The sequence below is a fragment of the Gopherus evgoodei genome, chromosome 3, assembly GCF_007399415.2.
Source record: "Gopherus evgoodei ecotype Sinaloan lineage chromosome 3, rGopEvg1_v1.p, whole genome shotgun sequence".
Taxonomy (NCBI): domain Eukaryota; kingdom Metazoa; phylum Chordata; order Testudines; family Testudinidae; genus Gopherus; species Gopherus evgoodei.
In genome coordinates this window covers 111,808,150-111,946,117 of record NC_044324.1, presented here as the reverse complement: position 1 = coordinate 111,946,117, position 137,968 = coordinate 111,808,150, and the positions used below count along the sequence as shown (strand labels likewise).

Sequence of the window (137,968 nt, the reverse complement as noted above, 5' to 3'; positions counted from 1 at the left end):
ACCATTGTTCTGGCTGCTTAAGCATGCTGTCTCTCACCCTTCTCTGACCACTTGCCCTTGATAACCCTGTTTTATAGGCCATCAGGACTTTCTCCATCTTGGCATCATATAGCTCTTCCTGTTTCTAGGTGCCCATTGCAAACAATGATTCTTTTCAACCTAAATATTCTGAAATTTGAGTTCTGAATGAGACTATTTGGTGCAGGACAACTCATACCTGTACACAGAAATTTTTCTAGTGGCTGTGGGTATAATTTCAAAACTCTCTAATTTTAAAACCCACCAACTGCTTCCAAAACTTTGACTTAATTTTCCACATCAGACGTGCTTGCATGAGACAGCTCTTCCCAGTACTCTGAGAAGCTTGGCTGACAGGATGTTGGATTTTTCGGAGATGTGTAATTTTCATCTTTGCTTCCCCCAGGCAGTAAAGTGTAGTCAACATACGTGACAGAGGGGCACTGCTGGCACATGATGGCAGATATCACATTGGTAGATGTGCAAGTGAACAACCCCTGATGGTGTGGCTGGTGTGGTTAGGTAGTATGATTGTGTCCCTTGAGTAGATATGTGGACAGAATTGGCACCAGGGTTTGTTGCAGGGTTTGGTTCCCAGGTTGGTGTGTTTTGTTGTGTGGTGTGCAGTTGCTGGTGAGTCTTTCTTTCAGGTTGGGGGGGCTGTCTGTAAGTGAGGACTGGCCTGTCTCCCAAGGTGTGTGAGAGTGAGGGATTGTCCTTCAGGATAGGTTGTAGACCCTTGATGCACTGGAGAAGTTTTAGTTGGGGGCTGTAGGTGACGGCTAGTGACGTTCTGTTACTTTTCTTTGTTGGGCCTGTCTTGTAGTAGGTGACTTCTCAGTACCCTTCTGGCTCTGTCAATCTGTTTCTTCACTTCACCAGGTCTAGCATTGAATTACCTTGTGTTGCAATATTTGTACATAAAACATCTTGTTGTTCATATGATATCAGGCAGTGGTTATATGAAGCCTTGCATTTAGGTGCAAAATTATTTGCAAATGTTTAGAAGAAGCTTATGCTATCTTAAGCATTTGATAAACAACAAAGGGTTTTCACCTGTAGGTGGAAAACATGGATTGGAAGTAACCAGTATCTTCTATAAAATATTTCCCACCATAAATGTTCTCCAAGTTTAAAGAATGAAGATTTTCGTGTACTTACAAATAAATAAATTTCAGTAAAGATATTTCTAGAATTCTTTCTTTCTTTAGGCCCGCTTTAGCTTTATTGCTCTGATAACAGTATGCAGGTCTGGATACCCTGTTTCACTGACCAGAATGGGAACCTGAAGATTAGTTTGAATGTTGAAACTGCTTGTTTTTGGTGGCTTTTAGGGCTGTCAAGAGATTTAAAAATAACCATAAGATCTAAACAATAATAGAATACCATTTATTTAATTTTTTTGGATGTTTTCTACATTTTCAAATATATTGATTTCAATTACAACACAGAATACAAAGTGTACAGTGCTCATTTTATATTTCTGATTACAAGTATTCGTAGGGTGACCAGATGTCCCGATTTTATCAGGACAGTCCCAATATTTGCTTATTTGTCCCGCCTCCTGACCTACCTTCTTTCGGGATGCAAATTGTCCCAATATTTTGGCTCCACTCACAGGTGAAATGGAGCCTGGAAGAGGCTTGCGCCCCCTCCTTCCCCCATTGGATCCCTCCCCAAATCCCTGCCCTGGCCCTGCCTCTTCCCCAAGCACGCTGTATTCCTCCTCCTCCTCCTCCTCCACACTCCCTCCCAGGCTTGCACTGATCAGCTGTATGGTGGTGCAAGCGCTGGAGGGAGGTGGAAACAGAGCGGAGGCATGCTGGTGCGGGGGGTGGGGCGTGGAGCTCCGGCGGCCATGTTTTTTGCTCTGGCCCGCGTCCCGATATTTCACCTGTGTGATCTGGTCACCCTAAGTATTTGCACTGCATGTGTTTTTAAAAAAAATAAAAAAAAAAATCTTTCTTTCAATTCACCTAATACTAGTACTGTAGTGCAATCTCTTTATCATGAAAGTTGAACTTACAAATGTAGAATTATGTACAAAAAACAGTTTTATTTTTGAATGCAATCTAAAATTTTAGAGCCTGCAAGTGCACTCAGTCGTCTTTCTTGTTTAGCGAATTGCTCAGACAAACAAGTTTGTTTACATTTGCAGGAGATAATACTGCCTGGTTCTTGTTTCCAATGTCACCTGACAGTGAGAACAGGCATTCTCTTGGCACTGTTGTAGCCAGAATTGCAAGATATTTACGTGCCACATGCACTAAAGATTCATATGTCCCTTCATGCTTCAACCACTATTCCAGGAGACATGCATCCATGCTGATGATGGGTTATGCTTGATAAGAATCCAAAGCAGTGCAGACAGACACATGTTTATTTTTATTATCTGAGTCAGATATCACCAGCACAAGGTTGGTTGGTTGGTTTATTTTCTTCTTTTTTGGTGGTTCAGGTTCTGTAGTTTCCGCATTGGAGTGTTGCTCTTTTAAAACTTCTAAAAGCATGGTGTACATCTCATCCCTCTCAGATTTTGGAAGGCACTTACGAGTCTTAAACCTTGGGTCCTGTGCTGTAACTATCTTTAGAAATCTCACATTGGTACATTTTTGTGTTTTGTCAAATCTGCAGTGAAAGTGTTGTTAAAATGAATATGTGCTGGGTTGTCATGTGAGACTGCTATAACGTTAAATATATGGCAGAATGTAGGTAAAACTGAGCAGGGGACCTACACTTTTCCCCCAAGGAGTTCAGTCACAAATTTAACTAATGACGTGTTTTGTATGTGTGTGTGTTGCTTAACAAGCATCACCAGCACGGAAGGATGTCCTCTGGAATGCGGGCAATATGAACATTTAGCATATCTGGTATGTAAATACTTTGCAATACTGGCTACAAAAATGCCATGCAAATACGTGTTCTCACTTTCTAGTGACACTGTAAATAAGAAGAGGGCAGCATTAGCGCCTGTAAATGTAAACAAACTTGTTTGTCTGAGCAATTCGCTAAACAACAAGTAGGACTGAGGGGACTTGTAGAGTCTGAAGTTCTACATTGTGTTTTGTTTTTGAGTGCAGTCATATAACAAAAATCGACACTAAGTTTCACAATAGAGGTTGCACTACAGTACTTGTATGAGGTGAATTGAAATACTATATCATTTTTAGAGCAAATATTTGTAATGAAAAATAATATGCACTTTGATTTCAGTTACAACATAAAATACAATATATATGAAAATGTAGAAAAACATCCAATATATTTAATTAGTAGTGTTTAACAGTGCAATTAACTGATTAATTGCAATTAATTTTGAGTTAATTGCATGAATTAACTGTGATTAATCGACAGCCCTAGTGGCTTTATTAATACAAAACTACTCTGTTGCCCAGAATAGGCAGCTAAAGATCAGTATGGCCCGTTTTTTCATAAGTAATATGTTCTCAGTTAGCTGTAGTGTATGTATCATTTTAATCCTCTGTGCTACTTTAGCATAGCTTGCTATGGGTGGTTTTAGTAATAAAGCTATTTGTCTGGAATGGCCAGTGAAAGCTCGGTTTGCATGGGTTTTTTGTTAGTATTAGATTATTCTCACCTATTTTTGTATAATTTTTGGTCATCTGTGCAACTTCAGAACATAACGTTCTGGGGCTTTTTTGGTCTTAAATGGTTCTAGGCCCAAACAGGTTAACCAGTTCTCTTTACTAACATTGTTCTCAAGGTTGCCTAACTGTATCAGCTACAGTGTTTTTTAAAATAAGTTTTATTTATTAAAATGTTGTTCTTAAGTGTTCCAGCCTTAAGCTTTCATCTCCTGCCGTTAAATCCTATTTGGCTTACTCATGCAAACGATCCTAATTCAGTAAATAAACTGATTTTAAGGCAGAAGAATTTAGCCCAGCATGTATAAATTAGTAACAAGGTAAAGAGTAACCAGACCCTGCTATGACTCCTCCCCCTCCCCACCTGTTTTTCTACTGGGCTGGCTAGCTAGCCATGAATTCACACTATTGGCTCTGCCATAGCTTTGCTCTGTTTCTAAATCAGCACTGCAGTGTTTCTGCAGCTTTTGTCCCTGACTTCTATGTCAACAAAAAAGTCATTAAAATGGCACAGCATTACTTGTGCAGGTCTTCTGTCCTTTATGGTGCAAGACTTTTTCTAGATGTGGTAACTGTGTTGCACAATGTTGATTTCCTGTAACAGAATCCCTTGATTAAATAGGTAATGGAGGTTTCCAAAGCGAGGCAATCAGTTTTCTGATTTAGTCCCCTAGTCTTGCCCGCACTTGCAGTCATTTTTGGGCAACTCCCAAGCTTCAAACATGGCCTGTTCCCAGCCTTATGTTTACATTGCAGCTTTTATTCTGCCTGTCCTTAAGGCCTGTATCTTGGATAGCTACATTGCAGCAGTATACGAGCACTTAATTATATTGTCAGAGGGCACCAAAATACCTGTTTCTCCTGAAGACGCTTTGATGCTGATGAATAAAAATATGGATGTTTTGAAAGGGGCTATCAGGACAGCAGCCCTGCAGGTATTGGCTATTCTGTACTTAGATGTATTTATTTAGGTGGAGGCTTTTTGTTTTAGCCTGTCTTGTCAGGGTGCATATATCATTGTGCCTCCTGAAGATGGTATTTACAGCTGGGTCTTCGCAAGGGAAACTGTTTACTCTTATCTTGAAGACTTCCCAGATCCACAAGTAACTGGATTCCACGTAGAGACCCTGAAAGATATTGTCTGTAGTACTAAAAGGGGCAATGGTATGGTGGGAGAGGGGTAAAAATCTCTATTCAGCAGTGAAGACCAGTAACTTCATAGTGGCTTGTATAGCTCTAAAAAGTATAGGCTAATAAAGAACATATGTCATCTGAAAAGTCTTTTGTGACTGGTTGCTTTCATGATTGTTTGGTTTCCCCCCACCCTCCACATAAAGTATAGACCAGGGATCAGCAACCTCTGGCATGTGGCTCTCCAGGGTAAGCACCCTAGCAGGCCAGGCCAGTTTGTTTACCTGTTGCATTGGCAGGTTCGGCCGACCGCGGCTCCCACTGGCCGCGGTTTGCCGTCCTAGGCCAATGGGGGTGGCAGGAAGTGGCGCGGGCGAGGGATGTGCTGGCTGCAGCTTCCTGTCACCCTCACTGGCCTGGAATGGCACACAGCGGCCAGTGGGAGCCGCGGTCGGCCGAACCTGCCGATGCGGCAGGTAAACAAACTGGCCTGGCCTGCTAGGGTGCTTACCCTGGCGAGCCGCGTGCCAGAGGTTGCTGACCCCTGGAATAGTCTAAGTAAACTGGAGTAACTGATGTACTTGTTGGGTCCAAAGCTTATTTGAAACAAAATATAAGGGCGCTGCTTTTTCAATGAGTTCTATGTAGGTTCTATGGCAAAACCAGGACCTAAGAGAGATTCACTACTACAATGCAGGAAACCTGCTCAAAGGGTATGTTGTGTTTTTCTTTTGTTTTTGTTTTTAATTCTTTAATCTCTTTTTCTAAGATGAGAGAGTAGCTTCATTCTAATAGATATTAGGCTGCATTTAAGGGAAAATGGTTCCAATAACTATAAATCTTAGCACTAAAACAATAACATTTTAAGAAAACTACTGAACAAACAAATCTGTAAGAAGAATATCAGAGTTGAACTTGAAAGACTTCAAAGAAGGACTTTCAGACCTTCTAATGTCAGTTCCTTGCTTAAGTCATTCCTGTCTTTGTCCCATTGCACAGGTTACTAGAATTGGGGAAGGACTATAAAGTAAAGGAAGCTGTCAAATTGTTTTCTGTTATAACACTTGAAGTCCCACAAACACATGAGAATTGTGTCCTGTATTAGAAATGGTCATTAGAACTGCATTGAGCTCTGCAAGGTCCATGCTTCTTCCAGAGATATGGCAGAGACTAAAACACAGAGCATGGGACTATGGGAGTTATAAAAACAATGCAAAAATTTTGGATGGAACAAGCATTATGGGATGGAGAAAATGGTGTAGGTCTCTCCTATCAGAGGCATTCTGCTTAGATAGATCTCTGTATACTAGATACTGACTTTCAAAGACTACAGATCCCATGGTGGGCGTCCTCTGGAACTGGATGGGTCAGAAACTGAGTTGCTGCTCCTTTTTGGAGTTTGGGCAAAAAAAAGCTGTGATGAAGCCTTTTTGTTGAATTGCAGGGGTTGAAGATATGCGACCAGGGTTAAGACTGAGCTACTGTTGACAACATGGTAGTGCTGGGCCCCAGCTCATGGACTCTTTCTTCCCAGTTAGGTGTTCAGAGCGGAAACTGGAGATTGTTGGTTGCACAAAAGAACTTAATTTGGCTCTCCGATGATTTTGAGGAAAGAGTGAGTTGCCTTGAGGCTATGCTCTGTGTTTGAAGATACAGTGTTAAGGCTGTGTGGCTACATCTAAGTCTAATAAGAAAAGAGGGAGAGATTCATTGTATGATCAGATTCACAGGCTATTGCTCTCTGATACAACAATCTATATTACCAGCTATTGCTGTGCAGTCTAAACTGGTCACAGTTCTAAATCACCTCACTCCTTTTTATTTCAACTGGATTGCCTTTGCCAGTCTTGCAGAGCACTGGCGTGAACTCCAGCACGCCAATGCACAAAAGAGAGCCCAGGACTATAAACTTAAGGGAGACTCCCCACTCAGGAATGGGGTGAATTTGTGTATAATGCTGAGTGTTTGTTTGTTGGTTGGTTAGGTTTATGATGATGAAGTTGAAATCTGCAGCCATTAGCCAAACTATAGATGGGCTACCTATTGACCTCTTACTGTTTATAATAACTAACCCTGCTTTAATCTACTGCATTTGCCATTGTATGTTGCTTGGATAACCCTTTAAATAAAATTTTGTATATTTATACTTTTTTGTTCCTGGAGACAACTGAGGCATACTTGTAGGAGTGTACAGTATCTATTTCTCTGGAGGCACCACCAACTATAAAGATTCATATGAGTAAGAGGACTTCTGCAGAGGCATGACCAGAGGATTCCTACTGTGATACAGCATGGCCAGAGGGCAGCAGGAGAGGGTTAGAAGGGAGCCTTATTCCCTGTAAGGGGAAGAAAGTTTGCTATAGATTAACTAGAGCACCTGAAGCCAATTAGAACACCTGCAGTCAGTCACATGATAACCCCTGCTTCAGTCAGACAGTTTGAAGGAGTTGGAGCAGAGAGGATTGGTGTTGGAGCACAGGACAGTTTGGAGAAGTGCTGTGGTGGGTTAAGTCCAAGACTCTAGGTTAAGGGGCATCTGGCTTGTACAGAGGGAGGGCAGGAAGCCCCCACAAGCTGAAGGGCAGGAGAGGGAAGTAGCCCAGAGAAAGGAACCATCAGTTCAAGTGGTTTACCACTATCCTCAGGGCTCCTGGGCTGGGATCTGAAGTAGAGGGCAGGCCCTGGTCCCTCCCTCTCCACTCCCCTCCTCTAGGACACTAGTGGGGCAGTTAATATTCCAATTCAAGGGCAAGAAATGGCACCTTGAACCCTGTCCCCTCCAAAGAAGAGTAAGTGCGAGACCCATCATAATAGTGCCAGCAGTTTGCCAAACTACCTAATGTCCCATCTCAGCTGGGGCCTCCCCAGAATCTCTTATTCTTAATGACATAAGGCATTCAGGCAACAGGTGTGAGTTGCCTGCTCCCAAGTAACCTAGGAACATAAAGAGGCTTGTGTGGGAACTTGAATCCTAGTTCCTAGGAATCCATGGGTGAATCATTAGTATCCCACAAAACACTGTGAAAATGTCACATTAGGCATTGCACCAAATGATGGCACAGGACACCCTGGGATACTGCTCTGTAGTGCACCACTTTTTCCATAGCCACCACTGCTCTTGGTTGGTATGTGCAGGGCCATTGCAAGCAGCCAAGCATGCATACATCCAAGGGATATACAAATGTTGGCAGTACATCAGTGTGACTTATATCAATGAAACTTGATATATTAGACAGCCTTAATTTCTTATCTGTAAAATGAGAAAGATAATGCTACTTCACAGGAGTGTGGAAATGATTAATTTTGGATTATAAAATGCTAACATTCACCAAAATACACCCAAAACCTCTAACAACTTGGCAATCCATTGACTCCCACATTTCCAGCTTATTTTGACAAATAACTCTTGAAAACATTTTTAAACATTGATAACTGCACAGACTCCAGCACAACTGGACAAAGGCGAATCTTCTTGGACCATAAAATAGTCCTTTAGATTTGGAGGCCCAACAAAGCATCATGTCGTGTAAAAATGTTTCTAAAATCTTTCGGCTGGCCCTGTTCAGAGAGAGGTGATCACAATGCACAGGAAAGAGTGTCTCTTGAAGGAAGAGCCAAAAATATTTCACAGGCTTATACAAATATACAGTACCAAAGTGAGGAATGAGTATTTCCAGTGTGTTCTGAGCATTTCAGGGTATTGTCCATGAGATTATATATACCTAGAGCAAATTATTATTATTTTCATGTTAGCGGACATGAAAATTAAAAATGCATGCAGACTTTCTTCAATATTATGACCTGGGTGAAATCTTATGGGTTATGCTAGACCCTCACTTAAGATTGATTGGTGTAAAGGCACCCTTCAGCAAACATAACTGTAAGGAAAAGGCCCCCACCTAAAACAAAAGGAGTACTTGAACCTGCCCAGGAGCTTTTGCAGAATATTGTTTGGGTCAGAGAGAGAGTGTGAAAATTGGCAGAACACAGAGGATTGATGCAAGTCAAGAGAACAGCCAGAAGGAGCTGCTGAAAGTCTGGTGTATGACCTTGAAAGAAACCTGGGAAGACATTTGTGGGTCAGGAAGAAGGTTGAAAAGGTATGGTTTGTTTTGATGCTGTGAGCAAAGAAGCTGTTTCCTGTTTGATTCCTTCTGTGTTCAGAGACACAGGACTTTGGACTTTCTTTGGAAATAATCAAAACTGTATCAAAGAAACACTCAACTATCCCCAATTTCTACTCCTGACCAGAATCCTCCACTAGACCCTACGTTTTTGGCTAGCTGCTTGAGTCAAAATAGGTAAGTGTTCAGAGTGGGATCTGTTTTCCAACGAGAGAGATTGTGAACTAGTATAACTGTTGAACCAAGTTGAAGCAAATGATGGCAGCGCTCACGGAAATTAAAGATGGCCAAAATGAATTAAAGCAAGATCTGGAGGTTTCCCAGAAAAGCCTCAGAGGGGACTTGTGGGCTGAGCTGAAATCCCTGTTAGAGCAGCAATTACAAAGTGCTTGGACAGACTGAGAAACACAACTGCAACATGCTCAGGCTGGACTAGTAGAATGGATTGATGAAGTGACCAACAATCTGATGGCCACTGACCAGAAGTTTTACCAAAAATAGTGGTGATTGAATAGCAGGTTCCAAATTGGCCAAAGCCTAGCCAAGGAGAGTTGAAGCAAGGACTTAAAGAGCTGAAAATTTAGATTCTGAAGGAAATCAAAGGATCCAGACCACAGGGGAAGGTAGCCACCTGGATGAGGACATGAGCCAGCCAGAGGACTTGAATAAGACTTGACACTTACAATTGCTTTCTACACCATTTGTAACCCACAGAGGCCCAGAGGAGAGAGACTGGGCTGTGTCAGCCCAAATAATGCAAGAGTCATCTCTGAGGGAAGAACTCCTGGGAGGCTTATTTAGCTCCATTAGACATTGTAACTCAAATTGATGTCTGGAAGGGACTGAAAGGGGGATTACGAGCAGCCAACTTGAGTGACCTGTCACAGCATTCTTGCATGCAAGCCAGACCAAGGAAGGGTTGTATCACCATCTGACCTGTAACCCTGCATACCTGAAATATCCTGCTGCTCTTACCATTAGCCTTCAAGCATGTAGGTCACATCCTAAGTATCTGGGTGCTTGACAGCCCTGGTTTAGCAGCTCCAACTTTGGCAGCCTGTCTACAATGCCACTGCTCCACTCTGGCTTCCACCAGCCTCAGTTACAACTAGCATGATGACCCCAACACACTCCTAGTCCCAGATTTCCCTAAGCATCCACTCCTCACTTAGACTACTCAGAAAAATAAGTTTCATTGCTTGTTTTGAAGCAACAAAAGCATGTTGCAGCTTATTAAATAACTGGTGTAAACATGTCCTTCCCTCCACACACAGAACTGAATTGGTTTATAATTACAAAACACATTTATTAACAGTAGGACATACGTTAAGTGATGCCAAGTAAAAAATATAAAAGTGGAGATGGTTACAAGCAAATATAAGTGAAAACATGCATCTAAAATTTAATCTAGTGAAGTGTAGACTTTGTTCAAGTTGCCTTTTTTTCCCCTCAGTCAGAACCTTCCACAGAAGCTGCTGGCTTTCCTTGTCTGCCTAGGTGGAAGATCTTTGCCTGAGCACATTTCTCACCTACATTCAGTTTCCAGAGACTTCAACCAACAGGGGTTGAAGTACCCATCTTTCTCAGCTTGCAAGAGCTCTGGCCCGTTAAGTTTGTCTAGTGAGGGATGCATAAATGGCTCTCGGTCTTTGCTAACAGAATGTTGGGAATAATTAAGAAAGGGATGTCTAATAAGACAGAAAATAGCAATTGCCCCTATATAAATCCATAGTATGCCCACAACTTGAATAGTATGTGCAGATGTGGTTACCCCATCTCAAAAAAGATATTGGAATTGGAAAAGGTTCAGAAAAGAGCAACAAAATGATTGGGGTATGAAACTGCTTCCATCTGAGGAGAGATTAATTAGGGACTTTTCAGCTTGGAAAAGAAATTACTATGGAGGGATATGATTGAGGTCTGTCAAGTCATGACTCGTGTGGAGAAATAATACATCCTTAGTTACTTTACTCCTTCACATAACACAAGAACTAGGGCTTGGCAAATGAAATTAATAGGCAGCAAGTTTAAAACAAAAGAAAGTATTTATTCATACAATGCAATCTGTCTGTGGAATTCCTTGCCAGAGGATGTTGTGAAGGCCAAGTCTAATAAAAGGGTTTTAAAAAAAAAACCCAAAAAACAACTAGATAGGTTAATGGAGGATAGGTGCATCAATGGCTATTAGCCAGGACGGGCATGGATGGTGTCCCTACCCTTGGTGTGCCAGAAGCTGGGAATAGGCAACAGGGGATCGTACACTTGATGATTACCTGTTCTGTTCATTCCCTCTGGGGAACTTGGCATTGGCTACTGTCAAAAGACAGGATACTGGGCTACATGGACCTTTGGTCTGACTCAGTACGGCTGTTCTGATGTTCTTATCTCTCTTAAATGACTTTATATCAAGAGAGAAGATAGTCTCACATTGTTCTTCCCTTTCTGTGGGCTTCCTATTCTCCTGTATGTAAATAGGGCTTCCATTGTTTTAATTCCACCATGCATAATTTACATTGACAGGTAAATAACTGCACTGTTCCCTGCTGTCTGGGAGAGACCTGTCTCCCTCTGTTTGGACACAGACTGTAACCTCTAAAATTAATGAATATTCATGATTCCTAATAGTTAATATGTCCATTTTACGATGCTATTAATCACTAGTGTGCCATAGGCTTTCATAAAGTCTCACTCAAATACTTTGTATACTATATTAGTGTATTATAAATCAGCTGATTCAGTTGCTTATCACTTGAGCTTCAGTCCCCCCTTCCCACCGCCTGCATTTTATATCAGTAAACCTTTGAAATGTATTTTTTGAAAAGTAAAACCCAGACCAAGCTTTTCTATCTTGCTGGGATGTGGACCCCAAGCTGTCTCTTCCCCCACTTGTTAGATTCGTTTGATTTGATTTGTTTACCTTATGTAAATGGTCCTTCATTGTCTCTGCCTGATGACTGGGTTGGTCAGAGGAGGAAATTCTTCAGCCAAGTGGCAAAGCAAGCACTCTGTATCTATTACTACAGAGCACTTATTTTCAAAGTTGGTCTACCTCCAAGACAGCAAGCTCAACATGAGTGAGGATACCCTGAAGAAAATTACATGAGCATATGCAAACCAGGATTTCTGGAAAAACTAACTCTCTGAGACACAAAGATACCGTTGTACATTTTTTAAAAAAGTTTCAATTATACTATAATATATGTGTATATTATTAAAGGTGTGTAGTGTGGGGAGTTTTTTTTGTTTGTTTTTCTTACCAGATTTTTTTCTCATTCTATTTCATCCTGGTTTTAATTTTTGGAAAATAAACACCAAAAAAAACAGATTTTTTTTTGTTTGGTTAGTATTCCATGTTCTCAGTTTTTATTTTTAGTTATGATCTTAAAACTGCTGGACATTTGGGGTTGCAAATACCTTAGCCAAGCTAAGGGAGAACTTCCACTGCATAAAATGCAGGCAGGAAATGTGATGCTTGTATTGCAAAGAAGCCCCCTTCAACCCCCCCCCCCCCAAAAAAAAACCAAAAACTGGGAGAGCCTCTTTGCAGCAGTATCTTGTGAGAGCAGCAATGGGGAGCATTGCCATTTTTGGGCCCTTGCCTGATTCAGAGATTAGCGATCAATAATTGCTAGTAGCCATGGACAACTTCACAAAATGGCTGTGACAGTAGCAGGGGCCCTAGTGAATGAATCCTTCACCAGATTTGGGGTCTTGGGTGAGTAACACAAATGAGATACTTTGAATCCAAAGTATTTCAAGAGGTCAGTGAGATTTTAGGGATCCATGAAACTCTCACCGCCCTAACAGACCCACAGTCTGATGGGAGAGTGGAAAGGTTCAACAGGACTTTAGGAGTTCAGTTGGCTACCTTTGTGGAACAGAACCAAAGGAATGGGGACCAGCATATCCCACTCCTTTGGACTGCTTATAGAACAGCTGTCAATGAGAGTTCAAAGGGTGAGGCACTCATGGTTGAGTAGGAGCTAAGGACCCAGCAAACCTCTTGTATGGAGTTCCTGAAGAGGAACAAAAAGATCTGGACTATGTAGAAACCCTACAATCCCAAAGTGAAAAAAAAATCACACCTTTGCTAGGAAAAAATTTGAAGATTGCCTCTGACTAAATTGAAAGGTTCTAGGCTGTAAGGTCATGTGGGGAAACTCTTAAAAGAGGGGACCTGGTCTTGTTCTATAATCCTACAAGAGCCAAGGGTAGGAGCCCTAAACTGGATAAATGGTGGGAAGGACCCTGTACAGTACTGACCTGAATACACAAAGTGGTGTAAAGAGCACAGTTGGGTCCCAGGATGAAACCCAAAGTTATCCATTAAAAACATCTAAAGAGGCATCGGGGGACAGTTTCAGGGGGCAGTCATGCTGATACTCTGAGAATGTATGTGTAGAAGTCTGAGGTTGAGAAATTTGTGAGGGGTGTGTCCTAGCCAGCCAGTTCCACAGAAACAAATAACACACCTTAGGAATACACTGTAAGGAAGTCCAGGTAGAGAAGTCCTAAGAGATTTGGGTGGGAATAAAATTCTTTTGAGCTGGGGATGTGAAAAAAGCCTGACAGAAATACACTGTACATATTTGTAGATAGTTAACCTAATATAATTTTTAATTTGTTGAATTGTTTTTCTTTCTCTGTTTGGGTCATATAAGGTGTCACCATTTTGAGCACCATCAGGCTGATGGGTGGAGTTATAACAGGGAGCCGAGGGGGGGCATGGTTATACTGAGAGGTATGGTGACTGCCTGGATCACAAACCTTTGAGACTGGTTATGAATGTACCCTTCAATTAGGGTAAGGATAAATTAATCACAAGCCAAAAGAGGTTGTGAACCTGCCAGGGAGTTTTGGGCTTAGTGGTAGGAGAGATTTTGCTGAGTATTGATTAGTTAAGGGTGCCTGTGTGTAGGCAGAAAAGAGAGATCAGAGCCACACAGAGAGCCTAAAGGAGCAGCTGGAAGCATAGTGTATGACCCTGGAAGAAAACTTAAGAGTTTTTGGGTCAGGGGCTGAAAAGAGCCATGAGCAAAAGATGCTGTTTCCTGCTATTTGATTCTTTCTGCTTTCAGAGAGAGACAGATATTTGTACATCTTTATAAATAAACAAAACTGCATCAAAAGAATCCCTGACTGCCACCAATTTTTCCTCCTAACTGAAACAATTTACTAATTTTTGGCTAGCTACTAAGGTTAAAAGGAGTGAAAGTATTTATAAAGAGCCTGAGGCTCTAAGCCATGAGTTCAACATACCATGTGATTTGGATCCTGAACCAGAGGGTGACTTTTGAAAAGTTGCTGTGGGCATAATAAAAGCAAGAAAGCCCCTTTGTGGTCTCCCTCCCCCTCTCTTTAGGTCTGAAAGGGAATAAAAGATTGTGGCCATTCATCTTGTCATATGTTAGTCAAGTGCCAATTCCAAAGTTACAATTTATAAATATTTGTAACTGTTTTGATCGTTTTCCTTTTTAAATATAGTAAGACTCCACATGCTTGTGTAATGAATCCATACTTTCTATAACAGCACATGCTTAACTTCTTAAAGTTATATATCAGCATAGAAAGTTCATAGCCAATTGTACCAGCTGACTGTGTGCCAGCAGACTATGTGACTTCTTAGAATTACTACTAAGGGTACATAATGGGAGATGATGGTTGACTCTTGTGAGCTGCCTACAAACCCTATGTGGTGGTGCTCAGGGTAGTTTCTAGGAACTGCAGGTTCAATTCTTCTCTGACCTATGCTGATTTTACATGAGTGTAACTCCATGGGCGTCAGTGGAGTTAATCCTGATTTGTCAGAATAAGTGACAAGAGAATCGGGTCTTAAAAGGGGAGGATGTATGCAAAGAAGCTGTTGTCTGAGAAAGATCACTAGACTGAGGTGGGCAAGGAATGGGGAAAGAGCTGAAATTGTAAACAGGGGGCCTTTTGATGTAAGGAAGCTACAGCTATAAGGGTGGCAGTGATGGTATATGGAAAATGTTCATCTCCCTGAACAGATTGTTTTTATTGTTCCTCTCTGCCTTAAAAATGGAGGCTTGGTTTACTATTTCTTTCTTTCACAGCTCTAATCCCTCTCTTTGCAGCTTTCTCTCATTTCCTTATTTGTGCCTCTCGCTTCACCTACGCCAACGTTCTATCCTTGTCCCTTTGCTGAACTGAGGATCACCATCAATGCCTCTTCCAATGTTATCATGTGGTTGTTGGAGGAGCAGCTTCTGCAACAGAGTTTTTGCTTTGCTGGAGGCAGATATGCAGAGGAACCGTCTAACCTCACAGCTTCAGGCTGCTCCAACTCTGTAGGAGGTATGTGATAGGGGAAAATAATATCACTGCCCAGTCACGGTATGCAGCATATGATAGGCTGTCGAAATACATAGCTGCAAGGACAGATGTAGACTTTTGTTCTTTATAACTGGGAAATAATTTTAAAGTTTCTTAATCTAACTATAAGAAAATCATTCTATTCTGTCATATGGTATTAGGGTTGCCAGCTTTCTAACTGCACAAAACTGAACACTCCTGCCCCACCACTTCTCTGAGGCCACGCACTTGCTTGCTCCCTCCTGCCCCCCGTCACTCGCTCTGCCCCCACCCTCACTTACTTTTTTAGGGCTGGGGCAGGGGGTTGGGATTGGGGATGTGGGCTCTGGGATGGGGTCAGGTATGAAGGGTTTGGGATGTGGGAAAGGGGTCTGGGTTGGGACAGGGAGTTGGGGTGTGGGGTGAGGGGGGTGAGAACTCTGGCTGGGGGTGCAGGATCTGGTGTGGGGCTGAGGATGAGGGGCTTAGGGTGCAGGTGGTGCTCCAGTCTGGGGTCAAGAGGTTTGGAGTGTGCACAGGGGAGAGTGTGGGATCTGGGTTGAGACTGGGGATGGGGAGTTTGGAGTGAAGGAGGGGGCTTAGAGCTGGGGCAGGCGGTTGGGGTGCCGGGTCCCTTGGGCGCTTACCATGGCTCCCGGGCCTTTTGCTCTTGTTGAGCATCCTGTAGATTTTCTTGTACAAGGGCTAGAGAGTCTTTGAGGATATTTTGCAAGTTGGTTACAAAGTCCAAAATGTTAATTCCTAGAGAAGATGTAACCCCTTCCCATTGCTGCTTCACCAACTGTAAAAACCCCTTAACTCTGTGGCCATAAACTGAGTTCAAGGAGTGAAAACCCCAAATGAGGATGTGATACAGCCCTGTAGGCAAAGAGCAACTGCTGCAATGCTAGATCCCAATCACTGAAGTGCTCATTCATGAATTTATGTATCATGGTCCCCAAAGTCCCATTAAACTTCTCCACTAGACCATTTGTTTGATGGTGGTAAGGGGTCACAACCAAGTGGTTCACCCTACGAGCTTCCCAAAGACTTTTCAAGGTCCCTGCCAGGAACTAACTTCCTGTATCTGTAAGGATGTCGGCAGGCCAAACTACTCTGGCAAAAATGTTTGCCAATGCCCAGCTCACACTTCCAGCCATGATGTTGCTTAGAGCTACTGCTTCCAGCTATTGGGTGGCAAAATCCATGAAGGTCAGTATGTACAGCTTTCTTCTGGGTGTTGTCTTAGGGGAAAGGACCCAGAATATCCACAGTTACATGCTGAAATGGAACCTTAATTATGGGGAGTGGTTGGCACCCCTCACAAGACCTGACATAGGTAGAAAGGTCCTTGCCCATTCTCTCCCATTGGAATGACTTCCCCAAATAGTTTTTGGTCCTATAGCATGGTCACTAGGATGATCATGGGCTAAGCTCAAGAGCTTTTCCCTATACTTAGTTGCAACTACCAACTGTCTCTGGGGATGCCAGTCCTCTTTGTGTCCACCAAAAAGTATCTCTTTGTATAAGAGTCCTCCTTCTACAACAAACCTGGACCTATTAGAAGAGCTGAGAGGTGGTGGGTCACTCGTACCACAATCCAAGCTCCCTTAAGGCTCTGATCCGCTTCCTGCTCTGCCTGGATCTGCTCCCTTGATGCTGGAGACATTGCTTCCTCACTGGGTTGTGGACTTGGGCTTGGTCCTCCCGGAAGCGATGCAGGTGATAGGGGTGGGGGGTGTCTTCTTTGACTGTGAACCACTCTCTGCTGGTGCACTAGTTTGTATTTCAGGCTCTGGTTGAGCTTTTTGTGCCAGTTTAGCTGCTGCTGCAGGTGCAGACTCTGTGGAGCCCTTTGGTGCTGTCTCCCCTGACTCTGGTGGGGTTGCAAACATGGGCTCTTGTGCTGACTGCTCCACCAGTTTCAATCCTTGGGCTGCAAAGAATCTTGTGGCACCTTATAAACTAACAGACATTTTGAAGCATGAGCTTTCGTGGGTGAATACTCACTTCGTCAGATGCATGCCAGAAGTGGGTATTCACCCATGAAAGCTCATGCTCCAAAACATCTGTTAGTCTATAAGGTGCCACAGGATTCTTTGCTGCTTTTACTGATTCAGACTAACACAGCTACTCCTCTGATACTTGAATCCTTGGGCTGGTTCTGGCTGGGTCCCAGGAACTGGATCTACAACTGCTGCCATAGACTCTGGCTGGGTCCCTGGGCCTATGATATCAGGCGAGACAGATTGAGTCCTTGTAGGAGGCTCAGGAATGGAGTTAGATATGCAGGCCTGTTTATCCTGGCTGCTGGTGACCATCTCCACCCTTTTTGTTAGCCTCACATGGTTGGCTAAGTCGTCTCCCAGCAGCATGGGGATGGGATAATCATCAAAGATTGCAAAAGTCTGTATTCCTGACCAACCCTGGTACTGAACAGGCAACTTGGCTGTAGGCAAGTTAAAAGAGTTGGCCTTAAAGGGTTGCACTGTCAGTTGGGCCTCTGTGTTGATGAATTTGGGATCCACCAAGGATTGGTGGATAGCTGACTCCTGTGTGCCTCCACACAGTAATCTTCCTCCTGCCCACACTCAGTTTCCCTTTTGGTCTAGGGGTATTTGCAAGACATCTAGGCCTGAAGGCTTTCAGTGGGATCCCTGGGTGATGAGTTGCAGTCAGCTCATGTTCTTGGTGCAGTTGGCCTTCATATGCCCCAGCTCATTATATTTAAAACATCACCCAGCTGACTGTGGGCTGGGGCGAGGGGGTGGTAGGAGAGTAGGGTGATGGGATGAGGGGGCATCTGGGGTCTCCCTGGCTGTGTGGAGGGCTTCTCCTTGTGAAGCGGGGCCTGAGGCTGACCCTGATGGTGGGATGTTATCTCGGATTGCCCCTTCTAGTATCCCCACTGATAGGAAACATGACACCCCCCCCCCGTCTTGTTAGATAAGCTTTACCATTGTTTTATAGTTATAGGAGCTTGGCAATTATTTTTATAGGCCCCTATATGCAGGCCTCATGCTTTAGCTAAACCAATGCTATTTAAGAACAATTTGTTTATCAGCACACTAAGCACTGGGTATGAAGAAATGGGCTATGACACATTGACAAAAGAGGAACTGGGAGGAGGACAGGAGGTCTCTTGGGGCCAGTTCAGCTTTAGGCAAGTATAGGGTAGCAAATATTGCCTGCTTACGGTAACTGCAAGGTGGAGTTACAAAATGACCAGCTCACCCACTGCCAACACGCATGATAAGTGTGGAAATGGCTTGCTCAATTATAGAATGACCAGCTCACCCATTGCCAAAATGCATGATAGGTGTTGAAATAGCTTGCTCAGTTATAATCTTTTATGCTAAGACATTATGCAATGATGCATGATAGGTGTTAAAATAGCTTGCTGATTTACAATATTAATTTACCAGAAAAGGGCAAATAACTTGTGTAATCAATATGACATTTTGCGGTTTTAACCTTTATAAGCTTGGTGAAAATTGTAAGGGGCAGAGCAGCCTACTCCTTGCATGGGGTTACACTGTCTCTCCCTATATGCATACTTGTAGTCTTGTTATAACAATAAAGGTACCTCAGGCTGTCTGATCCAAAATCAACTGGGTGGTGGTCTTTTCCCCAACACCACCAACTGCTAAAAGCTTTCTTCTTCTCTGCCACTTCCACTCATTATGCTCCGATCTCCCCAGCCTTGATTAAAGTTTTGGGGTTCACATCTAGGCTGTACCTTTTTATTTCCTCAGGAACACCCTCTAAGAACTGCTCCATTTGTATTAGGAGAGACAGATCGTCCCGAGTTTTAACATTTGCTCCTGATATCCAGGCATCCCAATTTTTTACAATGTGGTAGGTGTGTCGGGAAAATGCCATGTCTGGTTTCCACCTTAGGGCTCTGAACTGCTGACAGCCATGCTCGAGTGTTAACCCCATCCTAATTCTGGCCTTTTGTTTAAAAGTTTGTACTCATTCATGTGTTCTTTAGGCATTTCAGCTGCCACCTCTGCAAAGGGTCCGCTGAGATTTGGCCTCAGCACCACCATATACAGGTCTGTAGGGATGTTGTACCCAACATAGGCCCCTTCAAAATTTTCTAAGAAGGCCTCTGTATCATCGCCTCCCTTGTATGTGGAGAATTTCTTGCAATGGGGAGCGGTACTTGGAGGACTACTAGGGCTACCTGGTTGACCCAGTTTAGCCCTTTCCAGCTCTAAGCACTTCAGCTCTGTCTCTGCTTCTAACGGCTTCACCTCCATTTCCATCTGCAAGCGCTTCGCTTCTCTCCTCTCCTCCGCTTCCAAGTGCTTCATGTCTAGGAAGAAATTCCTGTCTTCCACAGTTAGAACTCAGTCTGGGTTAAGGGCATCCTTCCACCCTGGCACCTGGATCTTGGGTTGGGGAAGGCTGACCATTCTTTTGGGGGAATCTCCAGTCCCCCATCCCCTCCCTGATTTTCTGTCATGGAAATGGATGTCTGGGCTTGATCTGGGTCCGTCTTCTCCGTGGCGTGCCATTTTGGGAAGACTGGTTGCTCTAGGGTTTCGGTGCCCGACCGCAACCACATGCACAGGGCGGCCTTAATCTAGCCTAGCTATTTCATTGCCACAAAACTTGAAAAGAAATGAAACTGCTTGTTGGACTTCCTGGCTTTGGAGGCTGAACCCTTTGCATGCCTGTTCCCCCTCAGGCAGCAAAGAAAAGAAAGGAAGGAGGGGGAAACCTTCCTGGCATTGCAGGCTGCCAAAGGGAAAAATGTGTGCTTTTAAAATCTTGAGGTCTGTGCTTCTGGGTCAAAATGATCCCACTGCTCTGCCACCATGTCAAGGCTGATTCCCCACTCCAGCACTTCACGTGCAGAAGGTGGCGCCCTCAAGGATTCTAAAAATGAATACTGGCCATTCCAGGCTTGTATTAAGCTCCCTAGTTACAGCTTCTTTCTGACTTTGGATTGGTAGATGCTGCCACCACCCAAGTGCAGAACCCCTCTGAGAGACCAGGAAGGCTCCCTTGGGAATTCCTTCCTATGGTGTACCCTCAAGCCCTTTCATCCCCCCTCTGGAGAAGAACTGAGAAAGGGAGGGGGCGAAAATCAGCTGTTGCCACCAGCTAATTAAAAAAATAAGTGCACAAACCTCTTAACACAAAAATCCAAGTCTGTTCTTAAAAAAGATAAATTTTATTAAAAACAAAAGAAAGGTAATACACCTGAGAACTCAGGCTATTGATAGATTTTTAAAGAGCAAATACAAGGATTAAGCACCAAGAATAGCTTTCTTGAGGTCCATCTTAAAGTGTACAAACAAAACTAAAGCACCTGAGGTTAGCATAAAGGAATTCACAAGCCGTAAAGAAATAAGAGATAAACCTAATGGCGTCTTCCTAGACATTTTCTGATCTACTTTCATATCTAGGGTTTCAGATGAGTAGTTTCTAGGTATGATACTTATGGTTTTTCATACCTGGCCCAAGCTTCTAACAATATAACTGCTGCCCTGTTCCCCTCTCCACAGGAGAACCACAACAGACAGACAAAAGGGAAGTTTTCTTCCTCAATTTAAAAAAAGTTTGAGCCTTCCCATTGGCTCTTTTGGTCAGGTGTCCACTCATTTCCTTTTACTTATGCATAGCAATGAGACTTTGAACCCTTTAGAGGTAAAGCAAGTAGAGAACAGCAACAAAGAGGGATTTTATAGCTAACTGGATGTCCATAAAATGGAGCTCCCCTGCCCTGCCTGTAATTTATCATAGAAAATTAGGGTTGGAAGGGACCTCAGAAGGTCATCTAGGTCCAACTTGCTGCTCAAAGCAGGGCCAATCCCCAGACAGATTTTTACCCCAGTTCCCTAAATGGGACCCTCAAGGATTGAGCTCACAACCCTGGGTTTAGCAGACCACTGCACAAACCATTGAGCTATCCCTCCCCCTGATGTGTGATGTTATTGCAAGAAGTAGTAGGAAAAAAGATCTTAACCAACCAGAGAATGTTGGAATGGCACAATGAATTACATACAACTTGTTGTAAGAGTTGATAATATCCTGTCACACTTTCAATTATTGTCTTGAAAGTGGACATGCGATGTGTTTATTTTCTTATGAACTTTATTTGACTGGTTAATAGCATCAGAGTATAACAGACATGTGTTTATGCACTCAGACTGGTTCTATTTAGCAGAATATAGAGCAGATTGGATGGTCTCCTCATCTCAGATTATAAAATGACATCTGACCACCTGCAAGGTCACAGATGCCTTGTTTATATGAGAAAAGTTGCACTAGTGTAACTGAACTGATTTAGAACTGATTTAGTTATTAGTGCAAACCCCATAAATTACTGACATTCTAAATTTAATGTAAGTAATGTTTAGTCCAGGGGGTTGCACTGGTATAACTGGATGAATTATAAATTGATGTAATTACTCATAGACAGAGATTAATGGAGAGTTTCTGTTTTATTATGAGGGACAATATGGATGCTAACAATAAGGTGGCAGGCTGGCTGCAGCTAAGACCAGGCAACATTTGCCTGGCACTTTTTGTTTATGCTGACAACATTGCCTTGTCGAATGGCTGGAGCAAAGGATGTAGGAGAAGTCGGTTGCAGAGTTTGTGGTACATACTCAGTTGTTGCATCCCATAGGAAGAACAAAGAGTTGGATGACCAGCTAGCTCAGTTATTCTGACATGATTGAGCGGGTTTGTCCACACATGATGGAGAGCAAGGCATGTTTAAACTGTGTTTGGCTGAAAACAGACTATGAATTGGTTATAAACATAGCAAAATTGCTGTGTAGGCAAACTCCCAGCTTCACACCTTGAAGTCAGTAGGTGTAATAGATGTTTTTCCTACTGGAAGTTTCATAGGAATCATGAATAAGAATGTTACCACAAATTTACCACGGAATCTCCCATATGGTAAATTCTCTACTTTGGTGTGCATTTAATACAAATACTGTAGCTTGCTTTATTGGAAACAATTGCTCACTACAACTGATTAAATACTGGATAATCAAAAATATGTTTCAAATATAGGAACAAAATCACATGTTTATATTTTAATATATTTAAATGGTCCCCCAAGTTAACATTTTATCTTTTCAAATAACAAAATTACAAACATACTGTGCAGGAGTGTACTGCCCCTTTACAGACCAGTCTGGTGCTTATAGAAAGAATAGTCTGAGTGCAATGAAAATTCCCTGTTCTGCCTTAGTGACCTATTTAGACAGAAAGAGGAAGCTGGGTTGAGGGGCAGAGACTAGATGTTGCATTACTAGCAAGAGGTGTTGATGTCTCTCCAGCTTCCTGAAGGATGGCCTGATCAGACCCAGAGATTTTGTTTTGGGCTTTTAAGGTTTGGGAGTTCTGAACCTTAATCCTGAGGTAAGGGCCTTTTAAACTGTTTTCCAAGTGTTCCTTTCATGGGGCTTAATTTAAAAGGGGGACATACTTATGTTAATTAGGGTATTCTGAACAAGCACACTTGTCGGCACCTAAGTAGGGTAAAGTTGGATGAGGTGTCCCTGCAGTAACGCACCTGGACATGAAGCAAGGCATTCTGTGGCTCACCTTGCTACGGTGGCGTAGTACTGTTCCCTTGGGAGCCCCCTTCTGTCAAGAAGGGTCATGGAGGACATCCTAAAAGCAACAGCAAGCAGATAATGATGGAAACCACCAGGTCCAGGAGGCACCATTTAATTCCTGCAAGAAGCACAGCTGGCAGAGCAGGCGTGGAGCCAACAGCTCCAGGTAGAAATGGCCCTACTATTTTTATTCAGTGGACTTCTGGATTAGGAACCAGCCTGGATAGGATCTACCAGAGCCTCATTTTGACCAGTTGTCATAACTATAAAGGGAAGGGAACAGCCCTCCTGTATACAATACTATAAAATCCCTTATGGCCAGAGACACCAAAATCCTTTTACCTGTAAAGGGTTAAGAAGCTCAGGAAACCTGGCTGACACCTGACCCAAAGGACCAATAAGGGGACAAGATACTTTCAAATCTTCGTGGGGGGAAGTCTTTTGTTTGTGCTCTTTGTTTTGGGGTTTGTTCACTCTTGGGACTAAGAGGGACCAGTCATCAATCCAGGTTCTCCAAATCTTTCTGAATCAGTCTCTCATGTTTCAAACTTGTAAGTAACAGCCAGGCAAGGCGTGTTAGTCTTATTTATGTTTTCTCAACTTGTAAATGTTCCTTTTTGCTGAGAGGATTTTACCTCTGTTTGCTGTAACTTTGAACCTAAGGCTAGAGGGGGTTCCTCTGGGCTATATGAATCTGATTACCCTGTAAAGTATTTTCCATCCTAATTTTACAGAGATGATTTTTACCTTTCTTTCTTTAATTAAAAGCTTTCTTTTTAAGAACCTGATTAATTTTTCCTTGTTTTAAGATCCAAGGGGATTGGATCTGGACTCACCAGGACTTGATGGGGGAAAGGAGGGAGGATGGTTAAATTCTCCTTGTGTTAAAATCCAAAGGGTTGGATCGGTGTTCATCAGGAACTTGGTGAAAAAGCCTCTCAAGGCTACTCAGGGAGGGGAAGGTTTTGGGGGGAAAGCGGTGTTCCAGACACTGAGGAATCTGGATGGGGGCAGCGAACCCAGATCTAAGCTGGTAGTTAAGCTTAGAAGTGTTCATGCAGGTCCCCACATCTGTACCCTAAAGTTCAGAGTGGGGGAGGAACCTTGATACCAGTTATGACCCAGGGGCCTATTTGACCATGTTTGAGTGGATTGCGACCACAATCAGCTAAGAGAGAAGTTCCTGGGCAGTGCTACTGGTCCCGCTACCAATGCTGAGGTGTAAGCAGCTTCTCAGCTAAAGCCTTGGGAGAAAACCAAATCATATAAGGCACTGAAGACATCTGTAATGGACAGGTTGGCCTCTCCCCAGAAGCATATTGACCAAGGTTTCAGGCAGAACCCTTTCCTATGTATATCCACCCACGCGTGATAGCCCAGTGACTCCAGGATCTGGCTTCTCATTCACTAGCATTAGAAACCAAGAGTATGAGGAACTAATGTACTGGTATTGCTTAAGGACAATACTGTCTGTCCTCCAAGACACAAGCTTCTATCACAGCTGGGAGGATATGCAGATATTGTTTGAGGACTGTCAAGGTTCCTCCCCCACTCTGAACTTTAGGGTACAGATGTGGGGACCTGCATGGACACTTCTAAGCTTCATTACTAGCTTAGATCTGATAACACTGCCACCATCCAGAAATTTCAGTGTCTGGAACACTTCCTGTCCCCCCAAAACCTTCCCCTCCCTGGGCAGCCTTGAGAGGCTTTTTCACCAAGTTCCTGGTGAACACCGAACCCCTTGGATCTTAACACAAGGAGAATTTAACCATCCCCCATCCTTCCCCCCACCAATTCCTGGTGAGTCCAGATCCAATCCCCTTGGATCTTAAAACAAGGAAAAATTAATCAGGTTCTTAAAAAGAAAGCTTTTAATTAAAGAAAGAAAGGTGAAAATCATCTCTGTAAAATTAGGATGGAAAATACTTTACAGGGTAATCAGATTCATATAGCCCAGAGGAACCCCCTCTAGCCTTAGGTTCAAAGTTACAGCAAACAGAGGTAAAATCCTCTCAGCAAAAAGGAACATTTACAAGTTGAGAAAACATAAATAAGACTAACACGCCTTGCCTGGCTGTTACTTACAAGTTTGAAACATGAGAAACTGATTCAGAAAGATTTGGAGAGCCTGGACTGACGTCTGGTCCCTCTTAGTCCCAAGAGCGAACAACCCCCAAAAATAAAGAGCAGAAACAAAAGACTTCCCTCCACCAAGATTTGAAAGTATCTTGTCCCCCCATTGGTCCTGTGGTCAGGTGTCAGCCAGGTTTACTGAGCTTCTTAACCCTTTACAGGTAAAAGAGACATTAACCCTTAACTATCTGTTTATGACAAGGACAATAATGTCTGTTAGTTCTCCCACGATCTTGATCTCTGGTGCCAGGATCCAAAGGTGCAGGTCTAGAACCTGAGTCTGAGGGCACCCTGGATCTCTGACATTCCCTTGTTGTCTCCATGAGAGATGAATGCAGCAGAATCTTGCCAATCCTGTAAGGGCAGGCCCCACAGGAAGTCCTGTCAGAGCAACCAAGGCCTGCGGCTGCCTGATTGGCTTGCTTTTGCTGCTTAAGCCAGCAAGGGACTGCAGTGGGCTGTCCAAGCAACTGTGCAGACTACCTGCTGCTGCCACATTGGACCCTGCTCTTGTCTGCCTCCTGCAATCCACATCTAACCCTGTTTCTGATTCTTGCTGCGCTCCTGGTTCTTACCTTGCCCCTGCCCTCACTCCTCTCTCCCACCTCACTTCTGCTCCAAGCCTGATCCTTGCTTCTCCTCTGGTCCTACCCGTATGCCTTGCTCCTGACCACTGCCTACCATTCCCGGCTCTGACTTCTGCCCCGGCTCAATTCTTGCCTGTGGCATTTGGTATCTGACCCTGTCTTTGATTCTTGGTTCTGACTCTAGCTATACCCCAGCTCTGGTATTTGGCAGCTGACTGTTTCTGACCCCCACTTCTGTTCACTGATATGGACACCTGCTCTGCCCACTAGATCTGACTCCTGCTCTGACCATCAGGCCAGACCACCTAAGACTTGGTTCTTAACAAGTTATTTGGAACCAACTGCGTCCTCCTCTCTGTAGTACTGGAATGGTGTAGCTGGGCTTGCCACTATCCAACGGTCTCCCCTTAGCACTAGAATCACAGTAACAGGTTAATCAACTCTGAACCAGGAATGCATTACGACCCAAGACACTCAGGTGGTAGCAGTCGTTCCGTGAACAACTTGCTCTCTTCCTGGGACAATTGGGCACGCTCCAGGCTCCTGGAGGACCTTCCTCATCCTAGCTGGTTCCTGCAGTCCCCCTATCTGAGTGCTTCGGTGATCATCAGAAGTTTTGGGAATTTTGGAACCAGTTCTGTTTGCTTTTCTTACTTCATCTTCACACATATCCCCTGGACTAAGAGAAGGTAGGACTGGTGGTAAGCCTTTCAGGGGAAGTGTTGGACTGGGCTTCACCCCTCTTGGAGCAGGGCAGCCCTGTTTTGAACAACTGGGATGCTTTCTTAAAAGCCTTCTCTGCTATATTTGACAACCTGTATTGAGTTTATACTGCTGAAGCAGCATTGTGGAATCTTTAGCAAGGACAATGACCCATCACCACATATATGCCACTCACTTTCTGTGAGATTGGCATAAAGAAACAGATACTATATTATCAATCTCTAGTCCCCTTCCTAATTCCAAACTGCTCCCAAAGAACTTGGAGCAAATGCTGGTATCAATTCTCTGCTGAATGGCAGGTATCATACCTTTCAGGTCAGTCAACGTCTTGCTGGAAAACTGAGAAAGGTATCTTAAACAAAGCCTTGAACCAAAACTGGTTAGATTAAGTTTTAGACTTTTAGATGCATGTTGTCACTTGTATTTGCCCTGTTACCATTTCCAACTTCATTGCTTATCCTTAATTCACTTATCCCTTTCTTATGTTGTTAATAAACTTGTTTTATATTTTAATCTAAACCAATCCAGTGCTTTGTTTAAATTGAACCATTTGGTAATGCCAGTTAAGGTATCAAACCGTTGACTATTATCTCTGTATAGGAGCAATAAACCTTTAATATCTGAACTGTCCAGGAGAGGGCAACGTAGAACACACTTTTCTGGCAAAATTCAGGACTGGAAATGAGTTGTGATCACTCTGAAAGTAGTATGGATTGAGAAGCTCCAAGGTAGCCTCCTTTGACGAATTCGACCCGCTCATCGACAGACTCATCCGCGAGCTCTCTACAGAGATTGCCTCCAAGCGGATGCCAGACCAGGAGACCATCTGGCCTGCCTTCAGACGGCTCGTCCCGAATCGCGACAGCACTACCAGAGGAGCTGGGAGAAGGAACACTGGCCGCCGCTACGACCCTGCAGCAGCCTCAGGGATCCAGAAGCTGTACAGAACAAACCGCCTCAAGGCCGTAAGAGGGGTCCTCGATGGTCCCTCGTCCTACTGCACGATCCCGCCCGAGTGCCTCTACAACTACTTCCTCGGAGTGTTCGGTGGCGTGCCCAGGAACGATGCGCAGCGACCGGAGTGCCTCTTCCCCCTGCCCCGCGTTACCAACACAGAGGACCTAGAGGCCGACTTCACGCCTAAAGAAGTGACGGCCAGGCTCTCCAGAACCAAAAACACATCGCCCGGAAAGGACGGCATCCCCTACAGCCTCCTCAAGAAGCAAGACCCCGGCTGCCTCGTGCTCTCCGACATCTTTAACTTGTGCCGGCGCTTTGGCCGGTCTTCCACCTCCTGGAAGAAGGCCATGACCGTCCTGATCCACAAGAAGGGAGAGCAAGACGACACCAGCAACTGGAGACCCATCTCCCTCTGCTCTACGATGTACAAGCTGTATGCCAGCTGCCTGGCAGCTAGGATCACGGAGCTATCAACCTGGCCCAGAAGGGCTTCATGCCATCAGAAGGGTGCTACGAGCACAACTTCCTTCTCCAGACCATCCTCCAGACGACCAGGAGGGTGCGGGAGCAGTGCGCGATAGCGTGGCTCGACCTGGCCAATGCCTTCGGGTCCATCCCCCACTGTCACATATTCAGCACACTCCGGGAGTTTGGGATGCCGGAGACCTTCCTTTGTCTAATCCAGGATCTCTACAAGGACTGCAGCACCACCATCCACTTGGTGGAAGGGGAGACCGCCGACATTCCGATCTGCAGTGGCATGAAGCAGGGCTGCCCCCTCAGCCCCATCGTCTTCAACCTTGCCATGGAGCCGCTTCTGCGGGTGATCTCCGACGGCACTGACGGCTTCGACCTGCATGGCGAGAGGTTGAGCATCTTGGCCTACGCGGATGACCTGGTCCTACTCGCGGATGATCCCGAAAGGCTCCAGGGCATGCTCAACACCATCGGGAGAATCGCGGACTGGACCGGACTCTGCTTTAACGCCTAGAAGTGTGCGTCCCTCCACGTTGACGGGAGTAGGACGGACTCGGTGCTGACGACGGAATTCCTCATCCAGGGTGAGTCTGTCATTCCCCTGGCGGAGGGGCAGGCGTACCAACACCTCAGCATGCCGCCGGGCTTCCGCATCCAGCAGACCCCCGAGGACACCATCTGGGAGATTCTGCAGGATGCCGCCAAGATCGATGCATCCCTGCTGGAGCCGTGGCAGAAAATCAACACCCTCAACACTTTCCTGATCCCCCGCATCGCCTTCTTCCTGAGAGTATCCGCCATAGCAAAGGTGCCCCTCAACAAAGCGGACAACACCATCCGGCAGCTGGTTAAGAAGTGGATGTCCCTACTCCAGAGAGCCAGCAACGAGCTCGTCTACATCGCTCACAGGCACGGTGGCGCCAACGTCCCTCGCATGGGAGACCTCTGTGACATCGTGGTCGTCACGCAAGCCTTCCACCTCCTGACGTGCCCGGATGCCATGGTAAAGAACGTGGCAACGACCTCCCTGCACACCGCCACCGCGAAACGAATAGGCAGAGCTCCTTCCAACCAAGATGTAGCCACCTTCCTGAGCGGCTCCCTGGACGGCGAATTTGCCTAGGACAGGGGCGACATGGCCTCGCTGTGGACCCGCGCCCGCAACACCACGCGCCGACTGGGAAAGCGACTGGGCTGCCACTGGGTGTGGAGTGAGGAACGGCAGGAGCTGGGAGTCCTGGTGCCGCGGATCGAGACAGAGGGCAACCCCATCATCAGCCCTGGAGCCAGAGGCGTGCTGGAGAAGACCCTGAAGGCTGCCGTCCACGCGCTCTACGTGGACACCCTGAGGAAAACAACGGACCAGGGCAACGCCTTCGAGGTCACCAGCAAGTGGGACTCCAGCAACCACTTCCTCCCTGCGGGCAGCTTCACCCGATTTGCCAACTAGTGGTTCATACACCGCGCCTGACTGAACTGCGTCCCACTCAATGGAGCTGTCCGCAACGGGAACCCGGACAAGCGCTGCAGGAAGTGTGGGTACGCCATGGAGACCCTGCCCCATGTCCTGTGCAGTTGCAGGCCCCATGCCAGAGCCTGGCAGCTGCGCCACAATGCCGTCCAGGACTGCCTAGTGAAGGCCATCGCCCCACACTTGGGAGAGATCGCTGTCAACCGCACCATCCCCCACACCCCACTGCGCCCGGACATTGTGGTGACAGACGAGGATTGGAAAAAGATCATCCTCGTCGACGTGACGATCCCGTTCGAGAACAGGACCCCATCCTTCCGCGAAGCCCGAACCCGCCAACTTGAAAAATACGCTCCCTTGGCGGACACCCTGAGGACAAAGGGCTACGAGGTCTACACCTACGCTCTGATCGTTGGGGCCCTGGGTGCCTGGGACCCCTGTAATGAACGTGTATTTCGCACCTGTGGGGTGGGCCGTCGCTACGCGTGGCTCATGAGACGCCTAATGGTCTCGGACACTATTTGAAGGTCTAGAGACATTTACACAGAGCACATCACCAGCCACCGCCAATACCAAGTGTGAGCTGGTGTGACTTTGTGAACCTACGAGGGGGAGGAAACTTGTTGACCTCCCCTGCTGGACTTTATCCCCTGAGCCCTGAACCAACCGAACTGAACTCCACCATGTGAGGGTCATCCTATCCCCATTACCCAGCCCGCTTATCTTTACCCATGACTGTCTGTAACCTGTATATATGAGCGATGTACCCCCACTGCTTCCTGACTGTATCTTGATTTCACCCACCGTACACCCCGCATTGGGAACATGGCAGACTGTATATGCTATGTGCTGTTCAATATCAAACTACTAGCATCCCACTATACTCTGCATGCTACCCCCGATGATCAGTAACTGACTTTTCAAACTCTCTGTATCATTTATTTTTAAACATTTTCTAATAAACTTTTAAATCTGAAAAAAAAAATCTGGTGGAAGCCAGTGAGAGACTGGTGTGTTGCTGACAGGCTCCTGGGGTCAGAGCTGCCCGACCAGGACTGCAGCTATACACTGACACTCAGAGTGTAATCTGCATGCTGGTAGGCTGTTTGTGAGGTTGGGAGCTATGACAGCAAAGCATTGTGAGGCACCCAAGATTGCGGGGCAGGAGGTGACAACCCCTCACTGGTCTGGATTGCACCTGGGAATGTGACAGACCTCACTTCAGAGTTTAAACAAATCCCTCTTTTGGAGCACTTTCCCCTCTGGTCCACTCATACCCTTAATAATCTCTTGAGTGGAGTAACGCAAATGGAGCTCCAACAGAAGCAACTCCAATACCACCCTCATCTTCACTCACAGGGGAGGGGGGAGCCTCAAGTGTGGCTGCTAAACTGCCTTTTGGCTCTACATTTCTGATGCAGCCTGACTGTGGCAAAGCTCCACTGTACCCGGCCCTCCTTGAGATCCCATGCCCCGAGGTCATGCCCTGCAAACTATTGCCTGAGTAAGAGGACCTAGTCCCATACCCAGGGCTCCTTTTGGCAGCTGCTCCCAAGCAGCAGGGAGCTGCAAAGAAAGCTCTCTTTCCATTTGAACATAAACTCCTATTGCCTGTCCTTCACTCCCGCACTGCAGATCCCAGGTCATCTTTGGCCTGGGGGCACAACCCCCACCCCAAGAACATGGTTCATAACATTAGCTGATAGCATCACAGGATTCACTGGTCCATGCACAGTAACCTCTGCATCTGTCGTCCAGCATCATGTCCAGAAAACTTATGGGAGTGTAGCCAATTAGTTACTTTATCAGCCATGAGGAGTAAATAACATTTCCTTATTTACTTTCTCCACATCAGTCATGATTTTATAGACCTCTATCATATCCCCCTTTAGTGGCCTCTTTTCCAAGCTGAAAAGTCTGTCTTATTAATCTCTCCTCATACAGAAACTGTTCCATACGCCTAATCATTTTTGTTGCCCTTTTCTGAACCTTTTCCAATTCCAATATACCCTTTTAGAGATGGGGCGACCACATCTGCATGCAGTATTCAAGATGTCGACGTACCATAGATTTATACAGAGGCAAAATGATATTTTCTGTCTTATTATCTATCCCTTTCTTAATGATGCCCAACATTGTGTTCGCTTTTTAGACTGACACTGCACATTGAGGGGATGTTTTCAGAGAACTATCCACAATGATTCCAAGATCTTTCTTGAATAGTAACAGCTAATTTAGAGTCCATCATTTCATATGTATAGTTGGGATTATGTTTTCCAATGTGCATTACTTTGCATTTATCAACACTGAATTTCATACATATCGCTCCTATACTTCTATAATCCTACAACTTAAATCGGTTTAATATACATTGATTATACATGAAACAGCATATAAACCAACCGTGACGTCACATAATACAATGATAAATAACACAAGAACTAGGGGATACCAAATCAAATTAATAGGCAGCAGGTATAAAACAAACAAAAGGAAGTATTTCTTCATGCAATGTGCACAGCCAACCTGTGGAACTCCTTGCCAGAGGATATTGTGAAGGCCAAGACTATAATAGCATTCAAAGAAGAGCTAGATAAATTAATGGAGGAATAGGTTCATCAATGGCTATTAGCTAGGATGGGCAGGGATGGCATCCCTAGTCTCTGTTTGCTAGAAGCTGGGAATGAGCGACAGGGCATGGATCACTTCATGGTTACCTATTCCGTTCATTTCCTCTGGGGCACCTGGCATTGGCAACTGTTGGAATACAGGATACTGAGCTAGATGGATCTTTGGTCTTACCCAATATAGCTATTCTTATGTGATGACTGTGTATTAGGCATATAAGTAACGCATGGCTGAAATGCAAGGCCTATAGATGGATACTTTTAAGATTTTAGCTTAGCCATACTAGGCCATCGGTTTAAGAATGGTTAACATGAGTGAGTGACATAGGAATAACCTCATGCCCATAAAGTCACAGCATAAGATGTGCTAATAGGTGAGGTTACAGAAAAATACATTGCAAAAACTGCAAATGTATTGTCTGAGACCACGAGACACCTGACTGTGACTTCTTAAAATGTCTGTCCTGACTGCAAGACACAAGGCATGCATAAATGCTAGTGAGAATAAGAGGAACTATGAACAACCTATGAAAAACAGGGCACCCCTGGGATTCATGGGGTGTGAAAGTATAGATAAGGGAAAGAAGGCTGACACCTTCAAAGGTGTTAGGCATGGTCAGAATTACAATTACAGAATTACCGTGGCTGGGTAAGAATGGGAAGATCCAAGACCCCACAGGGAACCATAGCAGGAACTGTCCCTCTTGCAATGATCATCTATTGAGAGGTCCATCAGACCCTAGAATATCATTGAGTATGTGAGTATGACTACAATTATAATTATTGCATTGATTTTACAAGATTTCTATATGCATGGGTAGTTGTCACTTTATTGCTAAATTACATTTATCTCATGGAAGTAATGGAATCTGTGATTTCCAAAGACCTTTGTGACATTCTTTGCTTCAGCCCCAGGGGCTGTGGGACCCTGGAGCTGGCAGCCAGTAGGGTCCTGACAGAGTTCCAGTGAAAGGTGAGAGCAGCGACAAGTGATGGGGGTCTCCTTTCAAGGTTCCAGTGACAGGTGACAGACTCCTGAGGGGGCCCTCCTTAGGGTTCCAGTGATGGGTGACAGCCTCACACGGGGAGAGGAGAGGGGAATGTCTCGGGTGAGCAGCTGGGGGTGTCCCATTTTCTCTTTAGGAAATATGGTCATTCTGCATCTCCCAGAGCTGTGGGTGGAATGGGGAACCCAACAGTTCCCAGCCACCATAGTGGCGGGGGAAACTATGGAGCCACAGCAGCAAAAGTCACAGACCAGTCACAACTTCAGTGAATTTGTGTTTATTGCCTGAGACATGTCCATGACTCTTACTAAAAATAATCAATACAAAAATTTTAGCCTTACTTATTGCTTTAATAACACCTGTAATACAGATAAGTCTTTGTACTTGTGATTGTGTCTGGAGTCATAATCCTTGGACTTCATGTGTTCCTAGAGCCACTAAATTTGAGAGAGGCATCAGAGACAATTTCACTCTAAACTTGAAACTGTAGCAACCAGAGCTGAAGTGGTGTAATATAGAACATCACCAAATTCGTTTTAAATAAAATAAAAGGCCACACGAGGAACAAAAAGCCTCCTTCAGTCCCACCATCTATGACTGCAGCCATCTTCACAGGAAGAAGTAGTAAGAACTATTTCTCTCTGGCTCCGTGACCAGATAGACTTTTGTTTTGGACTTTTAAGTTTTGGGACTTCTGAATCTGGGTCCTGAGGTAAGAGCCTTTAACCAGTTTTCTAGGTGCGCACAGTTCTGGTTGCCCCATCTCAGAGAAGATATATTAGAATTGGAAAAGCAGTAGAGAAGGGCAACAAAAATTATTAGGGGTATGGAACAGCTTCCATATGAGGAGAAATTAAACAGACTGGAGCTAGGGTGACCAGATGTCCCAATTTTACAGGGACAGTCCCGATTTTTGGGTCTTTTTCTTATACAGGCTCCTATTACCCTCCACCCCCTCTCCCCATTTTTCACATTTGCTGTCTGGTCATCTTAACTGGGGCTCATCTTGGAAAAGAGAGGACTAAGTGGGGACATGATAGAGGTCTATAAAATCATTACTTGTGTAGATAAAATGAATAAGGAAGTTATTTACCCTTTCCCATAACATATGGGACTCTATGGAGCAGGGATCACCTAATGAAATTAATAGGCAGTAGCTTAAAACAACCATAAAGAAGTACTTCTTCACACAACACACAATCAACCAGTGGAACCTGTTGCCATGGGATGCTGTGAAGGCCAAACATATAAGTGGGTTAAAAAAGAATTAGATAAGTTAATCGAGGATAGGTCCATCAATGGCTATTAGCCAAGACGGTCGGGGTGCAACCCCATGCTCTGGAATTACCTATACCTTCAACTGCCAGAAACTAGGTCTGGACAACAGGGGAGGGATCACTCCAAATTGCCCTGTGTCAGGGCCAGATTAACCTTTTGTGGGCCCGGCACCAAACATATTTGTGGACCCCCATGTAGGCAATGGAGCATGACAGGGAGGTCAGTCCCCAGAGCGAGGGGCAAGCCAGAGGCAATGGGGCATGGCATGGCAGGGGTGGCCCTGCTCCACCTAATGTGAGGGTATTATTTACAAACGGGCAGTTGCCAGACGCACAGTGGCCTGCCTGGCCAGATGCTGCTAGCGTGTCCCTTCCCCTCGAGGGCAGGCCCATGTTGTGCCACACAGCGCCTCTCATCCATCCTCCTCCTGACTCCCTGTGGCCAGAGGCCCCCTGGACCCACCTACAAATGCACAGCACCCTGCACAACACCACTCCTGCCCACAGCCCCCCCACAGAACCTCCACTCCCTAGCGCCCCAACACACACACATCCTCCCCGCCCCTTCACAGTCCTGCACCCCCCCACCAGACTGCCCACAGATCCACTCCCTCAAGCCCTGCCTCCCAGTCGCACTCACCGGCCCTGCTGGGAGGGGACTGTCTGCCAGGCTGAGCTGGCAGCGCAGCCAGGGCCGGTCCCAGGGCCGGGAATCACTCCGGCCCCTCAGGAGTGGTGCGATCAGCCAGGCCAGGACCTGCCCCGGCCAGGCTCCCTCAAGATGCATTTGCCTGGAGCGGCCCAGCCAAGCACTCCACACTGTTCCCCCGACACATACACACCTAGCTGAGATTGGCCAGGCTTCTGCACCAGTCCCAGGTGGCTCAGCTCCAGGGAGACAGGTGGGGCCCCACAGGTGGTAGGAAGCAGAGACTGCCCCGAGCCAGAGGTGCACTGGGGTCCGACCATGGGCCTGAGAGGAGCTGGGGTGGAGGACCAAGGGGCAGAGAGGAGCCCTTGGCCAGCCGGCCAAGAGAAGCAAGCGGTGGTGTGGGGGGAGCCAGTGGGGTCTCAGGGGCGCAGTACAAGTGGAACAGGCCCCTTCTGAGCATGGGCCTGGCTCCATTACACCATTGGCGCCATTGTAAACCTGGCACTGGCCCTGTTCTGTTCATTACCTCTGAAGCATCTGGCACTGGTCATTGTTGGAAGACAGCATACAGGGCTGGATGGCCCATTGGTCTGAATCAGTATGGATGTTTTTATGTTATGTTCTCCATTCATGGGGCTTCATTAAGAGGAAGACATACCTGTGTTAATTAGTGTGTTGGTTTCTCATTAGTCTGATCTGAACAGCATACTTGTTGATACCCAGGTAAGATTAAGTAGGGTGAGGTGCATCTGCAATAGCACACCTGGCTACAAGGGAGTGCATAGGGTGACCCACCCCTGTATACATACATAAAAAGTTTCCATCACAGTGTGTAGTGAATGATAGAAAAAAATCTACACACAAGTGCAAATGAACAAATAAGAGGAAAAAATAAGACTAGTGACCCTGAGAGTATTGGTTTACCATGTTATGTCATATTTACTTCCTGTTTTAACAGTTATTCTTTTGACTATAATGCATGTGACTCTGTTATCCCTTGGGAGTATCCAACTATCTGGCAAGTAACTCAAATTCTAACCACAGGGTAACTTTTCCTTCCAAGCTGCCTTGCTGATCTTGCCAGGAAGGAGAGGGGGGAGTAGAGGCCCTGCCAATTAATGTTATCTGGGAAGAGAATACGGAAGTTAGCTCCTTCTGCACTGGAGGCAGGATTCAGATGAACCCAGGCCTGTCCATCAAAATCCATAAGGAGACTGGCATTAAAGGAGGTAACCAGGTGCATAGGAGTGCTACACAGGTAACACCCCAGCATCCATCCGTACCCACCCAACATGCCCAGGTTCCTCTCATCTTTGAATGTCTTCTAAAATTTTCCTCACCACCGTTGTTTTTGCAGAGGGAGCCAGCTGGCCTGTTGCCTCATTTGTGTTTTCATGTGAGCTGAATAGCTTAGGATCTGCTTCTCAAAATACTGCTGGAAACTTTCAGAAGACTAGGTAGCCTGTGTGACCCTTCTGTTTAGCAGTAGATCAGAAGAGGGGTTCAAGACTGGGCATAAGGTACCCTATACTCCACCACATAGAAGAAAAATCCAGACCTTCCACCCAAATCTTTCCCCAGAGAAGTATGAACTTCCATTGTTCATCTCAATGGGAAATTGATTCTGAAACCTAATGATGACAATGTAATCATCAATGTTAACCACTCCACTGCTGATCAAAGCATACAGCAAAAAGGAGGTAGAATCATAGTGTGAAGATATACACAGTCTACTGAAAATTTCTTCTCAGTATTGTGAATGGGTAAAGCCAGGGGTTCTGGAACAATTTATACAGAGGGGTTGCTAAGAGCCATTGAACTAGACTGTAAACCCTGTATATGATGGAAACCACTTCAAGCCAGGGGGTGCGGCAGCACCTCTACTTCCAACACCCATGGGTAAAGTTTGACTTATAGGCAGTTTTTTTAAGTGTATCACCAGTTATATTTTTCCAGTAATACCCTAGGCTCCAGCTCGCAGAAGTGTCTAAACCTCAGAGAAATTTTCTGTGAACATGGGCTGAGGTTTGTTGCTGGTTTGTCTTTTCTTCATCATCATCATGTTCCTATTACGCCTCTGGCGTTTACGGCAGTGATGGAGCTCATCCACTCCTGTTTGTTTCTGGCAAGTCTTTCAATGGTTCCTCAGGTTTTTCAGCTGGGCTTCCACAGCTCTACGCCATGTTGTTTTCAGGTCACATCATTTTCGCTTGCCTTCAGGCGTCCATCTTATTGCTACTCTGGTGATGGAATCAGTTTCCATTCAAAGCATGTGACCAACCCATCTCCAATGCCTCCTGGCAATGATGGTGCTCAGATTCTCTTGGCTGCATTGTATCAATAGATCTTGGTTTGAAATTGTTCTGAAACAAAAGATATGGAGGATTTTTCTGAGGCAGGCTGTATGGAATGAAGACGGTTTGGACATGTCATACTTTCTCATTCTCCAGCATTCTGCACTACAAAGTACTGTTGAAAGTATATCACTCTGACAAATCTTGACTTTGGTTTTGGTGTTGTATTTAAGTTCCTGAAGGTGTTCCTGGCTTCATTGATTTTGTTCCAGATGTCCTGGCTTGTTCCACTTTCCTGGCTGATGGTGCTGCCCAAGTACATATGTGAATGTTTCTACATTGGTGAGAACATAATCCTCTGTCTGTACTGGCGATAGTGTGGCAATATTAAAGGTCATGATACATCTCTTATTGCAGTTGATTTTCAGTCCAATTTGGTGGCTGAATGTGTTGAGTCGAGTTGTTTTTTCTTGTATATGGTGTTAGGTATGTGATAGAGTGACATCATCCACAAAGTCCATGTCTTCAAGGGATGAGAAGAGTGTCCATTTAATGCCTCTTGGCATGTCTTCCATTGTACACCGTATTACCCAGTCGATGGCAATGTCGAAGAGGATTGTAGATGTGACACACCCCTGATGTACTCCTGTTTTGACTTCAAAAACTTTACTGAGAGAGAATTATACATCTAGTAAAGGACGTGCTGCTGAAGGATGCTGCCATTACTGTCTCCTACCAGCAACTCAGGTCCAGGCGGCTTTTGCTTTAGGATTTTTTCAGGGGGCTGGCAGGCAGCAGAAGAATATGGGTATGGCTTAGTGTTGGGATACTTTGTTGTAATCTTAAAGAGAAAAAAGGGGCTGGGGGATGCATAATGAGAGCTAATGGCTAGAAGCTAGAACTAAAGAAGATACCTTCCCTGGTAAAAAATTGTAATTAATCATTGTAACTGTTTATCCAGGGATGCAACAAATTCCCCATCACTTAGTCTTTAAATCAGAATTGGATATCTTACTAAAATATATGCTATAGCTCAAATGGAAATTATGGCCTTGATGCAGAAATTTAGGACTTCAATTCTTATAGACTATTTCCCAGAGGGCTGCCTTGCATAAAAACTGCAGGGGGCATGAACATATTTACATATGCTGGCTCCGGCCAGCTCCATGTGAATTTAAATCCTGCAGAAATTACCAGGTGAAGTTCTGTGACCTGTGTTATGCAAAAGGTTAGAGCAGACCACCATGATAGTCCTTCAGGTTATAAACTCTACGAATCTTGTGTAATGGTCACTTCTACTTTGCTACATGTTGCGCAAGCGCCCTCCCCGCCCCGCGCGGCTCCCACAGGTTTGTCTGTCGGTTTGGAGCACTGATAACCACAGAACATTTACACCGATGTGAGTCCAGTGACTATGTGTCATGTCCCTGTTGCTGTGACGTTAACTTCGCAGCTGTTCTTTGTAACCCTTCACAAAGTCTCAGGGTAGAAAAAGGACAAATATGTACTAAAGCCGCTGATTAAACAATTAGGGTGAAGCAGCCTGTGTTTGTCAATGAAAAACTGGGAGGGAACGGTAGTGTCAGCTGCTTCTCCCGCGCGGCTAATGAGCGGGCTTAATGTGAGCTGAGCATGCTCATTAATAACAACAGAGGCTGCTTCTCTAATCAGGCTCCTGCTCTCACAATCTTTCCCCTCTCTCCGTGCAAAATACCGGGATAGACAGACGGAGTTACGTAATAGTCTGGTGAAGCTACATTGGGCTGCGGTATCCAGGACCCCTCGCTATGGGCAGCCAGGAAGCAGAGACCCAGGAGACTTTGCAAACCCCAGGTGGGAGTAAGAGTGTTTTTGGTACTTTCGGATCCTGCTCTCTTTAACCCTTTTTAGTGTGTCCGCTGCCTTGTTTTCTCCGCCCTCCGAGGCAATTGGGCAATCGCTTAGCTCACCCAAGCAGTCTCCGGATCCTTTCGAGACTCCGGGCTGGCTCCTGCTTGTTTCGTTCAGTTGTGGGGCTGTTTGCTGCTGAAGGAGTTTTCGTGATCACTGTGCAACTGGGAGGGGGAGGATCGCCGCGGGATTATTTACTTTTCCTGTTGTTGTTCTGCCACTAAATTGCCATCAGAAGAACTTAGAACCGTACTAAGATCACTGGCACGTCTTGCCGTTGACGTGTCAACCTCTCGCTGTGGAAATTAACCCATAGCAATCTGTTCTGGGGTAATGTGTTCAATTGGCTATTTCTTTTTATGAGTCAGCTAACTGAAGCGCAACGGACACTGGGTTTGCTTAGTAAAGGTTTATACAACGATGATGTCAAAAGGTTCTTGCTGGCTATTTAAAAACCCTCTGAAGCTAATTGCGACCCTAGCCAAATAATGGGAAGTCTTACTAGTGGGGCCTGAAGCCAAACCTGTTAAGTAACCATCCTAATGCACCCTGGTTAAAGAGCATTTTTTTTCTCCCTGGTAACCATTTCTGGCCTCAGCCTCATCCTGGAATGCAGCAGGGGACCCCTCCCTCTGCCCCTCCCATTTTTTAAGGACAATTACTTTACCAAGTACTTAGCAAACAAGAAGGTTCAGGTCTTAATCCTCATGCCCTGTGACCATGGCAATAGAAAACAGTAAATTTTAAATACCATCTATTACAAAACTTTATTTGAAGGATACAAAGAGCTGGCAGGAGGCCTACACCTGTATTTTTAAAGTTTATTAGATCTTTATTTGTAAGCTGACTGTTTCTAGGTCTCTGGGCTGTAAAACAAAGTGTATGCGAGGGGTCAGGTGCAGACTTTCTATGGCACATTTAATGATCACTAATACTGTATAGACAAAAGACAACTTTATTTGCTAGAAGTTGTCAGTTCACTTAAAGGTGCCCTGGGGTCTGCTCAGGCACCCAGTACTTTGGGCAGTATATAGTCCCACAAATAATCCAATTAACTTCAGTGGAGCTGTGTGATAGTCAGGATTTGACATGGTCACCCTTTCATCATTGATGCTGCAAGCTGCTCAGTGTGGAAAGACACTGGGACTCTTAGAAGTCAAAGGGACTGTGGGTGTAAGGGGCTGGCTATCTGTACAGATTAGCTTGCAGGATTGGGGGAATCTTCACTTATGGTACAGTAATATATTGAGAAAATGATGGGCTTAGGGCTCTTAATGGCAGAACATAAATTACATTTTCCACCCATAGGTTTAGGTTACTAGTTCCAAATTCCTGGAGGGCCCATTTCTTGTAAACAGACAGCTTGAAATTGCATCCCTGTTTATCAGAGCCTAATACAAATATTTTTAGTTCTAGAAAATGGCAGACCAGAAGTTCCATGTGAAGGCGCAAGTAGGTTTACCAGAGATCAGCTCTTCACAATGGCAGCAACAGCTTGTTTAAACTTCAGTTCAATGATTTGCTATTCGATCCTGGGACCCTTTTTTCCAAGAGAGGTAAATCAATGTACAGTTTTGCAAACTATTATTCAGATGTTTAAAAAAATGAGAAGTAACTTTAAAATATTAATCTGATAACTTTTATATTGTGGCATCACCCCTAGAGGCTACATGTGAGCTCAAGATCCTATTGTGCCAGGTGCTGTAAGAGACTGTTCCTGCCACAAAGCACTTACAGCCTGTCTTAGATGAGGCTGTAACAGTAGAGAGGTGAAGTGATTTGCCCAACCTCATGTAGCAGGTCAGTAGAAGAACCGGGAATAAAACCCAGGTCTCTTGACTTCTATTCCAGTGCCCTATCCCCTAGATCACTCTTGTCTCCCCTGCCACCCCCAACCCATCCACTTATGTCTTCCTCTTCAGCCTTTCCCAGGCAAACATTTGCCAGGCTGGCAGATAGGAAAACCATCTTTACTGTCACATTACATTGAATAAGCTGAGGAAAAAAATGCATGTGGAGCCCCATGACACTTCAGAGTAATCTTTTTAGAACAAATCCATGGGGGGTGGGTGGGAGAGAGAGAGGCCTTGAACATTCTAGTGTTCACTCTATGCAGCAGATGGGTGGATCTTCAAAGCTTGCCCCCAGATTCTGCATAGCCACCAGGATCTGTGAGAGGCCCGCACTCTCAGCACAGAGGTCTTGTTCCAGTGCTGGCATCAGCCTGAGCTCCACTGGCAGTGCAGCTCCAGTGGAAAGGAAAAGTACAGTAACAGAACATATAACTTCTTCCCAGGTAATTTCTATAAGGCCAGTGGGGAGATGTTGGCATCTTTCCCCCTGCCCAGTCCACACTGCCTCCTCTGCATGGATCCCAAATTTGCAGGGTGTCCTCTGTGGCATCCTGGGATGTGGGGGTAGAGGAACCATGCTGTGGAGACAGCAGATTCCTTCATTTGCCCCTTCCTTGCAGGGGGGATGAGATCTGTGCACACCAGGTTCCACTTCTGTATGGACTTCGGGAATGTGTTCTGTCCCTGGGTAAGGTCCTACTAGCTGACCTGTAGTGCAACACAGCAACTTAGAATTTCCATCCTTCACCCCTGCTTCTCTTGGAATAGATGCTGCTTCTGCTCCTGACTACAGAAATAATAAATTGTGGTGCAAGGTGATTTTAAATTGCTGTAGAATTACTGCTGAATCTCCCACTCCTCTTCAAAAGAGAAAATGCTTTATGACCATACTGGCAGGTACAATGAAAGGATAAATCATAGATTATTAGGGTTGGAAGGGACCTCAGGAGATCATCTAGTCCAACCCCCTGCTCAAAAGCAGGACCAATCCCCAAATTGCCCCCTCAAGGATTGAACTCGCAACCCTAGGTTTAGTAGGCCAATGCTCAATCCACTGAGCTATCCCAGATGGATGACTTAATTAGAAAGTATTTTAACCTAAGGCTAACAACAAAGCAAACCACTATATACAATGTTTTTTGTTTTGTCCATGTTCTAAATCTGGCTGTCTTGGTATTTCCTTTTTCAGGCAGAGAAAAAGGGTGCCAGTGATACAGTTGTTGGACTGATTTTTGGATGCTTTGCTTTATTCAATTTCTTGACTTCTTTAATATTGGGCAATTATGTAAGTATCTTTATCTTTAAATTTTTCAGTACTGACTTAATTATGGAATAGGACCTAATAACCTCACTCAGAGCCTGTTCCAAACAAATCGGTTTATGACTGCTAGTGCACATAAGCTTGCTTTCTTAAACAGAGGAAAAGAGATGGTGGTTAGTGGCTAGGGAAAGCTAAGTTACATACTTGGAGACTCACTCCATCCTCTAGTAAATATGGTTAGGTTGTCTTCCTATATTCCAGTTGCTTTTACAAACATCCTCTTGGTAACAAAGAGCCTGAACACTTGTAAATTCAACTAGAAACATGAAGTTGCTCTGCTGACCTTCAGCAAGTGCTCCACAGACCCCAGGAGAAACTGCTTTTCTAACAGAAGGCATGTTTCTCTCTGACTGAACATTCAGACTGTTGATTTTGAAGCAGTAGAAGTCTGTGTGCTGTTTTTTAAAATAATGGGTTGTTGCAGGCAGAGCTCCAGCAAAAAGGGGTCAAACACTGAACCAGAACACACTGTGATCAAAGCTCTCCTTTCCACTCCTTTTTTTCGGGAGTAACTTTTTTTTTTTTTTAATTGCACATTTGTTGGACTTCTGGCTAATAGTACCTAAAGCTTTGAGAAATGTCAGTTTTGGAACAGCAGCAAAGAATCCTGTGGCACCTTATAGACTAACAGACGTTTTTGGAGCATGAGCTTTCGTGGGTGAATACCCACTTCGTGGGATGCATGTAGTGGAAATTTCCAGGGGCAGGTATATATATGCAAGCAAGCTAGAGATAACGAGGTTAGTTCAATCAGGGAAGATTGTTTTGGAACAATGAATGGAACACCCCCTTATGCACTCTCTGCATTGACTGCAGTCAGGCCTGCCAGTGGGGATGGAGATAAATCATTCAAGGAAAACATTTTAAGGCTAGAGAATATCTTCTAGGTTCCTACCCTAAATGTGGCTATCAAATATAATTCTTAATCCTGTGAACAGGTTGCTTTATGGCCACATCTTGACTTTTTTTTTTTTTTTTTAAAGGATTTTAAGATTAATTTTTCTCCTCTTTCTTTGGATAAGGAAGGGAGGAGAGAAGAAAAATCCTCTAGTGTTAAGGAAAGTGGAGTTAGACCTTCACAAAAAAAGGACTCTTGCAACAGACCACTGATATGGGGTGGGAAAAGGAGGACACCCTACCGTCTTCTCCCCACTGATGTTCTGTCTGGCGTATTTACCTTATTGCACTTGTTAACTCCTTCTACTCAAACCATGGCAAGTTCTAAGTTTACCTTATTCCTTGCTCCCCTCCATCAGTCTACATCCACCACCCTTTTCTTCCTGTGTTTCGTATTATTTTCTCACTATTTTCTCTCTCCTGCTACCTTCCCCCTCCTCCCCCACCCCCGCTCATGTTAGACTCCACCTGGTGTTTTAACACAGAACTGAAGATACTCCTCTTGCTGAGCCAGGAGGCTGCCTCAGAGCTAGGTGTGGCTGGAGCTGTAGTTTTTGTGTATCTTGGCAGAAGTTGGGAGTACATATGTCTGCTTAACCTTCTCCTGTGAAGTAGGTGGGAGCTGTGGAGAAGTTGAGGTCTCCACTGGAGGTGCTGCTGTGTGAAACATATAATTCATTACTAATGCAATAAAGTACATAGCCCATAGCAATGATTGGACATCTCAGGGTTTCACTGAAAGCAGGACAAACCACTGGCTTCAGTAAAACACGCTGCAGTACAGGGACTGTTTCTCTAGCCCTGAACAATCCAAAGAAACTGAAATGTGTGCTCATGCTAAGGGAGGGTTAGAATGCAATAAAAAGTCCCACTGACTTAGTTTTGAAGGTGACATGGCCATAGGCTGTCTCCCCAGCTGCCCATTTCCTAGCTGGCAGAGTCAAGTGAAAGCAGGCCACGCTGTCTTGCTTCCGGGATTTCTGAGACTAGGGAGAAGTGAAGTGCGTTCCTTACCTCAGAGATGGTTACTAGTTTCTTTTAAACTGGCTTCCATGACAATGGTCTTTTCCTTGAACAATTAGCCTTCCACAGATCCTGTGTTTACTGCTTCTGGTGCTTATATGCCCTGAGCTGCATACCTTGTTGTCTTGAGTTAGTTGCTAGTCTGTTAGATAGATGAGCAAATGGAAACAGCTATTTTAGTCGGCTCCACATAGCCTACCTTAATAGCACCATTATTGCCTGCTATAGGCAATGCTGGATGTATGTGAGTCAATCTATCTAATTGATATAAGAATGCTGGTGCATTCTGCCACTATACAGAGGCTACAGCAAATGACAGTGAGAGTGTTACCGCTACCAGTGACTTATGAGGGGGGGGGGAGGAGTAGGTTAAGTCACTTAACCATTTAGAATATTTTTAGGTTTGGTTACAAGCTAAGTGTGTGTGTAGTGGGGGAGAATGTCTGTCTGATTCTCTGCCTTTGTTCTGTCAGGGATTTTTCTAGAGCATGCACAGTGTTTTTGATTTCATAACAAAACTCCCCAAATAAGTTTCCTTTATAAAAGTGGACTTGAAGTAATAAATGTAATATTTATTCTTCACCAATTGCAGCTTGTACAAATTGGAGCCAAATTCATGTTTGTGGCTGGGATGTTTGTCTCGGGATGTGTTACAATTCTGTTTGGGTGAGTATTTTCTTGCTGCTTATTTCTAGTGTGCAATTTGCATTGTGTTCTAATCATATGAAAAACATATGATCTTGTTAACTCAGGGCAGGAGTCAAAAGACCTCAGCTCTGTTTCTGACCTTGGCCTGGTGACTTAACCTCTTTGCCTTAGTTTTTCTTCTCGGTAAAGTGTGACTAATACTTGCCTAAATCATGGAGTTATAAGCCTTGTTTAGTACTCTGAGATCCTTGGTTGGAAGATGCCATAAATGTAATTTGCTATTATAGTTATTGGAAAAACCTCAACTAAGTATGGTAATAAGTGCATACAAAATCTAGCTCACAAAATGGGATTTTTAATTGTTTTAAATCCACTTGGAAATCAGAAGCTTTGCCTGGCAATTGTAGGGACTAAGGCACTAACTTGTGCAACATGTAAGCATTATTTTTTTAAGTGTCTAGTCCCCTTTGGGCAGCTGTGAAATCGGGGATGCTTCCTGGCAAAACTATGAGAAGCAACAGAGGAAGGCACTAGAGTTCTTGACGGGGTGAAGGACCCTGTGCTGGCCACTTGCCTCCAAAGGACAGGGGTAGCTGGAGGAGGGCTAGAGACAATTTCCCTCCCCTTCCCAGCAATAAGTGGTAGAAGATAAAACTCACCTTTCCCCTTTCAGGTGGTAGGGGTATGTCTGCACTGCGTTGTCCACTTGGGACTATGGAACTTATGTCTCCAGACTTGGTATTTCTGAGCCTGTACTTTTTGCATATGCACTGCACTACATGGTGAACATGGACTTGCAGTTTCTGGACCTGGGTCTCTCAATCCATGCTGATGCATCTGTACCGTGCGACATAGACCCAAGTCAAACTTTCTGATTCTGGGGGCGTATCCCAGGCCTCTTGGTGAACTATCCAGCTGAAGGGATTTCCCTACATCCCACTGAATTTTCACATCACCCCTGCCCCCAGTGGTCAACTTTGTTACATGCAGTGTTGCCAATTTAATTGTTGGAAATTTGAATTGAAATTGAAATGTATTAATACACCCTTTAAAAGCATATATAGCATATGATAAAGTACTTGTACCTGAAAAAAGCATAAGATTTGAAAAGTATGAACAAAGACTAGCTTCCTCACACAGCTGTATTTTTTTTTATCATCATGTCGGCACATTTGTTTTGGTGATGTTGGCTAACCTAATTTCAAATTATAGCTTGTAAGCAAGGTCTCGATGAGCTCTTCCCTGACAGCTAGTGATGCGCCAGGGATAGGAGGAGAAGGCTTCAGAACCAGCCTGTATTTACATGAACACACCTACTCTGCCTAGGTATCCAGCAGACAGGGCTGTGTTGTTTAAGTGATCAGTGTTGGCTGATGTTGGGTTACTTTTTAGTATTGAATGTGGGGGTAACAATGTTCTCCTTATTGTATAAGGAAAGGCAGCAAAACTGTACTTCGCCTTTCTTGATTTGGGGAGGGGGAGGTCACCCTCAAGAACTGCACTCACTAAGCAGGGGATTTGGATGCCAGATCCCAGTGGCAGGAGAGAGGATGGGGATAGGTGTTTTGCTTGGTGTGGGCTCTGCCTAAGAGTCACAGGCACAATTTGACCTTGCCCCTCTCCCCAGTTTAAAGATGGTGTTGATTAGGCTCTGTAGAGTCATTTTTTTAAATGACGATTAGAGCTGAAATCACTGATAATCAGGTCTAAGTGCTTAGACTTCTGTAGGACAGTGTTTCTGTGGAAGCCTCACTGCTAGTGCAGACTGGGAGGTTCCCCTACTGAGAGCTGAAATCACTGGGAGCTGGTGGAACTTCGAGACCAACTCGCAGAGCTCACAGTGGCAGATGGCAGCAGAAGGTAACAGTGTGGGGCCAGTGGTAAGTTAACAGTGGCACAACTAACAATGCCCAGAGTGAGAGTCTGGAGGAATGAGCAAGGTGCCTTCCCTGCTATCCACATCAGGGTGGGAGGTGAGCTCACGTGAAAGCACCGCTGAATTCAAGGACAACTACTATGAGTGAGGTGCAGTGGAGGGAGAAGGGAGGGAAAATTTAAAAGAACATTTTGTTGCGCTATGTTTAACTCCAGAATGCTAGATTTGTGACTGGGAAACTTAACTATACATTTCCTAGTAGCCAGGATTTTTAAAATGCATTATTTTCCAAGGTTGTTACCTCCCATTGTCGCTATCTCAAGAGGCTGTTACCTTGGAGTTTCTATATTAAACATTTTTGCTTTTTACATAAGAATGGCCATACTGGGTCAGACCAATGGTCCATCTAACCCAGTACCTTGTCTGCTGAAGTGGCCAATACCAGGTGCTTCAGAGGGAATGAACAGAACAGGTAATCATCAAATGACCCATTCCCTGTTGTTCATTCCCAGCTTCTGGTGAACAACGGCTAGGGATACTCAGAGCATGGTATTGCCTCCTTGCCCATTTTGGCTAATAGCCATTGATGGACCTATCCTCCATAAACTTATCTAGTTCTTTTTTTGAACCATACTATAGTTTTGGCCTTCTCAACATCCCCTGGCAACAAGTTCCATGGGTTGTCTGTGTTGTGAGAGAAAGTATTTCTTTTGTTTTAAACCTGCTGCCTATTAATTTCATTGGGTGACACCTGGTTCTTGTCTTATGTGATGGAGTAAATAACATTTCCTTATTCACCTTTTTCCCCACCAGTCAAAATTTTATGGGCCTCTATCATTCCCCCACCTCCCAGTCTCTTTTCCAACCTGAAAAGTCCCGTCTATTTAATCGTTCTTCATATGGAAAGCTATTCCATAGCCCTAATAATTTTCGTTGCCCATCTATGTACCTTTTCTAATTCCAATATATCTTTGAGATGATGCAACCAGATCTGCACCACGTTATTCAAGATGTGAGCGTGCCATGGATTTATATAGTAAAAGTGGAGGAGCTTGTTTTGCCAGTCTGATCAGCAAAGCCAATGCTGACAAACTACATGAAAAGGCTGCAACACTCCAAGTCCCTGGACTGCATTAACATGCAGAAAGCCTTATAAGCCAATCACTGTCAAAGACAACTTTAGAAGTACTTGATGAGGCTGTTAATGTGGGAGAGACAAGTTTATGCACACAAACATAGTTGTTGCATCATACTTTCTATTTAAGCAAGAGCTACCACACACTACAAACTGGAGGCCAATGTTAAGTGCATTGTCACTAGTTAATCCTGAAGTTGGATGCTGGTTCCAAAAATAATTGGCAAATGCTTACTATCTTTCTGCAAGAAATTCAACTAACTGGTTAGGCCAAAAAGTTTGCCCACCTCTGGTCTGAGGGCCACATGTGGGTGGGGAAATCAAATGTAGGCATGGGGGTGTGGTGTGCAGGAAGGGGCTAAGGGGAAAGGGTTGGGGCACAGAGAGGGTGCAGGAGGGGGCTAAGAGCAGGGGGTTTGGGTGCAGGACGGGGTTGAGGTTCGGGCCAGGCCAGCATGGGGCTGCTTACCTGGAGCAGCTCTGGGGTGGCAGCAGTGCTAAGACAGGCTGCCTGCCTGCCCTGACCCCATGCTGCTCTTGGAAGTGGCCAGCACCATATCCTTGTGTCTTGTGGGGGAGGGAGGACAGAGGGCTCTGCATGCTGCCCTAGGCTGTGGGTACCTCCTCTAAAGCTCCCATTGGCTGTGGTTCCCTGTTCCTGGCCAATGGGAGCTGCGGGGGGTGGTGCTAGCAGGCAAGGGCAGTGCATGGAGCCCTCTGCCCACCCTCCCCACAAGGGCTGCAGGGACGTGTTGCTGGCTGCTTCTGGGAATGGCATGGGGCCCATAGCGCCATGGGAGTGGCAATCCCGCAGGCCAGATCCAAAGCTCTGACTGGCCGGATGTGGCCTGCAGGCCATAGTTTGCCCACTCCTGTGTTAGACATATGCAGTGCAATAGTGAAAGACTCAGGAGTTGAAAAAGTGAAGAACTCTCACCACATTCAAAAAATTTATGTACATGGCTGATGAATGCACTGATGCAAATAGGTATCAGGTATTAAGTCATTGTGTACATTGATGTCAGTGGTAGGTCAATAGATGCATTTCTAGATGTTCAGGTTATAGAAAACACATCAGCTGCATCTGTGACAATCTGCATCTTGGAGTTTCAAATTACAAGAATTTAACCCCAAACAGATGGTTGCTTGTGCATTTGATAGCGCTGCAAACTTCTCTGGAGACCTAGTGGAGTACAAGTTTTGCTCAGAGAAAAGTATAACCCTAATCTCTCCTATACACGCTACAGAGGCCATCTACTCCAACAAGCACTAGTACCAGCTGTAGAATCTCCAAAAGACATTTAAAAAGCCATAAATTTAATGTCTTCATTATGCTTTTGCTTAAAACAAAGTCCAGAAAGACTGACTGTCTTGTGGAGGGGAAAAATGGATACACTGGGACTGAGACTGATATGATTCCAATCTGGGAATACCCACTGGCTTTCTCATGAATGACCTCTGGCTGTTGTCTTAAAATTACTGCAGTGTTTATTACTGGCTTTGGAAAGTATCTAGCAAGATAGGACAGATCTAAGTGGTGAGGCTGGTGGACTACTACTGCTGCTATGTTCAGAGAAGATTGTCACCATTCTCTCTTGTAAGTCTACTGTTGAAACCACTTGGGTCATTAAATAATGCCATCTGGGCATCTGCAACAACAGTAGTATTCCTTTGTCCAGGAATTGATCCAAATTTAGCATCTATCAGAGTGATACGTTAAAAACGTACTGGAGGAAGCAAAGACTTCAGTCCAGAAGTTGACTAATAAAGGCACTTGTATTGAATCCTTAAGTGAAGAGGACAAGATGTGTTTAAGCCAGCTGAAAAAGTATACAGACTTGATTCTTACAAATCTACAACAGCTACTTCTGGATTGTCCTCAGCTTCTACGTAGCTTTTTACAGATGCCTGTCTTATAAAACACTGACAGTGGAGTGGGGCAGTACCAGAAAGGGGCCTGCCATATGATCAGGACAGAATAGAGAATGTGAACCTACAGTGGAATATCATAAGTCAAATCTTCATTCATTCATCTTCAACTTCTTTATCATCACTAGTGGCTCGACCCAATCTTTGTGCTATGTTTCCTGGGATGAAAGAAGTAGGAATTCATCTCTTGCTACTCCAAGTCACCACAGCTACAGCTAAATGTTCTTTTTCTTCATTGAATAGAATTTTTTTTGTTCTGAAAGAAGTTGCCTTCTATCTGATCATGTGAATGAACTAATGAGCATATCAATGGAAGGACTGGACCTCCGAGAGTCCACCAAGGATAAACTTCTCAAATGCACTGCATTCATTAACAGAGTTGTGCAAACTTACAAAAAAAAATCAAGAAGGATGAAGATGTGTGCTTCACACAAGGCTTGAGGAGCCAACTTTAATTGGTGGTGGTGGTGTTTTTAAACATGAGTTAAATCTAATAAAATGGTTGTGGAAATATTTTGCAATTTTTAGTATGATGCTATACGGCCCACCTTCACTCTCATGGTCTCATCGTTGACCCTCACCCACCCTGTAAATTCAAACAGTTCCCCTCTCCCACCCCCATTTCAGTTCCTGGGGAAAACACTAGCTGTAGCTACTCTAGATCTTAGTTCATGGAGTACCAATACTTGACTGTCCATTCCATGGTACTTGACCAGAAGTTGTCTCAGCCTGCCAACACATGCAGTGGAGCCATCTTTGGGTCTACATACTCCTAGCAACTGGAGCCACCAAGATGGATGAAGCACCTTTGGAAGAACTTGTCAAGCTTTTTTTTTTAATACGTCTGAGACACTGGTGGACATCTTGGCAGTCATTTTGTCCTTCCAGAGGGACTTATTTAAAAAAAAATTAGCAGACGTCAACTAGTGGCTGTTGCTCATGACTCTTGCTATAGCCACAGATTCCCCATATGTAGATTGGTGCTTCTGGAGCAGGGCCATGAGCATAGACTGGTGGGATTACATCATCATGTGGACCTGGGATGCCCAGCAGTGGCTCCAGAACTTTCAGATGAAGCAGTTGATGTTTCTGGAGCTTTATGAACAGCTTGCTGTGACCCTGCAGTGTCAGTGTGCATACATGAGGGAGGGAGGCCATGCCAGTCCAGAAGCAGGTTCCTATAGCCAGCTACCAGCTGGCTGTCCCTAACTGCTATAGGTTTATAGCTATCCAGTTTTGTGTTGGCAAATCTGCCTCAAACTGCTACCAATACAGCTATCAGAACTGTGATTTATTCAAAGGTTAGTGGGCATAAACAAAGTCCCTGAAATAATTGTTGGTGTTGAGAAAATGGGCTTTCCAAACTGTGCTGTGGCCATAGATGGGACTTGTGCCTTTAGTCTTGCCCTCCTCTAGGAGCATTTTGAATGCACAAACCACAAAGAATTCTGCTCCGTCATTGTACAGTATCTGGTTGAACACACTGGCCACTTCATGGACTCTAACATAGACTGTACTGGCAAAGTATGTAATGCCAGGATTTTCCATAGATTGGGACATTCTTCCCACCAAGTGATGTTATAAATGGGTAACTGTCCCACTGGGGGACCCTGTGTTGTACGCACTTTTGCCATGACATTTTAAACCGTACCCTGATGTCAGAGGGTCTGGCAAAAGAAAGCTGATTATACTCTCAGTAGCTGTAGAATGTGTTTAGTGGATTGAAATCCTGTTGGTGTTCTTTTCAGAAACATAAGAATGCCAAATTTATCAATGCCATCTGCAGTATTGTGCCCTGCTGCATTCTGCATAATGTCTGTGAGGACTAAGTTGAGCCATTCCAACAGCAGTGGACTCGGGATCCTGCTGGATTGCTTGACTCGTATACAGACCCAAAAAGTGCACCTGTCCTAACTGTAGCAGGATCCCTATATGCAATGGAAATCAGGGATGTTTTTTGTGACCACACTGTGGGCTTGCACAGCCCTTAGGATGAGGGTGAATCATTCATGTGTGAATGTAAGTGCATCCTAATATAAATGGTGAGCAAAATACTATCTGTTGGGAGATGGGTTCTGTTCACACATTCCACTAGAGGTGGTGGTTCTCATGAGTTTGAACTTATGGATGCAGTGCAATATATTGTTGTGCCTATTTTATACAATGAAGATAAAAAATGCACATGTTTTAACCTACTGTTTTGAATTGCCATGTAGGTCAGCTTTAGTAAAGATGATAAACAGTTTTCATGACTCCATATTGGTGTGAAAATAAAATCACTATTTCTAGATATGCATCTAATAACTGACTACATATAGGACACTCAAAATTAGTGAAACAGAGCTTGGAGTGTTTTATGTCCCTGTGCTCTTTAGCCCTTCTAGTGTGTGCTGCGTGCTCTGGCCCCTGCTGCACCAGTGTGGAGGAGTGAACAGGGTATACTCGTTGTCTCCACATAACATTTATTCTGTGTGGTATGGACCACTCAACCACAGAATTGTGCAGTTCTCTGACATGGGATCACTGCACCATGGAGGGGACTCATGGAATGGGGGCTGGAGTTGGAGTCTGTAATCTCACTGTCACGAACACAAGCAGTCTCTCAACCAGTTACTTCTGTTGTACTCTATTTTCCTCTCTCAAGCACTGTTTGGCAGTGCAATTTCTGGAAAACAATCTCTCCGCACTCAGCGCAGCCTCTTTTTGGCTGGACCTGGCCATTGGCATTGAAGTTGCTGACTGGCCTTATTCAGGATGTCCATCATTCTTCATGTACCTGTTCCATTGACAGGAGTATGCCTCCTCCACAAGGTTCATGGCTGGCTATTGTAGCCCTGCAGAGGTGGAAGGGCATGCCAAGCCAAATGAAAGAACACATTATTGTCTGAGTATTTAAAAAAATAGTTTGACTTCATCTGGAATCTTAAGATAAAAAAATGATACTCTGGGTTTATTATATTCAGATAACCTTCTGTTCTCAGACACTGCTGAGAGTTGAGCAGAAAGTAGTTACACATTACAATTAAGTCCAATTTACAAGATCAATTTAAATTCAAATTAACAGACCATTTTCCCCTTGTGGGGGAGGAGACAGCTTACCATGGCTTACTCTGCATGGTTTTATAATCCTCTTAGGCTATCCACTTTCTGTAGGACATAATACTTCTGGCAATTCCTGAATGCCAAAGGGATCTTGTGTTCCAAGCTGTTGGGGACAAGCCAGCTGTGTATGATAATGGCTTGTTGGCCCTGACCAGCAATCTACAAGAGGAGGGGGCTAGTGACCTACAGAGGAGCCCTATTTAATAAGCCTATCCCCTGAAATCTGACCACCTATTTGGAGTTCCTGCTTCAGGAAAGTTTGCAATCTGCAAATGAGATTGGGTGAAAATTCATGGGCAAATCACCAGGATCCCATTATCCTGCAGATGTATTGCAGCCCCCTGGAACGCGCCCTGCAATTTGGTCAGTGACCCTGGTGCAGCTTGGATTTACAATACATCCTCTATGGACTATATACTGGACAACTTGGACTCTTAATACAGCATCCATAGAGTGTATAGACACCCCAGGCACAGGCCAGACTTATAATAGGCTATACATCATCTAAATAACATCCCCGTTCTCCTGGGATTGTATTTGTATAATATGGGACTTCAAAGCATCCCCCTCTCCACCACATTTCTGTATTCAATAACAGAATAAGAGTTTGCATTTATAAAGTACCTTTCAGCTGAGGATTTCAGGTTGCTGACTGTACCAATATGTACCTGTTGTACCCATGGGAGGTATACAGACCCAAAAAGTGCACCTGTCCTAACTGTAGCAGGATCCCTATATGCAATGGAAATCAGGGATGTTTTTTGTGACCACACTGTGGGCTTGCACAGCCCTTAGGATGAGGGTGAATCATTCATGGGAGGTACAACAGGTACATATTAGACCATCCATTCTGCAGATGATAAAGTGAGGCAGAGAGAAGTGAATTGCCCAAGATCACACAGTGGGTAGTATGGCACCCAGGGACTACATACAACTCCCCCAGTGTATTTCAGACCGTGAATGTGGCACCAATGGATTATATACCCCCATTATAGTAATTGGATATGCAGCTCACCCTGGTCTGATTTGTATGGTGTGTTGTAATACCAGAAAAGTCTGTGTAAAGATTTTAATTTTAACATACCTACACTGCTTTGTGACAGCATTATTATCAAGTAAAAATTGAATCGTAACCGCTTGTGTAATATTTGTATTCACTTCCCAGTATTCATTGTGTCCCCCACCACATGGAATTCAGAATGGTTCTGGCAGGTCTTCCACCATTAGTTGATATATGCTGCTACCCCTGGCTTGTAATAATAATTTTCATTGGGGCATAAGCTGAAAATGCATCCCATCCATATATTAACAACAAACATGGGGTCAGAAACTTACCAGACTCTGGCAGTACTACTGCCTTCTCTGCTTTTGTTGCTGTGGGGTGTTCCTCTGGGCTATCCTCACGTGCTGTCTGCTCTGGTAGTAAAGCCTCTTCAGGGACCGTTGTAAGTACCAGAGAGTCACTTCCTGAGCTTGATCCAGTGGCTGCTGGCTCTCCTTTGATGCTGCCTGAGAGTTAGGGATGGCATCCTTATAACCCCCGTTAAGCAGATAGTCATGCACCACCATGGACTCAGTGGTCAGTGCAGCTCTCTTTACCCTGCCAAAGGCCTCACAGAAGAGGCAGGGAGTTCCCAGATTTGGGCTGTCATCTCTGACTTTTGAGTGGTTGGTCTTGAGCTGATTGAGTCTCTCTGCATTGACCAGCTGTCTGGTGGATCCCCAACGTCGCAAACTTCTGCAACATTTCCTGGGACACGTGATCATTTCTGCAACTCTTGATGAAATCAGACATCTTGTTTGCCTCACGCCAGAGATTAACCAGAATCTGGCTGTGTTCCCATGGCCACCTAGCAGTGCACATAGTGTGGGGCTTGTGATGAATGGGCTCATAGATTTGCCCTAATTGTGAGTTTTAACTGTAAAAAGTGAGTGTAAATTCATATGATGTCACGGTAACCTATTCTAAAAAATGTTGTAGCGAGTGCAAGAGAACCAGACAAAGAAGCTCAATTAGTCTAAACCACAAAGGCCACGTTGATTATTTCAACAGTCTTTGAATTATATGCTTGGCTTATGAACAGGAGATGTGAAGTTAATATACCAATATTGATATTTCAGATATTAGGCCTAATTGGTGAACAAAATAATAAGGGTAGAGGCTATTCCACCCATCACTCCCTCTTTGGGGTTCTTAAAACATTTTTATGTGGGGAAAGTCTGAAAACAAAAATACAGATGAAGAACAGACAGAAACTACTGCAGTGAGCTTCACCATCATAGCTGCCCCCCCTTCAATTTCCTAGAGCCCTTGACTTTCCTCATCCTGATCCTGAGAGGTATCCTGACCAGAATGGACCAGAGAGAGAGGGACCCAGGTGACATCGCCACCCCTGCCAGCTCCAGCTGAATCCCAAATGCCACCTGGGATGACCATTATGCCATCTTTGAGACCATCGAAGAGACTGTCAAACAAGGGCACTTTTTCTTCTAAAATTGGACTTCAGCAACAGCAATGAGCTGACATGGGCTGGAGATTTCCTCATTGCTGCTGTTGAAGTCCAATTTTAGAAGAAAAAGGCCCCTTGTTTGATCGTCTGTTCGATGGTATCAAAGACAGGAATAACTGTCCTTTTTGGGGGGGGGAGGGGGGAGAAGAAGTTAGGAAATCTCCAGCCCTTCTCACCTAACTTCTCTTTTCCCAAAAAGGACAGTTATTCCTGTCTTTGATACCATTGAAGAGACTGTCAAACAACACTTTTTTTTCTTCTGAAAACTCTTACAGCGAAAGGGGATGAGATGTTAAAATGAAAGCCATATTTAATACTTTACATTTCAAATGCTTTAATTGCTTTTCCTTTTCTGTATCCTTAACAAAAGGTTAAAAGGATATTTAATGATGTTTTCTATGGTGCTAAGGAGGCTGAAGTCTCTGTAACCTAACTCCCGAACATTGTTTTCTGCTATTTAATGTTAAACAGTGACTGGATTATGCTAATACATTTGGCCCATTTATTCCATGTATATTAATACAACCGGCTGCTTCTTGTTGCTGGGCATAGTGAACACAGGAGATGGTTGAACCCAGTTCAACTGTCGGCATTGAAAGGAAGGATTGCTTCCAATGCCTGGGAACTGACTAGGTAGTTTCGGACGCGAAGGTCTGAGAATCACAGGACCAGAGGATTGTGGTATAGTGGTGATAGACTCTTTGGCCACAAGTCTAGGGACCCAGGCTTGAGCTGCATCCATGCTACAGAAAGACGGCACTTGGACCTGAGTCACAGCAGGGCTTGGGCTCAATTTCACCTCCCCCTACCCCCCTTGGTGGATCCTAAGACCCAGGTCCTGAGAGCTTACTGACTCATCAGAATATTTTTATGTGGATGATAGAGAAGCCTGGGTCTGAGGCTGGGTTTATAATGCAGTATTAAACATACCCAGAGATAGTGGAGTTTCTAATGTATCAAATGTATATTAGTCATAGGCACATACAAAAAAGCTGGAGTCCCTAAGCAAGGTCCAGAGACAGCACCTTCCACAGCAACTAGGAATAAAAGTGGAGATGAGCTTCATATGAGGATTCTGGATCTGGACTCTAATGCGAGGAGAGCCTACGTTGGCTGCTAGGTGTCCAAACTTTTCAAGCTCTTTCTTTATATGATGTTATACATATGTGATAAGTAAGAGAGATTCCCATTTGACAAAGGGCAAGAGACTTGCCCTGTGCTTTGACCACTGGACCATACCATATCTAGAAGACGTCAGGAGTTTACCTTACAGTTGTATTTTAAGGATTGGGGGTTTTATTTTGCTAAATTTCATTAGTTTCCTTGTTTTTTCAGTTTGTTGGATAGAGCACCTGATGGACCAGTATTCATTGGTTTGTGTTTTCTGGTTAGAGCGATGGATGCCATAGGCTTTGCTGCAGCAGTGACGGCATCGTTTTCTATTCTTGCAAAGGCTTTTCCCAATAATATAGCTACAGTAATGGTATGTACAAAACTACACATTATAGCCAAATGTCAAGAATAAAAGTGTTTTAATGACTCTCATCTTTATGCATTTTGTATACCAAACAGCCACTGTAACCATACAGCTAGTGTCAAGTGTGTACCATATGCTCCTCCAGCTTAAAAAAAAAAAAAAAAAAAAAAAAACTCGAATTAAAATGCTATATGCGTGAAGGAATAAACATGATTCAAGTGCAACAAAAGTTATGTAGGTCCTGGAACAATGGAAGGAATGAAGATGTAAAACTGAGTTCATTCAGTAATTTTTACAGGAGCGTTAGAAAATAAGTCTTTGACTTTCTCAGGATTAGCTGAGGAGGGATTTTTAATATATTCTTGTTGTGATCCATTTGCCAGTGTTTGAAACATGGGTAGAAGACTGACAGACAACGTATAACTTGAAAGCTTTTTAAAAATGCAACAATTTAATCTAGTCTTCATGAAAACTGAATTCTGTTATGACATGGCGTATGACATTACACAACAAAGGGAAATATCTTGGTTTATCATACAGCTTTCTGCTTAAGAATCAATCTGTAACCAGAGGCTTCAGTGAGGAGTTAAACCATCACAGCTGGGATTTTTCTTCTAAGGTTCGTCAGTTCTAGTGGGACTGTTACAAAGTGCTGTTGTGTCCAGCTGCATTGGTGATGGCTTCACTAGGAATAGATAGAAGGGAGAGCATGCTGACCAAACCCTGCATGATACTAATGTTATGCCCTAGCTTTAAAAGCAGCAAGCCAGTAGCAATGGGAGGAGGGATCTAAAAAGTGGGTGTGGCAGGAGACTTGGAGTAGGAATTGGTGCTGATGTTTAATTACATAGAGGTAATATTTTTTTTGTTTGGGATAGCGGAGGAGAGCTGAAGTGCAGGGGAGGATGGAGGCTTAAATAAAATTTTAATTGGGGGTGGGGGGAAACATTTGACAAGATCAGATCCTCGATTTCCCTATGCAAGGCCCCAGGTCATGAAGGTACTTGAAGGGACTTGTTGAACTTGGGCCTCTGGCACCTGTCAATCTTGCTCTAAATATAAGCTGATCAAATGATGTAGCACACTTCGGCAATGGGGACTAATGGTACTATAACAGGAAGAGATGAAGTCTATGTCGGTCCCCTTCATCCTGTTCTTTGAGGTTGTATCCAATAAAAGAAAATTAATGGGTCAAATGTATCTTTGTTGTAGCTTGATAGACTTCGTTAGATAGTTGCAAGGGCTAAACTTGACCAATTGTATGTAGGCAGAAAAGTTATTTAATTTAAGGCATCTTTCACCCAAGCCCCAAAGAGGTGACTTAATGATGATTCATTGTGATATGCTTACTAAGTTCTCCCCTTCAGGTTCTAATGTAATTTTGTATTTGGGAAATGTAGTCACTTCATTGCTGGCCTCTTTGCAGATGTATTGGGTATATGGAACAGCACTGGAGATGTTTTCCCCTAGGAACTGAGTACATTAGGCATCATTTGAGTGGCTAAGACTGAAAAAGTAAGCAGTACATTTGGTCTTACTCTTAAAAGCTCACTTAGCTTTTAACCAGCCAGCTTTTCAGTCTACCTTTGCTGTCCTTGCATGTAAAGGTTTTGATTTATGGTTATGATTTGTTCTAGCTCTTGATCAATGACCTACTAATGATCTACTAACTTTTATTCTCTTTCTCTCCTCCTTCCCCTTTGCCCTCTCCCTCCCACAGGGCAGCCTTGAAATTTTTACAGGGCTTGGACTAGTGCTGGGCCCACCTATAGGTGGCTTTTTGTATCAGTCCTTTGGCTATGAAGTCCCTTTCATAGTGCTAGGATGCTTAGTGCTGATCCTGGTGCCTCTGAACATGTACCTCTTACCAAAATATGGTAGGCTCTTTTCCTTCCACTTCCTTTGTTCGGTATTTCAAATTTGAGATGGATGGATAGATACATAATCACTCTAGTAAAACCCTTTAATTCCTCTTGTATGTAGCTATCCTTGTGAGATCCCTGGAGATGGATCAAGCACGAGAAGTCTGTGGCAAAACTGCAACTGATTTTAATGGTGCAGGATCAGGTCCTTGTTGAACATAACTAAAAATCATGGATGCATGTGACTTGGAATGAATCTCCTCTCTTGTGTCCATCCCTGTAAACACTAGCTTTCTCTGTTGCATTGAAATGAAGTGAGATTTTTTTCTACATGATGTGTCTCTTTGGGACTTTTAAACAGTAAGTTGTCTTAGGGTAAGTCTACACAGAAAAACAAATAAACCCCACAGCAGCGAGTCTCAGAGCCTGGATCAACTGACTTGGGTTTGCACTACTGGGCTAAAAATAGCAGTGTAGATAAGATGTTCTCAGATTTTTGTACTGGTGACCTCTTTCACACTGCAAGCCTCTGAGTGCAAACCCCCCTTATACATCAAAAGCACTTTTTTTATACATTTAACACCATTATAAATGCTGGAGACAAAGCAGGGTTTGGGGTGGAGGATGACAGCTCACGACCCCCCATGTAATAACCTCGCAACCCCCTGAGGGGTCCCGACCCCCAGTTTGAGAACCCTTGGTGTAGATGTTCCCACGTAGGCTGGAGCCCAGCTCTGAAATCCACGAAGGGTCTCAAAGCCCCCACTCCTGCCTAAGCAGGAATGTCTACACTGCGATTGTTAGCCAAGTAGCAGGAGTCCAACTAGCTGACTCAGTCTCTGAGACTCACCGTTTTGGGTCTTTTTGCAGTGTAGATATACCTTTTTGTCTAACCATGCTGTTGAGCAAGTTGGAGGTGTACAGTACCGAGGACAAAGGGATTCCTATGTATTGCATTCCACGATGCAAGATATATTTCACACATGGAAGAGAATCCAGCTGCATGCAGTTCTTTGAAGTCTCATGTTGTTACTGCATTTCATTAGATCAAGTTTGGATGGCTCAGTTTTGAGGAGAAAAAGATAGCTGGGGGTATCTGTTGATCTAGCATAAATAGCCTATGTTAAAAAATAGTCATCATATTGCTGGAGGGAGAAACTAATAGAAGAGTACAGGTGTGATTAACATTGGAGGATCAGAGGAACTGCATGGCTAAAGACCCTAATCTTTTTAGGAAGCCCAAAAGGGAGAGGATGGCAATTATAACAAATCATAGGAAAGGAAGCACCACCTATATATACAAGTCTGTATCCTGCATACTACTGTTAGATGAGATATGCTGGTTAACCATTTGTCTGTCTTTGGAAGATGGTTTATCGCTTGGATATAAATACTCTGAATTATGCAGCTTTGGAATTCTGCATTGTGGAAGTCCATTGTACAAAGAGCTATAGGCTCTGATCTTGTAGATAATAGTGCATGTGAGTAGCAGTCTCATTGTACGCACAATGAGATCATACACATGTTGAAGTGTGTGCAGGATCAGGCCCATGGAGCATAATTTAGAAATGTAAAACATCACAATAGCACCTGAAAAGTGGTTGTATTTCTTATATTTGTCTATTCTATCATCTTAGTCACTCAATAAGCATTTGCCCAACTATCTTGTTCTAAACTGAAGGTATTAAGTAGGAAAATTTAAGTTCTGATTGCTTTCTTCATTTGTCAAGTTTCCAAGCAGGAGGCTTACAATAAATAAATCTGATCTTATAACAATGTCCAAGGATGACCTGTAACATTCTAAATTTTGTTTCAATTTGTGTGAGAGACAACTACCTTCAAAGCAGTGGAAGAGGGAGAACACTGAATCTTGGAAGCAAGAAAGTGTGTTATAAGTGTATCGGATTAAACACAACCCATGTACCAAAGAACACAGTTTCTTTCCTTTTTTTAAAACAGATGCAGTCGCTACCAAGGACTCATTCTGGATGCTCATTACTCTGCCAAAAGTTGTACTTCTCTGTTTTACTATATTTTCACTAAGTGCATGTTTAGGCTTTTTGGATCCCACCATGTCACTATTCGTTTCAGAGAAGGTGAGTCATCTTAATGTGCAAGAGATGGGTTAATGACTTCAGCAATATGGAGTACTTTAATCCAAATATTTTAAAATCAATGTTCTAATAAATCTTGTTCTAACAAATGTACTTATTTTCCGTGTTATCTGAGCCTGGTATTGTATTGCTGATTCTTACCCATTTCCTGTCTCTGGTTAGGTATGTACAGATAATGCTTGTGAATGTTAGGGAATTCACTTGCATGTGATTGGGTAAGAAGAGTATTTTCAGACTGTGCAATAGCTGCCATTCTGGAATATTTGAACTGACTGAGCTCTTTAAATCTAAATGTATGAATTGTTGATGGCATTGTAGCATTCGCCTATAAAACTAGGTAACGTCAAATAGCAAGTGAATAAAGCTTACGCTACAACATTCTACATAAAAATGGCCATACTGGGTCAGACCAAAGGTCCATCTAGTCCAGTATCCTGTGTTCAGACAGTGATCAATGCCAGCTGCCCCAGAGGGAGTGAACAGAACAGATAATCATCAAGTGATCCATGCCCTGTCGCCATTCTCAGCTTCTGGCAAACAGAGGCTAGGGACACCATCCCTGCCCATCCTGGCTAATAGATATTAATGGACCTATCCTCCATGAGTTTATCCAGCTCTTTTTTTGAACCCTGTCATAGTCTTGGCCTTCACAACATCCTCTGGCAAAGAGTTCCACAGGTTGACAGTGCGTTGTGTGAAGAAATACTTCTGTTTCTTTTAAACCTGCTGCCTATTAATTTCATTTGGTGACCTCTAGTTCTTGTGTTGTTTACTCCTTCTCATAACACTTCCTTATTTACTTTCTCCATACCAATCATGATTTTATATAATCTATCATATCCCTTCCCCCCTTAGTCATCTCTTTTCCAAGCTGAAAAGTCCTTGTCTTATTAATTGCTCCTTATATGGAAGCTATTCGATATCCCTAATCATTTTTGTTACCCTCAGAATGCTTCTCATTCTGTTTCAGCTGCAGTGAGACTCCTTTCCTCTCTTCTTCCCATTCACTATGCTGAATATCTTTTCATCTGACTGTTTAGAAAAATCAAATCTTTGGCTTTTACACTGCAGGGAAAAAAGTATTATGAAGGCAAGTCATGCTGTAAAATAAATGCACCAAATAGGAAACTATAAATACTATAGAATTCTACTAACTGTTAACAAAACTAAAAATTGGAGATGTAAATACAAGAGTTACTTAATATCAATATCTGAGATTTAGATTTCAAACACCCCAGATTAAGTTTCAGCATTCTGGATTGGGGGGCAAATCTGTTTCCTTTGAGATTAGACTTGAACTGTGTATGTCAGTGGAGTGATGGAACCTGATGAACTGAAGATATTTGGGATAGGGAAGGGAACTGAAAATCTACAGCTGATATCCCAAGTATTGAAAAATATACTTCACACAAAAATAAGGAAAAAAAATATTGACTTCAGCCACTTAATTTAAAAGGTAATGATAATGGAATACTAATTCCCATGCTTTTGTCAAAATTTTATTTTGCAGTTCAAAGTACCAGCTGGTTATGTGGGGTTAGTTTTCCTAGGTTTGGCACTTTCCTACACCTTGTCTTCACCATTGCTTGGGTTTCTAAGTGATAAAATGCCAGTAAGTACAATCTCTAATTACTTGTATAGTGTCCTATGTTCATGGCTAATTTAGATATACAAAGTAAAAAAAACAGAAGTCTCTGTTCTGAAGTCATAGACCCAGACCCCCATTCTTCACAGGCCCTTACGACTGTACTGAGTGCCATTTTCTTCAAGTCAATAGAACGCTAAAAAGGACCACCTGCGTGTATCGTTTACAGGATTGGGTGCTACAGTATGTCCATAAATAGATACAGTAAACATAATGGACAAATGTGTGTATGTTGTAGTTGGTATAGAACAGGATTTTAGGTGGGCAAATACCTCTGACTCACTACTTCAAGTAGAGTTAGTGGCAGGAGGTTATGGGGCAGTGAACAAACTATCATGAAATTGTCTTTTTCCTATCAGAAAAATGTTTTGGCCCACTGTATCTTCACATTCTTGGTAACAGTCTAACTGTATGAATATATTTCAGATGAGCTTAGGATATGTGCATGGTGTAGGAGATTTTGGTGACACAGCCTTTTATCTTTGGAGATCCTTATCCAAGCCTTATGTGATCACAAGTGAAAATGTGTCCACAGTTTTTTGATGTAGTGCATATCACTTTTCTACTACTTTTTTTGCTGTCACTAATTGGCTGAGGAAAATAGGAAAAGCAGAGGTATTCTATGTCCAAAATGAGGGTGCCTTATCAACTTTCCTTGACAGTAGTGAGAGCCATTAATCTCACATCAGAATCATATGTACACTCTTGTTTTGTTTTGTTTATGCTGCAGAAAAGTAGGACTTGCATCATTCTGCTAGCGGAACCCAAGCTTTGGGCCCCTTGTAGCAGAGTCTGTTTGGAATGGGAGTACAGTGTCTTGAGATGCCCTCACCTCAAAGCCTCCTGATACTATCTGCATAGTATGGAGCAGTTGCCAGGGAGTGAGCATGACCTATGAAATGTATTGATCATTGCTTCTCCGATGCATCTCCTTCTGTGGAGCCCCAGTTATAATGTAAAACAGCCTTCCGCAGGGGCCACCTCTAATAGCTGATTTTAGGAGATCTGAGGCAGTCAAGCTAAACTCTAAGTTCACCTCTGGTGCTTGTCATAACTATAGCATCTTCTTACACTTGGAATAGGCAATACTGTGACACCATAACTAATGTTGAGTTTAATGACCTGTACTGTGATAGGATGGGGAGAGAATATTAACTTTGTCCAAACAGCAGAGAGTCCTGTGGCACCTTATTGACTAACAGAAGTATTGGATCATGAGCTTTCGTGGGTGACGTGCATCCGACGAAGTGGGTATTCACCCATGAAAGCTCATGCTCCAATACGTCTGTTAGTCAATAAGGTGCCACAGGACTCTTTGCTGCTTTTACAGATCCAGACTAACACAGCCACCCCTCTATTTGTCCAAACAATTATTCTAAATCCCTCTCTCCACTTCATCATGTGAGATGCTTCTGAAGGTAGGGAAATGAATCTGAATGAGTCTCAAGTATCTTCCTTTCCCTGGTGGGTTTGAGGTGTCCAGAAGTACCTTAACCACGTTATTTTTGCATGTGTGCTAGTTTGACAGATAAGAGTTTGGTTGAGTTTGGATTTCTTCAGACCATTGATTTCTCTTTCACAGCACCTAAGGAAATGGTTGTTGGTCTTTGGGGGCTTACTGACCGCACTGTCGTTTTTCCTGTTAGGACCTGCTCCCATCTTGCACATTGAAAGGTACAGTTTACCACCTTTTATCTCTATCTAACACTTGTCAACTGAGCCTCTTCAGAGTTGTATCTACTCACTTTAGTCCGTGTGTGGGGTGGAGAATAATAAAGGTTAGTTTTCTTATTACTGGTAAGTCCTCCAGGACCAACATAGCTGTGGGAGAGCAAAGTGAATTATTTTGTGGCTTATGCATTCCAAGAACTAACTACAGTTATGCCTTCATGGGATGGGGGAAGGTAGGGGGAGGGAGCAGGGGGAATCCCACTGAGAGAACCATCTTGATGTAATATCCAAGGGGAGACAGGTAATGTGTTTTTTGACTTCGATATAGCTATGTGAGGTAAATGCTATAGCATGTGTTTACTGTTTACCTCGATTAGCTACATTGAGGTAAAAAACTACAGTGTTTGTCTCTCCGTGGATATTTCTGACATTGAAATGCCTCTCAATAGAAAATAATTGCGAAAAAAAATGTGAAGACAGTCTGCATTATTTTTGTAAAGCCACCTGTCCTATCCCTATTGTCTTCAAATGATATACTCTGTTACATTTGTGGAATGACACTGATGGCGAGGGTTGCTAAGGTATAAAACCTTCTTTTTCTAACTTTTGAAGAAGAACATAACCATTTGCAAATATTTGTGGGAGAAGGGATGAGTGGAGGAAAAAGTTCAGGAAACTAACTTGAGGCTTGTCACCAATTACTGGGGGATTGACGTGTGGCGATCGATCCACTGGTGGTTAATTTAGAGGGTCTAGTGAAGACCTGTTAAATCGGCAACCGATCACTCTCCCGTTGACTCCAGTACTCCACCAGAATGAGAAGCATAAGGTAAGTCAATGGAAGAGTTTCTCCTGTCGACCCAGCATGGTGTAGACACTGCAATAAGTCAACTTAAGGTACGTTAACGCCAGCCACGTTATTCTTGCAGCTTGAGTTGCATAGCTTAGGTCGACTTAGCCCTGTACTGTAGACCTGCGCGTGTAGGGTTTTTACCCTTCTCTATATCTACACTGATATAACTTGAACTTAACAATCCCAGAATGAATTTGCAGGGTCAGCAGTTAGTAAAACCATTCTCTGTTTATAAACTGAGCTCCTTGCATACGGAAGTCATTGATGCAATGAACATGGAATCACAGAATTCTTTGTTTTTTCACAAATTCCATTTTTCAGACTGAAGCTGCACTATTAAAAAATCTCTTCTGGTAAAACATGTAGAGTGATTTACTAGGTAATTTTAAAATGAATATTACAGCTAATGATGCTTTGAAGGGAAAACTAGTCTCTGAATCATGGAGAGCTGGTATAACAGTCCTAAATAAGGCTTTATTTGAAAGGAATGGTGTAAAACATCTTTACATGTTTATTTTGCAGCAAACTCTGGATGTTTGTCCTAATGCTGGTTTTGACTGGCTTTTCCCTTGGGATGTCTGGTATCCCACTGTTCCCTGAGGTGCTGCATTGTGCTTAGTAAGTAATCCTGTCTATCACAACTTTAATTACTACTACTTAGAAGCTGTTCAAACAATTTTCAACTACCATTTCATTCTCGGGTTGGGGGAAAGTCATTAATTGTTGATCTGAGTCTGAGATGTTGGGTAAAACTTTCAAAAGAGTCAACGTCACTTTTTCAAGTTCTTCTTTTTGAGAGAGATCCGGGCTTCTACATCACTTAAGCACTTTTGAATTTTACTTATTGGTAAGGGGGTGTGATGACCTCATTAGAGTCATGGGGTCCAGCTGGTTCTGGTCATTTGCATAGCAAGCCACAAGACTGGTATATTTCTTAAAGGGACTTTTATTTTAGGTCACTGGAACCGTTACTATCCAGCAAATATCATTAGCTCTCCAGGAGACCTACAGTAACAGTTCTATCAGCAGGAGTCAGGATTACTTTAAATACCGTTTCCCATCACTCATGCTGCTTGGCCATAGTGGGCTGAGATCCTCTTGTTTCCATGTTTGGCCAAAGTGCATTTCTCCTTGGGATCAAGGGCTTTCCCCTTTTTCAGACCCATCTGTCAGCTTTCCTTTTCCTATGCCCCACAAGACTGACTGTGTATGACATGGAAATCCAGTTATCACACTGCCAATAGTGATGACACTGTAGTGCTGGGAATTCCACTTAGCATTGTCCTTATCTTCCTTCTCCCAGAGAGGTGGTGCCAGATGGCTGTTAATAGGCAAGACATGGGGTAGAAAGCTGTGGATCCTCTTTGCAGAGAGGCTTCTCTGTGCTGGATGCACTTGTGTGCATGTTAATGTATTTCCCAGTTATGGAGCACTTTAAAAGGCAAGCCGTGTACCTAGTGGAAATAACCTGTCTGTCTTTCTCCAGTGAGAATGGATTCGAGGAGGGGTTAAGTGTGTTGGGACTGGTGTCTGGGCTTTTCAGTGCAATGTGGTCACTTGGGTAGGTACACAGTCACTGTCTATAAACTTCTTGTATTTTGATCATAAAGTTGCTGGGCTGCTTAAATGTGTAAAAGGGCCTGCTTACCCTGTAGTGCCCCCTACTGGTTAAATATGGCTCTCCCATGTCCTGCCTCAGTTTCCTCAGCTCTCAGGATCCCTTCAAAATGCCACATTTGGGCAGCATTTACCAGAATTTTAGTGTGCTCCACTTTATCATCAGTATTGGCAGCTGATGAGATTCTCTCTTCTGAGTGACTAAAATGCTTAGTGCTGGACAGTTGAAAACAATGTTGGGAGTTCATCAACAGCCTGGTGGACATAGTACAGATACGTGCAGTTCAAGGTCACCCACACCAGTCCTCTCCTGTTACTCAATGCATCTAAGTTGCGTAAATTGAAGCAGCTTTTTAAATTGGTCTCTGCTTCACAGTTCTATTATGGGCATCACAGCATGAGTGGGTTACAAACCACTGACAAGAACTAGGCTGCTGGTGTTTTGTGACTAATGTTGGCTACACAAATGATAACTGTTTCAATGCTACAGTGTACTTTCCCCATCTGTTTGTATCTATCTGTTCTCTCAGCTTACGCTTACATTTTAAGCTGTTGGCAGTGGCATTGGAACACTTTGTACAGTAGGGGTGTTGAGAGCCATTGAACAAAACTGTAAACCAGGTATAGAATGGAAACCATTTCAACCCATGGGGTGCAACCGCACCGCTAGCACCCCTGGGTCTTTGGTGCAGAGACCACATGTGAAGGGGGCCTAACACAGTGAGCCTAGACCTCTAGGCACTGCATCAATACAAATAATAAAAGAAAATCCTGTATCAACTCAATCTTGGACAGTGAAACTAAATGGAGTTACCTCCCTCTCTGTTTTCCATTAACATCACAAGAAGTGAAGTCAATTGTAAACAGACGGGAATGTGTGCTACTGCATGAGAATGATACTGCACCGTACTTTCAGTACTGTACTATTCATATTGAAGTCAATGACCCTTGTAAGATGTCAGTCACCTCCTGTACTGGGGCAACCTGTGCCATCTGTACATTAGCTGTAGATCTGAAACCTCTTGTCTCAACATATTGCAATAAAGAATCTCTCTTATCTGTGACCTTTATAATCTCTTCTTTGAGGTACCTATACTTCTTCTCTTTGATATATTTAGAGCTTTTGTAGGACCAACATTAGGTGGATACCTAAATGAGAGGCTGGGGTTTGAATGGGCTGCCACCATACAAGGAGGATGGGTGTTATTAAGTGTAAGTAAAGCTAGTATTCTTGCTTGTTGCTTTTATTGCAGACTGTGACTATAAAATATTACACAACTATTACAACTATAATAATTGACCATTTCTTTAAAGGGACTAGCTATTGGAATATACTATATCCTAGAGGCCTCACGAAGAAGAAGAAGGTACTGTGGGACTTCTATTTACATCCATTTCAAACCAGATTTAAAAGGTTTTAATTAAGGAAAATACAGATTTTTTTTTTCAGCCATACTTCTATTTCTTCACACTATCAGCCTTGTAATTAGAGAGACTTGAAACATTTCTGGGGGCACAGACTGCACTTGCTTTTTTTGGGGGTGGTGTTTTTTTTGTTTGTTTTTGTTTTTTGTTAAATAATGCTGGCATGATGTATGCAAAAGTATCCAGAAGCTCTATCAAACTGTTTCCTTTTTCCTTCCTTCCTTGCCTTCTCAAACAGAACCAATTTGCAGACCCCTCTGGGCACAAATGAAGAAAGAGCACACCTGTTGGCTAGTGAGACATAGCCAGGAATACTTCTGGATCAACATTCTTTTTTTTTTTTAAGTTAACTTAGTGATGAGAAGAGTGGACTTAACATTCAAACAGTGTTGCGTAATTCTAGAGCTGGGAGAATCACATCCCATAATGCATAACAAATTATGGATTATTTGTAATGGCAACATATTGCCATATTGCTGTTCTGATGCTCTATTTAAATACTACATGCCTTTCTTTTGGATGTTCCTGCTATGGATTGGTTGAACTGGTAAATCAAATGTCAGCCTGCTTATCTGTGTTCACAGTACAGTGCACTGAAGAGAGATTTTGCACAATGTGAAAAAATTGTGTTTCAGAATGTTCATTTCTTGTACTTGAATCTGCTGGGGACTATCCCAGACCGTCTGTTACATGTTTTATTGTAATGTGCATTTTCCTTTTAAAAAAAGGAAAAGAATAGTTAAAATATCATATCTGATAACCTTAGCTGTTCAAAGGGAATTTGAAATAGTGAAATGGTGAGCTTAATGCTCTGTTAAATAAAACCAAGTAACTTCTTATTTCTAAATTCTGTGAATTTCTTTAGCCAAATGATATTACAAGTGAGGGTGGAAAGGAAGCCAGCCATCTTCCATGTCCTCCTATTAAACATAGGACTGAGAAGAAAAGGCAAATACTGGAGAATGGGAGAGCTGAATTTATATGCTGGGTCATATTCAGTAAGTACAGCATTACATATGTTTAGACCAGGACTAAATTTGACCCATGATGGAAAGGGAATTTGGTAGAATTAGAGTCTGCATTTCTACTGGGTGTGTAGCCCATAGGGCTAGCTTTAGTATTTATTTTGTTCAGCAGTAATGCAAGGAACCTACAGGCCTGTATCCTATAAGACATTGGCTTCAGCAGTTAGCTTGAGGTCTATGAACTTAAGCCATTTATCTGTGCCAAATGGTCACCCCTAAGTTTTGGGGAACTGAGAATAGTGTAGAAGGGGGAAGTTTGTCCACAACAATACCAGCCCACCACAGGAACTTGAGCTAACATCAACTTGTGGATGTCTTAGGATGGGAACATCTGCAGATGTCTGAATACAAGAGTGCCATGGCAATGAATTGATGTATATGATAAGTTGAGATCATTAATATACTAACTTATAGGAGAAGGGCAGCCCAACATTAGTAGGTGAGGAGATACAAATAAAGAAGAGGGGAGAAACTTCTGCTGAATATGCATGAGACATAGTGGTGTCAGCTAACATAAAAGTATCCCAGTGAGAGGGATATGGTCAGATGTACATTCTGTATTATCTCTGTCTACCTTGCTGGGTTAGAGTATTTGTGACTCTGCTAAATGTATTCAACTATTGTAAATACAGAAGGGTTCCTAAAGTGTGCGTATTGCATCTCTGCACAACGGAGTTCCCAACTAAACAGTAATCTTAATAATACTGGACCTGATCTTGGGACAAGAACCTGTCAAACCTCAGAGTGGTTCAACCTCAGAGTGTGAACTGGGAATTCTTAAGTAATCCATATAATTAATATACAATTGATAGATCAGGCTACACGTGCAAGTTGGGCCACTTACCCTTGCAACTATAGCAGAGTTTTTTTCTTCAGTATATTAAAAGTGCATGCAAGATTCCCATCTCAAAAAGCTCTGAGCTTATAATCAGGAACATCCATTCAGCCTCACTCCTTGACAGCAGCCAGGAGCATTCTAATGATAAATCCTTCCCTAAATCTTGGAGGAACAGAGGGGCTTGGAAGGCAAATAGAAGTGAGAGGAGTCAGTGCCAAACTCGAGCTCGACCTGCCAACAGCATTTTTGCCATATATCAAGAGGATTTCAAGCACCAGCTGATGACAACCGTGGTTATTTCTTGGAAGAGGAGGAGGAGAAGAAAAAAAGGGGGTGGGGTGGGGGAGGGAAGGATGTTGGTGTATCTGTGCAGGGCTTTACCTATAAAATTCGTATCCATGTCCGATCCGCAAACATTGTCCACGGCTATAAAATGGATATCCACAGATTTGCAGGGCACTATGTATAGGCCCACTTTACCTTTAGATTTATTGCTCTGCTAACACGACCCTGCATTCCTTTCATGGTTAGGTTTATTCCTACAAGCTTTAACATGACTTATCTCCTTGATAGATGCAGAAACCTGGAATTTCTTTGATTAGCTTTAAACATTGTTTAATATAATTAGTTAAATATGTATATTATATTTCTGAGCATCCTGCCTGTAACACTTTTGTAGCTATATCTTAATATCAGTAAAAGTGCAAATAGGTTTGAAATAACTTTAAAAATAAGTGACTGTGATGGCTTTGTTCTACTCACTGCAGATAGGTCTACTCCTTGTGGAGGTTCTGGGGAATACCTCACTGGCTCAACACCCCTTCCTGTGGTTGCTTGCTGTCCCTCCACCTCTCTCTTTGTCTGCAACCCCCCTCTTGCCCCATGCAGCCTCTTCATGATTCAACTCTGCAGCTAAATCACTCAGTGTTCCCCCCCGCCTTCCAGGGTTTTACTCAAAGTCCTTCTGCACAAAAAGTCCCAGGCAGTCTTTTCCAGCACTGTCCTGATGGTGCTACTTCCCCAGTGGTGGGTACAGGAACCTGGGGCCACCCTCTACTCTGACTTCCAGTCCAGGGACCCTCAACCCAAGCATTTCTGGGCTTTCCTCTTACAGCTCTTACTGCTTCTTTCCTAGACTGCTTCCTACAACGCCTGGTTTTCCTCCTTTCCCTGAGTGTACCAGCTCCAAACCCTCCTCCCTCTTCCCAGGGAGTGACTGCCCTTTCCCAGCAGCAGCTTATCTGTTACCAGCTTCCTGGTTTTATAGGCCCACTGTTCCTGCACAGCAGAACCTGCTTGCAATCAACTCCCTGCTCCCTGGCTCTTCTTCTAGGTACAGCCTATGGAGTTAATACCTGTCAACCTTAACCCCTTCCAGTCCTGTGTGGGATGGACACCCTATTACGTTATAGTAATTTTATTAATATCATATTTTGCATCAATATTGAGGTCTCTCTCCCACAAATGTCATCCTGAGGTTTCTTTTAGAACAGGAAACTGGAATTTTACTTGTTCCATTTTAGAAAACTTTTCTGAAACTTCAGAACTTTGTGTGGAACAGGAGTTCATGTTTATAGCCACATCTACTAGTCAGACTTAGGGCGGTGTTATACACCATCCAAGCATTCTGCAGGATGAGGGTCTTACATTGTAAGATCTTCAGAACAGAAACTTAATCATGTTAACTTTGTGCACTTAGGTAGTCCCACTAATTTTATCTAGACTACAGAGCTGCATTAAAGAGGAAGGGTGGTCCAATGGTTAAGGTGGTAGGCTGTCACTCTGGAGAGCCAGGTTCAATTCTCTGCCCTGTTAGAAAATTGATCTTGATTAAAAAAAAACACAAAACGATTTAGATTGTAGCACATAACCTGTTCCCTACAAAAACAAAAAAACTCTTTGTTCAGTACTTTAAAATGGTTCCAGCAGTAAAAGAGGCTACCACTACTCTCTATCTGCTACCAACAATAAGAATAGCAACTGTCATAAACAGATAGCTAAAGGTTAATGTCTCTTTCACCTGAAGCACCTGACCAGAGGACCAATCAGGAAACCAGATTTTTTCAACTTTGGGTGGAGGGAATTTTGTGTCTGAGGTCTTTGTTTTCTGTCTGCCTGTTTTCTCTGAGTTTTGGAGAAGTAGTTTCTGCTTTCTACTCTTCTGTTTCTAAGTGTAAGGACAAAGAGATCAGATAGTAAGTTATATGGTTTCTTTTCTTTGGTATTTGCATGAATATAAGTGCTGGAGTGCTTTGATTTGTATTCTTTTTGAATAAGGCTGTTTATTCAATATTCTTTTAAGCAATTGACCCTGTATTTTGTCACCTTAATACAGAGAGACCATTTGTATGTATTTTCTTTCTTTTTATATAAAGCTTTCTTTTTGAGACCTGTTGGAGTTTTCTTTTCTGGGAAATTTCAGGGAAATTGAGTCTGTACTCACCAGGGAATTGGTGGGAGGAAGAAATCAGGGGGAGATCTGTGTGTGTTGGATTTGCTAGCCTGATTTTGCATTCCCTCTGGGTGAAGAGGAAAGTGCTTTTGTTTCCAGGACTGGAAACGGAGAGGGGGAGTCACTCTGTTTGGATTCACAGAGCTTGTGGCTGTGTATCTCTCCAGGAGCACCTGGAGGGGGGAAGGGAAAAAGGATTATTTCCCTTTGTTGTGAGACTCAAGGGATTTGGGTCTTGGGGTCCCCAGGGAAGGTTTTTCCGGGGGACCAGAGTGCCCCAAAACACTCTTAATTTTTTGGGTGGTGGCAGCAAGTACCAGGTCCAAGCTGGTAACTAAGCTTGGAGGTTTTCATGCTAACCCCCATATTTTGGACGCTAAAGTCCAAATCTGGGACTAAAGTTATGACAGCAACACAAATAGACTAATATTAATAACATCATGTTTTATTGCACAGAAGTTGGTATAATATTAAAGTTGGTTCTGACCATTATATAGGCCTAAGGATTATTTTTATTCTCCCTTCACTTCAGGAATATGCAGTTCTGGATATTTTTAATCCACAATGAACCAATGTATTGACCAGAATGAGTAGTTAAAGGCTGGTTGGCTGTTTTTTTTTACAGTAGTATTATGTTGTTCTCACTTAGTTGCATTATATACAATATTTTTGTTCTCCATGCTACTTTGGAACTGAATATTCTGTTATATTAATAATTAACTTTTATTGCCTAGAACAGGCAGCTAAAGGTCAGTTTGGACTATTTTTTTTTCATAACTAGTATGTTGCTCTCTGTTATATTACATGTATCATCCCTTGTGCCACTTTAGAACAGAGCGTTGGGGCACTTTTAGTAGTAAAGCTATTTATTGCCTGTAATGGCCAGTTAAAGCTCAATTTGGCTGGGTTGTTTATTCATACTGTGTTATTCTCACTTATTTGTATGATTCTGGCTGGCTGTCCAACTTTGGAATTGGCTGTTCTTGGGCTTTTTAAAAATGGCTCTGGACCAGAACAGGTTAATGATAGTGTGCTATTAACTGGTTCTCAATACTAAAATATTCTCAAGGTTGTCTGACTGGATCTGTTAATTTTAAAATCAGTTTTATTTATTAAAATGCCATAATGGGCTGTTCAGCTTTTACCCCTCCCATGAAATCCTGTTTGGTTTACTGTTGCAAACAGTTCTACTGCAGTAAATAAATTATTTGTGTGTTTTAAGGCAGAAGGGTTTAGCCCAGCATGTGTGGATCCTGCTGTGATTTCACCGTACTTGCTTTTTCTACTGAGCTGGCTAGCCTTGAATTCACACCATTGTCTCTGCCATAGACATGCAGTGTTTCTAAATCAGCAGTGCTGTCTTTCTGCAGCTTTTTCACAGTGACTTCTTTGGCAACGACAAGGTAATTAAAATGGCACAGTATTACTTTTGCAGGTCTTTTGTCTTCTATGGCAAAAACAATAGGAGTCCAGTGTCGCCTTAAAGACTAACATTTATTTGGGCATAAGCTTTTGTGGGTAAAAAACCTCACTTCTTCAGATGTCCTTTATGGTGTAAGACGTTCTAGATGTGGTAACTGTGTTGCACAATGTGGACTTCCTGTAACAGAATCTCTTGATTAAATAGGTAATGGAGGTTTTCAAAGTGAGGCAATCAGTTTTCTGATTTAATCCTCTAGACTTGCCTGTTCTTGCAGTCATTTGAGCAACTAACAAGCTTCAAACATGGTCTATTCCCAGCCTCATGTTTACACTACAATTTTTACTTTGTCTGTCCTTAAGGCCTGTGCTTTGGACAGCTACATTGCAGCAGTGTATGAGCACTCAGTTATATTATCAGAGGACACCAAAATACCTGTTTCTCCTGAAGATGCTTTGATGCTGATGAACAAAAACATGGATGTTTTGGAAGGGGCCATCAAAGCAGCAGCCCTGCAGGTATTGTCATTGGCTCTTCTGTACTGAGATGTATTTATTTAGGTGGAGACTTATTTAATTTAGTCTGTTTTGCCAGGGTGCACGTATTATTGTGACTCCTGAAGATGGTATTTACGGCTGGCTTTTCACAAGAGAAACCATTTATCCCTATCTTGAGGACATCCCAGATCCACAGGTGAACTGGATTCCATGTACTGACCCTGACAGGTATTGTCTTTGCTATTAAATGGGGCAGTGGGTGGTGGGAGAGAGTTAAAAATCTCCATTAAGTGGTGGAGATGAATGACTGCATAGGGGTTTGTGTAGCCTAATCACAAGAACGTACTATCTGAGTTTTTCATGATTGTTTTTTCCCCATAAAGTGTAGTCTAATTACAGTTTCTCAGTTTCATGTAATGTACTTGTTGGATTCAATGCTTATTTGAAAGAAAAACATGAAATGCAGGTTATAAGGGCTCTGCTTTTTCTATTATCTCTAGGTGGGTGCTGGGACATGGTCAGGACCTAAGAAATATTCACTACTGAAATGGGGGATGCCTGCGCCAAGATTTAAAAAATAAATCCTATCATCTGTGTTTTTATCTGAACCCCAATTGATCAATGAGATGTGAAATAAGTGCTTTCTTTAGTGCTTGAGCACATTTTTGGTGATTAAGTAAAAGTCAAAATCCAGTCAGTGTTAACTGTCAATTCTTATTATCAGGTCCTAAGAGATATTCCATGATGTCACAGTGCATTAATTTATGAAGAGCAAATATGAAACAGCAATATTTCTAAGATGAAGGAATAACATTATTTTAGTAGGTTTTTGGGGTGCGTTTAAAGGAAAATAATCCCAATAACTTTATTCATTTTAGTACTAACATGTTAACAGTGTAAAGAAAAAAACTATTGAACAAACAGAAATCAAAATTCAACTTGAATTACTTCAAAGGACTTTCAGACCGTACTAATTTAAAATCCTTGTTTTTTAAGCGATTGCTATCTCTGTATCTGAGTACCCAGTTAAGCAGAAATAATGGAAGCTGACAACCTTTTTTTCCCTTTGTAAACTGTAACATTAGTTGATTCATAATATTGCAGTTTTAAAAATTATTTATTTTTCAATAAGCTTAAGACACATCACATTGTCTTTAATATTTTAATATGGCAGGATTACAGGAATCTCAATCAATAGCTAATCATAGGATGGGAAGGACCTCGAGAGGTCTTCTAGTCCAGTCCCCTGCAGTCATGGCAGGACTAAATATTATCTAGACCATCCCTGAGAGGTGTTTGTCTCATAAAAGGCAGTGATGTAATTGTGACATATCAGGGTACAATCCAGACTAATGAGTAGCTGTGTCACCCCCGCCCTCTAATTTGGGGTGCCCTTTACATTGCTTTGTTAATGTAACCTCCAGATAATCTGGACTGCTCACAAACAGCAGCATCAAGTCACTCCCAGCTATGTCTGGGTGTGTGCTGCAGCCTGCCAACCACATCTCGATTTTTATTCCAGGTGACTTCTGGAATACATACCCTCTCCTATATTTCCCTCCAGAAATGTATGTCCTGCGCTGCCCAGCCCTCTCCTGGACAATAGAAGTCTATTTCTTTAATAGAAATAATATGCACACATTTTGTTACCCCAAATGGAGTTTATCAGATACTTCAATTTAAACACACTGGATTAGATTAAAACAATCAAACAAGTTTATAAACTAAAAAAATTAGAGATTTTAAGTGAATATAAGTAGTGAGGCATAAAAATCAAACATGGTTACAAGAAAAATAAACATAAAACACAACTGATGCTTTTTAAATTTAGCTGTTAAATTCAAAGCAAAGTTGTTCTCACCACATGCTCTCAGCAGTCTAACTGGCCAAACTTCTTAGGCCAGGACCCTGTCTTCTGTGTTGTTGGTGCTTCCTTTTCCTTTCTCACGTAGTGAATCAATGGACACAATGAGAGGAAGGGAGGTGGTGTGCTGTGGGGTGTCTGCCCCTTCTTTTTATAATCCTGACTGGGAGCATGGCGACAGGCAGACTATGTGGAAGGGAAAGCTGTTTCTTTGCTAAGATGTAGATTTTTTTTAATTTTTTTTTTTATCCCTTCCCCCTTTCCTGCCAATGAATTGTCACTTAGCAGGTAATGGCCTGTTGACCTTGATTACATCTAGCTGAGGCATGCTGAGGAACCGGTTTGGACACTCCCCAGACTTTTCTAGAAAACATACTTTTAGTCATGATCTCAGCTTATGTTTAGAACTTTACATATAACGCTGCTATGCACATTTTGTCATGATATTATTGATCAGCAAATGAATTTTTAAATGCTATCTCCAAAGGCATACTTTGTGCAAAGACTATTACAATAGCGTGTAGAGTTTGGACGTGAGTACATTCTGTCACAGTAATGTCAATACATGATAAGCAGTTGTACTCGGCTACAATTAATGATTAATAATATATAGTCATAGAAATATTTGTTAATGTTTTGCCGCTAGGTGGCTTTAGAAGAATGTCAGTTTGTTTTTTCATCTACGCAAGGGTTATTTAACCCAGGATTAGAATGCAAATGTTCCACCATCACTTGATGCTGAGTAAAGCCAGAGTTTAGCCATTCTAATATTTATAAATGCTGCAAATACTGGCTTTGTATTTCAGCTGTGTTTACCTTTAAAATATTATTGTGCTTGTTTGAACAATGACATGGTAATCCATAGTATACAAAAGTAGAGATTTGGAGTTAAATCCTGGCTCAATTGAAGTCAGTGGCAAAAATTTACGCTGAGGAACAAGATTTTATATAGTGGGGGTGCTGTGAGCCATTAGACCCAACTGTAAATCCTGTATATAATGGAAACCACTTCCATCCCCTGCACCCATAGTTCCCTGCATCAAAGAATTTGCTATCCAGAGCAGAAACAAGCAAAAAAAACCCAAAACAAAAAAACCTCAGATATTTTTGAGCTGGAGATTTAGGCTGAAATGAGCCTTGTTTAAAGGCTTAAACACAGCTATGAGTTCCCAGAGAACATATTTAATACATCTTGGAGCATCTTTCAATAATTTAAATTTTAAAAAGTCGCATGTACACTAATCTCTGCAAACTATTATGGAACAGCCCCAAATTTTAAAATAAGTTTTCCTTCTACACATCCCTCCCCGCAATAACCTGTAGTTCAACGGTTAGGTTATTCACCCAATATGGTATTGGTTACTTAAGGTGGGTCTCTATCAGCCTTTCCTGTTGAAGACATTCAACTTTGTATAAAATACTTGAATGCTCATTGGGCCAGAGGACAACTCTATAGTGTGATGATTTTGCCCATGTCTAATTGTAAACTCAGGGAAACTCAAGCGTTTCAAAGCAAATCAAACCTGTTAAGGTATGGAAATGTAGAATTTAAGCACTCAAACAATGTTAAATCCTGACCTGTAATGATGTCATTCAATAACCATACAGTTGTGACTAAGGCATTGTAGCATTTGTGGTCATAGATTAAACTGAATTGATTTTTGAAGACACGTTGTTGGGTTTTTTTATCCCATTTTCCCCAGTCATGGTATAGAGGCAGGGGAATGAAGGGATGAGCATGTACAGAACAAGAGCTTGCTTCTGCTATGAGCTCCAAACAGGTTCCAGGGTCTGCTTGTGTGGAGCTTATTGTAGGATCAGAGCCTAAGAAACATTCAGCATTAAGATAGGGGGTACCTGCCCAAGATAAGACAGCACACAGTGTGTGCAGTGCTTCCTGAACTCAAATTGAAGAGTGAGATGTGACATTGTCCTTATATTATGTTTTAGTAACTAGTTAAACATTTGGTTTTCAAGCATAAACAAACAAACAACCTGTACATCCAAACCTCTGATATTTGTGGGTTTGTTGTAATGTTGTTCTTTCACTTTTTCTCTTTCCCAAATCTCATTTCTGGCACTTAGTTCTGGCATTTCCTAATTTTTGAGGGCTTGACTTTGCAACCATAATAATGTTCTTTTATTGTTTTGTGTGTGTGTGTGTTGTGTGAATATACATAAATACACACACACACGTGTGTGGGGTTTTTTTCAGTGGAACAAGGAATTGGGTTTGGGTAGGCGAGAGGAATCTAGTCTAGGAGGAAAATGAGGTGTAGTGGGTTGGGAGAGACTGGAAGCCCAATATCACACTGTTCTGTCCAGTTAGGATAACCCATACTGGCACAAAGGGAGACTTCTCGATTTTATTCTGAACACTTTTATAGACTCACCAATGGTCTCTTCTGTACTTTCATTTGGCTACCCTACAACAGCAGTCTTCTAACTTAAATCCATCATTCTTCTGCTCCAAAGCCTTAAGTTTAGAATTTTTTTTTTTTTAATTTCTCACTGACAACTAGATTTGCTCCTGCACCAGTGCAGGAAAGACTCAGCTGCATGGCTAGGAGCAATGCGATCTATGTGGTTGCCAATATTGGGGACAAGAAGCCATGTAATTCCAGTGATCCCAAATGCCCCAGCGATGGTCACTATCAGTATAATACTGATGTTGTGTTTGATTCAGAAGGGAAATTGGTGGCACGCTACCATAAGGTAAGAAATAAACAACTTTGCACAGTTCAGTGCAGTAATTGACTCCTTTTAATCATATTTAGCATTTTTTCCAAAATCCTTTAACTAAAACTATTGTGGAATATATTTAGTGCCGTGCAGAGGATCAGAGTGTGTGCCATGTTAAAGCAGGAGAGGTCACATTTTCAGTGTCTGTAGTCAGAGGAATTTACTTTCCCAGCCACAGCTGCAGAATCCTAGCTAAGGAAGCTTTAGCTCCAATTTGTCAAACATTAATCTGAAAAATTCCAGTCCAATCTAGTTCTTGCTTCAATAGGCAGCCACAATTGATTGCTCTTTCACAAACCTTATGAAGGGCAGAAAATTAATGCCACTGGTGAACCCCAAGCAATACCTACTTGGTCTCTCTTAGGGCTTCTCTACACTGCAACTTTCTTGCTCAGGGGTGTGAAAAAACACCCCCTTGAGAGCAGCAAGTTTCAGCACTGTGAAGCAACAGTGTAGACAGTGCACCAGTGCTGGGAGCCGCACCCCTTGTGGAAGTGTGTTTTGTTTTTGTTTGTTTTTACAGCACTGGGACAGAGCACTCTGCCAGGACTACACAAGCCAAGTTAAAGCGTTGCCACAGCAGCACTTTAGCATTGCCAGTGTAGATTAGCACTTAGGTAGCTAGTGATTTAAGTAGTCAGCTGAGATTGTGGGGTCTTACATTCAATTTGATGGCATTTCTTTGTTTGAGTGTATTGTGATAGTTTCTGAATGCTACATCCAATCAATTCCAAAGTTACAGGGAATATTCTAGGCATCAGTGGACAGAACCCTATGGATTTTGGTGAAAATTGGGAAAACCTGAAGGGTATAAAGAAGGACACACGCAGCCCCGGGGCAACTGATTAGCAGAGCAGCAGCTGCAACCACTTTTTTGTAATTGTCTGTAGAACAAAGAACCAATTGATGGCAGCCATTAACACCTTCCAACATAACAGCTTCCCCATCTCTGCTCTCTCCATCCTCCCAGTTGTTTAAAATGTTAATACCCTGAAAAAGAAAGAAAAGCATGAAGATCAGAAGGGATGGTAGGAGGAAATAAGAAGCTGTGAAGGTGCACACAAAGCCCCTGGTATGGGGGGAAAGAAGGGAATGGGGGACACACAGAATCCTGACATTAGGATTGGGAGGATGGTAATGAAGGAGCTGAGTGAGGACTCCACTGGAGAGGAGTACAAGGAGGAGTGCAAAGAACCATGGGCATGTGCACCCTCATTCGCCTCTTGGCTCATTGTGCAGTGTTCAGCCTACAGATGCAACAAATCATGTCAACCTCTAGTAAGGAATTATGAGAACAAACTGTGAAAGTGAAACTACAATAAATTCCCCAAACTTAAATTTATATGTAACTAAAATAATAGTTTAAAAGCAAGGACACTAGAAATGCTAGGCACTAACTTGCTGTATCACTTTTTCTGCTATTGTTGAAATTTAATTTAAACTTCCAAAAAGCCATTTGGTACCATTTATAAATATGAAGGGACATTCTCTGGGGGGTATGAAAAATCCAATATTTCATAATTTCCTACCAATGAATAAATTAAAATACCATTCATGGAAGAGAAAAGGGAATCCTGTATACTTTATCTGACTTTTCTTTTGCATTGTAATCCAGTCTCTTTCAATATGGGGAAAAAAATAGAATTTAACAGAAACTTAGACTCTGTATTCCCTGTATTTATGTAAACAATTTAACTGAACTGAGTTCTGATTTATATGGCCTTATATATTTCCCTTCTCTCTTTCCCATAAACAGTATAACCTCTTTGTGACAGAAACTCAGTTTGATTACCCTAAGGAGCCAGAGTTTGTCACCTTCAATACATCCTTTGGAAAGTTTGGCATTTTCACTTGTGCGGACATACTTTTCCATGATCCTGCTGTGGTCCTGGTGAGCAAGTTACAAGTGGACACCGTGTTGTTCCCAACAGCTTGGATGAATACTCTACCACTTTTGTCTGCTTGTCAGTTCCACTCTGCGTGGGCTATGGGAATGGGTGTCAATTTTCTTTCAGCGAATATATGCAACTCCAGTTTAGATATAACAGGTAATTTACAACCTTGGCATAACTGATTTGGTATCTTAGGCCTTGATCCTGTAAACTCTTATGCACATGCTTCAAGTTCAGCATGTGAATAGTCCAGCTGACTTCAGTAGAGCTACTCATATATTTAAATTTATATGTGTGTGTAAGTATTTGCAGGATCAGGATCTTAGTAATGAATGTTCACAGATGGTTCGGAATTTAACATTTTATTTCTCCTCTAAGTTATTTTTTTAGGTTAACTTGTAGAACTTAAATTCCTTATTAAGCAGTAATTGCTGAAGTTTGATTTTATGGTTCAATGTAGTCTCACCACAGACCTTTGTTTTCAGCAATGCCACGTAACTATCGTTTGTTAATCTGATGCAACAAACCTGTATCTCCACTAGGTAGAGACTTAGGGTACATCTACACTACCCGCCGGATTGGGTATCCGGCGGGTAGTAATTGATCTATCACAGATTGATTTATTGCATCTAGTGTAGATGCGATAAAATCGATCTCCGATCGCTCTGCTGTTGACTCCGGAACTCCACCGTGGCAAGAGGTGGAAGCAGAGTCGACGGCGGAGCAGCAGCAGTCAACTCGCTGCCATCCTCATGGCCAGGTAAATCGACCTAAGATATGCCAACTTCAGCTACGCTATTTGTGTAGCTGAAGTTACATATCTTAGGTCAAACCCGCCACTGGTGTAGACCTAGCCTTTGTACTGATGAATACTCTTAATTGAGTTGTGATGGCTGATTTTCATGCAATATCTGTATGCTTTATAAACTAGTATCAAACTTTCTTTATAGACTTGTGTTCCTTGATACATTTTTTTTCAGCCTGTTGCTAGGATTCATACATTATAGTTGTGTGTATGTTCATTGTCCCAGAGCAATAGCATAGTACAACAATCTGATATATCTGTTAAGGATGGGTCTAGCACTTGAATAACTATTCATTTCAAAAGAACAGACTTGTCATTCCTTTTTCATGTATGAGGCTTGTCCAATTTATAGCTTAGTATTACTGTGGGGGAGCAAGTCCAGTTGATAGCTAGCACTAAACTTTTTGCTACTTGGGCCCCTTTGTTTAGGCATCTCCACAGCCATCTCCACTGATGTTGAGTCATTGCTATGCTAAAGTTAGATGGCCTATTCTTTCCTTTCTTTCCTCAGAGATTGTTTTTTGTCTGTGGGGAGTGGGTGGGGGGGGGGTGTTTTTTTTGGTATTGTAAAATAAAAATGATAGCCACGTATTTAAGACCTACATGGAGGTGCAAAGGTAAGGGATTTCCTGGCACATGTTCTCCCTACAATGTTTTATTTGCTTTATAGTGTTACCAGCCACTCTGCCAAATAAAAACTACATAAGAGAGACAAGACCAAATCCAACAAGTGTAATTTCTACCTTTTTTCCCTATCACTGTCATTTACACCAATTTAGTCACACTTACTAACATGTGATTTATATGTCACTTACATGCTGTGAAACGTTTGGGTTTGGTATAATTCCCATTGATGTCAATGAGCATTAGACCAGGCTTATAGTAAAAGCTTTAATTTTGACTTTAAAATAGTTCTGACAATAATGGAATAAAACTCTGCACATGTTTAATGTGTGATGATAAAGTGCACAATACGAAATGGGTAATTCCTTTCTGATTCAAAGCTCCCTCTTGTCTGTCACACGCAGGGAGTGGCATCTATGCACCAAATGTACCCAGAGCATTTCATTACAATACAGAAACAGAAAGCGGTCACCTCCTGGTTACAGAGCTGAGTTCACACCCTCGTCTTTCTCCCACTTACCCTATTGCTGTCAACTGGAGCTCGTATGCCACAAGCATCAAACGATTCTCACCAGATGGCCATGATTTCAGTGGAGTCATTTACTTTGATCTGTTCACCTTCACTGAACTCGCTAAGCCTGAAGGAAACCGTACAGTTTGCCAGAAAGACCTTTGCTGTCATTTGAGCTACAGGATGGCGGAGAAGCGAGAAGATGAAGTATATGTCTTAGGTGCTTTTGATGGCCTCCATGTTGTTGAAGGAGAATACTATTTGCAGGTAAAGCATTTTCTCTTTATTTCTGATGGGGTAGGGTGGCGGAGGGCTGGAACATCCCTTTTCCATTTGGAGTCCTTCACATCTGCCCCAAGGGATAGTTAGATACTTCATCACAAAGTGCTTTCTTAAAACAAATGTTCGAGAAATAGGATACTATTAACCCCACTGGTCTTCTTTACCCAGTTTAGGATCTTGATGCTTCCTGTTCTGATTGTGATGTCTTTTCCTGGCCAGAGGCCTGGGTTTATCTTTGGTTTATAAGGGTTCAGAGAAGTTGGTGTCTGTACCTGGAAGGGAACGCACACAGCCCCTTCCTAGAACACATGCTAACTTTAGGAGGACAGCCTGTTGCAGCACTTGCTGACTCAGCAAATATGCTCTATCCTGTGGGACAGCTTGTTTCAGTTTTGAACATTTAGCATCAGGTTGAAGCGATGCTCATGCTGATAGGACTCTAATGTATTGCTGGGATTGCAAGCTAATGTATCGAAGACACAGGGATATAATCCACCCTTTACACATAGCTTTTGAGTTCTTTTTTATTTCCAGTTTAGTACCATTTCTATAGCATTGTGTAAGCCTAAATGGATCCTTCTGTGTAGGACAGGCAAATATCCCTGTAATGAGGTGGGACTCACCCCGTGGCGCCTCCTGCTGGTTGTCCAGGCAATTAGCTTGCCAGCCTCTGGAGCACCCTCTGCAGGCCAGTGTCCCGCTTGCCACTGGCCCTGAGTCCCTCCTGGACCCCAGTGCCCCTTTTAGGCCGAGATGCTGCCCCTTGGGTGCCCCCACTCTCTATCCCCACCTCGCCTCAGACTATGGCTACTGCCAGTCTTGATCTAGCCCCCGTTCACTGGGGCAGACTGAAGTCTAAATGCCACTCATCCCCAGCATGGGGGGTTTGGACCTCCTGCCTCTGCCTACCCTTTTGCTGCCCCTCTGCAACCCCAGTACCCTTTCCAGCCTTTAACAAGGCCTGCAGCCTGGGGGGTTTCCAGGCTGGAGCTGCCCCAGCTCCTCTAGCCTTCCCCCAGCCCTGCTCCATTTTAGGTATTATGTTCAGCTCCCGGACAGCCAGGACCTTCTCCCTCAGCAAGCTAGAGAGAGACTCTGTGTGTTCCTGGCCGACTGCCCTCGTGTAAGGACCTACTGGGACGTGGCTGCATCTGTGGCTGGTTCCCCAATCAGCAAAGGCTTGCTGCTTATCCTAGCAGCAGCTCTCTCACAGCCTCAGCCCTTTTCCAGGGCTGATTTCAAGTCCTTCAGGGCAGGAGGGGGGACCACCCTTCTACAATCCCCATTTCATTGACTGCGAAACTGAGACAGAGCTGAAGTGATTTGTTCAGGCCACAAATTGTGTCAGTTACAGAGCTATAATTGAGTGGGTAAATACACACACACAGGCACGGGCACAGGCATAGGTGAAGCATTCTGTTGGATTACAAGGTATCAGAGCATCCATGGGTCTGACTTAATTATATGAGTAAATATTTTTATAATACCTTGACAATGAGAGGTTTTTCCTACTGTCAAAGCCTGGCTCTTGTTTACTGTAAGCTCTCCAAATATATCCCCTCTGTTTCTTCCCCATAGATATGCACACTACTGAAGTGTAAAAGCACAGACTTGAAAACTTGCGGGCAGCCAGTGGCTACTGCTCACACCAGCTTTGACACATTCTCTCTCAGTGGCACATTTGGCACTAGCTACATCTTTCCAGAAGTCTTGCTCACTGGGGTTCAACTGGCGCCTGGTGAATTTCAGGTAAGAGGATGCCCTTGAGCTGTTTCAGACTTGCATTTTAAAGGATCCTATTCTAAGATGACAAAGGCCAGTGCTAAACATAAAAATTGTCCAACTATGACAACTTGGGTATGCTCAGAGGCCTTCTGCTCTTGATGATTGGCTTGAGTCAGAGATTGGGTTGTACATTATTTGCCTTTTTCCAAGCTAAACTGAAATACATGAACATATTAATGTTGCCCACACACTGCTCTGCTAATGGTACTATTTATCTTTCTTCTCTCAAACTAGGTATTAAGTGATGGACGTCTGATAAACCAGAATGGCACTTCTAAACCAGTCTTGTCAGTGACACTCTTTGGGAGGTGGTATGAAAAGGACCCCCCACACCCACAACAGGCTTTCCCATGATGTGGCTATTGATGCATTTCTCAGAATAGGAACATCCTATAATGTTAATCTGTGTTAACTACAGTCATTATCTACTATCTTATTTTTCATATTCTGTAATCTAAATATATTCTGTCTAGTCAGTGCATGTTACATTATTGACACAATTCCATTACAAAACCAATTAACTGGACAGCAGTTCTGCATCTTTATTAACTGTTAGCCTCTTCTTGCTACTGGCTTGATTTTGCTGCCATTCAAACTGAGAGAAAAACTTCCACTAACTTTAATATGGCGGGATCCAGTTCTTTATCAGCAGATATTGGCCTGAGCAACAAAACTCACCTTAGAACCTGGATTTTTACCCCTTAAAATGTTTACTTTGGGAGCTAGGGTAGAGGTCACCTCTGGGTTTTTGTTCAGGCCCATGTCTAAACAAAACTGTTGATAAATCAGAGATTCATGTACATTATTAATTAGATCCATTCTTCTGAGTTGTCAATCCAATACCTTCCACGAGTACTGTAATTATTTTGAAAAAGCGAAAAAATTGACATCCTTCAATTAGATAATGTAGTTACATTTTCAGATTAACATTCCTTTTAATAGACTATCCCATCACACCAAATTATAGTTTCAAATGATTCTGTTTTCCATATACAATGCATTTTCCCTGAGCATTGTACATCATGAGCATATTTTAAGTATGTGGTAAATATGCTTATTTTTAAAATGGCAATACTGTAGTTGTGCTATAGTTTTCAAACAGTGATCTGTACCCATGCTAAAAGTCCTGAAAATGCCAGGAAATGTGCAATAATGTTCATGCAGGTCTATGTACCCTCAGTATTTCTAATGCACCCATCACTATCAAAATAGCAAGATAGAAAAGATTTGGGTGTGTTCTGTTGAATGTTCTGTGTTTTTTAGGGTCCTACATATACTTAATTTGACTTGTTTTAGTTGTTCTGGTGTAGTCAGGGTACTCGTGTGTAACTTCAGATGGATAAGTGTTCACATGAGTGGGACCTATACTTTACTGGAAGTGGGACATGTGAACTTCCTTTTTCTGGAGTGATTTAAATTGGGTGTTTAGTTTTTGATTCGGTTACTTTTCAAAGTGAATTTAAAATATCAGTATCCATTTTCTTATTATAATAAATGCAATTGTTGAAGATTAAAAAACCCTGCATTCAGATTGTAGTCTTCAGCAATTTTTACTTCTGTTTTTATTTTGCAGATGTACTTAATCAGGTATTCAACTATTGCACATGTGACCCAGGTTAAACGTCATAAGATATAATCACGTTTTAGTCTGTATGCTGTCACTAACGTACAACCATCCTACATAATTCCAAAGGCAGCCATAATAAAGAGAATGGGAAAGACTCTTTTAAACTCAGTTACTGCACACTATGGGAGCATAAGCGATTTGAAAAAAATCACAGGAAGAAAGGAAGAATGGAGGATATATGGATCAGTGGGAGGGGGGAAAACATCAAGTTTAAGATAGGGTGAGATTCCCCATACCATGATAAAGAAACCTCCTCTGTAAGAAAGGCTTGAATAAGACTTGTGATTCTGGATTCCAAGATTCCTTCTGTCTCTGAGAAATTTGCCTCGTTGAACCCAGTTTCTTTCTGTGACATCAGACTATCAACAGCCTCTGTTTCCTCAGGACAAGTCAGGTCTTAGCATGCCACACTAATCAGGTTTTCCTGCTTCACTTTAAATCAAACTAAATAGTGTCAAGCTCTTAGGCCAACGCCGAAGAAATATTCAAACATACCGCTCCATAAGCCCAGTTTATACAAATTGCTGAGCCCCTTTTGTCTTACTAGGATTTGAAGGGGCTCAACTCATCATTGTATGTTCTCCTCAACCTTTTAAGGCACCATTCTTAATCGGGAAAACCACTGTCTGATACCTGTCATAATCTCCACATCCGAGGGCAGAGATATGAAATGACTTGCCCAAGATCACACAGGGTATCTGTGGGAGAGCAAGGAATTGAACCAAAATCCTTGAGTCCCACTCCAATGCCTTAACCACAAGACAGTCCTTCTCTCCTCAGTGCAGTATGTGCTAGGTATTGCTTTTGAAGTATGGGTGATGCTAAACACTCCTGTATTCACACCCTGCACACTATTGTTGTAGTCTTTGTACAAAATATGCCTTGCAAGATATCATTTGAAAACTAATAACTCATTGATCATTAATAGTCATGTGTGATATATGTATGTGATGGGCATTAAGAGTTGTGAATATATGCTGGAATTATGCCTGAAGAGTGTGTAAACCAGGTATGGCAGAGAGACTTGTTAAACAGGTCTATCCTAAACAAAGTAATGTTTACCTCAGTTTACATATAAGCATTAAACAAACTTATCAAGCTGACAAGGGGTGGAGGTAAACCTCACATTAACTAGTGGGGGAGAAGACAGCATGGCATGTGTACCCAGCAGAAGAGAGAAACTTGGTCTAGGTTTTAGTTTTCAGAATAATCCATTTTGAAGGCTTACTGGCATGGTCAGTGGATGAACCATGGGCTTGGGGAGGCTAGTCCCACCAGCCTGCCTCTTCTGTCTGGGTCCCTATCCTTCCCACCCCTCTTCCCCTGCCGGAGCCCAGCAGCCCCTCCCCCAGTCCTGGAGTGCCAGGTGGGCAGGCAGCGTGGCCCAAAGTGGCAGATGGGTGGGCGGGCAACTGTGTTGAAGTCTCTGGCTGATCACAGCCCCCAGCATGCTGGGTGGGCGGACAGCATGGCCCCCAGCCCTGGGTGCGTGGGCAGCACAAACACTGGCTCCAGCCATTCAGAGTCCCTGGCCATAGGCCGGCCCCCATTAGCTCCAGCCTGGGGCAAGGGTGCCGGAGCCCTCCCAAAAGTGTGTAGGGCCGGGACCCCTCACCCAAGGTGGGGGTGAAGGCAGCCCCTTGCCTGGGGCAGGGACCCAGGCTCCCCACAGCTGACCGCACAGCTCTCCCCAACTCAGCTCCCTCTGGGGGCCTCAGAGCCGCAGCCTGGCCACGATAAGAGCCGGGCAGGCAACTGTGGGGAGCTGCAGCGAACCCTCTACCTGCCTGGGAGTGGGGCCTTTGGGGGAAGAGGAGGGGAAGGGGGCAGGGTCTGCCTTAGTGAAAAGTGGACTGGGCCAAGCCCATCCACTTTCAAAAAGTGGGAGGGTTATGGCTCCCTGCATCTGAAGAAGTGAGGTGTTTTTTTTTAACCCATGAAAGCTTATGCCCAAATATATCTGTTAGTCTTTAAGGTGCCACCAGACTCCCTTTTTTTTTTTTTTTTTGTGGATACAGACTAACATGGCTACCCCCTGATACTTGTGTCTTTAGAAATACAAACTAGCTATATTATTTCTCTGAACTGTCCAGGAAAGGGTTAGACATTGCAGAACATGCAATTTGGGGGAAGTCCAGGTTTGGGAGTGTATTGGGGTCACCTTGCAAGTAGTAACCAAGACTGGTAGAAGCCAGAGTGGAGCAGTGGGACTGAAGACAGGATGATGGGTTCAGAGCCACTGAACCAGAGCTCTCTAGTACACAGACAGAAACTCAGGGTGTGACCTGCATGCTCATAGGCTGGTTGGGAGCTACAACAGCAAAGCATTGTGAGGCAACCAGAGCTGCAGGGCAGGTGGTGACACAACTTCTGACTGCTCTGAACTGCACTCCAGAACATGACAGTATGCATAACCAAGTAGTCTGAAAAGTATGATCATTTCCATAAATATTTGTCAATTTACCCTTTTATTCTGTCTTTTTGTTCAACTAAAACACTCCTCTTCGGCCACATATGAATGTGTGTCAGGATTCAGGCACTACAACAGAGCTAGTCTCCAGGCAACCTAATCAGTACAGCCAGCCTGCAGCTGATGGCCTGATTGGCTGGAGAGGCCAGCAGGCTGGCTCTTAATCCAGCATCAGCAGCTCCTCGCTGCCTGCTCAGCGCTCATGCCCAACACTGTGACTGCTCCTGCGTTACCTGTTTGTTTCAGTTCCTCACCTCCAGTTTGACCTTCAGCTCCAGTTTCTGACTGCTGACTCTGGCTCCACCCTTAGTCCTGATGCTTGGTTTCCTGCACCTGCTGTGACCACAAGGCCACCCTGTCACCTGGCCAAGTGTGAGGAGCTACAGCTGGGGCTCTTAGTTTTCCATGCCAATGGAAAAAAATGAGCTAATTTCAGGGAGGCTTCCAAGTTACTTTACCAAAAACATCAGGAAATATTAGTTGCTTCCTTTTTGCTTCCTTTTTAACGGATCATGTCTGCAGCCAAAAACTGAACAGCTGACATCCTTCTCTAGACCTCTTGTTAGCAATAGGGTATCTAAATTAGTGCTGAACATTTTAACTGCAAGCACAAAGACAAACTGTGTTCAACACTGCTTTAAAACTATGTTCGACGCTGGTTTTGTAGTATTTTTAATAAGGAACAGAGAGCTTATATTTTATGACCAAAATTATTTAAAATTAAACATGGCATGACACAGCACTGAGAGCCTGCTCTAAGCTTCAGCCAGTCACAGTCTGTTCTGTCTTCTGCAGTCCAGAACCCTTCCTTCCAATACTGGAGATGAGCAGGAACTGACTATTTAATTTCATGGGAAAGTTCACATTGCTAAAAAAATTCATTTTGAATTGGAACAAGAAGTTGGAAATGGAACATTTTTGCACAGAACAGCTTTTTGCTTTTTTTTTTTTTTAATTCTGGGAAGGGAGAAAACCAGCCAGGGAGCTGGCCACCCAGACAACCCATTAAAGGGGGATCCTGGGAACTGAGCAGACTGCCAGAAGCCTGGCCAGCTGGCAGGCAGGCTGGCAAGAAACCAGGCAGGGCAAACTAGTCAGTCAGTTTGCCTGACTGATTTTGTTGCTAGTTTCAGTGGAATCAACATATTCCAGTGGGATTTTGTTGAAACAGCATTTTCCAAAGGAAAACTATTTGTCAGAAAATGTCTTTACCTGCTCTAGCCAAAGCAGAGGCTGAACTTTGGTCTCTGCAGTCATTCCTTGTAGGTTTAGCTGCCCTAGTGTAAACAAAACTAAAGAGGACAAACTCTCTTCATTTTGCTCACTGGGACTCCTCACGTGAGCAAGGTGAGCTGGATTTGGTTAAAGATGTATTTAAGTTCCCCAGCTATGTTTAAAAGAGCAGCATAAATTATTGTTCAAATGTTGGCTACTCTAGGTCAATTTGGGATCCTGACCACTCTGTATTCTTGGATCAGTTCTGAGATGCATTCTGTGGCCTTCCTTGTCACTTTACATAATGGTGTGTTAATGATTATTCTGAGGACAGCTGGTACAAAAGACAAGACAATATACAATTCAAACTACTACCTGTGTGAACTGCACACGTTTGTCTAGTATCAGCCTTAATGAGAGTTGGACTGGACACAAAGTACAAACCTGGCACAAATTCTATTCTGCACAAATCTACTGAAGTCAATGGAATTGCAAGTTATAGCAAAGCAAAATATGGGCCACTATTTCTAGACAGATGTCATTTAGTGTTCCTTTGGCACAGTTATTCTCATGTCAGTGATTCAGTGAATATCACTTCCCTGTTTAATTATGTAGATGGTTTGTTGTTGTAATATGTTTTTTTTAGCTGTGGTAATCTTATTGCACAATGTTGTTTTCCCAGACAATTTCACAGAGAATTGTTGCCAAAGTAAACTAAGAAGAAAGCTGGACTTTGCCACCTGTCTTCTTTTCTCCTTATCTTTCAGAAACTTGCTCTGTTTTCCATTTACCACTGAGCTTCAGCAATGATCGTGTTCCAGCCTCACGTATATGCTACAGTTTTTATACTCTCAATCCTTCAGGCCTTTGCCTTGGACAGCTACATTGCAGCAGTGTATGAGCACTCTGTTATATTGCCAAATGTCACTGGGAGACCTGTTTCATCTGAAGATGCTTTGACACTAATGAACAAAAATATGGATGTTTTGGAAGGGGCCATCAAAGCAGCAGCCCAACAGGTATTGACTCTTGATTTTCTTGGTTATTTGCTTTGTTCCTGGGGGCAAGTGCTTAATTTAGCTGTTGTTTCAGGGTGCACACATCATTGTGACTCCTGAAGATGGCATTTATGGCTGGGTCTTCAAAAGAGACACCATTTTCCCCTATCTTGAAGACATCCCAGATCCACAAGTAAACTGGATTCCATGCACTGATCCTGAAAGGTATCCCTTATGCAGTATCTTTCAAATACTGTGTTAATGGTCCGAAGAGAAGTGGATTAATGAGAAATGCAAAAGACCTGAGAGGTCTTTTGAATTTGCCTCCGAGATTATCGTACACAACAGTTAAATAACCTTATGTCTACAATGTTCTGACTAACTGAACAGACAATTCAGCTAATGATAAGCATTTTATCAACCAGGCAGTCAGAGGCACCATCTTTCTGAGTTGCCGGAGGTGCTTGACCCCTGCTCCACCCCATGCCCCATCCCCACTCCACCCCTTCCCCGAGCCCCCTACTCTGCCACTTCCTTCCCCGCTCCACCACCACCCCATCAATTCCTCCCCTGTTCTGCCCCTCCCCGGAGTGCACCCTGCCCTCGTCCTCTCCCTTCCCCAGCATCTCCTCCATGCTGCTGAATGGCTAATCACTGGCACTGGCAGGGAGCGGGAAGCAGCTGATTGGTGGGGCCCGCTGGCTGGCAGGAGCTGCTGGGGGAGGAGCTGATCGTGGGAGGCTGCACCCACTATTTTTTTTCCGTGGGTTCTCCAGCCATGAAGCACCCACAGAGTCAGCACCTATGCAGGTAGTTATCAAGATGAACTCCATAGTTGAGCAGCAATGCACAACTCTGGGTGAAAGGTTATGAGGTAACATCATTAGTATGTTTGGAGAAGATTCTGGGGTAGAATTTGCCAATTCCCGTTCTAATCTTTTTTGTATATTTTTCTGAACACAATTTATATGTGAGTTTATCAGAGATTACCACGTGATGGAGATGCAGCATGGGGAGTAGCTGGATGGGAGATTTCTAAAGAACATCAATGTGCTGCAGGAAGTTTAGTTGATAGCTTTATCATTACTTATAGCACCTAGAGGCACCAATCAGATCAGGGCCCTCAGTAAGAGCTTCTCCCTGCCCCAAACAGGTTTTTCACCCTAAGTTAAGACAAGGCACAAGTGCGTAACAGGCTGAGGGAATGGAGGAGGGAAGAATAACTGTAACTGTGATGGGAACACAGAGCTGCATTGGCAAACTGCAGGTACAGTTTTCAGGATTTGTTTGTTTATAAAGGTATTCTTGGCAATTTACTCTGGTAGAAGAGGGATTTCAAGGAAGACAGAGTAATGGCGTTACAAACTAGGTCAGCCAAGGTACTGGGCATAAGAGGCAGCATGGAAAAATGCTTGTAGGAGAAGCAGATAACATGGGTTATCAGAACTAGCATTGTTGGTGGAACAGAGGAGGCAAAGGGGTAACATAAGATACAAGTGCAAATATGGAGCTTTTTGGGTGGGGGGAAGGTATGAAGAGCTTTAGAGGTATGTATAAAAGATGTGTACTTATTCGTGTAGAAGGGGGAACTAGTAGAGGAGGGGAAGTAACAGGGTCAAAATAACAATAACAATAACTTCTCCATGGAAAAGTAACACACATCAGCTTGCCAAAGTCTACGTTACTGAAGTCAGAGTTAAAAGTTTGCATTATATTCAATTGTGAGGAATGGAGTGTGTGGGGGATGGGTTACTGAGCATGTTGGAGATGTATGAGACTCATGCATATGGGGTGGAGTTTCTTAGGCTATGTCAGCACAGAAGCTGATAGCATGCTTCCCACTGCAGGAAGACAGACATAGACTCTAGAACTGGAAGGGACCTCAAGAGGTCATCGAGTCCAGTCCCCTGCCCTCATGGCAGGACCAAATACTGTCTAGACCATCCCTAATAGACATTTATTTAACCTACTCTTAAATATCTCCAGAGATGGAGATTCCACAACTTCCCTAGGCAATCTATTCCAGTGTTTAACTACCCTGACAGGAACTTTTTCCTAATGTCCAACCTAAATCTCCCTTGCTGCAGTTAAACCTATTGCTTCTTGTTCTATCATTGGAGGCTAAGGTGAAAAAGTTTTCTCCCTCCTCCTGATAACACCCTTTTAGATACCTGAAAACTGCTATCATGTCCCCTCTCAGTCTTCTCTTTTCCAAACTAAACAAACCCAATTCCTTCAGCCTTCCTTCATAGGTCATGTTCTCAAGACCTTTAATCATTCTTGTTGCTCTTCTCTGGACCCCCTCCAGTTTCTCCACATCTTTCTTGAAATGCGGTGCCCAGAACTGGACACAATATTCCAGTTGAGGCCTAACCAGCGCAGAGTAAAGCGGAAGAATGACTTCTCGTGTCTTGTTTACAACACACCTGTTAATGCATCCCAGAATCACATTTGCTTTTTTTGCAACAGTATCACACTGTTGACTCATATTAAGCTTGTGGTCCACTATGACCCCTAGATCTCTTTCTGCCATACTCCTTCCTAGACAGTATCCTCCCATTCTGTATGTGTGAACTGATTGTTCCTTCCTAAGTGGAGCACTTTGCATTTATCTTTATTGAACATCATCCTGTTTACCTCAGACCATTTCTCCAATTTGTCCAGATCGTTTTGAATTTTGACCCTTTCCTCCAAAGCAGTTGCAATCCTTCCCAGTTTGGCATCGTCCGCAAACTTAATAAGCGTACTTTCTATACCAACATCTAAATCGTTGATGAAGATATTGAACAGAGCCGGTCCCAAAACAGACCCCTACGGAACCCCACTTGTTATACCTTTCCAGCAGGATTGGGAGCCATTAATAACTACTCTCTGAGTACAGTTATCCAACCAGTTATGCACCCACCTTATAGTAGCCCCATCTAAATTGTACTTTCCTAGTTTATCTATAAGAATATCATGTGAGACCGTATCAAATGCCTTACTAAAGTCTAGGTATATCACATCCACCACTTCTCCCTTATCCACAAGGCTCGTTATCCTATCAAAGAATGCTATCGGATTAGTTTGACACTATTTGTTCTTTGCAAATCCATGCTGGCTATTCCCTATCACCTTACCACCTTCCAAGTGTTCGCAGATGATTTCTTTAATTATCTGCTCCATTATCTTCCCTGGCACAGAAGTTAAACTAACTGGTCTGTAGTTTCCTGGGTTGTTTTATTTCCCTTTTTATAGATGGGCACTATATTTGCCCCCTTCTAGTCTTCTGGAATCTCCCCCGTCTCCCATGATTTCCCAAAGATAATAGCTAGAGGCTCAGATACCTCCTCTATTAACTCCTTGAGTATTCTAGGATGCATTTCATCAGGCCCTGGTGACTTGCAGACATCTAACTTTCTAAGTGATTTTTTACTTGCTCTTTTTTATTTTATCTTCTAAACCTACCCTCTTCCCGTAAGCATTCACTATATTAGACATTCCTTCAGACTTCTCAGTGAAGACCGAAACAAAGAAGTCATTAAGCATCTCTGCCATTTCCAAGTCTCCCGTTACTGTTTCCCCCTCCTCACTGAGCAGTGGGCCTACCCTGTCCTTGGTCTTCCTCTTGCTTCTAATGTATTGATAAAAAGTCTTCTTGTTTCCCTTTATTCCCATAGCTAGTTTGAGCTCATTTTGTGCCTTTGCCTTTCTAATCTTGCCGCTGCATTCCTGTGTTATTTGCCTATATTTATCCTTTGTAATCTGACCTAGTTTCCATTTTTTATATGACGCCTTTTTATTTTGTAGGTCACGCAAGATCTCGTGGTTAAGCCAAGGTGGTCTTTTGCCACATTTTCTATCTTTCCTAACCATCGGAATAGCTTGCTTTTGGGCCCTTAGTAGCGTCCCTTTGAGAAACTGCCAACTCTCCTCAGGTGTTTTTCCCCTCAGTCTTGATTCCCTTGGGACCTTACCTATCAGCTCTCTGAGCTTACCAAAATCCGCCTTCCTGAAATCCATTGTCTCTATTTTGCTCATATGTGCTAGCTCGGCTTGAGCTCCTGATCTAGAAGTAGCAGAGTGGCCACAGTGGCATGGGCAGTGGCTTACGCTAGCCACCCACATATGTTGCCCGTGAGTGTTCGGGTATGATTGTACCCCTGTCAGCTGATTGACGGTCCCAGTGAAAGTGCTGTATGTGTGGTGAGGGATACAGTGTATTAAATACAATTTAACTGGAGCTTTCATTGCTTTCAAGGTTTTGTATGGCTGTGTGTTGGTCTTAACCATCTTTAACTGGTTTTTAACTAACTTTTTTGTTTGTAGGAGCAGACAGTATGCCTTTTGGTATGTAAGCCATGCCTCTAAATGAATTAGAATATTTGTGAAAGGATTAATATTTGTATTAGTTTACATAGGATCTCTCTTAAATCCAATTTGTAAAATACAGGCTCCTTATAGAGCCAGATAGCCTTGTGTATAATTTACATGCGTTTCTGTCCTCATTGCATGAAAGACGAGACTTTTAAAGATGAAGGTTTATGGGATTCTACCATCCCCTAGGCTCTGGAATGACACCAAGTAATAGATGATAGTGTTCCCAGATATTGACCTCTCAAGTCTGTTGTTGTCAGCCTGCTGAAGGGGTAAGGAGCATGATATTTCAATCCTGCATGTGTCCCAAGATTCATGAGGAAAACTCAGAGCATTTGCACAGTTCTAGGGCATCTGTGCTGAGGATCAGCTTCTCCATGCTGCTACTACAGCTCTCTCCTACTGGCGCTGCTGACACAGAGTAGCACTTGAACTCTGCCCCATGAGCCATCATCTTGGCTATAGTTTTAATTGTTTTTTATAATCCATTATATTTATAGTGACAGGTAAAGGTTGCTGCTGATGTTTTGAAGATCATCGTAAAAAACAGCCTATGATCATATATGTGAAGAGAGGTGCACTGTCTGGGGGAGCCGTGAAGAATAAAGAAAGCAGGCCCTACTCCTCCATTCCTTCCCATTAAACAAAAAGCATGTCAAGGAGAGGGATTCAAAATGCATTTCTTAGTGTTAAATAATTATACTGTAATACAAAGTTGAGAGAAAATTTTTTTCAGCAAGTAGATTTTGTTGAAAAAATGCATTTTTTGGTACTCTGAAACTATTCACAAACTTGACAAATAGTTACAGCTAAGAAAAACACGAATTGTTTTGATAAAGTCAAAATGCTTCATTCCTACTTTTCATTTCAAAATAAATTAAAATTTGGCCAATTTACAACACACACATGCATACACGATGAAAACACCCCAACGTCTGAATCGAAATATAAAACTAAAAATTAATTTTGAGTCCACTCAAAATGAATCAAAAACATAACTATTTGAAAACTGGTTTTATTTTTTTTCAATTTGATGACAAATTTAGGAAAAAATTGATTTTGTTTCAAATTGACCTGAAAAATCCATGCTACGTTCCGCTCTACGGTAATAGCCCCTGTCCAGTTTCAGGCAATCATGGTAGGTGCTGTACAAATACCTAGGGAGATGCGCACCCTGTTCCACGCAACTGACATTCTAAGGCCTCAATCCTGCTATAGGATCACTGAGGACAGACCCTTCCACCCATGCAGAAGTCCACTGAGGTCAAGAAGCTGTCCATGAATTCTGATAGCAAGCCTGCACAGCTCCAATTGCAGGGTTAAAAAATAAGCAATATCTGTCGGAAGGCCTTCTAGTACTCAGCTGCTCCTCTAAATGCCAGTGTTCCATTAAAATAACTTTGAAGCCTATTTTCTCATTTTTTCAGCTTTGAATTTAGTTTGATCCTGGTCTATATTTTGTTTTGTGTATCTTCCTTTTGCCAAAAATGAGCTAGATTTGCTCCTGCAGCAGTGCAGGAAAGGCTCAGCTGCATGGCAAGAAACAACTCTATCTATGTGGTTGCCAATATTGGAGACAAGAAGCCATGTAATTCCAGTGATCCCAAGTGCCCCAGCAATGGACACTACCAATACAATACTAATGTTGTCTTTGACTCAGAAGGAAAATTAGTGGCACGCTATCACAAGGTAAGAAATAACATGATACTGTTCTTTTCTGTCAGTCTGGGAGAGGAATCTCTCAAGATGTCAACATTTTTAAATATCAGGGGGTAGCCGTGTTAGTCTATATCTATAAAACAACCAGGGGTCTGTTGGCACCTTAAAGACTAACAAATTTATTTGGGCATAAACCTTTCATGGGTAAAAAAACCTCACTTCATTTTTTAAACTGCATTGGGAGGATTAGTTGAAATGGGATGGGGGCAGAAGAGTGCTTGCTATGCTGGAAGGTGTTAATGGCTGTCATCAACCAGTTCTTTGATCTACAAACAATAGCAAACTTGGTTAAAGCTGGAGTACTTGTGGCACCTTAGAGACTACAAATTTATTGAGCATAAGCTGTAGCCCACGAAAGTTTTATGCTCAAATAAATTTGCTAGTCTCTAAGGTGCCACAAGAACTTCTGTTCTTTTGGCGGATACAGACTAACATGGCTGCTACTCTGAAACCTTGGTTAAAGCTGCCAGCTTTGCTAACCATATATCTCCCTTTATCTCCTTCTAGTTTTCCTGATTTTCACCAAAATCAATAGAGTTCTGACCACTGGTGCCTAGAACATCCCCTGAAATTTTGGAGTTGATCTAGTGTGGTGTTCAAAAGTTATCACATAATAAACTGAGAAATACCATTGAGTAGCATGTTAGATCAGGCTTTCACTCAACCAATTATTCGAGTGGACTTGGAAACTTAGGGTATGTTTACACTGCAATAAAAGATCTGAATTATGGCCGCAGGGTTGGACCAAATCAGATGACTTGGACTCAGGCTGTGAGGCCAAAAATTGCAGATGTTCAGATTGGGCTCTGAGATCCCTCCCCTTGTGGGGTTTCTGGCCTAGGCTCCAGCCCAAGCCCAAATGTCTATGCTGCCATTTTTCTCCCACAGCCCAAACTTCGTGAGCCCAAGCCAGCTAACCCAGCCTCTGAGACTTGGTGCCATGGGTTTTTTATTGCCGTGTAGATGTACCTTTACATGTTCAATATGAAGGCTTTTAGAATTTTTTTTTTTTTTTCAATAATGCAGGTCACCTTTAGCAGTTTTATAAAATGTTTCCAGGCTATTGCATTAGGTGCCTTTTAACAGTTTTTTTTCCTATGTTTTGTCAGTATAATCTCTTTATGTCAGAAACGCAGTTTGATTCCCCCAAGGAGCCAGAGATTGTCACTTTCAACACATCTTTTGGAAAGTTCGGCATTTTCACTTGCTTTGACATACTTTTTCATGACCCAGCTGTGACTGTGGTGAGCAAATTACATGTGGATACTGTGCTGTTTCCCACTGCTTGGATGAATGTCCTACCACATTTGACTGCTATTGAATTCCACTCCGCCTGGGCTATGGGGATGGGTGTCAATTTACTTGCAGCTGATACACATAACACCAGCCTGGCTATGACAGGTAATTTGCTGTTTGGGGCAAGGTAAATAATCTTTGTAATTCTGGATCTTTAGGCTCTATCTCTTCTCTGGGATTGTTTGATGCTGCATAATATATTTCCACTGAAGCCAAAAACCCCTGTGATAACCTCATTCCTAGAGGGCACAGCAAAACTTACTGTGTTGTTTTTTTTTCTTCTCCCCTTCCTAGCTTCTCAGGAACTTCCTTAGTTCTTTTTACTGACTTGCTATGTATGAACAAAATCTTGCAGCTACTTTGCTTGGCTTTCCTGAGCTGTTAAATCTAGCTTTTTGCTGATAAACAGTCCTCTTCTATCTCCTTTTTCAATATGTGTCACCCTCAAATGCTCTCTAGTTCCACTAGTTCATACAAAGTTTTCAACAGCTAAAGAACAAGACTCATTTTGGACTACTATAAAATACAGTCATAACACTGGATAATAAATGAAAACCAGCATGCAAGATTCCATTTATACTAACCAAATGCAAGACTAGTTTGTAGCACCATTCAGCAATGTTCAGACCCTTAGAACCAAGTTGTCAGGGCTGTCAAAGGAGCACTGTTCTTCACCCACTTCTTTTAAAAGAATGTGACTTTGTGTTTCTGAGAACTAAGCAGATGGAATATGACCTTTTAGCCAAGGATCACATTTATATTTTGAAACCTATTAGATCTCATGCTTGCACAATTTCAGGGTTGGGTCACTGATCATATTCACATTGTCTGAAATAGAAGGGATGTCTCCCAGTCTTGCCCTCATCTGTGATACGAGGGCTTATCAATCTAGCAGATAAAGGTAACCAGATCAAAAGGGTGGAAGTTGAAGCTTGACAAATTCAGGCTAGAAATGAGGACAATTTTTTAACTGTGAGGGTGATTAACCATTGGAACAATTTACCAAGGATTCTGATGGATTCTCCATCACTGGAAATCTTTAAATCAAGATTAGATGATTTCAAGAAGGTATGCTCTTCTTCATCCCCAGCTGATGGACTTGAAGCAGGAATTAAAGAATGGAAGTCCTAAGACCTATGCTTTGAAGGACCTCAGACTAGATGGTGATAATAATAGTGCCTTCTGGTCTTAAATTCTATGAATATGGTATGCTTGTCATAGGATTCATCCCTTGCATAGAAACTCTTACACAGTGCTGACGGGAGTGTCATGCTGAGAACATCTGATATTTTGTCCCTCATGATCATTCGATTGGTAGAGGTGAAGAGCTTCAGGAAAGTATACAGGTGTGGCATGGAATCCAATACGCTAATAAATGGTCCAGTCTCTCACCAGGATTTGGCTTTATCTGGTCAGCCAGATTCCCCTAATGTGCAGTTCTCAACTGGGATAAAGCCAACACAGCCAGCTCCTATGCCATCCCCGTCCCAGCCCTGGGATAGGGCTGTAGGGTGAGTGTGTTGATCTCTGGCTGTTCTTGGCTGGTGGTTGGCCCTTTTGGGTTTGACATCAGCTAGCATAGGTCAGAGCAGCCCTCAAGCTGCTCTGTTCTGCAGTGGGGTCAAGCTGAGCAGAGAATCAGGGAGCCAGAATTGGATTCCTGACAGCACTTCATGCTGCCATGCCCATCCCTCTTCTGTTGTGCTGAGGAGATCTCAGCCGCAGTGGCGAATCTGGCCCATTGTCTCAGTAAGAAAGCCATGCACCCTAGGATGACCAGATGTCCCAGTTTTATAGGGACAATCCCAATATTTGGGGTTTTGTCTTGTATGGGCACCTATTAACCCCCACCCTGTCCCAGTTTTTCACACTTGATATCTGGTCACCCTAATGCACCCTGTCCTTTCTCTAGGAATTGTAAGAAAAGACTTGAGTTCTTAAAGATTTAATTTGGGAGGTTAATTTTTGGTAATGTTCTAAACACCATCATAGAATAAAACAGCATTGGGAAAAATGAAGGACAATATCATTCAATGGCTGATTATTTGGACTGAAATTCTGCCTGTCACTCACAGGGAGTGGTATCTATGCACCTGATGGACCCAGGGCATTTTCATTACAATATGGAAACAGAGGACGGTCACCTCCTGGTTGCGGAACTGAGTTCACTACCTCGTCTTTCTCCTACCTACCCTTCTGCTGTTAACTGGAGAGCATATGCCACAAGTGTCAAACGATTCTCACCAGATGACCGTAATTTCAGTGGAGTCATTTTCTTTGATAAGTTCACCTTCACTGAACTCACCAAGCCTGAAGGAAATCGTACAGTTTGCCAGAAAGACCTTTGCTGTCATCTTAGCTACAGAATGACGGAGAAGCAAGAAGATGAAGTTTATGTGCTGGGTGCTTTTGATGGCCTCCATGTTGTTGAAGGAGAATACTATTTGCAGGTAAAGCTTACTTTTGGGGACATGTGGAATACTTCATATATATGTTTATGAGACTTTGCATGGGAGATGCTTTTGGATCCTGGGAGAAAAAAGGGACAATGGTGTTTTCTCATGCTCCCCTGCATGGCCCTTTGGTTGCTAGTGATGAATTGATCCTGTAATTTCTAATGAGTCTGCTTGCCCTTCATGCCAAAAGTAGCAAGTCTTGGAATGGCCCTGGGTACCAACTCAGAGTTCATGTGGAAAAGAGGGACTTGATCTATATGGTAATAAATTATTCCACAATATAATGGATCTTTATATTCTTCACCTCTTTCTCTCTCTTCCTCCCCCACTCCCATTCACTTCACCATTTGCATTGTCCACTATGCTGTTTTAAAGACAGACTTCAGGATGGTAAGTAGCAGAAAGATGTCTAAGATGCTGCTAGAGACTTTGAAAATTGGAATGCAACAATCTTTTTCTGTCTCTTTCATCACAGTTGATCTTATCTGATGATTATGTTTTAAAATATCAGTTAATGCATTCAATTGTACAAGACGTTTTACTCAGCTGAGTTCACAAAGATTGAATTTTTTCTTATTTGCCATGTCATATCAATGAAGCATATATAAAGTATCAAAGTTTTATGGGAAATGTCCAAGGTTTTCCTCTGTTAACCAACACATTGGGAAAGACTGTGATTACCATTAAATGCCATCTTGCTGGAAATATTCATTTGTTTAGTCACATTACATAATATGGACTGTCCTTTGCTTTTTTGAGCAAATCTGTTGCATTGGCTAATTACTGACAGGTTCGTTTTAGATTTACTTTCGTCTATCTATCACCAACCACTTTCCTTACCAGTTGTCACAGATTATAATCCCATTATGTGTCTTGATGTTTTAGCCAACCTATATCTCCTTTGATACATTTTCAAAATGTCACTTTGATGGAATCAAAGTTCTTGTTCGATCCACTTGATAAAATTATTTTAGTTCTTGCTGAATGTCCAGTGCTGTGGACCAAGTCTTTTTTTCTCCATAAACAAGCTACAGCAGTTTATGCTACCTCATGTTCCCCTCTGAGACTCATGAACCCCAGTCTGGAGGGATTGTCTCTGGGAATAAAAGGCTAAGTCAGTCTCTGTACTCATTCCAACTTTGGCATCTCTGCTGAGATGGCTAGCACAAGGGTGTCAGTTGTGGTGCTGGCTTTATTACGTAGACACCTATCCACCAAGGATTGGATGGAGACATCCAAATTAACTTCTGATAGACCACCAGCCAGGCCACTAAATGATTTTTGTTGCTAATAATGTATATAAGATTGTCTGAGCTCTCCATCAAATAATTTGTTTTAGTTTTATTGGTAAAAAGTCAACTTTTCGATGGAGGAGTGGGAAAGAACAAGTGGAAACTCTTGAGGTGGCTCTTAGGGAGAGCATAAAAAGGGTCCAGGCCAAAGGTGCTGACTTTTAGTTTTCTCTGGGGTTCTCCACCTTCATTTTTCCCCGAGGTCCAGTTCCCACTCTGCCCCTTCCCCCAAGGCCCTGTCCTCACTCTGCCTCTTCCTGCCCGTGCTTTGCCCCCCTCTCACAAGGCCCTACCCTTGCTCTGCCTCCTCCCCTTAGGTCCTGCCCTTACTCTGCCTGTTCCCATCTCTGCTCAGCCCCCTCCCTGGACCCTTTCCTGCTCACTGCCCTTACTCTGCCCCAAGCCCATCTCTCAACCACCAAACAGTTATGGCTGGTGGGTACTGAGCACCCACTATTTTTTTCTGTGGTTGCGCCAGCCCCAGAGCACCCATGGAGTCAGTGCCTACAATATAGAAAACTGGAACAGTCTAGGGTGGAATAAGACAAAGGAATGGGGACAAAGTGTCAAGCAGGAGCAGAGGTTTCTAGTGGGTGGGTGGATCTGGAAAGGCTACTAGGCCAAATCCAGCTGGTAGAGAGAAACCACTGCCTTTGTATGCACTACGTGAGGGAGCAGAGAGCAGTGTGGAGAGAGATGCTGGGGAGAGGAGCTGGAGAGCAGGAAACTTTTTGATCCAAAAAGTTGTTCCTGATGCACTAACTTAGTGCATCGTTGGCATAAGAATTGAGCTGAGTTGGTACCATCTGGTCTTGAGGAAAATAAAGTCAAATTTTACTGTTAGTGAAATGGTTCTTCTAAATGCGTGTTCCTTTTCTCTTTCCCATAGATATGCACACTACTGAAGTGTAAAAGCACAGACTTGAAAACCTGTGGGCAGCCAGTGGCTACTGCTCACACCAGGTTTGAAGCATTCTCTCTCAGCGGTACATTTGGCACTAGTTACGTCTTCCCAGAAGTCTTGCTCAGTGGGGTTCAGTTGGCGCCTGGCGAATTTCAGGTAGGAGAATGTCTTTCAGCTGCTTCAAACTAGCTTCTCAGGGGCTCATAGGAAAAAGTAACAAAATATTGCAACAAAGTCAAAACAAAGCTAAGACAAACTTTTGAATAATTGAGGGGGAAACGTATTGGGTACTCTTTTGGTTTAGCAATTGGCCTCAGAAAGCAATTTGGCTTTGTATGTTATGGTTCTAAGACTTTACTTAATTAAACTGTTTCCTCAAACTATTTAACCATGTAATATTACTGCTTTGTTAATGGTTGTAATTTCATTATCTTCTTCTTTAACTAGGTATTAAGTGATGGACGTTTGATCAGTCAGAGTGGTACATCTAAACCAGTTTTAACAGTGACGCTTTTTGGGAGGTGGTATGAAAAGGACCCACCATAACCACACTTATTATTATTATTTCAGAATAACAATGTCCCATAATGCATCATCAACCTAAACAATAACCAGTGTGTTGTTTCCTGTTATAATTGTGCTTTGTTTAGTAAATATACAGCAGACTATTTCATTACTATCACATATTGCAAAATAAATCAGCTGTGACTACTATTTTATGACTATTTATCTTTTATCACCATTGAATAGCAGTTGCCTTTGTCTCACTGATTCTGGAATTTGTTTTTTCTAGCATGCAAAAAGCTGAGCATTATGTTAACTGCATATCAAAATACTTATATATTTTATAATTGTAGATAACTATGGGATTAATAAATAAAATAACTACAGGCCTGATCCTGCATAATAAATGCAAGATAGAAAGGCACACAAATGCAAGGAATAGAACCTCCCAGCATGCTGCCCAAGGATATGTGGCCTGCTCACTTCCTGTGCTTCTTATTGTGAGTCTAACACTCGCCATGCTTACCACAGCCCCTTCCTTTCGCAGTTTCTCCATGACCTTCTGTGTGCCATACCCACATGCTCTCTGAACTGTTGCACTATATTTAAGGCCCTTTGTTTTCAGTTTTAACTAGTTTTTATGGGAAAATCCCTGGGTCCAAAAAAAAAAAAGCCGTTGTTTGTTTGTTTGGGTTTTTTTTTTTTTACCAACTTTAAAGCAAATTTTGGAAATGCCAGAACTCCCTGGACTCAGCTACCTGCTCCAGAAGAAGAGATGGGTGGGAGTCAGCTTGGCGACTCTGACTCATCCCCTGGGAATATAAGGGCAGAAGGTTTTAAAAACTGTAAGCCAGAGTGTTAGAAGCCCTTTCTCCAGACAACAAGACAGCACTCACCCTCCTTTTGCTTGAAGTGGCAAATATCAGGTTTAGTTAGCCCCTGCTGTGGGCATTGTACTAGTCACTCCTTTTTGGTGGGGCTGGGAAGGAATTTTTCCCTCACTACCATATTGGCTTAGATGAAGTGGGGGTTTCAGGAGGGACCTATTATGGTGAGGAGGAATGGGAGCTAGACCATATGTCACAACTCATTTTGTAAGTGTGGGCTGGGTGTCCAATGCAGCTACTCCATAGGGAAGGTCTCCAGTGACTGGAAAAATAGCCTGGTAAAGGACTTAAAAAGGAGGTGCTGCTTAAAGGAATGGAGGTGTGTGAGTGGGGGATTCAGGGCTCCTGTGATTGGTATGTGAGGGAGCAACCAAGCCCACCTTTCTTGTAGCCCACCTTAACCTTCCTACGAGGTGGGTGGATAGTAAGGTCCAAGCCATGGGTTGGCTCTAGGACCTGGATAAAAACTAAAAGAGTGGGGACTGGTAATAGCCCTGGGTAGTTATGTAAATGAACATCACACTGCCTACGCTGTACACTTTTGTCTGCTGAGTAATCCCAGACATCTAATAATAAAGCTGCTGCCTGATTAAATTCATATCAACTGTAGCCTGTCCTTTCGGTATAGCTGGACAACAAATCATCCAAACCAACCTAATTTCCTTCTTTGATGGGATACTGGCCCAGTGGGGAGAGGAAGGAAGCAGTAGACACATTGTATCTTGATTTCAATAAGACTTCTAATGCAGTCCTACATGACGTTCTCATAAGGAACTAGAAAAATGTGGTCTAAATGAAATTACTAAAAAGTGGGTGCACAACTGGTTGAAAGACCATACTCAGAGTATTTATTAATAGTTTGCTGTCAAACTATGGGGATGTATCCATTGCAGTCTAACACAATTTTCATTAATTACTTGGATAATGAAGTGGAGAATGTGTTTATAAAATGTGCACATGACACCAAGCTGAGAGGGTTTGCAAGCACTTTGGAGGATAGGATTAGAATTAAAAATGACCTTGACCAATTGGAGAATTTGTCTGAAATCAACAAAATGAAATTAATTAAAGACAAGTGTAAAGTGCTACACTTAGGAGAGAAAAAAATCGAAGGCACAACTAAAAAAATGAGAAATAATGAGCTAGGTGGTAATACTGCTTAAAAGGATCCGGGAGTTATAGTGGACCACAAACTGAATATCAGATAAAAATGTGATGCAGTTGCAAAAAGGAGTATCATTCTGAAGAGTATTAAAATGAGTCTGCTATGTAAGGCATGGGAGGTAATTGTCCCACTCTGCACTGCACTGGTGAGGGCTCATCTAGAGTATGGTGTCCAGTTTTGGGTGTCACACTCTAGGATAAATTGGATAGAGTCCAGAGGAGAGCAACCAAAATGATAAAAGGTTTAGAAAACCTGACCTATGCGAAGGTTAAAAAAACTCAACCCGTTTAGTCTTGAGAAAAGGAGACTGAGGGGAGACCTGTGAGGAGCCTTCAAATATGATGAAGGCTGTTATAAAAAGGATGTCAATCAATTGTTTTCCACATCCACTAAAAATAGGACAAGAAGTAATTGGCTTAATCTGCAGCAAGCTAGATTTAGGTTAGATATTAGGAGAAACTTTATAACTATTAAGATAGTTAAGTTCTGGGATAGGTTTCCAAGGGAGGTTATGGAATCCCCATCACTGAAGGTTTTCAAGAACAAGATGGACAAACACCTGTCAGGGATGGTCTAGGTTTACATGGTCCTACCTCAGTGCAAGGAGGAATTGATAGGGTGACCAGACAGAAAGTATGAAAAACTGGGACTGTGTGTGTGTGTGTGTGTGTGTGTGTGTGTGTGTGTGGAGGGGAAGGGGTGATGGTAGTGGTAATAAGTGCTTATATAAGACAAAGCCCCAAATACTAGGACTGTCTTTATAAAATCAGGACATCTGATCACCCTACAAAATGACCTGTTCATGTCCCTTCAGGCCATATGAATCTATTATTTCAACAATTAAATATTAGAAAGGAAACAAAGTGGGGCGGCTTCAGGCAGGATTTGCCATGTTGGTTTTTGTTCCCCTTTTCCTTTTGTCATGAGTGAGTTTTATTCTTTAAACTATTATGGCTCAATAATGTTCAATGAAAATGCTTGTAACAATATTACGTTTGGTTGTTAGCTCATCTGATTTCAGGCCTAACAGTATATGGATGGCAGATTTCCAAAACAAATGATACAAAATATAACCTAAAATATTTTTTTATAACTCAAATTAACTGACATATTTCCATGAGTTATCACGAGCCATTTTGAATGGTTTGTCAGTAGGTGGCACCAGAACGACATGTTCTTTGGAAGTTTTGTGTTCCTCTGTCATTTGGGTGCTATATGTAGCAAGGATTCAGCAGGCGTGTAATTGCTATGGCTACTTTTTCTAAGTGCTGTTGTTGCACTTGTAAGCTTACTCTGTTAGAGTGATGTGATGGCTTTGAACAGCAGGAGGTGCACAGCCTTAAAGGAGTGAAGATACTTTAAAAAGATGGAATTTAACTTTTCAGAGGGTCCAAGGATGGGATCTACCTGATAATTATTTTAAAGCTGATGATAATTTTACATAATTATGTTTTTTATTAGATTTTGCCACAATGACATTCGTCCTTTTTTTTTTTTCTCCAACCCATTGCACAGCTCAATGCAGGTTCAGTTAATTTAGCAGTAGAAAATCCAGCGTTGATTCCAACTCTGCTTTCCAAAAGGTTCTGAAGAACTCATCAGCTTTGCTGGCTGTGTGCATGTGTGCAAGACAAGTAAACATGGCCACAGATGATGCTGTCCATCAGTGCAAGAACATAGATTTGGGCTCGGGTTTGCCAGTGGGCCAGCAGCACAGTCCATCAAGTGAGCCACCTATCCATGGGGAAATCAGTTTGATATGGATAAGAGTAAGGAGCTGTTATGAGGGACAAAAAATGCTCTCCATGTAACCATGTTTTGTGTGTGTGTGTGTGTGTGTGTGTGTGTGTGTGTGGTGTTGTTCTACACTTTGTCTTCTATGACTGCCTGTCACTTCAGGGTATGTACAATATTCCCATTCAAACCTAAAAAGGAGCTGGGGAAAGATTCTGTGTTGTGAAAAGACAAAAGTTAAGAAATGAGAAGCTAGGTTTTTTGGTTGCTTTTTTTTTTGTTAAATCTTAACAGATCAAGGGTTTTAAATTGTGGTAAGAGCAGAGCAATAATGAGGTTTAAACTACGAAGAGAAGTTTTTGGGAAATGAAAGAGTCTGTGGATTCATGCCATTCGCACCACCCAAAGGGAATTCAGTGATTGAAATAGTAACTCTAAGGCCAGGTTTACATTACAGAGCTATATCGGTATAACTATGTCACCCAGAGGTGTGAAAAATCCATACCCCTGAATAACATAGTTTTACCAGCTGTGTAGACAGTGCTATGTCAATGGGAGTGTTTCTCCAACCTATACAGCTATCACCTCTCAGGGAGGTGGATTCTTCCACTGTGCTGATGGAAGAAGCTCACCCATCAGCATAGTGGCATCTTCACTAAAGCACTACAGCTCAGCTGCATCGATGCAACTGCACCACTCTAGTGCTGTATGTGAAGACAAACCCCAAGTCTGTTTCATCCCCAGGGCCGGTGCAAGGATATTTTGCACCCAAGGCAAAACTTCCACCTTGTGCTTCCCCTTCCCCCACCTCCTCCCTGGAGCATTGCTTATTATAAACTTTCAAAAATGAATATTGCATAATGTGGCATTGTTCATTAGAATTAATACAAGCGGGTCAGAGGAGATGATCACAATGGCCCCTTCTGGCCCAGGGGAACCTATGAGCAAGGAGGAGGCTGAGAATGCCCCCAGCTCGCAGGGTCTCTAAACGTTCCCAGGCTCTGAGTACTTTACCCGCTGGGGCGGACCCATGGGCAAAGAGGGCAGAGCTGGGCTCTCCCAGGGAGCTGGTGAGGATCTCCTGGGGATCAGGGCCAGCTCCCCGCATTGGCACAGTGCCACTGGGGGGGGTGTTGGTTTTTGGAAGCGGCTCCTGCGCCAGCCCTTTCCCCTCTGTCATGCTGTGGGGTTTAGTTTCATTTTCCCTCGCCCCAGTTGGCGGCTGCATCCAGCCCCAGGCGTGGCATGTTGGAGCACGAAGCTCACCTGAGCTGAGGATCATGCCCTGCCTTCCCCAACGGCTCCGTCCCTCTGCCACACTGGTTGCCAATTCCGGCCGGCTGTCTCCTCCTTGCTCCGCCACAGGCTCCCACTGAACATCCTGTGCAATGCCCCTGGCTGCAGAGGCAGGTTTATTATGGAGGCCTCTCTCCCAACCCTGACCCACTCAGCTGACTCCCGTGATGCCAGACACCGCTTTTTGGCACCCCCAAATCTTGGTGCCCTAGGCGGCTGCCTAGTTTACCTAGTTGTTACACCGGCCCTGTTCATCCCTCATTCAGATTCTTACTTTGCTTTGATCCTGTTACTTCAAAATGAACCAAAAATGAAGTAGATTTTGGTGGTGTGTTAAAATTGTGATCTATCACTTCAAATTCTCAGGGGTTTTCCTGGTCCTGCTTACCAACAGGAGGTTCTGTATGGAAGCCCCTATCAGTGTCAGTCTGCAGACAGCCTGCTTATAGTAATGTGGAGTGAGTTGTGTATCTGTTTTAGGGAGCAGCTTGCTTTGCTTTCTCTCTGGTTTTGGTTTCTTTTGTATTATTATTCTGAATTCCAATTGGGGCAAGAAGGGAAAAGAGAACAGGGAACCTGGGGACATGCAGCCATAGGGTTTTTTTTTGCCATGTTTGCACTTGTTCATGCACTTTTTTCCCCCTCCTGAAATGTGTTTTTGTAACTGGTGTTTGGGTATTGTAATGGCAGGTGGCCTGCCTGGCAACGGGTGACTGTTATTAGAACAGAACACTTTTATACATAAAGCCTTTTGTGTCCTCAAGAAAACTTGTTGTTCTCACTGCATCTCATCATACAATCATGATGTGAAATAATAAAGTTAAATTCATGATCAGGAACAATTAGGAATTAGTAAGCAAACACTATTCCTCTGTACAATCAGGTACAACAATCCACACTTCAATCACTTCCTTATATGAATCCATGCTGTGAATCATCTTATGCCCTCAACCCCCATTTCATAAGTCATGTCATTCATAACTTCATTGCATAGCAATAAAGCTCCCACACCCTGTAATCAGTTAGTCCTCCTCCCTAGCACATTCACAGAGGTCCTAGACCTCCTCTTCCATTGGACCACGCAAGGCCCCAGTGTGGGAGCACAAAGCATCCCTGACTTCAGTAACCCAGGTGCATCCAGCTCCAGTTGTGGTAGCTGCACTTTCTGGCTGAAGGGACCAGTTCAGCATCCCCTTGCTGTCATGGGTCCATTCAGGGGGAAATGACTCACCGCTGGCTTCACAAAGATTGTGAAGATCGCAGGAAGCCACAGTAAAGCAGGCAATATTGATGACACTGGTGTCCAAATAGGTCTGTAGACATCTCTGAAAGCACATTCAACAACCATTCTGCACCTGCTGAGAGTGTAAGTAAACCATCTTTTCAAAGGCCTCTGAAATCAGGGTATGGTTTCATAAGCCCAGGCAAAAGGTGGTAGATGGGGTCCCCCAGATTAACGGTGGGAGTGGTAATTCTGTTTATGACAATGTCATTTGGTGGGAATAGTGTCCCAGCCTGTCCATGAATGTAGACTCCTGATTGATGAAAAAAATTGGCATCATGAACTTTCCCAGTGCAGCCCACGCTGACATTCATAAATCGACCTTTGTGGTCCATAAGGGTCTGAATAACAATGGAGTATAGGATCTTTTTCAGCTTATATTGTCACATGCTCCTTGAGGAGGGCAAACTATGGGCACATGAGTCCCATTAGTGGATCCAGCTCGGTTTGGAAACCCCATTCTCAAAGCCAGCACTTAGCACAGAAATAACTTTTATGTCTGCCACTTTGGGGTAAACCACACACTTAAGTCCCTCAGAAACTTCTGCCACCACTTTGCCCCCCAATTGACTTTCCATCACCCAACTGGTTGGCAACAGATCTGTAGCAGTCTGGAGTAGATAGCTTCCACACAGCTATAGCAACCACTTCTGGACAGGCATGGGTAGCCTCATGCTTGTGTCTTTATGCTCGAGGGGGAGGCAAGCTGCTCACAATGCCCCAGAAATGTAGCTTTCTCCATGATGTTCTGGATCACTGCTGGTCACCCCAAGTTCATATGAAGATGAGCTCCCACTAGTCTCTGCTTGTGGCCCTGCACCCAAAAGCACCAGTCTGTGTAGAGGGCATCAGCTACTTGTACCGAGCATCCTGAGCAGCATCAGCCAGTGCAAGCCTGCCATGCTGGGTACTCTTTCTCCTCTGCTGCCTCCTCTTCCTGGTCCATCTGACGCTCTGTCAGGTGCTTTTGGTGTGTCAGAAAATGCTGCTGAAATGTCCCCTAGTGCCTCACAGAAGCTTTGTCTGTTTCCTGTCGCTCGGCAGGCAGCCCAAACTGTCTGTAATGTGCAGGAGGGGGGCAGCAAAGTTTTCCCAGAGTGCACCACAGTCAAAAGGCTAGAGCAGCCACATTTAGGGAGGGTGCTAGAGAGTCTGGGATATGGTTGGTTTGACTTGAGTCTGTGTGCTGCAGTGTGAACGCCAGAGCCCCAGGTGCCAGCCTGGGTTAGAAAATTCTTAATGTAGAGTTAAAAATCAGTGCAGATGCTTCAGTCCCAGGTTCTCTAACTCAGATCAGCTGACCTGAGTCCCACTAACCCTGGGCTTACAATGCAGTGCAGACATACCCATAGACCTTGCTTATTACTGAACCTTCTATTACCTGTTGAAACTTAAGTTTGTAACTCATTTGTGTATGTATGTTTACCTGCTTTAACCTTGTAAATAACTCTTATTTCCTTTTCCTTTTAATAAATCTGTATACAGTTTATTTTAGAACTGGCTGCCAGTGGTGGCTTTGGTGTGAGGTCTAAGGTGCAATTGATCTGAGGTAAATAACTGGTCCTTTGGGACTGGAAGTAATCTGAATATTGCTGTGATTTGTAGTGTAAGGGACCATGTATCACAAAGGTAGGCTTGTATAGGTGACAATATGAATCAGAGTAACCAAGGGGGCGGTCTCTGACTCCATGTTTAGGCTGTTATAGTGCCTGAGGAGTTTACACTTGGTAATTGATTGGTGAAATCTAAGTGTAGCACTCACAGGTGAGTAAAAATTAAAAAGGCGCCTCTAGCCAGGGAAGGGATTCTCACTGGGCGCGGGGCCCTCTTAGGCATGGGGCCCGATTCAGGGGAATTGGTGGAATAGGCCTAAAGCCGGCCCTGGCAAGCCCTGAGGCTGGTACTCTCACTCTTGAGTTACTGCAAGACAACTTGACAACCACCCCACTCTGTTGAAAGCCATCCTGTCTCTCACTCACTGTACCCAAAGGGTCCAGAGCATTTCATCATGATAAGGAACTGGAGGAACAGTCACCTCCTAGTTGCAGAACTGAGATCATGCCCTTGTCTTTCTCCCACCTATCCTGCTGCTGTCAACTGGAGTGCATCTATCACAGGCGTTAACCAGGTCTCACCAGATGACTCTGCTTTCTTGGGAGCCATTTGCCATGATCAAGTCACCTTCACTGAACTCATTGAAAAAGGAGGAAATTATGCACTTTGCCAAAAATGCCTCTGTTGCCGTGTGATCCATAGGATGGCAGAGAAGTGAGAAGATGAGGTGTATGTACTGGGTGCTTTGGATGAGCTTCTTGTTCTACCATCAAATATTATTGGCAGGTGATTTATCTCTTTTGATGTGTATGAAAATACAGTTTTTCCTTGTGGCAATTTAAAGATTAAAGAGTTGAATTGGTAAATAATTCTGGCCTTGTTTCGAGAAGAACAAAAACAGTTTTCCTTCTAATATATGCCTGGCTCTTGTTCACTACCATGTTTTGTAAATATGCTGTCCTTGTCTCCTCACCTTGATCTGCGCATTAGTGAAGGGTAAAACTGCAGACTTGAAAACTTGTGGGCAACTAATGGCTACTGCTCAGGCTGGGTTTGACTCATTATCTTCAGTGGCATATTTGGTTATGTCTTTCCAGCAGTCTTGATTAATGGGTTCAGCTGGACCCTGGAGAATTTCAAGTAGGAGGATGCCCTTGAGCTATTTTTAATGGATCTTGGGGGTGGAAAGGAAATAGATATGACAGCTAAGTTGAAACAAAACCAATGCCAACTGTGTTCAGGATAGCCTTTAAGCCTTAAAGTTAAGTGCTGGCTTAAGTGCTGTCTTTAACAGGGATGCATTCCTGAATCAGGTTCTGAGTCCATAAACAAAAGCTTTCAGGGAATTATTTTTATTTTAATGTTTCTGTACAAGGCTAATATTTTAGGGGATAGGGAAAACAAGTAATCTGAGAAATATCTAACCTGATAAGTAGTTGTACTGTACATATAGAAAAGTTAAAGTAACACGAGTATCATGCATTAGTGGAGCTCATAAAAAATTAAAAAATGTTGATGTTTTTGTTTTATAATGGTTCATTTCAATTGTTTTTTTCACACAACGCACAGTCAACCCATGGAACACCTTGCCAGAGGATGTTGTGAAGGCCAAGACTATAACAGGGTCCAAAAAAAACCTAGATAAATTCATAGAAGATAGATCCATCAATGGCTATTAGCCAGAATGGGCAGGGATGGTGTCCCTAGCCTCTGTTTGCTAGAAGCTGGGAATGAGTGACAACGAATGGCTCAATTGATGATTACCTGTTCTGTTCTTTCCCTCTGCGGCACCGGCATTGACCACTGTCACAAGACAGGATATTGGGCTAGATGGACCTTTGGTCTGACCCACTATGGCTGCTCTCATACTCATGATTTTAACAGAATTTTTTATTTTCATTTTTTAAAAAAATATTTTTACCACAAAATGTTTTCATTCAGAAACTTTTGACCAGTTCTACATAAGCGATTGAATGACATGTTAATTAGCTCTGAGGGGAAATCATAGTAAATAAACTGGAATGAGTTTATGGTGAAAGTTTACCTTACAGAAATGCTCTTGTTCATTTTGTACAGTTGAATGGGACTATAGCTTGCTGCTCAGTTCTGGACAGTAAAGCCTAACTGTTCAAAAGTGATTAGTGATTTTCTTTGCCTCAGTTTTTAGGTGTCCAAATGGAGACATTTTAAAAAGGAGCCTGAATCTACGAGGGAGTGCCTCAAGATGAGTACCTGAAAATTTGAGGCATCCAAAATAATTACCATATATACTTGTTAATTAGCCCATTCATTTATAAGCCAACCCACCAAAATGGATAGGTAAAAATAGCAAAAACTGTATGATGTTTTCATAAGCCGACCCTATATTTCAGGGTTTGGCAAACTTTGGCTCCCGGCCCATCAGGGTAAGCAGCTAGTGGGCCTGGATGTTTTGTTTACCTGGAGTGTCTGCAGGAATGGAGTCCCTCAGCTCTCACTGGCCACAATTCACCATTCCCAGCCAATGGGAGCTCCGGCAAGTGGCCCACACTGCTTTCCCGCAGCTCCCATTGTCTGGGAACAGCAAACCATAGCCACTGGGAGCTGAGGGGTTCCGTGCCTGAAAACGCTCCAGGTAAACAAAATGACAATGTATTAGATATTCAATTCAATAATTCCATAGAGCTTAAAATCATCAAATTCTGGTGGACACCCATTGGTAAGCCGACCCCCACTCTTTGATGCTTCACTTTTTTACCAAAAAAATTCAGCTTATGAATGAGTATATATAGGTTGCTACTGAAATATTTGATCAAGGTAAGGGCTGACTGCATGTTCTGTTTTGTACAGTTCCTGAGCATAGTTAGCTCTTAAATAACATACTTTGTCAAGGTCTAGAAAGAGCCTCTAAGTGCTTTCAGGATTGACGTAACAATCACAGATGTGTGACTGTTCACTTCATGAGGCTCATGAGATGTAGCTATTAGCCATAACAGTTTGCACAAATGTTTCTAAATTTGACTCCATCATGATGAATTAGCTTCAGAAGCATCAGGGTCAAAATGCGGCTTCATTAGCATACTGGAACATTTTAAAAATGATGACTGTGATTTTTGTTCTATTTTTTTTTCACTTCCTTTTTCCTAATGTGTTTATAACTTTGAACAGAAGCTCCTAGAAGACTTGCAAATATAACAGTCTATCTAGGTACTTACCAACCTACATCATTACATCATGGGAGCAGCTCATAAATATGTAGTGAATTTATTGTGTAAACTCACAACCTACGAGGTGGATGGTATTAGCCTCATTTCAGATGTGGGAAGTCAGGAAGAAAGACTGCTCCAAAGACATACAGGAAATCTGTGGGACAGCTGGATGAAATTTTTCAGCCAAAATGTTTTTTCACTGAGAAAATGCAGATTTGGTGACACTGAAATGCTTCACAAATCACTATTAGTTTCACAGTATTATTTTCTTTAAAATTTTTCAAAAAAATTGAAATATTTTGTATTGATGCTTTTGAAATGAAATGTTTCAAATGTTGGGTTTGCAATGCATTTTTGATTAAAAATTTTCTTTTTTTACTTTTTAAAAGCCCAAATATTAAAAATAGTCAAAATTAAAATGAACAGATTTTGTCAAAATAAAACATTTCATTTGACCTGAACCTTTTTTTCACATTTTGAAATTTCCAATGAATTGGAAAATCCATTATTCTCACAGCTCTGCCAAGATCATCTGAGCTCTAGCCAGTGATTTAACTGCAGATGTATTCTGACTAATCAGTTTTTGACTTATTGGAGAGATTTAGATCATATGTGTCATGTTCCTTAAACTGCCTTTAGTTAGAATGCTGCATCAAAGTATTTAACATTTAATTTATAAACTCATATCCTTTTATATGTCCGACAATTACTGCTCTATTAATGGTTTATTTTTCATTCTTTCTTTAACTAGGCATAAAGTGATGTACCACTTTTGCTTTTCAAAAGTCCATCAAAACCAGTTTTAACAGTGACACTTCTTTGGAGATGGTAGGAAAAGGACCTACCGCACCCACGCCATATCTCCTCATGATGTTATTGTTGATAGTTTACACATTTGCCATCACTTCAAGATAAGAATTTCCTGTAATGCATCATGTCTCCTTGGAAATATGGCAGTTACTGTTTGTCTTTCACTTTATGTAACCTTATAATCATGCTTTGCTTTAGTAAATATAGATCAATTTATTTTAATTGTGTTCACTTACTGAGAAATAAGTCAACAGTCCTGGTATTTTGTGCCTACCTGGCTACTTCTTCCTTAATAACTTTTAAATAGCAGTTACACTTGGCTAATTAATTCTTCTAATTTTCCTGTAACACACAAATTTGGGCCTCACTTTCCTGTTGACTCCATCTTTTTATGGTGAGTGTGAGGTCCCTCAGGGATCTGTTCTTAGCCCTAGTCAATATCTTCATCAATGATCCTGAAGAAAATAAAATATAAAAAACTTATTGCTAGTAAAATTTGCAAATGATACAGAAAATGGTAGAGTGTTCACCTGAGATGCATGTGTTTTAATGTAGGCAAATGCAAGGATAGATATCTAGGCACAAAGACTGTACATCACACTTGAAAGAGGGGGGAAGTGTATCCTGGAATGCATTAACACTGAAAAGGATTTAGGGTATATCTATACTGGAATTAAACACCTGCAGCTGGCCTATGTCAGGTGACTCTGGCTCACAGGGCGTGGGCTCACACAGCTGTAAAATTGCAATGTAGATGTTTGGGCTCTAGTTGGATCCCTAGCCTTGTGACCCTCCCCCCACATAGGATCCCAGAGCTTGGGTTTGGGCTGGAGCCCAAGCTCTGGGATCCCAGGAGGGGGGAGACTCCCAAAGCACAGAGTCCAGTTCAAGCCCAAACTTCTACACTGTAGTTTTACAGCCTTGTAACTCAAGCCCATGAGCCCGAGTCAGTTCAGTTGTGAATGTTTCATTGCAGTGTAGATGTACCTTAAAGGGGTCATGGTAGATAACTCACTGAACATGAGATCCCAATGTAATGTTGTAGCCACAATGGTAAACAATCCTTGGATGTACAAGAAGGAGAATATCAGGTAGGAATAAGAAGGTAGTAATACCACTGTATATGGCATTAATGACACCACTACTGTGTCCACACTTCAAAGAGAATATTGAAAATTTGGGATGGGTTCAGAAAAAAGCTTTGAGAATGACTAAAGGTGTGGAACACCTGCTTTAGGTTACAGACTAAGAAGCAATCTATTTAGTTTATGTAAGAGAAATTGACTTGATCACTGTCTATAAGTACGTTCACGGGGGAGAAATTTCTGATAGTGGATGGCTGTTTACCAGAAATGCATCCAATGGTTGCAAGCTGAGGTTAGACAGATTCAGACCTGAAACAAGGTGTACATTTTGTTCTGATGGTAAATCCATCATTTAGTTTACCTACTGATGTGGTGGATTCTCCATCATTTGAAATCTTTAAACCAAGACTGGATGGCTTTCTAACAGATATAGCTTCCAAGGCCAGAAGGTACTGTTGTAATCATCTAGTCTGACTTCCTGTATAACACGGTCCAAAGAACTTCCCAAAATAATTCCTAGAACAGACCTTCTAGAAAAAACATCCAAATACATAGCTATGTGCTATAACTCAAACAGAAGCAATAGGTGCAACTGATCAAAAACATTTAAAGGAAATATTTTTTCATTGGAATTTGCTGATTTGTCAAAATCTATATATTCATAAGAACATAAAAATGGCCATACTGGGTCAGACCAAAGGTCCGTCTAGCCCAATATCCTGTCTTCCAACAGTGGTCAATGCCAGGTGCATCTGAGGGAATGAACAGAACAGGCAATTGGTCCTGGGGCCAGTTTTGTTCAATACCTTCATTAGTGATCTGGAATATAGCATGGACTGCACTATCAGCAAGTTTGCAGATGATGCTAAACTGGGAGGAGTGGTAGATATGCTGGAGGGTAGGGATAGGATACAGAGGAAACAAGACAAATTAGAGAATTGGGTCAAAAGAAACCTGATGAGGTTCAACAAAGACAAGTGCAGAGTCCTGCACTTAGGACAGAAGAATTCCATGCACTGCTACAGACTAGGGACCGAATGGCTAGGCAGCAGTTCTGTAGAAAAGGACCTAGGGATTACAGTGGACGAGAAGCTGGATATGAGTCAACAGTGTGCCCTTGTTGCCAAGAAGGCTAACGGCATTTGGGGCTGTATAAGTAGGGGCATTGCCAGCAGATCGAGGGATATGATCATTTTCCTCTGTTCAACACTAGTGAGGCCTCATCTGGAGTACTGTGTCCAGTTTTGGACCCCACACTACAAGAAGGATTTGGAAAGAGTCCAGCGAAGGGCAACAAAAATGATTAGGGGGCTGGAGCACATGACCTCTGAGGATAGGCTGAGGGAACTGGGATTGTTTAGTCTGCAAAAGAGAAGAAAGAGGGGGGATTTGATAGCTGCTTTCAACCCCTTGAAAGGGGGTTCCAAAGAGGATGATTCTAGACTGTTCTCAGTGGTAGCAGATGGCAGAACAAGAAGTAATAGTCTCAAGCTGCAGTGGGGGAGGTTTAGGTTGGATATTAGGAAAAGCTTTTTCACTAGAGGCTGGTGAAGCACTGGAATGGGTTACCTAGGAAGGAGGTGGAATCTCCTTCCTTAGATTTTTTTAAGATCAGGCTTGACAAAGCCCTGGCTGGGATGATTTAGTTGGGGTTTGGTCCTGCTTTGAGCAGGGGGTTGGACTAGATGACCTCCTGAGGTCCGTTCCAACCCTGATATTCTATGACTCCCTTGCTACAGGGCAGCCTTTCATATACAGGCTGCCTCTGGGTCAGCAATCCTAGGGTCTCCAGCTCCAGGGCAGCCCACCAGGTTCCCTGGCTCTGAGGGCAACCTATCTAGCAGAGCTTCCTGGAGTCAGGGATTCCACTTGAGCTGGTAATTGTATTTTTCAGTAAATCAGAGAATTTTGAATTAAGAAGTGAATTTTAGCAAAAAGCCAATTATTTTCCTCTGCATTGTTAGTCTGTCTGAATAAAGATTTATTATCGGCTTATCTTTTCAGAATGGTTAATGTTCGCATCATCCTGTTGGCTAAGATTTTTCTAGCAGACTGTAAAGTAGATTCATATTGTGCAACGGCTGAACTAGTGAAATTCATGTGGAATGGGTCACTAATGTACTGGAATTACAGGCTGCTCTGACCTTTTATAGAGGAACTAACTATTGAGAAGGTATTGTAAGCTTCTGTAGCTTACATTTTGAACAAAGTTTCTAGTCTGATTCCTGAGAAGGGAGTTTTGTTTCAAAGCTGTGTATTTTGTGCTAAAGACTTAAGATGGATCAGTAATTCTGAAATGAATATTGGGTTTTACGTAAGTACTGACAGAAATAAGAGTTCTGTAGTAACTGAGATGAGTGGTGGCTGGTGTCCAATGCACGCTGACAATTTCCAGTCAGTTAGTGTCTGGTGTCTAGGGGAACATTGCCAATTGGTGTAAGTTAGGGAAGCCTTCAGTATGTTCTAACTTGTGCTGGGACCACGACAGGGAGAGAGAATCAGGGAAATGTAACTGGATAACACAGATTATTATTTAGAACAGTCGCTGTTGAACTTTAAGGAAGTTATTCATCTGTTCATTCACATCCTAGAAAGAAAATAGAATCACAAAGTCATAGAATATCAGGGTTGGAAGGGACCTCAGGAGGTCATCTAGTCCAACCCTCTGCTCAAAGCAGGACCAACTAACAGGAAAAAAAGCAATATTTAGTTCACTCTGTGGCCAAAAACCCCAAACCCAAACAAAATAAATAACAAACAAACCGATTCCCAAACCAAACCCCCTTCTCTGGGAAGGAAGGAAGACAGATTTTCTGAAAGAACTGGGATTTACTTCTCTTGAACAGATGTATTGAGGTTGAAGAATCAAATGAAAATACATACAATTAATAAAGTTAACTACATCCAGGTTACTTTGTCTAGTTTCTAAAAGCGGCTCCAGATGGTGTTCTAATGAACCACAAAGGTGAGGAAAATTTACTATAGTCTTTCCTGAGCTGGAATAGTTTGCTCTTCACTTGTCAATATTCCTTCCTGACATCCTGAATGCTTGCCAAGGCAAACAAGGTCCACCTGTCCATGGCGTATCTGATTACTCAGAAAGAAGGCATTACTTTTGAAAAGGTCCTTAACAGAAAATATTGATCCACGGCTAAACGTTCAAATGAAATTGTAAAAATGATAGTGTTGAAAAATAGGATGCCACACATTGTTGACTTAGCTAAGATTGGTTGTAAATTTAGTGACATTTTTGCTCTCTGACTAAAATATAATGGCTTTCAAGTGCCTTTTTATTGCCTGCATCTGCATCATACAAGATCCAAGAACTGATGGCTGTTGTAGTCTCTTGAAAAAAAATAGACTAGTAGAGCATCATAATAGCTAAGGTTTCTTTTGTTTGTTTGTTTATTTTAAAGAGAACAAAAACCTTATTGCTATGTCCTCTTAAGTATTTTTTTATTCAATGTGACTTCATGTGGAATATACATAGTAAAACAGAAACTGATAGTCATGTGAAACAGAAGGTGGGCTACAAACGTTTTGTGATAAAATTTCTTATTTGCCTGTGGTGACTACTATTAAATTGCAGGTCAAATTATAAGCCTATTGAAGTCTGTAGAAGTTTTGCCACTAACATTAATAGTACAAGGATTTGACCCTATAAGTTTAATTCATACAAACTGGATGCTCATAGTTATTTTTTCAAAAAGGCCTTTTAATTTGTCTTGAAAAATATTGTTACAATGTTACTTATATTGAACTCTGGAAATCATTATACAAAATGTTAAACAAAACTTTGAGTTTTTTCACATATAAGTATGTTTTACAAGTAATGAAAATAAAATAAATCAAAGCTCTGCAGATACTTTTCTTCCTTGGATTTTAGTTAATATCTTTTAAACAGTTAAAAATATAGGAAAATAACTCTCAAAGAATGTTTCTGATAAAATTGGTTGGACCTGTTCAAATTTTGAATTTTAAATGAAATTTTTGAAAGTTAAAAAAAAATATTTTAGACCAGCTCTAATTTCTATGTGTATATAAAGGAAACAAGGAGTTGGAAAGTGCTGTAGGGAGTTGACAATTATCATAGATATACTGTACTTCTTTCATCAGACCTTATCATAAGATTATAGTGTCCTTGCATGGGGGGAAGGAAGTAATACATCCTACAGTGTGTTGTAGAAAATTCAAAAGCAAAAATAGATTTTCTTTATAAATCTAGGAAACCCTGAAATACTGATCCCTTATAGACTCATAGTCTCATAGACTCTAGGACTGGAAGGGACCTCGAGAGGTCATCGAGTCCAGTCCCCTGCCCTCATGGCAGGACCAAATACTGTCTAGATCATCCCTAATAGACATTTATCTAACCTACTCTTAAATATCTTCAGAGATGGAGATTCCACAACTTCCCTAAGCAATCTATTCCAGTGTTTAACTACCCTGACAGTTAGGAACTTTTTCCTAATGTCCAACCTAAATCTCCCTTGCTGCAGTTTAAGCCCATTGCTTCTTGTTCTATCATTGGAGGCTAAGGTGAACAAGTTTTCTCCCTCCTCCTGATGACACCCTTTTAGATACCTGAAAACTGCTATCATGTCCCCTCTGTCTTCTCTTTTCCAAACTAAACAAACCCAATTGTTTCAGCCTTCCTTCATAGGTCATGTTCTCAAGACCTTTAATCATTCTCGTTGCTCTTCTCTGGACCTTCTCCAGTTTCTCCACATCTTTCTTGAAATGCGGTGCCCAGAACTGGACACAATACTCCAGTTGAGGCCTAACCAGCACAGAGTAAAGCAGAAGAATGACTTCTCGTGTCTTGTTTACAACACACCTGTTAATGCATCCCAGAATCACATTTGCTTTTTTTGCAACAGTATCACACTGTTGACTCATATTAAGCTTGTGGTCTACTATGACCCCTAGATCTCTTTCTGCCATATTCCTTCCTAGACAGTCTCTTCCCATTCTGTATGTGTGAAACTGATTGTTCCTTCCTAAGTGGAGAACTTTGCATTTATCTTTATTGAACTTCATCCTGTTTACCTCAGACCATTTCTCCAATTTGTCCAGATCGTTTTGAATTTTGACCCTGTCCTCCAAAGCAGTTGCAATCCTTCCCAGTTTGGTATCGTCTGCAAACTTAATAAGCGTACTTTCTATGCCAACATCTAAATCGTTGATGAAGATATTGAACAGAGCCGGTCCCAAAACAGACCCCTGCGGAACCCCACTTGTTATACCTTTCCAGCAGGATTGGGAGCCATTAATAACTACTCTCTGAGTATGGTTATCCAACCAGTTATGCACCCACCTTATAGTAGCCCCATCTAAATTGTACTTTCCTAGTTTATCTATAAGAATATCATATGAGACCGTATCAAATGCCTTACTAAAGTCTAGGTATATCACATCCACCACTTCTCCCTTATCCACAAGGCTCGTTATCCTATCAAAGAATGCTATCAGATTAGTTTGACACGATTTATTCTTTACAAATCCATGCTGGCTATTCCCTATCACCTTACCGCCTTCCAAGCGTTTGCAGATGATTTCTTTAATTACTTGCTCCATTATCTTCCCTGGCACAGAAGTTAAACTAACTGGTCTGTAGTTTCCTGGGTTGTTTTTATTTCCCTTTTTATAGATGGGCACTATATTTGCCCTTTTCCAGTCTTCTGGAACCTCCCCCATCTCCCATGATTTCCCAGAGATAATAGCTGGAAGCTCAGATACCTCCTCTATTAACTCCTTGAGTATTCTAGGATGCATTTCATCAGGCCCTGGTGACTTGCAGACATCTAACTTTTCTAAGTGATTTTTTACTTGCTCTTTTTTTATTTTATCTTCTAAACCTACCCTCTTCCCATAAGCATTCACTATATTAGACATTCCTTCAGACTTCTCAGTGAAGACCGAAACAAAGAAGTCATTAAGCATCTCTGCCATTTCCAAGTCTCCCGTTACTGTTTCCCCCTCCTCACTGAGCAGTGGGCCTACCCTGTCCTTGATCTTCCTCTTGCTTCTAAAGTATTGATAAAAAGTCTTCTTGTTTCCCTTTATTCCCATAGCTAGTTTGAGCTCATTTTGTGCCTTTGCCTTTCTAATCTTGCCTCTGCATTCCTGTGTTATTTGCCTATATTCGTCCTTTGTAATCTGACCTAGCTTTCATTTTTTATATGACGCCTTTTTATTTTGTGGGTCACACAAGATCTCGTGGTTAAGCCAAGGTGGTCTTTTGCCACATTTTCTATCTTTCCTAACCATCGGAATAGCTTGCTTTTGGGCCCTTAATAGCGTCCCTTTGAAAAACTGCCAACTCTCCTCAGTTGTTTTTCCCCTCAGTCTTGATTCCCATGGGACCTTACCTATCAGCTCTCTGAGCTCACCAAAATCCTCCATCCTGAAATCCATTGTCTCTATTTCGCTGTACTCCCTTCTGCCCTTCCTTAGAATTGCAAACTCTATGATTTCATGATCACTTTCACCCAAGCTTCCTTCTACTTTCAAATTCTCAACGAGTTCCTCCCTATTTGTTAAAATCAAGTCTAGAACAGCTTCCCCCGTAGTAGCTTTTTCAACTTTCTGAAATAAAAAGTTGTCTGCAATGCAGTCCAGGAACTTATTGGATAGTCTGTGCCCCGCGGTGTTATTTTCCCAACATATATCTGGATAGTTGAAGTCCCCCATCACCACCAAATCTTGGGCTTTGGATGATTTTGTTAGTTGTTTGAAAAAAGGCTCATCCACCTCTTCCACCTGATTAGGTGGCCTGTAGTAGACTCCCAGCATGACATCACCTGTGTTTTTTACCCCTTTTAGCCTAACCCAGAGATGGATGAATCTTGCTTTATCTTTTATTGTCACAAACTGTCTCATGAAGTTCTTGGTATAGTGCTTCCTGGTCCACAGGTATCCAGCCTTTGGCAGAAGTTGATCATGATGCCCCTGCAGAACTCCTAGTCCTGGATAGGCTGTGGATTGCATAAATTTAGTTTCTCAAGAGATTTTTTCTCTTATCACATGAAAATGTGACTCTGTGTGTGCATATGCATGTGTATATGTACATTGGCTTACACACACATGTATATATACAAAATAGGATTGGGGTTTGTTTGTGACCAAAGAATCAAAGCTGCACAGAAATCTGATTGAAAATATACAAGATTTTATTGCTTGTTTCTTCCCCCTCTGCTTAGTATCTCCCTCCTTCCTTTTGCTACTATAGTTTTTGTGCTGAACTGCCTTGCAATACATAATGTAAACAACTATGAAAACACATAGTAACGATCCAGTAATTCATCCATAGAAACCTATTGTTTGTGAGGCAGGGAGAGGAAATTGTTTGCCCAAGCAGAAATCAAATGCATTCAATACAAGAAGGGAAGAGCTACTTTTTTAACATGCTCAGTAGAGGAAATTGGCCAGCCTTTCTAGTAGCTAGACTGGAAAATATCAAGTACTGGCAGGTGTGAGTAAAAACACTTACAGTAGCGCATTACCTAACAGATGTCATTCAGAGATGTTTCAAGAGTCAGGGCAACATTTGACTTTGTGTATAATGGTCAGAATTGTAAAGAAAAAGCCTAAAATTAGTCTCTCTCTTTTTGTGATATAGCAGAATGCTCAAACGGTCATTTTCTTAAGACTTTATGAAACTCTGCTTAAATGAATAGAGTAGACACTGTATTATTCCATGCTAATATGTTAGATTTTTACCAGACTGTTTGAAAAGAAAAACCTAATTTGCAAGGAATGATTTGAGCTCTGCATTAGTTTTATGGAAGAAGTAGGCATGGAACTTCTGGAACAAGAGTTCTCAGTCACACCCCTTCATGTGGGTCATTTTATACAATGGGGCTTATATTTTTCATTCAGAACTTTTCTTGTGGACCACCTCCTCTTCTGCTTCCAGTAGTGTGGTCCACATCAATCACACAAAACATCGCTGTGACGATTAGAATTATTTCCTTTTACAGAAAAATATTAGGAAAGGCTCCTGTTAGTGTATTTTTAATTGTCTTCTAATTTAATTTAGCAGTTAGAAATAAAGTGGAGGAGACAGCACCATGTGACCAACTAGCTCTCGGCAGGCCACCAGTCAGTGTTCCGTAGATCACAATTTGAGGACCCGCACTCTAAAGTTTTGAAATGAATTTCTGGGTTACAACTGATCTTCCAGATACCTTCCTTGCTTTTTAAAAACACCGTGTACTCAGTCCAGCTTTCCATATCTTGTTAGACTTGTCTCACTCCATTTTCCTCCCCACTCCCTATTTAGCATCAGGTGGCTGCTGAAAATATTCTTTCTGCCTGCCCTCAACTCATCCTGCAGCAGCAGCAGCATCTGTCCTGTGGGGCTAGGCCCAGCTCCTCACTTCAGCCTGTTGGCTCTTGCTGCTGGCAGATTCAGAGGCGCTCGCTATGGTGTCACTTGATGCATGTATCAATGCACGGATGGGTCCCTTCCTCTGTGACTCGCTGCCTTTTCCTGTTGGGGGAGCAGAGGGCTGATGGGGCAAGGGAACTGATAAGAGGGTGCAGAGACTGATGGGAGCATGGCTGAGGGGAGCAGAGGGAAGTGGAGGGGATAGTGGGGCATCATTATCAGAATATTTATGAACATGCCACTTTTTCTGAAGAGAAGCCTGCCGTCCCGCCCCCACTCCATGGAGCAGTCAGGAAGAGGAACCCCTTCTGAGTCTCCACTCCATGAAGTTCCTGCCCTCCCCCCATAAATCAGTCAGGAAAGGGACCTCCCTCCCCAACCCCATGGAACAGTCAGGAAGAAGAGGACTGTCCCTCATATTGGGGATAGACACTGACCCATCTTAGGGTATGTCTACACCGCAATTAAATACCTGAGTCAGCTGACTTGGGCTCAGGCTAAAGGGCTGTATAATTGCAATCAAGATGTGGGGTCCCAAAGCCCAGGTTCCAGCTCGAGCCCAAACATCTGCACTGCAATTATACAGCCCCTTAGCGCAAGCCCAAGTCAGCTGACACGGGCCAGCTGCAGGTTTTTAATTGTACTGTAGATGTATCCTGGGAGCTCAACAGACTCTTACTGGCCCTTCCTTCAGGCTCTCCAGGAGGATGGACAGTGCTCATTGCATGAGCAGCTATTCAGTATTTTGCTTTGTTCTCATTACTTAATGTGCGCATGACTTAACATGTAGCCCAACCTTATTTATTGCGCACTATTCAAGCTCTGCTCCAAAGACAGAATTATTAATTTCTTCATGGACTTTCCTATGGTGCTCGTCATTGTAAAAACTGTGTGACATTGAGTACCTTTCCCAGAAGAGCCCTGTGCAAGCTCGAGAGCTTCTCTCTGTCACCAACAGAAGTTGGTCCAATAAAAGATATTGCCCCCCCACTCTGTCTCAGATGTTAACTAATTTATCATCATAATACCCCTGTGAGATAAGGGTGATGGTATTCCCACTGTGACAATGGGGAGGTGAGGCATAGAAAGATTAAAGTCAAAAGTATTCAGAGTAAATTTGAATTTCCAATGTGAGATAAGTAGAACCTGATTGTTTAGAGTACTTACTGTTATAGAGCACTTCTTATACTTCAGGGGCAGTTGTAAATGCTCAACACTTCTGCACTTCCCCAGGGTCTCAAGTCAGGTATTCAGAAAATGAGGAAATTTAGTGACACCTCTGACAAGTTTGGTTTAAGTGACTTGCCAGCATCACACAGGGAACTCTGTGGCAGAGGTGGGGATGGAATCTAGTTTTCCAGGGCAGCATTCAACTGTCTTAACCATGAGGCCCTCCATTCCCTTCCTGCAACCCCCTGTCTCGTTCATTACACAGTGTCTAACATCTGCAACAAATGAGGCAGGAGTTCTACAAACAATAGCCTCCTTCACTACCTAACTCTGATTTGTCCCCAGAGCAGGCCCAGCCACTTCCAGCCCCAATGTCTCTTCCCTGGCTCCTCATCCAATCTCTGTTTTCCCCATCTTCTCCCTAGCTCCTTGTCCCAGTCTTTTTGCCCAGCCAGTCCGAGTTATCTCTCCACAACCCAGCTCCTGGTCAGCTCTGTCTCTCTTTCCCTTGTTTGCTCAACAAAGGTCCCTAGTCCCAGTCTCCTTGTCCAGCCAGTTCCAGTCTCCCCTAGGCCCAGTCTACCTCCCCGCTCCTCCCAGTTAGTTTCTTTCTCTTGCAGTCCCTGGCAATCCCAGTGTCACTGGGCTTCTTTTTCTAATTTACTCATTTTCTGCCCTCTGGTCCAGCTTTTACCTCCTCTACATTTGAATCAGAGGGTTTCCTCTTCCATGCTGCCTGAGTGCCACAGGATGATCATTGAAATGATAGGAGAGACAGAGTTCCAGGGCCTGTCCCCAACCTAGCCTGGAGCAGCTATTAGAGGGATAGGTCTTCTGAGCACCCGTAGCTCTGGGCTGGAGCATGTTCAGCGTTCTGTGGAGATGGTGCAGTCTGGTCACTGTGGGAGCTGTGAAGGGTTGGGGAATGCTCAGTGAGTATGAAAACTTCAGAAATTTTAGCTTTAAGCTCTAGCAAGTCTCTACTCTGCATGTGAAACTGCAGTTTTTCAAGGACTTATAACTTGGCCAAATTTGGGCACACTTTCATAGACCTGGAAAAAGGCACATCCTGGCCACAAATACCACCCATCCCTGCCCAATTTCAACTCCCCGGTAGAAAGCCTGGGGGCCCTAGAGCATTTCAAAGAAATTGTTCCCAGAAATGGCTGAACCGTTTGAACTAAATTTCCAAAAATGTTCAGCCTGATTCATACCCAGCATGGGCAATTTCAGGCCAAATGCCTATAGCAGGGGTCGGCAACCTTTCAGCAGTGGTGTGCCAAGTCTTCATGTATACATTCTAATTTAAGGCTTCGAGTGCCAGTAATACATTTTAACATTTTTTTAGAACGTCTCTCCATAAGTCTATATCAGGGGTTGGCAACCTTACAGAAGTGGTGTGTTGAGTCTTTATTCATTCACTCTAATTTAAGGTTTTGCTTGCTGGTAATACATTTTAAGGTTCTTAGAAGGTCTTTTTCTATAAGTCTATAATATATAACTAACTATTGTTGTATGTAAAGTAAATAAGGTTTTAAAAATGTTTAGGAAGCTTCATTTAGAATTAAATAAAATGCAAAGCCCCCGCACCAGTAGCCAGGACCCAGGCAGTGTGAGTGTCACTGAAAATCAGTTCGCATGCTGCATTTGGCTTTTGTGCCATAGGTTGCCTACCCCTGGTCTATATCTATAACCAAACTACTGCTATATGTAAAGTAAACACGGTTTTCAAAATATTTCAGAAGCTTTATTTAAAATTAAATTAAAATGAAGATCTTATCAATTTACTGTGATCCTTGCCCTTGCTTTTCCTTTCCAAGTTTTCCAATGTCTGGAATGTATTTGGATACTTTAACCAGCTGGAACCCCAAATCAGCAGTTAACCAGCTGAAACTCCAGATTGGCAGCTGAGGTGAGTGGAGCTGGCAGCTGGTAGGGCAGAGCAGGGCCAGAGACCTGGACCCTGTCTGGCAGGAGGCCTGCGCTGGAACTCCAACCAGAAACAAGGTGAGTGGGGCTGCAGCGGGGGATCCCGACTGGCAAGGGGCCAGCAGCCAGAACCCCAGAGCAGCGACTGCATGGCTCAGCCTGCTGCTGCCACTCTGGGGTTTCGGCCACTGGCTCCTGCCAGCCAGGGTCTCAGTCCGCTGCTAGCCTGTGGTTCTTTCACCCAGGCCAGAAGCTGGCGCTGAGTGGGACCGGCAGCGGGACCCCGGCTGACAAGGGGCCAGCAGCAGGAGCCCCAGAGCAGCGGCAGGCTGAGCTGCTCAGCCCGCGCCACGTGCCATCAAAAATCAGCTTGCATGCCACCTTTAGCACGTGTGCTGTAGGTTGCCTGCCCCTGGGCTAAAGTTTGGCAAAGGGCAACTGAAAACAGGGACTTATAATGGAAAATGTCGGCCAACCTTAATAATAAGTAGTGCTACCCGCCATACTGTAATTAGATCACAATAAACACATCTCTTTATTTAGTATACTTATTTCCATGACCGTGGTGTTGAGTTAACAAAAAGGCATTTATCTTCTTCTGTATTGGTAGCTTGTCTGAGGAGAGATTTATTATTTGCTTATCTTTTCTGAATAGTTAATGTTTACGTCATCCTGCTAATAAAGATTTTTTCAACAGCCTGTGAAGTAGAGTCAGATTCAAATGTGCAACAGCTGAACTAGTGGGATTCATGTGGAATGGGTCACTAATGCACTGGAACTGCAGGTTGCTCTGACTTCTGATGAGGAACTAACTACTGGGTAGGTACTTTAAGCTTCTGTACCTTACAGTTTGAACAGAATTAGTTTCTAGTCTGGTAGCTGAGAGAAGAATTTTGTTTCAAAGCTGTGTATTCTGTACTAAAGACTTAATAAGATCAGTTATTCTACAACAAATATTGGGTTTAACACAATGACACATTGACAGAAATAGGACTTCTCTAGTAGTAGAAAAGATCAGTAAGAAAAGCCAGTCACAACAGCTGAAAGGATAACACAGCTAATCGTTAAAATTCTGCTTCCAGGTACAGAGTTCTCAATTCAGAATAAATCCATTGCCTTCCGCAGAATTACTCCAGAAGCAGAATGGTGTAACCAAGAGCAGGATTTAGCCAAAGGTTTTACAGTGCTTTGGTTTGGTTCATATATTGCTGTTCCTTATGATTTTTCCCTTCAGTTTTTCTTTGGATTTGGGAGACGTTCTGCTGTAATAAGTATGAGACAGCAATGAATATTTGTCAACTCAGGATGCAGACCTGCAGTCCCTGAGCACTCAAAGCTCCCACTGATCTCGGTAAGAGGTTTGAGGGCTCAAGAAATGGAGGATGATTGAGCTCTGCTTTCAGATGTGGGTGGGAGTAGAAGCAAGTCTTTCACACAAAGCAAATGGTACAAATACTATGATTCTGATAATTTGCTAGAGTTTATAAAGTACCAATGAACTTACTCCTGCTCCCATAGAATCACTGGGAATCTTGGCATTGATTTTAGTGGGATCAGGAGTTGCTCCTTGCCGATGAGTAACAAAATGTGCTATTCTGTGACAGAGGATGGATATTAATTAGTTAGAAACATTATCATGGCTGTTGTTATGCTAGTGGATTTGGACATCTGAGTTTTGCTTTGCTACTAAACCACTTTTTTTTTTATATTTGAAATTAATTCATTTTATTGTGCATTTAAAGAGGTTTAAATTTTCATTTTGGGGGGAAGATACATCATCACTTCCCTCGGCACAACACAACTAGAGAGAATGATACAAAATACCAGTTTTGCATGTAAATAGCTATTCCCAAGTCTTATGCTTGGGAGAAAAAAATACCTGTTTACACTAGAGTAACACAATATACCATGGGAAAAAATATAGAGGTCAATCACTTACTGCTCTAAATTACCCTGGTGTAAATCTGGAGTAGCTCCAAATTAACTTCAGTGAAGTTACTCCAGATTTACATCAATATACTTTAGAGCAGTATTTGGCACAACCTCTTCTCATTTTATCCTTGCAATTAAACCTTTACTTTGGGCAACAGTATTTAAATGACAAATCTCGCTCATTCTCTCATAAAACCCCAACACATTAAAATTAACATGATTAGTTATATTAAATCATATTAATCAAGGTGAAAATCTGAATACATTTGTTTTCTGAGGGTTGTAGATATGGTGGGTAAACCTCATGAAGTTTAAGGTTTTGTAAAACTGGGGGCGTCTCAAGATTTACAGAATTAATTTGCAAAGGGTATAAGTTTTTCTCCCAGGGGAAGTCAATTTTAAGAATGTATTCTAGGTAAAGGGAAACCTGTGCTTTGTATGAGAAATAAAAGATCCCTGACCCCAAGACAGGTAGCTTAATTTAAGTGATACATTGTATATGGTAGACCTATTGGACAATGGAGTTTGAAGCCAACGGAGATACATCAGGGATCAGTTTGGCCCTGTCTTCTAGTTTTCATTATGACTTTTTCTCACTCCCCTCCCAATCCTTTTTCACAGTCTTTCCTTAGAAGCACAGAAGCCCAAATTTGGTTTCAAGCTGAATTTTTTAACACGATGTTGCAGTGAGTTTGAAATTAGGCAAAACAAATTTGCCCATAATTGTGCTGTTTTCCATTAAAATCATCCCTTGTCTTTAAAAAGTCTATTTCTCCCCACATTCAAAACCTAATTGTTTCATGTGACCTCAGATACTCTAGGCATTTGTGTCTTTTTCTGCTAATGAATTTCCTTTCCAAAAACCTGAAGACTGAATAGTCATGGCACTACAAGTATAAGTCTTCTAGAGAAGAAAGAAACACTTTTATTCTGAGTTTAAAAAAAAACAATAGTGTTGTGATTATGATTTAGGATACCTACCTCAAAGAGCTGTTGAACAGTTACTCTATGTGAGTGCTTTGAGATCCTCTGATAAAAGAAGCTAAGTATTCTTCTCACGAGTACTATAAATATTAACAATGAGCATATCAGTTTGAATCCAAACTTGCAAAAGCGGCATGAACATTTATTCTTCTTTTTTATTTCTACTAGTAAAAATAAAATCTCACTCTGTGTTTCCAGTGCCACTCTAATATTATTGAATCTATTCTTGGAGCTGATGCTCAGGGAACCCAGAAGGAGCAATAGAGAACATTCTCCCATGTTACCCAGTAGCTCCATGGGAAAGTCAGATATATATTTTTGGATCCTTTCTCAAACCAAAGCTGTTTACATTCTTAAGCTGGCAAAGAAATGGTGCCAGCCCTTCAGGAATGACAAATACTATCAAACAAATTGTAAAGGTTAATAAAAATTGAACCATTTGCAAAAATTCTTAAGAGGATGAAGTCCTCTTTGTTTGACACAGTAGGAAAAAAAATCACCACTAAAGTGCATTCTTTTGTCCAGATGCTGCTCTGCAGCAAAGAAGAGCTTGGCACAGCTCCAGGAAGGGATTGTTCAAACCTGACTTTAAGCAAGATTTATGTCCTACTGCTTCTGGCACTGGTCCAGTCACCAATGCAAGTTGGAGCAGCCTCAGAGCTGCTCTAATTTGCAACAGCAGCCAACTAACCCAAGGGGCAATTCCATCTTGGGTTTACTGGTGTATAATAATGTCCTAGCCACACAGACTGTACTGGTGGCCAGGAAAGAGATAATGCAACAGCCACTGTACAGGCTCTGTGCCCCTCACTGATTCTTTGTGTAAGGGGAATCCTACACTGGCTGGTTACACTGGTTTAAGGACAATTTTGCATCATGGCGGTGACCCAAAGGAGGCCAAACAACTTGAAAATTTGATGCTAAAGTGTCTGTGCTGCTTAACACTAATTCACACCTTACTTGATGTTGATGTTGAGTTAATTTAGAATCATTTCACAAAATACACTGTTAAACACCCGTTTCAGCCCTGCTTTAACTTGCACCTTCCTAGAAAGCCTTTGCATGTGCGTTGGACTTATTACACATCAGCAGAGTGAGTCTAAATAAAGTTACTGTAAAGAAATCTAGGTTACACCACTTGGTTACATCACTTCTGAATTTGGTCCTCAATCTTCCTATTTCCCACAGGATTTCTTTGCTAATTTATTGGATACTCAATAAGGAGCAATGACAGATTGTGCCTTTGGCTATGCACTTTGACCATAAGAGTGGAGTGAATTTGGAGTGTAAACTGTTTAGAATTGGGTATATGTGCTCAGGGGCTGCTCTAGACATTTCACTGCCCCAAGCACAGAGTCATGCCGCAGGGGGTGCCGGTGGACCTCCCGCAGGCATGCCTGCGGAGGGTCCGCTGGTCCCGCGGCTTCAGTAGAGCCACGAGACCAGCAGATCCTCCACTGGCATGCCACCGAAGACTGCCTGCCTGCCGCCCTCCCGGCGACCAACAGAGAGCCCCCCGCGGCTTGCCGCCCCAAGCACGCACTTGGCGTGCTGGGGCCTGGAGCTGCCCCTGTATGTGCTTATCTTGATTTGTCATTATAAAGTGCTGGGGTAGCCTCTGAGATCTTATTTACTTGATTCCCAACAACTCCAACTTGTCACTGAGGTTTCTTCATTGGCATACAATCAAACTATCAGGCTCAAATGTAAGGGTTGGGTACAGGGCATACTATATATCTAAAGTTACACAGCACACCTCTTCCTTCATATAAATTTACACATTATGTTGTATGTACCATACATTGCATTACACATTTTGGGATTGGCTTGGTTACTTTGCAGGAACCAATTCTTGTATAGCATGCTCTATCTATGTACCACCTATTCTTTACCCCATCTTTACGTTCCCATCTTATTTTGTCGATTGTTATCTTGTTCTCCATAAATGATTCCCTGGGAATTCCCCCTCTTACCTAAGCTAGTTCAGACATTCTGTCTCTTAGTTTACTGACCCATTTACCTCCCCAATCATATCTCACAAGAAATGAGACATTCCCAATGTCCATTTACTCATGTAAAACCAGGCCTACGAAAATAAGTACCCGTGTCTTGGTCATGGATGGAAGAGTAAATATGCCAATAAAGAAACCTTAGCCCTTCAGCTCATGCCAGGTGACCAGAGGGAGATGGGAGAGGCCACTGTAGCTAAGCAGTTCCTCTGTGTGTGTGTGTGTTGCTTAATTTGTAATAAAAGAGGTGCTCAGGCTCAAGCAATTATGTTCTGGGGCCCAATAATATTTTTTTACTTTCATAACTGACACGGCAAGCCCAGAGATGCCAGGACTATGAATTGCCAAGCCTAGAGGTGCCGGGCTCAGCTCTGGGCAAGTCCTGACACAAATTAAGGTAGAGGTGTGTGTGTGTGTGAGAGAGAGACATGTAACTAAGTCAGCATGCTGAACTCACTCTCAGACTACCTTGCAACCAATATGTTTGAAAGGGGATAAGTAAACACAGAATTTACCCTATTATCTGTAAAATCTAGCTTTATATAATACATAAAAATCAATATGGTAAGTTACCAAGGGTGCTATTCACAAAGTTACATAAGCACCTGAATCCTGTAGATTTCAGTGGGAGTTAGCCACCTAAGTATCTTTGTGAATCCCACCCCAAGGTTATTAAAAAGAGACTGGGCTGTTGGGCATTAGTTTAGACCCCTGTGCATATAAAGTAATGTGACAGTTGACCTATAAACGTGGGGGATATTTTGCTACAAACAATACTTTCTCTAATAGTGGAATAATGAAGGAGCAGCTAATTGTATTTGTCCTGGAAAGAACAAACACGTCACTTCGCATTTGACAATATCAGCTTATGGCTACCATATGTTATATCAGGGGTGTTCAACCTAATGCTATATCTCTGGTGTTCAGCAACATCACAGTTTTAAAGAATACTTTGACATTTCTATTGGGAAGCAGGAAATTGTTGCTTCTCAACAGTAGATGTTATGCCTCCAGTAGTAGGTGGTTAGGTATTTATATTAAACACATTTCTAGTAGCTGCTTTTAGCAAGTAGATATTAGCTGATTAGGCTGCTGGATTCAATCTGTTTGTTCAGTAAAGTAAGCAGAGCTAGGCAAATAAATGTACATCATGTCAGTCTTTGTACACAATGAGCCATTTAAAGGAAATATTTTTTGTTACCTTTCTAGAAGCTTAGGTAAGGGTGACTATATACATGGTTTTGTTCCACTCTTAGATAATCTTGTACTTCTCATAATATGTCCATAACATTTAATTAAACAAGTAAACCTCATTTAAAGGAACTCAATTTACCTATAAACATCGCCCTTTAAACAAATATATGTCACAATCATACTTCTATTCTTAAGTGGGCTAATGATATAAATGTGGTTTCCTAGAAATGCCTGAGGGCTGTATTAATTAACAAATATGGTCCTCAAGTAGTAGCCTGATGGACTCTGTGGGCTTCTTTGGCTGTATAGCCAGGGGTCTACTCCCTGAGAATTATGGTCCCCACAGTCGTCATGACAGCAAGGAGGAGGCTGAGCTGTCTCCTGAAGCAGTCTTTAAAAGTAAAGAATGCTGATAAAACAAGCAGACAGCAAATGAGGATCAAGAGCACAAGTCCTGGAAGGTGGGGAGAAAGGTAGGAAGCCAGGCCTTTGAAATATATATTCCCTATTTTCAGTCTCATAGAATTTAGGCTGCATGAGCCCAAATGTCTTTCTGTGATCACATAAGAAATGAGCTCCAGCTCTCCATGCTGAAATCTTCCATATGCAGCCCTTGTTTCAGTTATTATGGTCCCTCCGTCATGTGCTTTGGCTGGTTGTTGCTCTGGCAGAAAGTCACATGCCTGATATTTGTTACATTTTACTATTTTGAATGTATTTTACTATTTTTAAAAAGAAGGATCCACTAAGATTTTTCAAGATGGCACCATTTTCATGGTAGGTCAGATGTTTAGACTAACCAGTTTCATTTTCAAAGGCAATATCAAGGTTAATAATATTTTATATAAGGAAGAAAACAAATGGAAAATACACTATAATTATGTTTACCAAAGAGTCCCCGAATCTAAATACAAATGTACAGGCTACTGTTTCATTTTTTAAAGTAATATTTTTCTGAAAATTAACAATATCTGTACCTTACAAAAATGAAAACTAATTTTAAGGGTTGTTATGTATTAAATGCCCTTATAAAACAGGCGCAAATGGCATTAAGTGTTACTTTTAAATATGAAGCAGCAATCCAGGAATGCAATTTGTGTCCTCAGTAGAGCACTGGAGCTGAGTGAGTACTGGGAAAATATTTGAGAATATTTGTGTGGTTTGTTTTTCATTGTTTGCTCCTCTTTTGTGTTTGCCTTATGAAAATATTTTAGGAAATGAATTTCCTAACATTTACAGAAACAGTGAATGGTAAGTGAATGTTTTAGAATAGTAATAGAAAGTGGCTTCTGAATTAGTAATCTTGCTTAACCACATCAGAATCAGATTTATAAGAGTTACTCAGCCAATCAGAAAATAGAAGTAATACATGTGACCCCTATCTCCAATCAAGATAGCTTGAATTTCAAGTATTGAATGTTTTCAACTAAATGTTTGCAAACAAGGTACAGACTAAAAATTATTCACAGAAATGCTGCAGTGAATAATGGCAAATGATGAATAAATCTGAGAAAATCACTATACTTTCACTGACACTTTTTAATCAGAAAATGAGGTAATTTTTTGTCTAGTAAATTACTTGTTGTAAATTATTTACCCAGTTCTAGTAATCAGTATAGGTCAAATCTGAAGATGGGCCTGAATCAGAATCCCCGATCTGAACTGCCTTGGACTTTGTGGATTTGTCACAGCTAGATGAAAATTTTACCTCTCTAGCTCCTGTCAAATGTGTCTTATCCTGAGTAGAATCTTCTCTGGGTTCAACTCTAATGAAAATTTTAATCAAACAATAGTCTTACTCCCAGTTTATATGCAATGAGTTTCTAACCCTTGGAAAATGAGCCTATACTTAAAAAAAATTGAAGTTATATTTCAGGGCATAAAATCATCACATGATGGTCATTTATCCACAGGAAATCCCCTTCCTCTCCATAACTACTATTCTAATTATATAGAAGACAAAAACTATAAGTAGTGCTCTCTAATAGCAAACTAAAGGTGGCAAGGATCACAAATGCATTGAATGGTAGAGCTGAAATACAGTAGAATGTAAAAAAGTTCATTAACACAGAGTAAGGTTGTGCAGTGACAACATATGCCCTCCTGAATGTCAAGTTCAGCAAAACTCAAACATGTGAAAAGGGTCTGAGTCCCCCCCATGTGAGTTAGAAAAGGAAAGAGGTGCATATGTACCTTGCGGTTCCAGTCTACGACATTTCAATACAGAATTGTGTAGGTAGCAGGGCACTGAGAACTTCTTGCTATAGGTATGGTCAGTAGTGAGGTGGGATGTGAGAACACTCTGTGGATTTAATGCTGGGTAGGGAAAGTAGAGGTTTAGGTGGTGTGAAGTATTTGTGTGTGAAGGGGATGAAAAAGGGATGAAGTTGTTAAATTTTACAAGTGTGTTATTCTGTCAGGGAGCAGATTCCACGTTTGAGTGTAGTGCAGGAGCAGGGAGTACCTGTTCATTACAGTGATAAGCAGAGTGGGGGCATGTGGGTTATAGGTGTGTTGGGGCATTGCTCAAAGAGGGCAGAGTTAAGGTTGCATGGGCATTTGCTTTAACTCTGTATTTCCTACTTTCAGAAGTTTGAGCTTTGTATTCTCAAAGGGCAGGCACTATCACCAGGCAACCTTAACTCTGTGTTAGCAAAGTATTTTACCATTTAATTTCCTAATATTTTAAACAGAAAAAGAAATGTTCATTGGCAGGAGTTAACAGGCATTTAGTTGTAGTTTGGACTTATGTTTACAGTTGACAACATGCTACTACGTCTAGATAATAATCTAAAGACCTGCCTTTTATGTAGTGCTTTTGACCAGAGGATCTTTAAGAACTTTACATCATTATCCCCATTTTACAGATGGGAAACCGAGGCACCAAGCATTGAAGTAATTTGCCCAAGATCACAGAGCAGGTCAGTGGCAGCACTAGGAACAGTCCCTGTCCAGTGGTCTTTCCACTAGGCCACACAGTTGCTATGTGATTCCTCAATGCCCCTCCCCCTACCTTTACATTTTGTTGTAGTGGAATGGAGATAATGGTCATGCTCTGAAATGTTATCAGGGAGTTGAGAGACATTTTATCCCAAAATCTTGCCAGTTTTATTATACGGTTGTTCCAGTAACTTTAAGCATGTGGGGAGACTGGTGTGTCTCTCTCTCAGTCTCCATCCCTGACGAGCATTTCCAGCTCTCCCCCCTTTTCCGTCCCATTAAGCTGAATTGTAGAAGACCCGTTAACACATAAGTAGCTCCTAACTGTCTCCTGCCCTATGGTGCTGTGTACTCCTATCACAGGCAATAGCTTACTAGAAAGCCACATGCTACTTTGGTTACGTAGCCTGAGCTGGACAGAGATCTGGACTCTCACTCCTACTGCCAACCTCCTGCTGAGCCTCCTGCCCCTGTTTCAATCAGGCTTCATCAACGATGTCCCATGTTCACCTACGTCACTCCTCCTCCAAATTGGGCCTATCTCCCACACACACTCTGGCCAGCCCTCCACCTCACCTTGTGTATCTTACCTGTTTATTGTCTGGATTTCAGATGTATAAATGTGTGTTGCCCTCTGTCCCTCCCGCCCCAGATCTCAGTTCACTTGGAGGGACAGGAAAAAGGGTCTCAGATACCTCAAAAGTCACAGGCTTGCCCAGAACACACAGCTCAGATCCCCGCAGACAGGTGGGTCCCCCCTAGTTTCCAGTAGAAACACAGAAGGGGAGAATTCGGAGCTGAAAGCCCACCAACTTCCTCTGCTATCCCTGTTATTCTCCACCCTCTCCCGCTTACATTAACCCTCTCATCCCCTCTTCCCTCTCCTCAGATTACATTTCTCCAAATATATCTATATCAAGAAAAATGACCCTTGACAGAGGCAGATTTTTCCCAAATGTTTTCAAGTCATTCTCAGATTTCTGCCAGGGTCTTATTAGCCACTCC

At 42.6% G+C, this 137,968-nt stretch overlaps 3 protein-coding genes across 5 annotated transcripts; all 3 read left to right on the top strand.

Annotated features, from left to right (window-relative positions):
* Nucleotides 1–38,305: 38,305 nt before the first annotated feature.
* On the top strand, nucleotides 38,306–71,745 carry SLC18B1 (solute carrier family 18 member B1). Of its 2 annotated transcripts, none has more exons than XM_030556333.1 (14): nucleotides 38,306–38,823; nucleotides 40,291–40,436; nucleotides 41,923–42,018; nucleotides 44,567–44,640; nucleotides 56,567–56,657; nucleotides 58,372–58,528; nucleotides 60,473–60,609; nucleotides 62,138–62,239; nucleotides 63,855–63,946; nucleotides 65,319–65,414; nucleotides 66,283–66,357; nucleotides 67,532–67,625; nucleotides 67,728–67,780; nucleotides 68,077–71,745. In XM_030556333.1, exons 1-14 carry the CDS (start codon nucleotides 38,778–38,780, stop codon nucleotides 68,141–68,143), a joined length of 1,326 nt encoding a protein of 441 aa, XP_030412193.1. In that variant the 5' UTR covers nucleotides 38,306–38,777; the 3' UTR covers nucleotides 68,144–71,745. The 2 variants fall into 2 exon arrangements, with proteins under 2 accessions (XP_030412193.1, XP_030412192.1); XM_030556332.1 differs by having other exon boundaries at nucleotides 38,307–38,823; nucleotides 56,510–56,657.
* Nucleotides 71,746–73,071: 1,326 nt separating this feature from the next.
* LOC115648563 (vascular non-inflammatory molecule 3-like) lies at nucleotides 73,072–86,296 on the top strand. Of its 2 annotated transcripts, XM_030556331.1 has the most exons (8): nucleotides 73,072–73,556; nucleotides 73,936–74,091; nucleotides 74,168–74,298; nucleotides 78,457–78,649; nucleotides 80,433–80,724; nucleotides 82,402–82,775; nucleotides 84,369–84,539; nucleotides 84,810–86,296. In XM_030556331.1, exons 2-8 carry the CDS (start codon nucleotides 74,032–74,034, stop codon nucleotides 84,927–84,929), a joined length of 1,341 nt encoding a protein of 446 aa, XP_030412191.1. In that variant the 5' UTR covers nucleotides 73,072–73,556; nucleotides 73,936–74,031; the 3' UTR covers nucleotides 84,930–86,296. The 2 variants fall into 2 exon arrangements, with proteins under 2 accessions (XP_030412191.1, XP_030412190.1); XM_030556330.1 differs by lacking the exon at nucleotides 73,072–73,556 and having other exon boundaries at nucleotides 73,751–74,091.
* A 4,323-nt stretch (nucleotides 86,297–90,619) lies between these two features.
* On the top strand, nucleotides 90,620–103,622 carry VNN1 (vanin 1). Its single transcript, XM_030556329.1, is given in 8 exon segments — nucleotides 90,620–90,906; nucleotides 90,980–91,110; nucleotides 96,738–96,930; nucleotides 98,070–98,361; nucleotides 100,332–100,354; nucleotides 100,356–100,706; nucleotides 102,894–103,064; nucleotides 103,356–103,622. Coding segments are annotated over 8 exon segments (1,473 nt in total). The 5' UTR covers nucleotides 90,620–90,693; the 3' UTR covers nucleotides 103,455–103,622.
* Nucleotides 103,623–137,968: the final 34,346 nt, after the last annotated feature.

What these genes read in the sequence shown, in the direction of transcription:
- SLC18B1 (XM_030556332.1), top strand. Translation starts at nt 38,778, where the DNA reads ATGGGCAGCCAGGAAGCAGAGACCCAGGAGACTTTGCAAACCCCAG. An exon ending in CTTTAATATTGGGCAATTAT is followed by an intron (nt 42,019 to 44,566) that starts GTAAGTATCTTT and finishes CACCAATTGCAG; the next exon opens with CTTGTACAAATTGGAGCCAA. An exon ending in TTCTAAGTGATAAAATGCCA is followed by an intron (nt 62,240 to 63,854) that starts GTAAGTACAATC and finishes TCTCTTTCACAG; the next exon opens with CACCTAAGGAAATGGTTGTT.
- LOC115648563 (XM_030556330.1), top strand. Translation starts at nt 73,879, where the DNA reads ATGGTCTATTCCCAGCCTCATGTTTACACTACAATTTTTACTTTGTCT. An exon ending in TGGTGGCACGCTACCATAAG is followed by an intron (nt 78,650 to 80,432) that starts GTAAGAAATAAA and finishes TCCCATAAACAG; the next exon opens with TATAACCTCTTTGTGACAGA. An exon ending in TGGCGCCTGGTGAATTTCAG is followed by an intron (nt 84,540 to 84,809) that starts GTAAGAGGATGC and finishes CTCTCAAACTAG; the next exon opens with GTATTAAGTGATGGACGTCT.